Here is a 128544-nt window from a genome sequence, read left to right as displayed (position 1 = left end):
CGAAGGTGAAGAGGAGGCCCTGCTGCCCCGTAGACAGCTCCATTTGCTCCTTTTCTTGCCCCCGGGGATGTTCCTGCGCCTGCAGCCCCGTGTCCCCAGAGACACGAACGCAGAGTCGCTGACTCCGATGGCTTCGACGGGACACGTTATACCAGCGGGGGTCTGGCCCCCGTGTGGATGGGGAGGCAGGGCGGCGGGGGTGGCTTTCGTCGAAGCTGGTTATGATTCCTACCGGGGTCCCTGTTGGAGAGAGGATTTTTTTTTTGAGTCTTCTTTTTTTTTTTTCCCATTTTTTCTTTTCTTTTCTTCTTCTTTTTTTTTTTTTTTTTTTTTTTTTTTCCGTAGGACACCGTGTTTCATTATTTTGCTTCGTGGCTGCTGACGGATGTAGCGCTGTAGGAAACTGACTGATATGAAAAGAAAGCGTCGGTCGTTAGAGCTTCCCCGGGGTTCCCCGGGTTGTGACGCTGGATAATGTGCGCAGAATAAAGCATCAAACTATTTTTCTTTTAATCTAGTAAAACTAAGATGCATTTTACTCGAGACAGAAATTACTGAAAATGATGATCCGAGTAAAGTTACTTGGAGTTTCAGGATTGCGTTTAATATCGAATATTTACGCATCGAGAGTGTCTTCGTTTGACGTTGACAAAATCCGATATTTGAAAAACATCAGTATTTTGCATCGGGATATTTAATCGATGATTTAATGGAATTTTACGGGAATTTGGAGGCGTTTCTACTTCTGATTTTATTGATAATTTTACTATTTGAAATATAAAGCAAAAGCTCTGAGTCTTTTTGTCTTTTCTTAATGACAAAACCGCTTATAACCCCCGCCTAACTGTACCAAGGCCAAAGGAATTAGCCTGGATTTTCGGCGTTTCAGTTACCAGCAAAACCTAGGCTCCAACGCGCTCTGTCCATCTCTCCCCGAACACGCATTCAGCTCATCAGCACATCCACGGCTGCAGCGTGGAAGTAACCCCACTAACGATGTGTCCCACCTTCGGCTCCTCTCCCAAATCCCGAATCGGTACAGGAGCCGTGGGGATCGTTTTCCATCCGGCCATGGACAAGCTCCAGTGTTAAAGAACAGAAAACAGTCTCGACAGAAAGAGGGAGGAGGAGTGAGAAATTGCCGCCGCTACAAGAAATTCGACTGTTGAAATGTAATGTAAATTGTGTATATCTTTGCATATGTCTCCACAGGCGCTTGTGTTTGCGTGTCAAACACTCGCACAGGCGCACAGACCAGCTCTGCAGCGGGGAGGCTGCCTGTGTTTAGATACCTCCAGCTCGCTCGCAGCGTAGTAAAACAGGAAAGCATGTAGATTTCACATTCACACACACACTCACACACACACACACTCACACACACACCACACTCTTCCCAGGTAGAAATCTGCGGCTCTTCCCCGGGAGGAGGAGAAGCAGCAGAAGATGCCGCAGCACGGGCACTGCCCCCGGCAGCACAGCACCTGCCCGGCCTCCCAGGGGCTCCCGGGAGCAGGGGGCAAAGGTGGTCCCGAGGTTAAGGGCCTCTCCCCGGCAGGCCCGGGGATTTGGCAGGCACTTTTCCGCTCCGCTTCTCCTGTCAGTGGGAAGGCGTCGCGCCCCGAGGGCAGCCCCCGGGCCGGGGACACGGGGAAGCCCAGCTGCCCTCCCGGTGGCTCCCCCGGGGCTGCAGCACCGAACGACCCGGAGCAAGCAGCTCCTCTTGCAGGGCCCCGGAGCCGGAGGCAGGGATGCTCCTGCTGCAGCGGGCCGGGAGCGCGAGGAGTCGAGCCGGAACGGGGCTTACCCAAGCGGCCAAAAAGCCAGACTCCCCGCGGCCAGGGGAGCCTTAAGGTGGTGGCAGTGGTGGTTCCAGTGAGGCCTTCATTGTTGGGTAACACCAGCAAGGAGCTTGGGTTTTCCTCAGGTGATGGGAAAAAATATAGGGCATCTTTTTGGCCCGGACACATCCTCGGGGATGCCACAGCTCCTCACCTGTCCGAAAGCCTTCCAAAAGCCGGGTCTTGCCTTCTCGTTGTATGCAAAGTGAACCAGGGCGCAAACGAAACATTTCCCAGCCAAGTCGCATGGCCGGGGCAAGCAGAGACGCCGGTGGGCGAGGAGGCTCTGACCAGAGACCCCGGCCCCGCTGGGGCCACCGCCTGCGGAGCGCCGCGCACCGCTCTGCCCCCGGGGAGCCGCCTTTCCCCCCGCCCCGCGGCAGCTCCGCACGGCGGCTGGCCGGTGCCCCGCCGAGGGACCACGGGAGCGGGCGGACTATCACCCGCAGGTGGGACTTGTCCTTTTTTTATAACATGGTTGTTTATTTTTTTAGTTTGTTTGTTTGTTTGGTTGGTTGTTTTTTAAAGGGAACGAGAGAATTCCGGCAATCCGCACGCAAACTCTCGCTCTCTCCGGAGGGAAGGAGCGGAGCAGGAGGGTGAATTTACGCCCGGGCCCGCTCGGAAAGAGATGTCGCGGTGCCCAGTGAGGGCCGGCATCAGCCTGGGACAGACCGGGGCGGGGGCTGCCCTCCTTCTCCCGCCCTGCCCAGCTCCCAGCCGGGTCCCACGAGCCCGAGAGGGAAGCCCTGGCCAAAGGACGAGGGGTTTGATTCCGCTGCCCGGAGCCCTCGGGGCGGCTGAAGAACCATCCCCGCCTCTTTCCTCAGCTCTGGACCATAGCTGAAAGAGGTGTTAGCCACAAAGGCTGGTCCCAAGTGATGCTGGCGAGGAGTGGAATTGTCGGGGCGCTCCTTGCAAAAATAATAGCTGGGAGCGGTGCAGAGCCGCAGGTTACGCCGTTTTGGGGCTCTCAGGTGCGCCCGCGGCTTTCTGCCTAAAATCTGACTCGGTAGTAAAGAGGCCGGCGCTTGTGCTCCCGAAAGACACTGCTGGCAGACAGCAGCAGATCCTCCGCTGAAAGAGAGCTGCATCCGAGCCAAGGAAGCGTCTCCTCTCTCCTGGCAGCAGCTCGGCTCTGGCAGCGGTAGGCAAGGGGCGGCAGGAAGGCTGCCCCGCTGCTGGCCGTGGGCGGGTGGCGACCTGCAGGGACTACCTGCTGTCTCCAAAGGGGTGCAAGTTGCCACCAGGGCTGGTGACTGATGTCCTTCCCACCAGAGTAGGAATATGGTTATTAATAAATATATAGACCTAGGTAATAGTGCTCGTAGGTATTTCAAACATTTTTTTTCTTTCTTTTTAAAAAGAAAAAAAAAAAAGAGCTAAAAAAGGCGCTAAAAAGGCTACATGCAGCCTTTTCATGCACGGTCGATTGATAACCAAAACAGTGGTTCCACATCGAGCAAGAATGGCCAGAAAACATAAACGGGTAGAAAGGCAAAGAAGGGTGTGATTTTCAGCTTCCTGGAGCTGGACGGCATCGGCGTCCGAGCAGGGGTGCAGGCGGACCGGGACAGAGGGGCGGGGGGGGCTGTTGGCCGGCGGGCCAGGGCCGGGGCCGGGGCGAGCGCCTCTGGGGCAGGAGCCGGCTGCTTGGCGGGGCACGGGTTACTGCTTTGTTTCCTAAATTGCTCCGTGGGGAAAGGAAACCCTGCAAGCGGTGATGGCTCAGAGAGACACCGTCTCCCCTGCTCGCTGCTTCAGAGCCCGACCCTGCCTTTCGGCTCTGGCCGTTCAGGACCCAGCTCGGCACCGGCGATCTGCTCCCCGTTAAAGCCGCCCGACGGCGAGACCCCCCTGCTTTTCTCCCGAGTAGGGGTAAACCACTTCGCCTGTGGATCTGCGCTGCGTTGCGCTTAAACCAGCCGGGGAAACTCTTTGTGTCGCAAAGGACTCGAGTGATAATTAGGGATGAAATGCGCTTGGAGAAGACTAATATTATTTTTGGCTTGTGTGGGAATAATACAGATTTGCGAACTGTACGAATAAAGCCGGTGCAGTGTGGGAGGGGAGGCAGCTCTGCTGGCTGCCGGCAGCACCGGGCTGGATGGCGAGGTTCGTGCCGGGCTCTGCTGCTCGGGACGGGTCGTGTCCGGGATTTGCCTTTTGGCGGCGGCCGCGGGGTGTCTGGGGGCGATGCGGGCGGCGGCCGGGCGGGTGGCGAGTGCGAAACCCGAAAGGCACCGCCGAGAAGCCGCGGGGCCGTTTTCCTCCGTGGGGGTTGTCATGAGCGGACTTACAGAGGTGGCGGCGGCGTCGCCGCTGTGTTCTGCACGGTGGCTCAGTGCTTCTTTAATGAATACAGCAAACAAATATTTTTTATTTGGCTGATTTAAAAAAAAAAAAAGGACGATTCGTCTTTCCCTTCAACCAGTTAAGAATAAAAAATAATCTCAAATGGCGAACTTCTACGGACATAATACATTTTTCCCAGCGACCGCAACAAGAAAAGAATATGTGAGCCCATTCGCTGGTTACAAACAGCACCCTGCAGGGGAGCAGACTGTCATTTTGTCAAGTGACTGCGAAGGTTCCTTTAACATGTATGAAATTTTACTAATTTATCGGATTAAAAAAAAAATGCCTGGAAGAAACGGACGATTTTCCTCGCTCTTAGGGAAAAAGCTTTTGCGTATTGCTTTAAAAACTGCGGGCTGCGCCGTGGATTAGCGGCCCCTGGGAAGCTGTGCTTGGACGTTCGCGTCAGGTTATGGGCTGGGGGATCAAAAGGGCATAGTTTTACCAAAAATATCTCCAAAAGATACTGAAATATCCTCTTCGTTTTTGAGAACAAATGATTTCGCTGAAGAAAGCTCAGAAGCGGAGAGAGTGGGTGCAGGAAAAAAAAAGACCTATCGCGAGCCCTCGCCGTAAAGGGAGAACTTAAGTGGAAAAAACGACATTTTATCGTAGAAAAAACGTATGCAAGCTTTGCAAAGTGGAAATGACTTGTAAACCGATCTCGCCCCGGGAAGAGTCTCGTTTTCAGTGCGGTGGCAAAGCCTTTTTGCCAGGCAGGCGCGGCGGGGGTGAGCGGGGGGCTGGCGGCTCCGGCTGCGAGCTGGGGACCGCGGCGGGGCCGGGGCGCGCTGCCCCCCGCAGGAACGGGGGAAGCGGGTCCCCGGACGTCCTCTCCTGCCGAGGACCGGAGCAACTACGGGAGATGCAGACGTGTCCCTTGCAGAGAACACCTTCCAGAATCCCTCCCAGCAGAGTCCAAACTCCATCAGTTGTCTCCTGCCCTCGCTTCTCCGGGAGGTGCCTGCCGGCTGCCCGGGACAAGTGCCCCCCGCCGCCGCACTCCGCTCGGCTCATGGCCCCTCGCCTCCCTCTCCCTGCAAAACCGTCTCTGAACGACCGAGCGCCTCTCCTCCGTACCCCCACCGTGAGCAGGGCCACGCAGGCTCCGGGCAGAGCCCTCGCCCCGGGCCGCCGCGGACAGCGGGGCGGGAGCGCCCGGCGGCCCGGCCCGGCAGCGCGGTCGTCCCGGTGCCTCTCCTGGGCCCTGCTAGCGCCCTGTCGAGCTGTTCCCGGCCTCCCGCGGCCCAGCGGGGAGGGTCTCCTCAATGCCAGGCCTGTGTATTTGTAGTTTGATTTCGCACGTCAAGGATAATTTTTTCATACAAGTTAATGGACGCGGCTTGACATCCATAATGATCGCTAATCATTCAAATTATTTTTGCTAGCGCCCAGACATGTTCCAGTTGTTGTGATAGATCGCGTTTCACCCATAATGACGGACAATTACCATTTCTAATTCGCCGGCTTTTGACACCTAAATCCACCCACCATATGTGGCTGAAACGCGCCGGGCTCGGCTGCGAGGCCCTGATGACATTTGCAGCAAGGGCCGGGGGGATGTCACCACACAACCCCCCGACATCCCCGGCTCTTCCGCAGGCCGCTGAGCTCGGCCCTTTGCCATCGCAAGCCCGGGAACGGCAGCTCCGTGGCCGTGGGCGTGCGTGGGGCGAGCGGGCGAGGACAGACGTGAGCCCACGCGGAGCGGCCAGTCCGCAGCTCATCGCCCCGCCGCCCTCCCGGGGCAACCGAGCTGGTTTCGGCCTCGGAGGAAGCCCCAGCTGGGAGAGAGGCTTGATCCGGGAGCCAGAGGAGTTTCTGCGGGCTGTCCCCTTCCCGCTGCCCCTATCGCCAACGCGGCCAGGGAAACCCGTGCGTTTATTTGTGCTCTCAGCGCAGGCGAAAAGCCCTGATCGTCCTGGACGTGGGAACATATGGCCTTGAACTTTCTATACTGGACAGACAGTAAAGGGTCGGGGGGAGGTTCAGCTGTAAAAAGGACGCGGGGCGCCTTTCCATCACATCCATCAGCTTCCCTGGGGCGTTCACCTCCACATTTCCCCGAGAAATCCGATGCGCACCACGGAAGATATCTCTGCGGGAACCGATGCACACGATGGAAGCAAAACCGGCAGCTCCACCTCAGCCCCACTCGCCCGGCCCGCCCCGGCCGTCGGGGCACCCTCCCGCTGCGGGGGCGGACGCGCCCCGGTGCCGCCGGCCGCTCCACGTCGGGACACGTTTTGCCAAAAGCAACCGGGTAGAGGATTTACCCTGCGTGACTCTTTTTTTTTTTTTTTTTTTTTTTTTTTTTTAAATGAATAAACTAATGAAGCCTTGGCGTTCGGTTTTAATGCCCGCCCGACAGAAACGAGCCCCGACTGCCACGACACAACACCAACGGCGCAGCATCCCTGCCGAGAAACTCCGCGTTTCTGTACATCGGCAGGCACCGCTTTCTTTTTAAGCCCTAAATATTTCTGCTGCACTAACGTTTAAAGAGGCGCACAAAACATTTCCTTCAGCAGGAATAACTGACTGTGGATATCGGAATCACAGCTGCAAGGAAGGGCAGAGAGGGAGCAAACAAGGCCGGATCCCGACGTTGTGCCGCCGTCCCGCGCAGTGCGGTGCTCACCGGCACAGCCCAGGGCCTAGGTAGAGCGACAGAGAGGCACAGACAGGGTCGGGCACACATGCGTGTTTCCAGTGGGCAGGTAGATCCGTCCGAGGGCAGGCCACCACTGCTGTGAGGGTCACACGCCCGAGCGTGTCGCGGCATTACCCGCGGCTTCTCAGTGCTCTCGTCCCTTTGTTGCACCCTCTGAGCGCCTCTACAAAACCCACTCGTGAACTCAAGTGCCCTCGCACACGGCCCTTCCCCGCTGCCTCGGACATCGTTTCCCTTCACAGCAAAATCTTAAAACCCACCCAAACCCGACAGCTCCGGTTTAATACATCTTTTTAATGATTACTTTTTTTTTTTTTTTTTCTGTTTCTTCGCTGGACACCCGCGAAAAAGCTGCCGGCGGCGGCAGGGCGAGAGGCCCGCCGCGTCCTCCGGAGGCGACGCGGCCGGGGGATGCGGCAGGGGCGCAGGCGGGGGAAGCCGCCGGGCGGGCGAGCAGTGGCCGCCGGACCCCAGCTCGGGAACGGAACTGTCATCGGCGGGAAAGTGCTGAATTTGGCCTGACCGCCGCCCCGCGGGAGGGATAAAATCCTCCCCGCGCTGCGGGGTGAGCGCAGCGCAACGGCCCCGCAAAGAGCAAACACACCGCGCTCTGCCTCGGAGAGCGGCGGGTAAGGAACAGCGGTTCGCACAGCCTTTGTAATGGAGAGAGTGGAAGGATTCCTCCATCAGTGCGCTTTAAAAGAAGGACTAGAGGGACTGCCTGTCTGAGGTTTCTCGCTTCCCGGCGAGGTATTTTCGTAAGGACGTTTATTTCTAGTTGAACTTCCACGGCATGTCTGAGGTGTTATTGCAGTTTTCCCAAGAACTAAACAAAATACTTTCTCAGCCCTCGATTTCGAGGTAAAGAAGATGGAAAAAACCACCAGCCCGCTGCATGTTAAAAACTAGGGCACTGCGAGTCAGCGAGCACCGACTGACTACCGGGAGCGGGGGTTTCTCGTCTGGGAGAGGAGGGCTGCTCAGAAACGCCCCGGTCCTCAGGCGGACTCGAACACCGCAGGGGAAGGCGACGGGGCGGACAGGAGCTGGGTCCCTCCTCCGTATCCTTGTTCCCCCTCGCATGCGGGACTCCAGCCCCGCGTCTTTACTGTCCCCCTCCCCAGGTGCTTTATCCCACCGGCCCTTATTTCTGTAGGGCCCCGAGTACCACTGCGCTCTTCCACCTGTGTCTGCACCGTCGGGGTTCTCAAACATCTTCTCATCCTTCCCCTCCTCGCTCCCAAGCGATCTGCCCGGTTTTAGGTCAATGGCAGAAGTCACAGAACCATAGAATATCTCAAGTTGGAAGGGACCCATAAGGATCAAGTGCTCGACTCGAGTGTCCTTCCTCAAGTAATGACACTCAGTGAATATTTTGCTTGGTTGCACCTGGGAGGTTGCGGGGTCCAGAAGTGTATCATGCAAAGGAATAGACCCATGTCCCTCAGTGGAAGCAGTGCTGGGGCTCAGGCGCTCGGCAAGGCTAGGAAAGTCAGCAAGGACACCCCAGTAAGAAGCCCCCCAAACTCAGCAGAATCAATAGTCATTAATGACTTTCACTGGGTTTGGACGTACTGGTGTGATTAAAGGGTCTTTAAGTTTTTTTTTTTTCCCCGCCGAGACTCCGCCAGGTGTCTGGACTCCAGATAGCTCCATTTCTGCCAGGTTCGATCTGGGGTTTTTGCCACGTTTTAGGTCAGGTTCTCACCTTCTCCACTCCGACCTTCACATGCTCACCCCCATTAGTTGCAGTGAGCTTCGCAAGATAAGCAACAAGACAAAACCATGGCATTTAAGAACTCATAAATAAATTTTCCTGTATGTCTTTGACAAAGATTAGGCTCTTACTGTATGTGTCGCTCTAGCCAGCTAGAGACATGCGATATACGAAATTTAGAAAAAAAAAGCAACCACTTTAGATCTCTGTTTTCTACTAGGATAACCATCGGGAAAGTAAAGCAATGTTCCAGCCACAAAAGGTCAATTTTCCTTGATAACTTTGCAAGATACTGTTATTTTATGTCTTAAAACACCATCTTAAACCTGGAGATCTCAGAGATCTGCCAGGAAGCAAGACTTGTTCCGCAGAGAGCACTGGGTTTTTATTCCTTCTCCAGGGTATTTTCTAGGTATTTTTGGAACAGGAAGGTCTCTTAGCTTCCTAGCAAGATTTCCACAGGGCTATCAAGGCAAGCACGAAGTCCTCAGCGCTGCTTGCTCCTGTCCCCCCGGCCCGAGGGGTCCAGCTACAGCAGCTTGCAGCGCCGTGCTGCTCGGGACGTGAGGTATGACACTGCCATCTTGTGTCCTACGCTTTCAGCCATTATCTACAAAACCGGAGTCCCCGTCACTAAGTTCCAATGAAAAGGTGTCATTTGCAAAACAAAAAGGCGTCGCTGAGTCTGCAGACAGTTTAACACATGCTCTCAACGGGAGGTGCCAAGCGTCCGTTTTATTTAAGACGCTAAATTTCAACATTTTAGGTTCTAGCTGAAGAGCAGAGCTCAAGCATAATTGAGCCTGTTGGATCTTCTCGAAGGATGAGCAGATTTTTCTGTGTCTATCATGGTACAACTCTAGCTTTGCTGATCTCTCAGGTCTCTCCAGTGGCACTTTTCTTCTAGTTATGTTTACCACTCTCTAGGAAGAAACGACCAGAGTTTATTTATCCTTTGTAGACACAAACATGAAGGTCATGTCAATAATTTCCTGCATATTTTACGCCTCTGCTACCGCCACTGTAACCTCCGACAAATTCTGCTGACTCACCATGCAGTTTTGGCGAATGGCTTCAAAAGGTAAAACTGCATGAAAGAGAAAAGCTAAGGAAAATAATTCAAATGAGGAAAGACAAAATTTTACCATAGTTTAATCATTTGAGCTGACTGGCACAGACATCTGGACAGTGAGCACAGATGGAGGCGAACTGAGGCTGATGTACCTGTCTTATACCCACTACTAAACATGAAAATATTTCGGGGAGCTGGAACGGGAAGGGTAAAATGGGGACAACAGAGGCATCTCTGGAAATGCAGAAGGGCTGTCAAATCATGTATTTACTTTCAAATTATCTATTTTTTTTTCCTTACAGACAAGGCTTAGTGGCATGTTAAAGATAATGACCCAAAGTTTATTTAATATTTCCTGACTTTTTTTTTTTTGGCATGTTATGACCTAGATTGCTTAAACACAGTTTTCTTTTTTAATTAAAATAAGTATAGATTGCAAATGACTGTATCCTTTTAGAAGTATTAAAGTAATATAAGAATGGTGTAATCAGAGTAAGTGATGAAAACTTTTTGGTCAGGACTTCAAAACACGTCAAATTAATAATGAACATCTTGAGTAAGGTGTTGCAAATAATGTTAATTAAAAATGCCCACGTGCAGTTCCTTTGAGGGCATGTGAATAAATATCTAACAGTTTCTATTGAGGTCTCAGTTTATACTGAAAATGAGGAAGTCTTTATAATTCATAACTATTACAGAGTCTTTATGAATGGTCTTTCTCATATTTCCCACTGGAAACGATTAGATAATCTGTTTTTGTTATACAGAGCCAAACATTTGGCTTAATATTTTTGTTTTAGAACAGACCACAGAATCGTGGGGATATTAGCCATCTCATAATTTTTAGGGGTGCCTTAAAACCATGTACATTTATTCCTGTCTTGAGAGTTCCTTAAAGTTACAATCTTTGATCCTTGTTCTCCTAAAAATGTTACCCAAGATACAAATAAAACAGGCATTAAAGGAGTTTCCTACTCTATGTTTCTTCATTAACCATCTACCTTACCACCCACCAACGCTGCGGATTTAAGAGTCTACATAATTGAGTCTGTAAATTAACAAAAAAGTCCAGACAGCTCAAGTAACCAAGCAGTAGATGGTACATTTGCCTTAATGTTCTCATATTAGCACATTAAACAAGCAGAAAGGGAGCTTTTAATTATGCCTGTTTTTTTTTTTTATAGCAACAAGATACATGTGTTTCCCTGACCTTCCTGCAAAGCCAATATATTTTTGAGGCCAAAGCTGAACTAAGAGAGATAACAGAAGTGCGAGGATTGAAGGATTATTCTGAGTATCTGAGAAAGACTGTAAGCAGGAAGCAATGAACTTCATGCGCGATCCAAACTGGTGTTCAGTGTTCTAAACTACGAGTTATTCGGCATTTCAAACTGACAGCTTGTAAATGTAAATTTTATTAAATGCAGAGCAATAAAATTTTGTAAGTTTCTGTCATTTTGAATTTTAGTGGTTCAGATTGAAGCCTCCAGCCCTTTAAATCACAACTTGTATGAGCACAGCTCTAAAGCATTCACCATTCTAAAATCAGTGCTTTTCAAAACCTCATTATTGCCTTCACTCACAAAATATCCTGGTCAGGATCCAGGTATGCATGTCTCATGTCACTGAAAGGCTGACAGGCCCATGCCCTCTGTTGTGTTTACATTGTATACTGTATAAAGCTCTCTTCATTCTCACTAGGCAGAAAATAAAACAGGGTTAGCAGTGATATCATTCTTCAGACCAGCCAGATTTTCTCCTTTGATCTCCAAAAAATTTCTTTGCATGTACATGGCAAGAGTCTGGCTCAAGGATCCTTGTTTTGCACTTGAGACAGACATCAAATGATTCAAGACAAATGAAAACATACTGACACCTATCAGTTAAAGCTGAAATCTAGCAGGGAGTATTTTGGAAAAGTTCTTGCATGACAAAGTGAAATCAGTGGAGATCTCTGGTAACATTTTAATGGGTAACAGAGCTTGAGGGGAAGACAATTTTGTGTCAGCAAAGGATCGCAGGAACTTGGCCAAACAGCTCAGACATTTATGAGATCAAATATTTTTCAGAAGATTATAGCTGCCACTGAAGCACCAAAGTGAACTGACAGAATAGTACTATGGATATCACCCAGCTGGCTTGTATTTGTAATTACCTAATTAAGGTTTAGACCCTGCCTACAAAAGGCGGGCCATTTCCTCCTGGCTGTGGGAGATGCAATGACATCCTTGGAGCTGCAGCCTTGGCTGGTGAGCAACATAGTACAGCATCCAACAGGTTTGTGTTTGCCAGTAGGGATGTAAAATCCGGCCACTTCACTTGATGTGCTCCAGCAGTCACAGATATGTATGTCAGTGTGTGTGGCTGTGAGGGTGAGTGCATGTTTGTCCATTTAAAAGGAACACTATCAACACAAGTATATTTTCTTCTAAAAATGTGTACAAGTAACCATAGAAAATCACTCCAAATGTTTCAAATAGTGTTGTGTGGTGAGAAAGATCTAACTGTAAGCCTGAATCTTGGTTCTCATAGTCTCTAGATGTGCATTTTTCATAGTATTTTATCAGAGCCATTGAATAAGCTATACAAGTTCTTAATTCGTTTAATATATTGTCAAACTGAGCATGAATTTTAGTCTGTCATTAACCAGCAAGAATTTTGCCTGAGTAAAGTAAAAACAACAGGATCTGATCCACTATTAGATGCTAAAAGGATATGTGGTGGAATCCTCAAGACAATCAAAATAATACCTAATCTCTCATTAGTAATAGCTGCATATTCTCAAAACCTTAATTGCAAGGTTTCATCTTGGTCTACTTGAGCACAGAATTAGATATGCAAATTCTGTTACAGTTGTTGCTTTTAATTTTTCCTGGTATGCTTCTCCTAATGATCTCTTCCTTGCTATTTTCTATATATACTGGGTTGCTAATACATCTCTATAGTTTGGCTAAACATAGATCTGAGATAATCATGCCCTAAAGCTACTCCAGCTCTCTGAAGAACACTTGTAGTTTTGGCAGTGGTAAGTGAACTGTCCTCAAAGATGTAAAATTTCCTGGGAGGAAATTACTTTGGGAGCACATAGGCTAGTGTTGAGCAAAAGCATTTTGGGTTAGTCACAACTTTTGATAACATATGAGAAGAAAATCAATACAAGGTAGGGTTTTGAAAACCAGTTATCCCAGATATGTAATTCTGCTGGTCCTACTCACCTAAGGATTATTGGCAATTAGTTCTGATTCTAGTTTGTCATGTGCAATAAGAAAGTCAGAGAGAAAAAGCATCTGAAATTTTAGCCGTTTGTCATTCCTGCTGAGACACAGTACCACTGAGCTGTGAGCTTTACTGCGTTAAATAATATCAATAATACCCAAGGGAGTATGTGAGGGTGGTGAGGCACTGGAGCAGGTTGCCCAGAGAAGTTGTGGATGCCCCATCCCTGGAAGTGTTCAAGGCCAGGCTGGATGAGGCTTTGAGCAACCTGGTGTAGTGGAGGGTGTCCCTGCCCACGGCAGGGGGGTTGGAACTAGACCATCTTTGAGGTCCCTTCGAACCCAAACCATTCTATGAATTTATGTGTATTAGAGCTACGACAGGCCAGCTGCTGTGATGCTCAGCTGCCCAGCCAGGACATCAGCTCTCCAGTTTGCTGGATGTCACAGTAGATGAAGTGGCAGCAGGGATTTGTGACCTTAAGCTCATGTTACAGCTTAAGTCACTGATGAAGATGAATCCATGCGAAGGCATGAGGCTGTGGTGTGGGTGCACGATCATTTCTGCCAAATATCTTGCTGTGGTGGTAACTGCGGGCAGAGGTGTGGTAGCAAATAACAGAGGGGGCAAGGATGATAACATCGTGAACTGCTGCAGCTGTTTGCTCTCTGCATGTGAGTTAGAGCCCTCTGCCATTCTGGGTAGTGACATGAGTGTCTGTCAGGCACAACAGACATTTCAAAGCCGACTAAGATGTTGCTTATAATTATTCAAATGGAGATGATTTTCTGGCAAAATAATACACTGGGGTAGTTAGTGCTTCAGTCATCTTTTGCTTTGTTTGCTGACACGTTGTACTGAAATGGCACAGCTGATAAACGGCTGGATGGTTTGCTGAGGTAATGCTAGGCTTTGTCCTCTCTTGCCCTACATCTTATATAGTCACTAACAGTAGTACATACTTGAGTAGGAGGCTACTAATTGACACTTTACAGACACTTCAAATTCATTTTGGACTGGAATAGTTGCCTACTCAAGATAATCAGGCTTGGGTGTCTGCAGGCAGTGCAAACCTAGATCTTCTGTGAAAGTTTCACAGGAAAGCGTGCATCCAGCTGAGTAATTCCAGATTGAGGTGTATACCTGACTGTATTACTTACAAATTCATAGCAGCTAAAATCTGCAGTCAGGCATGAGGATCTCAGTTTACTACATGATATTCCCAGTTATAACCAATAGATCACATTTGTTCCTTAAAAATTGCAAATTGCAATCTAGGGATAAAGAAACAGAGACTTGCCACAGTCACGGGGAAAAAACAAGAAAATTTTATTCAGTATGACAGGCAACTGTATGGGATCATCAGTACCTTCCAGCAGTCAAGATATTTATAGACAAGGAGGCTGAATGGTGAAGGAGCAGAAGAGTAGGCTCTTGTCTCTTCACATCTGAGTCCTTCTGTAAATGGTCTAGTGATGTTTTTTCCCACACCAAATGGGAGCTTCTTGAAGAGCTATGCAGATGCATAACCAAAATAATCTGAAGTCCAGAGAGATCTCGTTCTGGAAAAAAAGCTCCTGGAACAGGGATTCAAGTTTTGCCAAGTGGATCACAACTCAGAATATTTTTCTATGTTATGTAGAGACTAGTAAAATAAAGCCTGGGAGTCTGGGGAACTAATTAGGTTTGAGCACACTGAAAGAATGGTTGGTATGTGCTTCAGCGAACACAGAACTGCACGTTTAGATATAACAGTCATGACTAACATCTGCAGTTTAGTGTTGGAGATAGATAAATGTATTTTGGACAGGTTGAGGTAGGAAGCCCCTTGCCTTTGAGGCTGACATCATATATGACTCTGAGCAGGTCACTTAGACTTGGAGAAAGGGGATTGCAGTGGGTTTCCCATGTCAAGATTAATTCAACTCATGTAAGTGCAGTTCCCTGGATCAACAGTGAATGATTACGGTTGGAGAGGTGGATCATAAAAATGCTGAAAGGAATATATTCACTATCATGAGAATCTTAAAAATAATTTGCTATTAATAATTTATTCAGAAAATTGAGCTTATCTTCTTGTGAATTGTTCACAAGTAGATCATATCTTCACAGACTGATAGATTATATAAAGGTATTTACTGGTGTACTTCCAAGAAATTTCTCTTGTCATAAAGTTCAGTGTGGAAAAGAATAATTAATAAGGACCTCCAGGCAAGTGGAAAATAGGATACATTGCAACACAGGTTTACTTCATGTGTCAGATTAACATGACAGTTTTCTTTGCTGAAAGATTTTTCAGACAAAGGTGATATGGTAGACATCATCTATATGGACTTTGATAGAGTAGCTACTCATTAAGTTAGAAAGGTGGAAATCAGTAGATAGAGTGAAGATGGGAGAACTAGCTAAAGAGAAAATGATGATGGATATTACTGAAAGAAGTATCAGCTTGAGCTGACAATGACAAGCTTCAGGTGCAATCTCATGTAATGCATTTCTTAATGAGCTGCCCACAGAAAGCAGGATTGGGCTGATTAACCAGTAAGAGGATGCTGGGAAACTATAGAGGAGGTTCAAGATACTGGGCCAAAAGAACCGGGTAACTCTGTAGTCTGAAACACTTGATGTGGGATAAGATTCAGCCATATAAAGTGCAAGGTCACACATTTGGAAACCAGTAACCAACTCTCCAGGAGAAGACATCATAGTTAACAATTTAAGAGGAGAATGAGATGGCTACTAGGCCTATTGGAAATGTGATTTATTTGTTAAAAAAAGCAAATGCAATTGTACTGCTCAGTAATAAAAGCTAGGGGAAAGGAGGAGGAAGAGAAGATGTTTGAGGTTATAGCATTTGTCTTCCCAAGTAACTGTTGCACATGCTGAGGCTCTGTCTTTCAGGAAGCATCTAAACATCTACCTACTGATGGGAAGTAGTGAATTATGTCTTTTTTTTTCTTTGTTTGTGCAGGCACCTTTGTTTCACTTATTATACTGTCATTATCTCAATCTTTATTTCTTGCTTTTGCCCTCCTGATCCTCTCCCTCATCCTGCTGAGAGCAAGCGAGCAAGTGTCTGGGTGGGAATTTATCTGCTAGGTGGGGTCAGCCCACTAGGCTCTAGAATGAGCTTCCACCAAGAGTGATGTGGGCAAATGATTTTCCTGCTTTTGTGATGGAACTTGATGGTTTCCTTCAGGAATTCTACAACAGGACACCAGTGATTCAGGTGAGTCCTTCCAAACCTGCAATCCTAGATACTAAAAAATAATCCTAGAGTTATTTTCCATGTTGCTATAAAAGGAACAAAAAAAATGGCTTTTTATTGGACCGGTAACAGGTCAGCACTGTGAGAAAGACAGCTTTTTCCATTATTCTAACACGCATTGTGGTTTGGAGACAAGGAACAGTAGTTCCCAGTGATCCTCTATGTTCAGGTGGGAAACATCAAATTTGCATGACTGTCTCAGTAGAAGTTAGGTGTACTTTGTGAGAATTCCAGTTGCTTCTCCTATGCATTAGTTCTTGTTCTGAAGGCCTTTTTGATCTCTTCTCTTTCTCTAACTGTTGTTATTGAACCTGGCTTTTGCTGGATTTTCCACTCTGAGTTGGCTAGCATGCTTTCCTTCAACAGCGAGAAAAAGTGTTTACCACACTGAAAATGTAGTGTGGCTTTAGTAGCAAATTTGGCTAGTGGAAAGACCATAGAACTTGTTTGTGCATTCACACAACGGGACAGCAAGTTTCCAATGTGGGTTTTTATGTTAGCTGTGGCCAGAATTACTGTTCATGTCTTAAATACAAGCCAGGTGTCAGTTAGCTATTTCCTTTTCCACAATGCAGAGAAAATGTAGCACCTCACACAAAGAAAAAAGCTACTACTTTCCTCTTCTCTGCCCAGCACAGATAGCGTAGAAGGAGATATGTTTTTTGGGACCACATGCCTTGGTCACTTTTGTGGGAGGGAGGATGCGGTTAGCCTTCTCTCAAACGTTTAGCTTGGCCTCCATAGTCTCGTGCTTGGTGAACCCCACTGGTCCTGTTTTACTGTGTAGTTTGTGGGGAACGGCTGGTCAGCGGTTCTTCCCTGTTTTATTAGGCAATGTAGTTCATAAAAGCTGCGGCCTTCAGTTTAACCATATTCCTGTGTGGAAAGTCTTGTTCACTGCAGCGTCTGGGCCAGAGACATTTACATCACTCTAATCAACAAGTACTTAAGGCAGTTATTGCTTAAATGACCTTAGGTTAGCAGGAAGCAAGATGGAAGAATGCCCTTCCAAAAGCAAGGATTTCCAACTGGAGTAGAAACTGTTTTTGACATGTATAAAAACAAGTGATTATTTACCATTTCCACTCAGTTGTCAAGTCAGCTGCATTAATCACCGCGTCTGACTCAAGGCACAGTAATCAAGCAGTGCAGAAGAAAAGACTATCTGGTAAAGACATTAGAGATGATACTGATGAAGAAGAAACGGTTATTTTTAATTTGCAACTCTCTAGTGCAATTAAAAGTAACAGCTGCTTTCTACTCTGCTCCAGAGCTAAGCAGCAAAATCAACACAAGAATGCAAGTAAATGTCTTTATTTTTTTTATGCACATTCCACGTTGGTTTTTTTTGGCAACAATTTTGCTTTTCTTTTCAAGAAGGACACTTTCCTCGTTCAAGCAGATGTAATAGCAATTTCCACCTTGAAGAAGAGGAGCGTCTATGGATCCCCACTACAGACTTGAAATAGAAAAACTGATACGAATAAAACACAAAAGGAAATGCGTGTATTTGTATAAGCATAGGAAGAAACAGCAAAACAAAAAAGAATAGCCTGTATTGATAACAGACGACAGCTCCAGGCGATCACTCTGAGAAATGTGTTGTCTTCAGCCCTTGATGGAAACAACAGCACAGATGACTCACTAGCTAACGACCTGCATTCCTGACAAGGATGGCAAAAATGTTGCAGGCTCCCATACATGCTGTTCCTTTTTCTGACAGCCCAGAATTCCACCTTGCTCAGCTTTTCTCAGAGCTTGGGAGACCACATGGCTATTTCCTATGCAGGTACTGGTTTTTGGCTGTTTTGTAGATACTTGCATGCAGGAAATGTGACCTTATACTATATTATAAAAAATTCACACATTCACAAAGATCTAGTTTGTATTTGTACAAAAATTTGCATTTGTAAACATAGTAGACTGTGTATGTGACAATTATTTAGTCAGCATAACTTAACAACAAGGAGGCCAAGGAATCAAAACTGTAACTGTGCTGTTTCTTCTTCAACAATTGTTTTCTAATTAAACTGGAAAAAAATGCTGGAAAAAATAAGAGTATTTCTGATTGCCAGCTCAAAAAAACAGCAGAAGCAAAAAGCAATGGCTTGCACTGAAATTTGTGACCAGGAGGGTGTAGGGGAAGACATGAAGGAGGGAACTGGTGGCATCTGAGAGAGGCACAGAAATATGCAGGTGCCGGGAAGGAAAGTTCCTTTGGACCTAGATGAGAGGTGAGCTGGGTATGTGGTTCTGTCTCCTGTGAGGGAGGAAGATGTTGCACAGGAGGGGTGGATTGCGGAGAGTGAATAAGAAGAGACTCTCACACTTGTCTCTGACCCTCAGAAATTTCCATAGATCTTTCCCAGCATCAGCTTCCTACAGCACCCGCTCAACCCTTCCAGCCCTGCTTCCCTATCTACATAAAACCTCTGAGTCCTCCACTGCTGCCTGTCTCCTCTCCTAAACCTCTCTGGTCCCTCCTGTCACTCTCCATTACCTCTGTCCTCCCAAATATCATTCAGCAGTTGTAGTGATCCAACTTAGGGAGAGCCTTCAAATACTCAAGCATTTTCAGCTAAAACTGAACTGGAACAACTTCAGTGATAATCTGAAGAACCAGATCAAATGAAAACATTTATTAAACTCACTGCCCAGCTGATAAAGATGGAAGATTTTGTTTCTGCTGCTCTATGCCACTACTATCAGCCTTACAGACTCTTAAAAGTCCTCAACTGAAAGTGAAAATCTACATTGGTTAATCTGAGCCTTCTCGGTTTGCTTTTCTCAGCAACCTTCCATGGAGTCCTGCGAGACGTTTTCAAATACCCAGGGCTCCACTGATCAAGAACTATCGGTTCAGAGAATTGAAATGAAGTCATATAGCTCTTCCTTCCCTTTTTCTGAAGTACTGAGATAGAAGACTGTCTATATCATTTGGTTTCACATATTAAGAAGTTGATTTAATTCACTAGAAAATGTTCAAGCCAAGTAATAGGCCAAAACTTGACAGAGAATGGGGATACAATTGCTTTCTTATTTGGAGCCTAAATGAAATATGGGAATTTTTAAATTGTTGCCATCTCACTTATCATTGACTATATTCTCAACTAGCAGTGGACTACCAGTGAAATTTCTTCATTAAAAAAAATATAGAAATTATAATGAAAAACAAAATAGCAAATATGAAAACACTTACTGAATGTCCACTAAACAATATATATTTTTTTTCTGCATCATTGGGTGACCCAGGCATTTTTCAGTGAAAGCTCTATTCAAAGGAACTCCTCAAAGATTTTTTTGCTTAGTATTCTAAAAATGCAGTAGAAGAGTTTCAAATTACTTGCATACCGCCATCAATGAAAAAAAAAAAAATTGACTGCAGTGTGTTCTGTTTGTTAATTCCAGTGCTCTTCAACATGCTTCATATATTTCCTTTACCTGTAAAGTATCAAGCAGTTCAAGACTAGCTGCCTTTCATGTATAAAACGGTGTTCATATTTAGCAAATAAGAATCTAGTTAAGATTGCAATAACAAAAACATTTCAATTTGAAAACCTCCCTAGAGGGGATGTGCTGGTACCAACAGTCATACCACTCCACAGAAAATAACCACACCATTAACGGGCTTGCTGAACATTGATAAATAAGATGTATAAAGATTTGTAGTCTGATTGTTTGCTCTGTTATGCTAGCATAAAGTGAAATAATGGTAAACAGCACTCTCTTGTAGTTTTATTGTTAATTAAAGCATCAACTCTACTGGGCAGCTTTAATCTTGTACAGAGATTTTTTTTTTTATATAGTAAAAAGGATTTTAGTACATCTCTATCATCCATACACTTAACCATTGCAAGCAGTCTCTTAGGGGCTGAGTTGTCCGATTATGCTGTCTCCTGGGGTAGTTTCCATTCATCATTTTTGGTAGCCAACAGCAAACATGCATGTTGATCCCTATGAAATTTTCTTCGCATTTCCAAAATTATGCCTTAAGATATAAGTGCCTGTTTAAATAGATCAGATACACAGCCTCAAGACAAGTTTAAGCCCACGAATGCCATATTTGAGATGAAACAGTTCTCCGTATATTGTTCACTCGTTTAGATGTTGATGCTAACTTTAAATGAGCTTGGGTGACTTACAGAGGAAAAATGAATATAATGTAAAAAGAAAATTAAGTTTGGGGATGTGTATTATAATTCACATGTTTCTTTGTCGTATTTCAAATGAGAATACATGTAGCCTGGAGACCTGAAGCACCTTCCTCTCTGATCATCCGGCTTTTGCACATGCAGCCCGAACCCCCTTAATTCTTGTCTTGGGGGTTGAATAGAACCCTGCTTCTTCCCAGAAGTGCTGGGAAGCTTTGAACTCATGTTTTATGTTCGTTCTTAATGTGATTGAGGCAGAATTGGCAGGAATATGACCAGTTCCATCAACAGAAGTTTATCAATCACGTGCCTTCCCTGATGTGAGATGTGGAGCTTTTGAAAGTCTAACGCCAATTGGGGATGTCAGAAATCGTAAAGGAAAACTCCATGTTTGTCCCTGTTGCTCTTCGTTCCAAGAAATGCTGTTCATCTGAGCCCTGATACTGATCTTGCTAAAGTTCCTAGTTAAGAGAACTTGTAGTGTAGTTAGGTTAAAAGATGATTTGAATTGGAAAATAGTTGATGAGTAACACGATTAATTTGTTTTGAAGTATGAAAAAAGTGACAAAGACGTGCGTCTGGTTTTCCGTTAGAAATTAAGGTATCTTCTACTTTTCTTCCCCTTTTTTCAGAGTGTCATTGAGAAAGCATTTGGCCTCAATTCTGCAAACGCTTCAATATATGACTAATAAGGAATCTTCTTGATCTTGCTGAGGATTGAATGAAATGGTGTACTTGTAATACTGGATATTTTTGACATATATTTCAAAAGAAAACCTGAAAGAGACTGAAACAGGAATGATTTCTATTTGGGTATTACACAAAGTTGTTGTAAAAATCCTTAGCTTGATATTGAATCCATTAAAGTACCTTTATACTTTAAACAGTTTTAGCTGTCTCTTTTGTTCTAATTATTGTGTAAACTACGCCTAAAAAATTGTTATCACTGGTCATACTGTAAAGATATGTCAAATAGGGGTTTGCAGAGATCTGGTACTATCTGGTACCTTTTTTAATGACTTAGGAATAGAGAATATGATTCTGAAAGTTGCAGATATAACCAAGTTGGAAGCAATAGCATGCATTTTGGAGGAAAAGATTATAAATAAAATTATATTGACAGATGGTGCAAGTAGCCTGAAATATTGGATGATATTCAATGAGGACACGCAGAAAACACTACAGTTAAACAGGAATAAAACCTCAAAGTGGATAAAATTCTGATAGCAGGAGGAGACTCAGAGGTTTTTTAGTAAATCGGGAACAGTATGAGTCAGCAATGTCATACCGTGAAGAAAGCAAACATCTTACTGGGATATATAAACAGGAGTCTCGTATGTAAGAACATGAAGTAATACTTCCACTCTACTCAGTACTCATAAGGAAGGCCTCAACCAAAGTACCCAGTTCTTGGCACACCACTTCAAGAAAGTGGAGAAGGGCCAAAGGGAAGCAACAGGAATAATCAGAAGTCTAGAAAAGACAACCCAGGGAAAGACTGAAGGAAGAGGAGTTGTTTAGTCTATGGAAAAGAAAACGGACTGAAGACACACTAACAGTTTTCAAATATGTCAAAAATGGCTGCAAAAGGGGAGGTTGTATACTGTTCTCCATGTCATCATGCGTCAGAAAACGATGGTTTAAAATTAAGTTAGAGCTGTGTCATTTTCTTACTAATTGACTACACGGGCAGAAAAGTTCTGAGCAGATCGTGTAAGAAAATGGTGGTGTCCCTATCCGGTGGGTTTAGGAGAAGGTCAGGCAAGGAGCTGCCAAGAGCAGCCGAGCTGCGACGCGGGGAGATCAGGCTGGACGTGGTGTGGTGCTCACTATTTTCAGTTGCGTTCTGTGTTAGCACATTTCTTTAAAAATATTTAGTATCTTGCTGTCATGAGGAAGCCCTGCCAACAAACGGACTCAGCCTTGCAGGTGGATGTAGGTAGAAGGAAAACGCAGCGCCTCGGACGAAGTGGATCACCTCAGCTCGGATGCACCACAGGCAACCAGCTTTCTGGTCTCACAGAAAACCTCTCAGTGAAACAGCCCGTTTTTATTTTCCCTTTGTAAGTCTGCCAGCCGCCTCGGTCACGAAGACCCGCGGGGCGGCCCGTCCCGGGCACGTCCGCCCCGCGCGGCCGTTAGCCCCGCCCCGCCCCGCCCCTCACGCGACCTCCGACCTCCGCGCTCCTTAGTTACCGCGCGGGGCGTCACTCAGCGGCTGACCCACCGCCGCCCGTAGCGGAGAGTTGGGCCGAACCACTCTGCGGCTGCCGGAGGGGGGGAGACGGACGACACACGGAAGGAAGGGCGTCGCGGGTGCCCCCTGCGTGCGCCCGCAGCCGCTGTTGGACTTGTTGCTGTAAGTCCCGCCCGCGAGCTACTCTCTCCCCCCTCCTTCCACTCTCTCGTTGGTTTCGTCCCGTGCGGGCCATAGCGACGGCGGGCGCGCTGAGGGAAGATGGCGGCTTCGGCCTCTGCACCGCTGCCGGTGCCGTGAGCGCGGTGCTCGCTCCTTTCCCCCCTTCCCCTCCTCGCTCCTGCATCGCGTCCCACCCGGCTGCCCTCCGCCTCTTCTCTTTCTCCGCCGGGGGCGTAGCGATCATGTCGGACTCGGAGGAGGAGGAGAGTCCGGACCGCCAGCTCAAGCTAGTGGTGCTGGGGGACGGCACCACTGGCAAGGTCAGTGCCGGCCTCCGTCGGCAGCGCCCCGCTCCTCTCTGTCGCCGCGGTGCCCCCTTCCTGGCCTTCCCCCTCAGCGCTCCCCCTGGCTCCCCTGCTGAGGAGGGAGCGGCCCGCGGCGGCTTCCAGTTTGTCGCGCTGCCGCTGTCGTGACAGTCGGCGGCATGACGCCGGCTGACGGCTCCCCCTCCACCCCCAGCCCTGCGCTTCTCCCTCTCCGTTGTCTCCCCGGCGTGTGCGGGCCGGGGGCGTCGCGGAGAGCCGGCCCGGGCCGCTTTCGCTCCGCGGCCGGCGGGCGCTTCGCCAGGGAGCTCCGCTCCGAGGCCGCCGGTGTCCGCTCCGCGCTCGGCAGCGAAACCCTCTAACGGGGCCTTCGCACCCGAAGAGGCTTTGTCAACGGGCAGACGTATACGACTCGTAATCCAGTTTTCTTGAGCCTTAATAAAGGGAGCGGCTAATAACGTAATTGCTGTGGTGCTGCCCGGTATGGCGCTTCCCACTGATCCCGGTGCGCTGCAGACCGCGCGCTGCTGGCCGGAGTTGCTGGAAGAGCCCGAAGTTGTTCTCAGTGGCCGGCGGAGCCCGGGAGGGGGCCGGGGCCGAGCACGTGAATTCGCGGTTCTCGCCGAAACGACGGGCAGGGCAGGTTGATTAGCTGGGTCTCCAGGCTCTCTTCGTTTCGGCTTCAGAGCTGTTGACCTCCTGAGGTGGAGAGAACAGTTTGCATACGTTTGAGTTACTGTTTGAGTTTGGAAAGACACTTTTGGGTCAGTTTAGTTTTTGTTTCTGACTTTTATGTTTGTTTGGTTTTTTACCTGTTTATAGTCAACATGATTAAGTACTATTTAGAACAGTTTGTATATAAGCAAGTTATATTTGTCTCTTAAAAAGAGAAATTTTGACAAATAGAGACCGAAGAAAGCAAAAGATGCTTTCTTACCCGGGAAATAGTCACTGATCTTTACTTACACGTGTGAATGTACCTCTTGCAATTTGTAGCTTGAATCCTTTTGTGACGTACACACTAAAATAGTAATTTTACTGTATGTTTGAGCAATACAGTTTTTCCTCTGTCATTAACTTGAAAACATGGGGAGGCTGACAGGCTGCCTGCCTCACAGTGCAGACAAAAAGTAGAAATAGTCTTAGAGGAGGTTTAAACGAGCCGCCTGTCATTATTAGAAGTAAGCTCTTAGTGAAAGCACATGCATGGTTTTGCTCACTTACTTATGCAGAGCTCTATGAAGAAACAAAGCGTTTTTTTGTCTCCAGCGATTCTAAACCCAGTCTGAAGTGGTATTGTATGCATCTGAGTCGGTAGATGGGCGATTCCAAGCGACTGTGTGATGAGAGCATAATAAATGCACAGCATTGACAGCTGAAGTGCTGTTTTGCTGGTAGCTTTCCCCAGGAGTTTTCCATTCAAACTGAGGAATCCTTTCACTACTGCTCAGCACCTTGTGGCAAGTACTCTTGCCAAACATGGATTTTCAAGTGTTCTTGAGTTTTGATGTATATTCCTGCTGGTTCCTACCTCTCACATGGGAGCTGCCACTCACTGAATCTCCTGCTGGCTCCAGGAATCCTGTGCTTCAAGTGCAGTTTATTTTGCATGAGCAGCAGCTATGCTGTGGTGGGTTGCTTTTCCTCCTGTCCCCCCTAGATGATGCTGTAATAGAGGGTTCTTCCAGCCATCCTGATGGCCTAGCAGTGAGAGCTTGCAATAATAGATTTATTGTAAGATCTTGTAAAAACAAAGGGGTGATTTGGTCATGGAATGGAAGGATAAAATGTACCTAGTGCTATTTCAAGAACCTCAGAAGACTAAATTGTTGAGGTTCCTGTGCTTTGTTGGCTACTCGTTCTGCTTACTTGTTGAAACCTGTGTATGTCTATATGTTTTCAACTCTAAATAGCCTGCTTCTCACATCTGGTTCACAGCTGGTCTTTACAGACATGCATACTCAGCCTCTCATTTACTATGCAAGACATTGGTTTTTCTCTTCCTCTGTTGCTGGGATCATTGGCCAGAAGGAGTGTAGGAAATAAGGGAATGTATCTTTGAAATATTGCATCTCGTGTTTTAGTGTGAGATGTTCACATTTGACTTCTTTCCATTGCTCCCTTCCCACTAAAAAAAAAAAAAAAGACAAAAAAATAGATTTTATTTCCTCCCTCTTAGCCATCTGGGGCTGTCTGGTGTTCAGTTCCCTAGGGGGGAAAAAAAAAATTGTGTCTTTGTGAGTCAGCTGGCTGAAAGTGTAAACTTGTTTTCTTTTTCCTCACCCATTGTTTAGAAGCAACGTGATTCAAGTTCTGTGCAAGGGTCGGTAGTGGTTTAGAAAAAAATCAGTGTCAGTTCAAGCTAAGAGTAATGTTTGTGTTTCCACTAGCTAGGAATTGCTCTGTCCATGAGACCAGGGAGAGTTGTTGTGCTTCTATTTGTTTGTTATGTGGTAGTTGAATGAATAATTGGATACTTAGAATTTTAAGAATAGGAATAAGCACTGCTGGAGCAAGCTCCAAGGAGAGAAGAATAAAAAGGGGAGAAGAGAGGAGTGAGACAGAGTAGAATCTGAAAAAGTAGTAGGGTAAAATAGAGACAGTAAGGAAAGGGTAAATTGTTGAAAAGAAAATCGAGGAAGGCAAGATTGGTTAGAATAGAGAATGATTTTAATGAAGTAGACAAACTAGGAAAACAATCCGAAAAGAAATCGAAAGCAGAGACAATGTGAGATGAAAATAAATAGCGATTATTAATAGTAGTTGGCATTTTGATTACAGGAAGGAAAACATATACACACAGCAACCTTATGCATCTAGGTTTTAAAACAACCCACTCTTCCTGAGCCAAAATGATTTTCCATTAAAATGAAGCAGCAGTACTAGTGTGGACTGAAAAAAATGACCTTATGATCCAGATATTTCTACTCTTGCTGTGCACAGATTGGCTTAATGCTGAAGTATATAATAATGCTGATTTGAGCTAGAACTACTCTGATTTGCTACTGTTGAAAAAAGTTTTGGGCCTCTGGAAGCAAATCTTGGAGCTATTCTTGGGAAGGGAGGTCCTGAAAAATAGGTGTGGGGGAGGAGCAAAGAAGCCAAGATTCTGTCTTCCTGCCATCTGTTGCAGCTGGGACTAAAGTATGGTAGCAGAAACATCCTACCTTTTGCTTCTCCTCTCAACAACAGATGATGAAAGAGTGAGTGCTTGACCTGGAGCTAGAACATAGGCTGGAAGAGAGAGTGATGTCCTGCTTGCTTTAGGATTTTTTAGGATGCCAGATTTTTAAGCATTGTGCCAATTCAGGATCTTCTTGTTAGACATAGGCTCAAAAATTTCATCAGTGCTGACAAAAACATTGTTACTGTTCAGCCTTGCAAATGGAAAAGTGCATCAAGCGTCCTGTGCAGTTTGGTCTAGCTTCATAGATCCATGTCTAATGTCAAAAAATCTTGATAATTTTCTCTTTTTCAATTAAAAAAATTTAATCAGTAGTTAGGAGTGGGGTGGGAAGACATCAGCTTCAGATGACAGAACTACTTCCTTTGTTTACAGAATACTTTTCCCTTGCCTGAAGCTAGACTGTTCTCAGTGAGAAATTCTCTGTGTTGAGCAGTTACGTGTTTTTATGCTAGTTAAAGCATTTTTTTTATTTAGCCTAGTCTTTCTTTTCATTTTGTCTGACTTAAAATTCCTGCCAGTTGGGGTAGGACATGACCGAGGGGTGAATGTTGCTGTGCTTGGAGAATGGCACTGACATTCTAGAAGGGAGTGAGGGAAGAGATAGATACGTCTTGCTGTTTGGGAAGTGGGTTCTCAATTGGCTGGTAAAGTTGGTACGTGAATAGGAATTCATGGCTTCAGAACTATGTGCTTGCTTCCCATTGGATTTTGGTTTTAGTTTTTGTTTCTTACAACTATGATGCTACACTTTGGCATCACTTTCTGGAATCTTTCTTCTATAGGGTTTTACTCAAAGCATTGTCATTGGCAGGGTTTTCTCCACAAGTTTCTGTGTTGTCCTGGTGAGTAGTCAGTGCCGGTTAGGGCTGGCTATCATTGCTTGTTGTGTTTGACTTTTGATTTATTTCAATTTGTTGACTCTTCAATTTATTTCATAAATATCGTTTGCTTTTTTCCTATTTACTCAGTACATAGGTGTTTAGGAATAGCATGTCAGCGGTTTATACTTTGAGTTGTTGACATTGAAAAATAGAAGCAAGAAGTTGTCTTGCCTGGCCTCTGAGGTTCACTTGCATCTTCACTTGTTTCCAAAAAACCTTCCCAAATATCCCATTGTATTTTGCACTTAGAATACTGTAATTTTTATGTATTATTTTTCTGGTGTCTTGATTGGTGTACGTTAGAACCCAAAGACTTTTTTTTTGTCAGAAAGGAGGGAGTTTGCAACACCGACCTTCAATACTGTATTGCTATTTGGAACAGCATATACACATTTGCTTTGAAGTATTTAAGCCAAAAGTGTGAACATGCCGAACTGAGCCTAATGGAAAGTCTGCTGTGAAAGTTGGTGGCCTGATTGTCTTAGTAGAGGTGCGAAGGAACAAGGCCTTCTTGATATTATACTGTCATCTGATCTCTACATTAATGGCTGAAATTTTATGAATGGAGCATAATCTTTTTTTAAAAAGGGTCACTGATCACTTATTTATTTTTATGGCTACAGTTCTATTGAAGCATTCTTTAACTTTGGTTATTTTTCACATAGCTTGTAGGCAACGTATCCTGACAGGCAAAGTTGTCATGCAGAATCTTTTATGGCAAGTATGGCAGAGAACAATTTTAGGATAGAAGAGACTATTTGCTTTGTAGAGATATTTGAATATGTATTGACATAACTTCTTTGTTTACTGTTGTTGAGAAGTTTGAACTGTTGCTTTTAGTATTTTGTGGATAATGCTTGTTCTGTGAATACATAGAGGGCTCTAGTCTGGTAATCAAACACCTTCCTTGAGCTCTAACATTTATTAGAAAAAAAAATTAAAAAGGAGTTAGTCAATGATTTTCTGCTATAAATTCCTTTGCATTCAAGAGCACAGTAGAGGAAAACTGTTTAAGAGAACTTTGCCATGCTGTTGATGACTTGTTGCTCTTATTGGTTGGCTGTTAATTGAATGCATGATGTTTATTTTTACTAACACCCTTGGAAGCCCTCTGGGAATATTGAGTGTCACAGAGTGATAGAGCTAATGTTTACTGAGCCCTTAAAACAAGAAAGGAGCCATTGCTTATTTAACGGGGACCTAAATTAGTGTGTTGGAGAATATAGAATACTGTAATATAGTCAAAGGATATTTTAATCTGTACTCTGGGTGCTGGTTACTTTTCCAAAAAGGAAAATTTCAAGGAGAAGATTGTATGGTGTATTCCTGCAGTGTTCTTATCTACATTTTTAGGGTCATGATGGATTAAAAAGAATGTCTTTATAGTCTCAACGTGCGAACTATTGTGATGAAAAGAATCAGTTCTACTGACTTTTGCAGTGCTACAGTCTAAATGTGTATTGAATTTTATTTTGTGCATGTTGTTACTATTACTCTCACATAGCTGTAGGCAGAAGAATCTTCTCACGATTTATTCTCTGTGGTCTTCACCCTTTCCTCAGTGATATAAATATAGAAGCATACTTATGCTATTTCCAGTTTACTTGCTTTTTTCTCCATTTATTTATTTATTTTTAGTCCTCCTGGGACTTGAGTTCAGTGAAGTAAATGAAAATTATGCCAGTCTTTAATTGATTTTTTGGGTTACTTCCTAAACATATCTTCTAATACCAAAATATCATTTATTATATATATATGACAGTGATAGGAATATAAATGTGATATAGAAACAAGAAAAGAGTGAATCTTATCTTCTAATTTCAAAATATTATTTTTTATATATGTATGACAGTGATAGGAATAGAAATGTGATATAGAAACAAGAAAACAGTGAATCTCATTTTATTTACTTCACAGGTAATTTAATAGTTGAATAAATGTTTGCCTATTCATACCAGAGCTTTAATACTGGAGCTCTGGTGATTATGTTTTCGTGCAAAAAAAGAGTAAGCTACCTTTTCTTCCTGTGTAGATTTTACATTATTAGAATAATTTAGATTTTTGTTGTGACTGTTAATAGAACCTTCCTATTCTCATTTTTTCAGAATTATTGACAATATTTTGCTATTGCGTTTTTAATTAAATGTGCTCTAGCAGCAATTTCTAATAATTGAATTGGCTCATCTCTATAGGTCTTGATGAATAGAAAGCTGGAAAAAAAAATCCTTCTTGCCCATTTTGTTTTGTTTTTCAGACAGTGTAAGGGGTTTGTGAGGCTGTTAGACTTGCCCCACCCCCCCATATATAAATGCATATTTAGATTTTTTTTTTCTGCAATTACTTTGTTTTTATATTTTCAGATGTCATGTCAACAAGAGATTTGTAAGTGTATGCCACTAGTTTGATGTAGGATGTATTTTATCTATGTGACATTCATTTTTAATATAGTATTTAGTTTTTTTCACAACACAAACTTTCGTATTCATTATTATTGCACCTTTTTCTCCTTTCCTTTTTTTTTTGACCTTAGATTGTAAGGCTTTTTTTTTTTTATTTCCCTTTTCCTTTTTTTTTTTTTTTGCCTTGCATGGAGAACTTAAATTGCTATGAAAGAATACAAATGCCTTGCTTCATTACTTTATGTAGGTGAGTTGTGTGTCCTTTTAGCAGTATGTAGTAAAAGCTGATTATTAGCTCAACAGTGTATTGGTCTAATTTCATAAATCCGCAAAATATAAATTGGAATAAGTTTCCAGAGTTCTGCTTAAAGGAATTATCCTGCAAACATGCATTCTTAACATGAGTTTAGTTTTTATTATGTACAAGAAAGTACTCTTCCTATCTTAGACTTTGTGTAATTCCTGCTGCGGAAACTTTGATACGCAGTGGCAGCAATCCTGCCACTCTTTGGAGCCCCTGTGGGACTCTGCACTGTGCAGATCTCTGTTCCCTCCCAGAAAGTTGGTCTGGAATCATGGTTTGTACCAGAGAAAGACCTCTGCTTTGGAAATGAATGCTTTTTAAAAATAATAAGCTCTTCAGGTATGGATAGTGTCACTTAGATTTGTGCCAGTTTGAGTGTGCTAATGATACCTCATTCAAATTTGTGTAATATTTTGTAATATAAATACTGCAGTATCTTTGAAATCCAAAGGAAATATGCACCTTGCTTCTTTTTGCATAAATCAGTAGCCTTTGCTACCTCCTCTTAATATGTTGGAGTTGGCTGCAATGCTTGTCAATCCAAATGCATGAACGCTGTCAGCATGCATCGATTTAAAAAGTGCTTGACTGTATTTCATACTTCTGATTTAACATCGAGATTTTGCTGTTTAAAATGACAACTTAATTTGGTATTGTTCTGTTTTAGACATCCTTAGCCACACGTTTTGCCCAAGAAACATTTGGAAAACAGTACAAACAAACCATAGGACTGGACTTCTTCTTGAAAAGGATAATATTGCCAGGTAAGGGAATAAAAACTAACACTGAAAGGCAGCAGTAAGACTTGCACAAACAGGTTCTTCAAAGAAACGTGTACTAAATAAGCTTAGTACAGTGCTTTTCATGGTGAAGTAAATTAGGTTTTTCAGAGAAAATTTTGTTAGTATGTTCTTGCCAGGTGACAAAGGGTTATGCATTTGCAACTTTTCTCTGAACTTATGTCTATAAGTAGAGCACTGAATTCACATAAAAAGAATGCTACCTATATTCATGATTTTTTTTTATCTCTGCTTGAGTGTACTCACTGTCTATGGGGATAGTGTAACATACAACAATGAAATGGAACTTTAAATATATTCATTGAGAAAGTGTATGTGTTTTGAAAGAAATAGATATTTTTCTTCTTACATGAAATACACAACTTGTGTTTGAGTTGTGTGAGAGAAACATAATGCAGCTATGGAATCGCAGTGCTGTAATATGTGAATGCTGTTTTATGCAAGGCAGCATGAAATTGCTGGCATTTAATAGACCACTAAAATTTAGGGTCCCTCGGCACTCATAAAAATACAGTTTGAGCATTCAAGATGTTTCACTTCACGATGGCAAAGAAACTATTTAGATGCCAGTTGCAGCACACTGCGTGGAAAATGCAAAGAAATAATTAAAAAAGAATAGTTGCTGGTAGAAGTTTGTCTCTGAACAATTGGAGGTTTGAAATAAGTATTTTCATTGGTTTGTGGTTGCTCAATTTCTAAATGTGGAAGTGTATCATAAAATGCATTCTCTTCTGGCTTCAGAAATCACAGTAAGTTAGAAAAACTATATATTTTATTAACAGTTGTAGTGAGATTTGATAAAGTTGGCGCAAGTTCTGTAGTTCTGTCTTTTTTCCTTGTGGAGGGAGGGGAGGGAAGCAAACCCAGAAATGAAGCATTTTAGCTATAATCTGCAGTTATAAAAAAAGATACACAGTTCTTGAACTTATTATGTTAAAATTATATTGTCAATAACTTCTTGATTCTGTTTCGCTTAAGAAAAGATATAAACATAATCTTTTCAGACTCTTCCTGCATTCACTATTTTGATTTGACCATTTTGGTGAACTTTTTTATTATTTGGTGAGTGATAAAAGTACCAAATTTCAGTGCTTATTTCTCCATAAAATCAACAGAATAATTTTTTTTTATTGTCCTGCTCATGCCTCTAAAAATACCAGCGTGCATAATACTTAGCAGCAGTACTTGCAAGTGGAATGTGTACACAAATCATGCAGTGTGCATGCTGAGAACTTGTATTTTGCAAATTTTTTTCCAGCTGTTAAGCACATAGAAGCTATTAGTACATTACTGGGATTCTAAATATTCTTGTTGAGTAGAAAATTTGGAAAATTATCAGCTATTGATTCATTCATGTTTTACTTTCTTCTAGTTTATTTTGTAATAAAATCAGAATGTAGACGAAAATAGCACCAAAACAGCAACAAAGTCTATACATCTATTTTCCTCATTTATCATTAACAAAGTGGTAACTTTTGTGGAATGTGTTCATATTCAGGAAGAAGCATTTTTCTGTAGATTGTCTTTCTGGTTTTGCCTGTGCCTATATATGTGTTTAGCTGTGTATGGATTTCCCTGTTTTATAGGTAAGCTGAACTGGTGGTGGGGAGTGAGAGGGCAGGAAGAGAAGAGGGAGGGAGGTAAAATTTCTAAATACTGGAATGGGAAGCATTACTTAAGTAAACGTATTTTTCTAATTTCTTGATTAGTTCTGAGTTTGCAGAGCTGCTATGTTTACTTGAAATGTTAATTCATACTACTGCACAGAAATAATCATGTGTGTATCAGTAGGGAAAAGAGCCTCAATTTCTCTTATTTAGTAGGATGATGATGAATAACTGTGGTTCAGCATTCGATTTTATTTTTTTCTTCTTTAAATGTAAGCAAAGATTTCAGAAGTTAAAATTGCTGATTTCTAGAATTGCACCAGAGTTTACTTTAGGCCACATTAGAAATGTATTTTAGCTTGTAAAATAAAGTACTGTTTTCCTTTTTTTTTGGCTTTTTAAAAATAAAAGCTGTATTTGTCTCCAGTTGTTTTAGTAACTGATGCAGTTTTGTGGTGAAAAAAGTAGATATTTGACATGGTGAAACAATATAGTTTAATACAAATAGTAAATTCTTTGATTAATTTTGAAGAATATGGCTTTTAGTGTTCAACTGTAGACAAACTCTTTTCATGCAGTTTGTTCAAAATAATTTTTTGAAGTGCAAATCAATTTCAGTATATTTATTGATGCAGTATCTTGTATAGTCTGGGTGTAACCACGGTGTAGATTTTACTGCTTAAATAGCATATCTGTTAGTCAGAGGGTCTGCTGATAGAGATTCTTAAGAGCCATAGTCGAATACTTTTAGGACAGTTGTGGGTTCAGTCCAGTAAACAGGATTCTTCTGTTAAAAGGATTTTTTTTTTTTTCCAACTTGTCAGTGCAGAAAGTGGGCAGACTCGTGTTTTTAGTTTCATCTTGACTGTGCAGCACTTTAAGTAAGGTTAACCAAAGCACTACGTATACTTGTGCAGGATCACTACTGAATTAGCCCAGTGGCTTCAGGTCATACCAGAAGCAGTCTAGATACCTGCGCTGTGTTGCCTCAGTTACTTTAACTTCTCACTTGTGGGCTTCTACAGAGTAAAGAAGTGCTAATGTTTTCTGGTTCCTTATCAGAGTATTACATATTATTTGTATGGGATTCTTCAGTTATTTTTATTGGTATGTTAACCTTGTTTCTAAGAACTGTCTTATTATGCGTGGTTTATTTTTGTTTTATTGTCATTCTCCAGTTTGTATATTCTTCTTAAGTTTATGAAAAAAATAGAAGATTTCATACTCTTTGCAGAAAACTTGATGCGATACTATCATAGTTGCTATCTAAATATTTGCTAGGAAAGTTGTACAGTTTTTCCTTCTGTCAGAATAATCCTAATGTCTGTCTTTCTCCCCCAACATCAATCTGAGCACAAAGCAAGTATTACAGGACCTGACAGAAAAAATTGGAAAATGCAGCATTTTGCACTGGAGATGATCAGCATGAATTTCAGTAGTAGTGAGCTCTTAATTAAGAACCACTTCACCTTAAACGAACATTCCAACCTTTTTTTTCCCCAGTTTTTTTTTTTCTTTTGTTCGTGAAGGAAAGTAAATAATTCATAATAGTAGATTTTTAAGTTGAACGGTCACTGTTAGACCATTTAATTTAACGTCTGGCATTAAAGTTTCTCAGATAATTTCCTACAGTTATCCAGATACTAAGCCCAGTATGCTGTGCATGATTACTACTCTTAGGAGGAAAAATGAAGTTAGTTTTTAAAGCATTTGAACACAAGCATCTGAAAATTATTGAGTTCAAAAGCGATAATATTTATGAAGCTTTTTTTCCAAATAGCTGGCATGGACGACATGATGAATTTCCAGTAGAATACATACAACCAAATTAGGGGTAGGATAGTGCAGCGTGGTGAGCTTTTGAGCATGTTTAATCTGTTTACTCACTGAGGATGTGTAGTCATTTCACACTGCGGATTCACCAGTTTATCTATGCCAGATGCTTTATGGAAGACTTTCCTGCATTGTTTGCAGTCACTTATGTTCTAAGCTTTAAAAATAATTAATACATAATGTATGCATTGTCAAAAAAAAAATTAAGCTTTATTGCCTTTATTGAACAGGAGTGTTTATGATGTGTTTACTAAGCTCCATGTAGAAATTCTTTGTCTTAATATTAGACTTAATATTAAACTCAGTGTAGCTTAAAAGTACTGTGAATAGATTGTCTCACATTTCATTTCTGTGTATTTGAGACCAAAGTAGCAGTTTAGGAAATCTGCGGTTTAAGCAGATTAAAGCAAGGTGCATCAGAAAAATATAACGTGGTGCATTTAAGACCGCAAGTAGCGTATATTCAGCTGTGTAGTTCTAATTTGCTGTTTATATTCACCGAGCACTGGGATATATTTCCATGGAGCATACTCCCTTGCATAACTAATGTGTGTTAGTTATAAATTGAATGAATAGATCACATTGTGTAAAATAAGGTTGTTAATAATATAAAATAGCTGAATTAAGTGTATGTCTTCCTTAGCAGCCCAAAATAATGTGTTCTTTTTCACTCAATTGTTGTGATGTGGAATTTGTTGCATTTTTTTTTTAAATCCGGGAATTTCATGGGTTAGGCCGCTCCAGCAACTGAACCCTACACAGTCACTCACTCACCCTCCCCCAGCCCCAGGGATGAGGGAGAGAATTAAAGGATAAACGGGAAACCCGTGGGTTGAGATAAGAACAATTTAATACAGATGATTTAGTACACAGTGTAGATGCTCACCACCCCCTCGTATGTGAAGCCCGTCTCGTCCCGAAGCTGCAATCCCGGATGAACGCGAGGCCCCGAAATAGAGAGGGGGAGAGAGAGAGAGAGATAGTACTCCGAGAGTGGAAGTACTGGGAGAGAGAGAAAGAAAAAGGCAACAGCGCAAAAGCGCAGAAGCGGCAAAAGAGCCAAAGCGCAAAAGCCCTTCTGTCCGGCTGTCCCTCACTTTTGTACTGGGCATGACACCGCGTGATATGGAATACTAATTGGCCAGTTTGGCCCTCAATCTTAAGTTCCACCACAAATCACAAGGGGAATCGTGGCCCCCTTGTCCCGGCTATGCTCCCCACTTATCCCGCCGTGCTTCTGCACTCCGGCCAGGACATGGCACATTGAAAAGTCCTTGGAGTTTCACTTCCAACCACAAATGTCAGCTTGCTATCAACATTCTTCTCAGAGCGAGCCTCTGAGTAAAACTAAAACACGGAGCTCTTCTAGCTGCTAAAAAGAAGAGCTAACTCTGTCCCAGCTAAAACCAGGACAGGGAATAAAATTAATAGGCATTTATGATCATTTGTGAGTACGTAGAATTGTTATTAATATGTAAGTCGTGTGAGTTGTATGTCGATGAGAAAAATTTTCATCAGACCTTACTGTATTAGATTTTGGTGCTTCCCGGTATTCAGTACAGTTTTGAAAACAGTTCTCATCATGCAAAATGAGCCAAATTATACTGTAATATGTTTGTATGCATGTGGTGACATACATTGCTGTGTGTATGTTTAGTCTGTGGGTTTCTGAGTTATTACCTTGCAGAATATGTATGATTTGTAGGATATTAAATATTCTGTATCTACACTGATTTTTTGGTTACTTTGCTTTTGAAAACCTATTAACAGTTTCAACATAGCTTAAAGACTGTTAAGAGCAGAAGGGAAGATTCTTGGTGTAGATTCTTTGGAGATGAAATTGTGTAAATCGTGTCCAATTTGGTTGCCTGCATTGGAGTGGTGGGTGGAAGAAATAATCATAGTTTGCATCCTTAACTTAGATATGTGTCAGTATTTTCTTTTTTTTTTAATCTATCAGCTATATAATCCTTTAATAGTATAGTGCTAAGAACATCACTACCAAAATGCAGTTACTATGCAGATTATCCCTGCTTCTAGATTTGTGAAGAACATTTGGAGGGGGCGTGGAGAAGTGGCGCAGTATGAAATAATGTGGTTAAGTTGGCATTAATTGTATTACCTTTCAGTTCCAAGTACTGTGCTGTAGAACTTTGCAGAGAAAGTTTTACATGTTTCTTCAGTGAAGTATGTTAAATAATTTCTAGTCAGGAATGTTATACTTCATGCAATTCCAATTCTTTTCTGTTTAATATTAAATATATTAATATCTAGCTATAGTTTTACTGCATCTTAATGACTTAGCTGGACACAAGCTTTCCAAATGATACAGTCATCTTTGTGTTGAAATTTAGTTACTATTTATTGTATACTTGTAAAAAGCTATTGCTATGCTAGAACTGTTAGTACCTGCTGTGATAATATATGTTTAATTTTATTTATATCCTATTTTTCCAGGTTACACAGTATCCGTATCATTTTCTTTTTCAGGAAATTTGAATGTTACCCTTCAAGTGTGGGATGTAGGGGGGCAAACAATAGGAGGCCAAATGCTGGATAAATATATTTATGGAGCTCAGGTAAAGTATAAATGATGATAATTGCATCTATAGTAATTACATAAAATGAATTGAAACTTTGTTCTTAAAATTATACGTATCTTACAGGTTGTTGTTTTGTAAATCTCAAAAATCTTGACTCTCTGCTTAACCTAAACTTAATTGATATTAATATGTAAGTCAAATTTTGGTACGTAGTTAATTTTTTAGAACTGACTTAAAAAGCAAAGCAAGGGTGTGCATTTGTAGATCTGAATAACTGTCAAGAACAGATGTATGTTTCCATGCTTTGTGTCTTAAGAAAAGCAATCATAGTAAATAGTAAAGGCTATTTGGATATCCACATGGTAGATATAGTGGCTGCTTTTAGAACAGATGCCTCCTGGGGGGAAAAAGTAGAAGGAGGAAATTAAGAGCAATCCTACACCATTAAACTCGTACGTGCAACCAGGGTTATAAGAGGGCAAACAAAAGGAGGCAACCAGGTAGCTAAATGTTTCTGCAGAACTCCTATCCAATGAGAATTAATTTTATCTTGAGGTTAACTAAGCAATTTAAAGTGAATGTTAGGATTAAGCAAGAGCTAAATATTGTAACAATATCTTCAGCTATATGATGATTTAGGAGGATGTATTGTACGCCAAACTTGTTAACATGAGTGATCCTAAAATGCACTCTGCTCTTTAATTTGGAGTTTGTAATGAGAACAATAAGCATAGCATGTTTTACTAGATCATGTTATATTTATCTGAAAAGAAAACAAAACACACCTTTTTTTTTCCCCCAATACTTTGAGCAAAAGAAATAATGGAACCCAAAACCTTTTATTAGACCGAAACTTTGTACTAATAAGTAGAGCACAGGAGTGGCAAACTAGAGATTAGTATTTATTAGTCAATAGGATAAAGACAAACTTGTCAATTTAACATGTTTTCTCACTTTCAGAAAAATCTCTGGATGTTTATAGCTGTTGCATCTGTTTTATTGCATTTTCGTATTTTTTAATAAAAAGTATTTTGCTGCCCTGTTAAAGATCTACCAAGGAACACGAGAAAGTGGCTTCCATGACAGAGGGAATTTGATTAATCACAAATTGTTGCCATATGCCCAAAGTAAACTCAATGAAGGAAATAAAAGGCTATTAACTTCTTCTGTATTGAATTTGATGATAAATTTAGGAGTTTGTTATCAGCAATAGCAAGTTGAAAAGCTAATTCCAGTGCCTCACAGTAGTGGAAAAGTTGATATCAGTAAGCCTAAAGTTACAAAAGTTTGATTTTTTTTTTTTTTTAGTCATTCTGAGCACGTTAACAAAACAATTCTACATCTAGTCTATTCATCCTTAATCCAAACCCAACCCTCATTGTAACCTTAATTTTTTTAATAAACTAATGGCTGTTCTGTCTTTCATTGTTGGCATGTATCGCCAATGTCTGCAAAAGGCTTCTTGTCATCAAAGCTGACTTGTAGCACACTTTTCTATTAGCTTTATAACAGCACTTGTTAAAGACACATAAAACTATCTTGATCTATTCATGAAACACCATGCATAATTCGGAATGGCATTGCTTTTGCCTTGTTCCTAGGCAGAAGCTTATTTCATGTTGAACATCTGTGGCTTTTTAGAAGAAAAAAGAGGAAAGATAAAGTAGAACATGTAGGAGTATTTAGAAAGAAAAATCCTTTTATGTAAAAAAATTTCTGTGAATGAACAGCAAAGCAGCAAGAAAGTACCTGGGAAGTGCTAGTGTGGAATTAGCAAGGGTAAACTGTGCCCAGCCAACTTGATTGCCTTCTGTGGTTAGATGATTGGTGCTGTGGAGAGGAGAGCAGTGGATGTCATTTACCTTGACTTCAGCAAGGCCTTTGACATAATCTCCCATGATACTATTACAGACAAAATTTAGAGATACAGACTGGATGAGTTGACCATAAGGTCTCTGAAAAACTGAATAGACAGCTGGACTTAAAGGGAGATGGTCCGTAGCTCAATGTTTTTACTGGTGCCTGGTTATAAGTTGTATTCCTGAGGGGTTGGTACTGAGGTCATATTTTTCATTAATTTTTTCAACAACGGAACAAAACATTGTTTTTAAGTTTGCAAATGACACCAAATTGGGGAGGAATTGTCAATGTGCTGGAGGGTAGGGTTGCTGTTGAGAGAGGCCATGACCAATTGAAGGAATGGACCAACAGAAACCTCGTGAAGTTCACTGAAGACAAATGCAAAGTCCTGCACCTGGGACAGAATAACCTTGTGCAAGCTGGGAATCAACTGTTGAGGAATCAACTGGAGAGCGTCTAGCAAAGGTCCACGAAGCTGACTGATGGATTGGAGTGTCTCTCCTATGAGGAAAGACTGACAGAGCTGGAACTGTTCAACCTGGAGAAGAGAAGGCTCAGGAGGATCTCATCAATGTAGATAAATACCTGAAGAGAGAATGCAAAGAAGATGGAGCCAGGCTCTTTTCAGTGATGCCCAGTGACAGGACAAGAGTCACGGGGCACAAACTGAAACACAGGAGGTTCCCTCTGAACATCAGGAAACACCTTTTCCCTGTGAGGGTGATGGAGCATTAGCACGGGTTGCCCAGAGAGGTTGTGGAGTCATCAAGAATAAAGTGGGCAAATCAAAGAAAGTGATTATCATCCCGTCTGACATTTTTGAGGCTACATTTGGAATACTCTGTTCAGTGTTGGGTTCCCCAGTATGAGAAAGCCTTTAAAATGTTGGAGTAATTCTAGTAAAGGTTGCTACAAGGGAAGTATGTGTACCTATGGTTGCACTTGGTCCGCATGTGTAGTGCAACTGGGATTTTAAATATCCTATTTGTAAAGTACACAAACTGTACACATACACTTAGATGATCTGGATCTGTTGCAGAAATTGTGTCCGTCCACATGTATTCTCCAAATCTGTATAGTTAAAATTTAAAGTATTTGCAGATGTCCACAGCATTGAATAGACTTCATCTGGTTGATCATGGTGAGATTTCAGAAATCACAAGTGACTGCATTCTTGGTTTTCTGCACAGAATCCAAATGTGTGTTAGACCTACTTATAAAATGCTAACACCAGCTGGAGATAGAAGTTTTGAGAATCTACAGCAACGGAAAAGGTTATCTTAGTAGCAAGTCTGCAGTTCACTTGATCTTGGTTGAAATTTGATCAGGGTACCAGGGGGAGTAAGTGGAGCATCTATCTGCACTTTACTGGAAACCTCGCCACTGTAGGTTTCCGTCTCTTTGAATGAGAAGTGAATCAATTCTCTAGGATAGATCTTTTGGCTAAGTTACTGTAAAGGTGCGATTATTTGACTGAGGTCCCTGATTTCTTGTGTCATGTTTTAAAATAAGAGTGCCAGAGTTGAGGATGGGAACCCATTTCATTTGCTGGTGTGGTTATAGTTGGAGAAATGCAATTCACTTGCTGTCTTGAAGTAGTTGCTTTTTTCTCCTCATCCCTCCGCCCCCTGCCCCTGTGTTGCTCATCCAGAACAAGATTGTTGCTGCCTCCTGTCTTGGTAGCTGAATTTCACTGATGAGTCAGAAAAACTCTGCAAGCTGGGGGAAAAAATAGAGCTCTTTGAGCCTTATAAATGAAATGTGTTAATGAAAAGCTGTCTGTCAGTGTTGATCAAAACCGATGCATTTGTCTCAGAATTGAGAGAAGCCGAGAGTAACCATATAGTCAGTTACCACAGCTGAGCTGATAGGCAATAGCTCATTTAATTATGACAACTCAGTTGCATGTGTTTGAATGACCATATCCTCAGCATCAGCAAAGACAACAGTGATTAAGTATATGTAGACCGTAAACTGTTTTCACCGGTAAAAAAAAGTAGCATTTCTGCAGATGTGCAAGATATCACAATGAAGCTACTCTTTGCTGAAATGAATATTCTGTGACTAGAAAAAAATATTTTAGCATTTTGGTCTAATATATTTCATGAATATTAATGAAAATTTGAAAGTTAATTTAATTCCTTCATACTAAAGTCAGTCATAGGATGAGGACAGCTGAGGATAAACCCGAAGAAGGAAACGCATGGTTTTAATTAGTGTTTTCTGTAGTTTTCTTTTATTGTGACAAATCTTGACATCTTTTGAATGTTGATTGTCTAGTGTGAATATATTGCTTGGTTACAACGCTTCCATAATAACAGTTCTACTGTATAATAGCACTGCTGCTGTTTGTGTGTTAAATATTTCAGAACTGCTCCCATCTCTTACCTGTAATTGCTGCCCCTACCCCCATACATAGTTTAAAGTATCTTTAAGATCTGGCATATGCTACCTCATAAATTGACTTGCTAATGGAATGAGTACTGCAACTCTACCTTCTCCAAGGACCAGCAAATCATTTCTGCAATATTGTCAGTTTCCATTGACCTATTATTGAAACTACTCTATAATTCCAAAACAAAAAGCACTCAGATATGCACTAACGTAGGCAAAATGTTAGAGTACAATTATGCAAGCAGGGACTACCTGTCATGTTGCTGGAGACGAGAGAATTAACATGCTGTTCTTGGCGTGTTGTCCTCCATATGTTTCAAACGCACTACTTTAGTGTTAAAAGGTCAGTGTTAAACTGTAAGTTTGTGGAAAACATGATATATTTTTTTTGAAAGCAGTGATGAGATTTCTATGTTAAATTATAAAAGGTGAAATAAATTTTAGCTATGGAGTTGTGACTAGTCTTTCAATAATTAATGAAGTCGTACTAAGGTGCTTATAGAATGCTGTTGTGGCAAAAAAATCTAAGCAAGAAGCATTCTTTATGACCTGGATGCCATGCTGCCTTTGTTTACTTCTCTAAGATGTCATACCTACCATCTTTGTTTCTTACGGATAACAAATATTGAAAAGATTCAAAAAAAGAGTGGTTAAGAAAGGAGTATGCTTTAGAAGTAATATTTTAGATCTGGGAGAAGGGGACCAAAAGGAAGTTAAGTGAGGTCTGGTTGCAAACTTTGTTCAATGATTTCTTTCACAGTAAATCCACTGTGAATACCCTTTCTTCCAAAGGTGTAGGTAGAGCACATATAGCAGAGTAGCATTTTGATGAAGAAATTAATAGCAGCCGTATAAACAAAGAAACAAGAACTCATTTTGCCAAGGAGTTGATGGCATCAAAGGAAGAGAGATAGATTTGTATTGCTGTCATAGGGAAATAGGAATTGAAGGATCTCAATAGGATCTCTTGCCCTCCTCTGAAGCTATGCCTGTATAATACGTACTTCATTTTTATCAACTTTCAGAAATCCTTCAGTGTTGGTGACTTTGTCCCTGAAGGTGGTGTATTTCAGAGCTTTGTTATTCTTACTGTCTTCATGTTTTTTTCTAGTATGCACCCTTGATATAATCTTCTTGCTGTAAGTTAAACCAGAATCATAAGAAAGTTCAGGGTGGAAGAGATCTCAGGAGGTCTCCAGTCAAACCTCCTGCTCAAAGGAGGGTCAGCAGTGAGATGGGACTAAATTGCTCAAGGCTTTATCCAGTTCCTTCTTGTAAATCCTTAAGGATTGAGACTGAGCAACCTCTTTGGGCAACCTATTCTACTGCTTGATTCTCCTCATGGTGAAAAAGCTTTTCCTTGTATCTACTTTGAATTTCTCTTGTTTCAACTTAGGCTCATTGTGTTTTATCCTCTGGCCATGCACTGCTGTGAAGAGCCTGGCTCCATCTCCTTCATCACTTCCTCATGGATATGAGAAGGCTGATTTTAGGTCCTCCCAGGGCCATCTCCTGTCCATGCTGAAGGATTCTGGTTCTCTCAGCTTTTCCTCATAGGACAAGTGCTCCAGCCTCTGATCACCTTCGTGGCCCTCTGCTGAACTTGCTTCAGTTGCTGATATCTTGAAGAGCCTAAAACTGGATTTATTACTTTAGGTATGTCTAACAAGTGCTGAGTGGAAGGGAATAGATCCCTTGATCTACTGGCTGTGCTTCTGCTGATACAGCCCAGGATCACGATGGCCATCCTTGCTGCCAGGGAACATTGCTGGCTCATATTTAGCTTGCTATCCACTGAGACCTGCAGGTCATTTTCAGTTGCTTCCTAGCCAGTCAGTCCCCTCAGCCTGTCCAGTTCATTCCTCCCCAATTGCAGGGCTTTGCGTTTGTCCTTGTTGAGTGTAGAAAGGTTCCTGTTTGCCCATTCCTTGACCGTGTCTGCATGCTTCTGAATGGTAGCCCTGCCCTCAGGCATATTGGCTGATACTCCCAATTTAGCATCATCTGCAAACTCTGTATAAAAGCATATAAAAAGATGAGTCCTATTATTTTCTCTTGAAACTCTTACCAGCGTCATCATGCTTGCCATCAGTCTTCTGTTTGTTGAAACAGTCCAGTGTTTTCAATTTTCTGGTGTCAGTTGTGGTTTCTAAACCTCTGATATTGTTACTGATCTCTTCTAGTCTACCCTTTTCTTGACATTCAGTATCCAAAGCAGGATGCCTGGTTTCGCCTGGAATGTTTCATGCCAGTGTGATATTTTTGTATATATTTATATTTTGTGATATTTGTGATACATTGTAGCCTTTTTGCTACAAAATAAGCTTGACATATTCAACTGTTGTCTACTATTACTCCTTGACGTTATTGTATAGAACTTGCTACAAAGCTAGATGTTTTCTCTTGTGTAGTTGATTATTGCTTCTTTTGACCTCGTCATGGTACTTATTGAATTGCATCTTATTATTTTTAGATTGTTTCTCATCGTATAATCTTGCGGTCTCTATCGGTTTGTTGTCATCTGTGGAATTAATTTAATAAGCGTGCACTCTATTTTATGATCTAAGACACTTCTTATGAAACTATGAAGTAAAGCTGGGCCCAGACACATGCCTGAAAAACATGACCTGAGAAAATCCTTTCTATTGACAGTGGGTCGTTGAAACAGCTAATTTTGTATGTCATTGTTTTGTTTTTTTTAGAATACCTCAGAAAATTTCCTGTGAGATACACTGTGCAGTTATAGGGATTTTTTTTTTTCAAGATGTGAACGCCATGAGAACAAATGCAGCAGAAGCCAGTTCTGAATTTATTCCTTCTTTACAAGATACTTACTTTATTAGGGTGTAGTGGAAAGCAGGGGCAGAAGATTCAATAATTGAGAGGAGAGTGATTTGTGAGATCTGATCTTAGAATTATGGAGGGGAGAATGTGGACATCTGGGCTGTTAATAGGCTGTGCTTTATCATATTAGATACTAGCTCCGAGGAGTCCTCAGTAAGGTCTGTTTTGAGTATTCGTTGCTTGTAGCCTGGCCCAAAACCTCTGAAATCCGTGTGACTCCTTTTTGACTTCTCACCATGTTTGTAGTTTCTCCTTTGAAAGTTTAAAGCTTGCCACTACCTCTTGCTTTCCTTCTGCAACAGTGAAGGAAGGGATCTGGCCTCTCTTCCCAAAGAAGAGCAGAGATTCAACAGTAAGGCAATATGCAGGAATGTATGCTTGAACTGCTTTCACTTTTCGTTTTTTTTTTCAAAAACGGAACAGTGAAACTACAAATAGCAACAGCTAAAATAGAAGTCCTTCTCCAGTATGTTTTTTTTTATTTTACTATTAGTGTGAAGTGCTTTTTGGGGTTTTCATAGAGCATATGCAATTTGGAATAAAACTAATTGTGCTCTTTACAGAATTGCTGTCTTTTTTCCCGCCTTTGTAGTGTAGTTAGCATCTGAATTTGGAACACGTGGAGTACAGGAGAAATACTGTAATAAAATGTGTTTATTACAGAAGGTTATAATTCCTTTGATTATTCCTCAGACAATGCCATTTATTCATTAAGGCTCTATTTTATGATAATAATAATTTAGATTGATGCAGATTTTACAATGTTCAAATATTTTTTTATAACCTGCAACATTTTAAATATATTTTTTTATTTAGGGTATTCTCTTGGTTTATGATATTACCAATGGCCAGAGCTTTGAAAATTTAGAAGACTGGTATAATGTGGTAAAAAAAGTGAATGAAGAATCAGAAACACAGCCACTTGTGGCCTTGGTTGGAAATAAAAGTAAGTTACTCATACTTAAATATTAATTTAAATACTCTAGATGTTGCTCTCTATTGAAGAAATGGCACAGGGCATATATCTTTAGTAAAATGAAACTAAATACTGTCTTGTGCGTTACTGCTGTGTACAGGTGACATATTTGGGTGTACCTCAGGATTCTGGTGCTGGGCAGTTAGGTTGAGGGACTTGCTGCGTCATGCTTTGCCTGGCCTGCAGCTTCTCTGCCTGTGTTTTCTTTACTTGGAGAGCAGCACATAGGAGTAGAGAGATTTCTCTCACCCATGTTTGAATTTGATAGGACTTCAGGATATAGCCATGGCATGCATCTAGAATGGAGGACTGGGAAGCATTCCTGGATCTAATAACAGGTATATCTCATGGTTCTGTATGTCAAGAGACTGCTAAATTAAGTACTGATGTATATTGTTTAAAATAACTACACTATGCACTTGGCATAATATTTATGAATTGCTTATTAGGCCTTTTTTGCATGCTATCTGTAGTTTTGCACGTGAGGTTACTTACTTCCTGTTGCTCTGGGATTTTTTAACCTGTCCTCTTTTTGATCACTTAAGTATGATATAACGGTTTTCTTCTGACCACCAAAATATACCACTTTAAATAAACCATCACCTAGATAGTTTCCTAATTAGATGAATTCCAAATTCCCCTATTTCCAGCTAAGACATCTTACAGAAACATCCTTATTAGCTTATCATCCTTACGAGGTCTTGATCTTGGCGCTCTCGCCCTTTTTCTGTTGAAGATGATAAAAGCAACATAAAGCAATTTAGAAACAAAGTGGTGGAAGCAGATACAGATTTTTTTAACAATGTAAGTATATTTATTTGAACAACAAAAACTAGATTTTTTTTCCTGACTTTACAAGTAATTTGTGTCCGTGCCACAATGTCTATATCCTGAACAAACATGAAAAAGACCTCATCCAGCAAGTTTGTGTTGTTTAAAAGCATTTGAAAACATTGTAGAGACAACACTTTCAGAACCATTAACAGTAGTGTTGCTACTGTGATGCTGTAACATTTTATGATATTAATTATGAAAGACTACTTATTTTCTGGAAGAAAACAGAGAAGCTCTTAGAGTTACAATATATAAATAGCACTTCTGAAAGTATAACATAGAAAGTGTTGTACTGTAGCAGACCAGAGTCAATAATACAGATTCTGTTGAAATTCAAATGAAAAATATTTTTCACTGATTTATATTTTGCCCCAAAATTGGACTTTCTAGCTGGAGTTCTGCAAATCTTACAAAGTATGTACAGTAAGACATATTGTAACAGGGGATAAATATTTTTCTTTTGCTGGAATGACACCACAGATGTAGAAAATCAGACACTGGTTTCCATTTGGAGGAGTTTTCTCTCTGTTACATGCCTGAAGTATGTATATTTTTCTCATATACATGCTTGCAGTTCTTGAAAATCTAAGTATTTCATTGAGAGCATCTGCAAATAGATTACAGTTTTGCAGGTGAGTTTCCAGATAAAGACTGACACTAATTAGTGAAAGGGCTTTCATTTTATGAAAACAGCAACTGAATGACCAATGCGCTTGCTACCTTATTTTCCTTCGGAAGCTGTGTATAAAGAAAAAAAGCCAACTATTTCTTTCATGTGAGCCTAAGGCTGTTGTTGTTGCACATGTCGAGTATGCAGGGGATGCTGCTTACAGAGGTAATTTTATTTGCTTTATTTTTTTCAGTATGATAAAAATTAAGCTTTTAGAAGTGTATTGCTTTTCTGAATTCTATAATAGGAGAATAGTATCTAGGAATGCTTCCACTTCAATACTTTGATGGTGTGTGAGAGGTAACTGTTGTCAGGTTCCTATTGTTACATAAATAGAAAACAAGCTGTTTATATAGAAGCATGATGTTGGCTCTTGAGTGTTAAAAGGATAAAGCTACTAGTACTAACAAGTTCTTCAGGTGGAATCACTGTATTCAGAATAACTCAACTTTTTTACTCAGTAAGTAATAAGACACTTGTACCAAGTGAAACCAAGAAAAGCCATTTGACGGATTGATGAACTTAATCATCATACATCATACAGGAGAAATACTTTCAGTCAGTGGTTTCTGTCTCAGGATTGTATTTGTTTTTTGAGCTGTACATGTCTTTTAGGAAAATATCCAGGTATGCTTACTTGAAGACTAGGAATGTCTGTATCGACAGGAAGTTGTTCTAACACTTTCTTTCTGATAAAATTTTTTAAAAATTGCCAAGAATGCAGTTATTTTCATTCATAGCAACTGGAAAGCGTTGGGTGAGTGTTTAGATACCTAGTTAAGAATTTGGAAGCCCAGCTGAAACCATCCATTTTGAAACCTTGACCTAAATTTAGTGCTGCTCTTTTAAGTATACTAAGCTTGGGCTTAGAGTCTCATTTAACCATTTTCCCTTGCTAATACTGCCTGAAAGAGATGCATATTTTTCCAGTTTGGGGTAAAACACCTGAGTGTTTGTGTAGCACTACCTGCTGTAGTGCTCCAGAAATAGGAATAAAGCTATTTTTTTTTTAAAGAAAAGCTTTTTTTTTTTAAGAAAACAATGAAAAATATTTTTCTTCACAATAAAGTATGGAAGAGTTGCATACATGAATCCTATTAGATGAAAATAATTTCCTTGGGTAACTTTGTTATTGAAAGCAAATTATTTCAGGTATAGGAGTCTATAAAACTGCATAATTTATTAGTAATGTTTTATATCAATTTGTAGTCATTCTGTTAATGTGTTAAGTTTGCAGGAATTTCTTCAGTATTCCAGCAAACTTGAAGTTCAGTGGTAATTTAAATGAATCAGTACTAGTTTTGACTATTCTATTTTACTGTACATTGCAATAGATTAGAAGCATGAACACAGTAAGCTACTGTGTCTGTTTAAAGCATGATAATTAAGTTCAGAGTGGGGACAATTTATTAAAATGTCCTGTTGTGGTTGTAAGATACTAAGATTTACTCATGAACATTGGAAAGGTAATTTCTTCATACAAAGCTCCAATCAATCTCCAATCTCTCATCCATCAGAAATCTATTTGAAAATAATAGAGTAATAATATCCTAAATTCTGGACCTCCCCGTCCCTCTTTTTTTTTTTCTCTCTCTCTCTCTTCTCTTATTTTTTCTTCAGGACTAGCTAAAATGAAAGACTGTCATTGCCCACCAATTTGTTAAAAACAATTGAGAGAACAAGAGCTTCAGAGATGCAGTCCTCCTTTGTGAAAGTGATACTTTATTTAAGGTGACTGTCTTACTCCTGGGTGCTTAGTGTTTTTTTTCATTCTTGCTTCCTTCCCATACACTTTTTTCCATATGCTGACCTACAAATTCGGTCAGAGAGAGTAGAAAACTGATTTGAGTCAAGACCCTGCCTAGACCTATGTCCTGTAGTTACATCCGATTATCAGTTAATTCTCTTGTCTTTTCATAGATTTTTGTCTGTGCATTTGGTAAACAATAAAAGGCTGGAGAGGTGGGCCTGTATGAACCTCATGAAGTTCAACAAGGCCAAGTGCAAGATCCTGCACGTGGGGCAGGGCAATCCCAAGCACAAGTACAGGCTGGGTGGAGAATGAATTGAGAGGAGCACGGAGGAGAAGGACTTTGGGGTGCTGGTTGATGGGAAGCTCAACATGAGCCGGCAGTGTGCTCTGGCAGCCCAGAAAGCCAGCCGTGTCCTAGGTTGCATCCAAAGAAGTGTGGCCAGCAGGTCGAGGGAAGTGATTCTGCCCCTCTACTCTGCTCTTGTGAGACCCCACCTGGAACACTGTGTTCAGCTCTGGAGTCTCCAACACAAGAAGGACATGGAGCTGCTGAAGCGATTCCAGAGGAGGGCCACGAAGATGATCCGAGGGCTGGAGCATCTCTGCTATGAAGACAGGCTGAGAGAGTTAGGGCTGTTCAGCCTGGAGGAGAGAAGGCTCCAGGGTGATCTTATCGCAGCCTTCCAGTACCTAAAGGGGGCCTACAGGAAAGCTGGAGAGGGACTTTTCACAAGGGTATATAGTGATAAGATAAGGGGCAATGGCTTTAAACTGAAAGAGGGGAGATTTCGATGAGATACAAAGAAGAAATTTTTTACAGTGAGGGTGGTGAGGCACTGAAACAGGTTGCCCAGAGAAGTTGTGGATGCCTCATCCCTGGAAGTGTTCAAGGCCAGGTTGGATGAGGCTTTGGGCAACCTGATGTAGTGGAGGGTGTCCCTGCCCATGGCAGCGGGGTTGAAACTAGATGGTATTTGAGGTCCCTTCCAACCCAAACCGTTCTATGATTCTATAATTTAATGTAGGATTTTTCTTTTTCATAGTAATTGTGAGACATAAGATCTTAATCAGTCAAGATCTTTATATTTGGCGTTGAATCTTAAATTTAACTTTCCTCGTAACTTACTTTGCGGTATTTTAATCTTATTTAATACAAAGTATATTTGAAGTTTGCTTATTTCTATGTTGCTAATACCACTTCATTTTCACCAGAAATAAGGAGGTATACCTTATTATTAAGATGAACAAATGCTTTTGAGTTTCAGTGCAGTAACTTAAAACTTTTATAGATATGTTGCTGTCAAATACTTATATTCTACGGGATAAATTGAACTATAGTTATCAAGTGAATGAATTGTGTTTTGTGCACTTAGGATCTTTGTGTAAATTTGGTGTTGACAAAGTTCAGTAATCATAATGGATATTCTAGTTCTTAGTGTGAATCAGAGTTGTTTTACTGTTTTGTGTGAGTGATGTAGTTTTTTTCCTTTCTACCTTGACTACTTTATGTATTTTACTCTGCACTAATCTATAAGCAAACTCCTCAAGTATCATATCAACATTTTCAGTGGATATATTATAAACAAAAATTAACCCAGGTTCCATGGGAGCTACACTCATTTTGATTTATAGCTACTGAGATGGTGTTAGGGCAGTGGTTATCTGTAGCTTATATAGGGGTAGGAATTATCAGGTACCAGTGTATAGTGGATGGATGAATGATTTCTATTCTTAGATATACTAACCAGGTCCACTCCTCAATAAAGACTAATAACTCAGATTTTTAAACAGTCTTCATGACAGATGAGGGCACAGAGGAGAATGCATCAACACTAATTAAGAATGTTGACCATTTGTTCGTCTTTGCCATGATTAATTGATCTTGGAGTGCTATCTCTGAACAGGAAGTGGTATGCTGTTACATTGTGAAGTTTAAAGGTTACATTTTAGTGTACCCTTTAACTTGCATTTACATACAATGTAAAATGTTTTTGCCTATCTTATCTGAGCACAGAAAGAAACATTTTTCAACCTGGATACAAATGAAGGTTTGGTGTACTGCGTACTAATGTGAATCTGGCTGGTAACAGGAGATAGCCAGTCTGCTTTTGGACTCTGTTACTGCCTTATACACTTAATCTCCCTGGTTGTACTCAGAAAATTTCTTCATTAATACTCATTTTGAGATTCTGGCTTATTAAAATTCAGAACTATGCATTCATTCTGTTGTCCTTGCCTGCCTCCCCCAGCTGTTTTCTGTTCTTGTTTCCTGTGGGCTTGCACTTGTTAAGTCCTTCACCTGTAATTAATACAAGTGTTGAGTAGCAAATGCAAAGACTCCTGTTCTTTTGAGTCTTATGCCTGATTAAACTGAAGTTCCTGTACGCCTGACAGCAGGTCCGGTCACCTGAGCTTCACATGCACTCCTGGGATTGGAAGGTAAACTACTTACATGTAGAGACTCCCTTAAAAAGAAAACCTTGTCCTGTGCTACGGTCAATTTACCAACTCATTTGAATAAATGTAGAATGCTACCCTGTTTAAAAATATGTATAGAATGTTTGTCTCAACAAACTTGTAAGATTAATAGAAAATTGCAGTCTTATGAATTTGTTGGTTTCAATGGTTGGGTAACTTTTTTTTTTTAAATTATTTTTAACAAGAAACTTAAATTAATGAAAGAGAAAATCACAGGTGAAAATGGTCTTTTATTCACCATAATAATATATTTCCAACCCAGTGTCTGAATGTGCTCTGTATTACTTTCTAGATTGTTCCTATCCTTAAACATACACATTTTTGAATGATAAAATTACCTTGCTTATTTGTGAAAGCATCTGTCTTGCAAGATTTTGGTCCTAAATCATGCTTGACGTAATATTAATGGTGCTGGCTATCATTGCTGCTGAAGTGATTTATTTAATTATGTCTGTTAAGTTGCCTTGAGGGCAAGTCTACTAAACGGCGATATGTGCCACACAGGGATACATAAATGGAGCCTGAGTCTCAAGTGTTGTTCTTTAGAAAGTAGCTGAGCTCACAGAAAATCACACAGAAGAAAAGAAGGAAGTTTATTGCTGTTGTGTAGTATTTACTTAGATATATTCCATTGGCTGAGAAGGGAATATGCTTGGCAGGATAGATCACAAGGATCTGGGCATATCTCCTCCATTCTGGCCCCAATCTCCATGTAATCTGCTGTGATAAATGTATCTGTTGCATCTGGTTGCAAATCAGCCCATATTTTACTTGGACCCTTTTTTCAGAGTCCTTCATAAAATGTTCTCTTGGATGGGAAATCACAGTGGACATAGAAGCTGCGAAGTCAACTGCAAAGGCAAATTTTTAGACTTCTGGACTTGCTTCCAGTGCTGCAGCCATTACTGGAGCATGTATAAAGGATGGATTTTAATGGTGGCTCTCAAAAACCAAGTGGCCTATGCCAGAATACTAACAAAAAAAAAAAAAAAGCAAAGTAGAACAGGGAAATATTTTCTGTCTTGCTACTCAGAAGATAAGTAATGATCATTATAATTTTCTGCCTTACCTGTCTTAAGACCAGTTTCTGATGTTCAACACAGATAGGATTAGTTAGTAGTGAGCTTGTTTTTTGATTTGTGTTCTGCCATAGTGTGGGATTTGGTACAGGGATGAAGCTAAATAATATATACATCTTATCTACAGAAGATCTATTACTGTTGTACCACTTGTCTGAGTTTTGAGATCTGTACTAGACAGAGCCCTGATATAAACAGGTGTAGTTCTGTAAAAATCAATGAATTTTCATTCATTTGAACCAGGACATGTTAAATAATGTACAAACTGTTTGCTGAAATTATGTTTTCTCCTTCAGATCATATGGTGCTTTAACAAGAAAGTAAGGGTAGTCCTAAACTAGTCCAACTGATAGATTGTTTTTATGTTATGATTTTTTACTTTAGTTGAGTAATAACCAACCAATAACTTGGTTTCTTCTTCCTGCACTTAAAATCTTGAGGCTGCATTTCAGTTTTTATTTGCACACATAAGCTTTGCCTGCTAAGACCAACCAAGAACTAAGACCAAATTGAAGGACCTGGTAGAATGTCGTTAGTGTAGTTGGAACTTAAATGCTGGTGTGACAGAAGTGCCAGTAAATAATAGATTCTCATTCACTAACAGTTATACTTACATTCAGAAAAATCTTTAAGGATGTCATTGAAAAATGGAAGTAGATGTAAACTGTTTAAATACAAGGGTTAGAACAGTATATGTATCCCATTTTTATAATAATACACAAATGAAATGCTGAGATCTCTCTTACTGTTTCCATGGATTTTGTCTGTAGTTTATTTAGCAATGTAGACATACGTCTAATAAAAAAGATGCTGCATAAACCATAGACCAGGCTGAATGTGCTTCTGTTTTTGGTTTAGGTAGAAATGTTTTTTCTGGCTGCGTCCTTCATACTTAGGTCTTCTTACAACAAATGGAAAGCCTTTAATTGTACCTAAGGGAATAGTTAATCTACGGTGGACATATGGTGGACAAAAGCTGAGTCTAGTAAATGAAAAAAATTATAAACAGAAAATGTGTGAATGTCTGTACAGTCTGAGAGTCATGGGAGATATTGTACTGTTGGATTGTGGCTTATTTTAAATTAATTTGCTATTCTTTTCTATTAGTATATTAATGGAAGTCAGTGCAGCGCAACATACGCAGTTTTAAAACTAGTCAATTTCATGTCTATTTTATTGGATTGAAAAAAAATTACCTGTTTTTAAGACAGGACAGAATTTCTTTTCTTTGCAAGTTGTCCTGCTCCCACTTTTGCCATATGACATAAATGCGATTTGATTTCATTAGTGGAATGAAGCACTCTGAAATTTTTTCAATGTTACAGCATTTGATTGGGGGCAGTTAATCAGTGTTAACCCTGAGCAGCTCTTGGGCTTTATGGATTCAAGCATTATATGTGGTTGCACTGCTCCAGCAAAAGGTTAAGTATTAATGGAAAATGTTCACAGCTCTTTTACTCAAAGAAAACATGTTACTTGTAAGTTTTCTTTTGATTTTACTTTTACAGTTACGTTGAATGTCTTCATTCATTTAGCCATCCATAAAGCAAATATTGTTGCACATGCAGCGGATAATAAGTCTTTTTAGGACTACTTGTGTGGTATGTCACAGATCATTAACTGCAAGTAACCACCTGACTTGAGGGAAGTCTGGAAGCATCATTACAGTGAAATAAGCTTTTATTTCTGTATCACTACAGCACATTGATTTGTAGGAATGTCTCCATTAGCTACTGTGGAAATATATTCTCATATATTATTATTGAAGGAAGTTGATGAGAGAGGATAACCAAATTTCAAGTGTGAATAGGGCATTAGTATTAGGGTTTTGGACAAAATGGGAAAAAGACAAGTGCTATTGTAGCATTATTTTCTATTTAAATGCTAGATAAGTCAGTAAACTAATCTTTTTGTAATGCTTCACAGTTTGAGTCAGACTAATAAAATAAAGTAACAGTTGTACAGTATTTATGGTACGCTGAAACTTCAACTGAAATGCATATAGTAATTGAGTATGTTTACTACTCTGCAGAGGCAGAAAGTGTGGAAGAGAAGTTTCTTCCTAATCAGCAGGGAAAATTTAAGCTTTTTCTGTTTATTTCAGGAAACTATGAAAATTTAACACTTTTATTGGAAGTAAACAGTAATTTCAACTCAGTTTAGAGAATGAAGGATAGCCTATGTTAATATGAGGAATAATCATAATGAATAACCTCCACTAATATGATTGATAGGAGTTTGTAGCATGAAAAATGCAGTTCTGAAACATTGTCCTGAAAATATTTTAGAAAATTTTGAAGTGCTTACAGAGATTAAAGTTAAGATAATACTGTAGCATTATCTTGCTATATTGCTGTTTTTCAAAATAATTTGCTGTCAGATCTTTTAGGAGCAAAATACTATAGAAGATGGATAAATGAGTAGAGTGTTCAAATCAGCCTCTCTTAGTGGTATAGTGTGAACTATATGCATGTAGATTTAAGAATGAAGAAAACTTATGGGAAATGCATTATCTGTATATTTTAAATCTGTATAATTGTCAGGGCATTATCATATCTATTGGAGATTTGCAAGAGAAGAAGTGGAAATTAATGGTACTATTTCAAGTTTAGTCCACAGTTATAACTCCGTACACTTGATATAATGAGACATTCTGAGTTTGTGATGCCTATTTCAGTATAGGAGCATGTAACTTGGATACATGTGTGGCTTTTTTTGTTAGATCTGTAAGCATATTAATGCCTTCATGACATTAGCACCTCTGATTAAGAATTCTTCATTGTTCCAGTACTGGAGATGGTATGTCTGAATGAGCTGCAGTTTCTTTCTGCTGTCTACTTTGGTTTATTTTATAGGTCAGGCTTTTTTTTGAAGGGAAAAATGGTATTTGAAAAAAGTATTTCATTATTTGTCTCTGTGATGTGAGACTGTGAAGGTGTTAGCAGGAGAGTAACTACTAAACCAGTATCAAGCTTTGTTTGATCTTAGTAGTTCACTGAGATAAGCCAGATAGTTTAAATGCCGACAGTGTTGTTGTTACTGTTGTTATTTACGCGCTGTGCTTCCAGCCCTTATGATATGGAGGACAACCTCAAAATACGTTTGTTGTTTTCAAAGGAGGGATCTAAGATTCTGTAGTGCCAATAAAATCAGTGTTAAAAGTCAATTAAGATTTGCTGAAACGTGTTGGTTAAGGAGGTGGAGTACAGTGATGATGAAAGGTAAATTAGAAATCTAGTTTGCTTATTTAAAATAAAGTCTTGAAAGAGGAGGGCTTTATGTACATTGCATATAGTTTTAAACAATACTGAGTTACGAAATTTTCGTTATATGTTTTAGCTTTTTTAACTCAAATTTTTTGCAGAAGTAATGCTTTCAGTGTTTTATCTGCCTTGTTTAACCACGCAACAGTATGTTTTGTGACTATGACAAGGGAATTGAAAATATGTAGCTTCTGCTGAACCTTTGGAGAAGGAAAAGATTCCATCCATTCATCTTTTTATGCCCTGAACACAAGAAGTAACCATGCCATCTCATCCAGATTAGTATTTCTAACACTTAAAAATTTTTATAACTGTAAAATGAGCCATATTACATTTGCTGCATTCTTTTTTCATTGTGGGGAATCGCTGACCTTAAGATAAAAATTTTCGTTGTTTACATAGGTGTAAATTTAGAGCATATTTAGTGATTTCAGATGAACTGCTTCAAGTTTACTCTGGCGTTTTCCTGACTAGCTCGTAGATTATAGTATTCTTTGGGATTACTTTTAAATATGTATACCATGTGATCTTTCTTTTGTGGTACGTATTGTCCAATATGTGTACTTCATTATGTGTGATAACAGGAATATGTCATAATAGTATAATACTAATATGTGATGGTAGAATTCATTAAAGTTTTGAAATATGTATGCAGAAAGAGGAATAACGTTACTTTTTTTTTCTGAATTTGACTTGAGAACTCATTCCTAAGCATTCTTATAGAACAGCATTTGAAAACTGCCGTCAGGATCATTGCTTTTTTGTTTCAGATACTAAGCAAACACAAATTCAAAGAATAGCTACAGACTAAATAGTTGAATGGAACACACAGAATAGTAAAATGTCTTAAGAAGGGCTTGCTTTTGAAAAATACTGGGATATAATAATTATGTATATTTAGGGCAACTTTAAAATGCTGGATTTTGCAATCTTAGGCATTTTTTGTGGTAGCTAATTTAAAGTGAAGGGTGGAAAAATTAAGATTTGTGCAGATAGCACACCTTTAGTGCTGTGAAAAGAGAGAGAATCTCAGTTGCTAAAAACTTACTGTATATATTTACAGACGTTTGAAAAGTTGTTTTCTGTAGATGTGCAGAGGGAAGAAAGCAGTGTATAGAAGTTGTTGCTCAGGCTGTTAAGTTGAACTGTTTCAAAAATATTTTTATGTTCTGCCGCCCACGTAGAAAATAGTGGCATTTTGGAATTTACTTCTCAGTCCCCCTTCAAAACCCATTTTACAAAAGCTTGAAAGTATTTTGATTTGGAGATGCCACTGCTATGTCTCATGGGAAGTGTAGCGCTGATGCTTCTCTTCCCATTCTCCTGTAGGCTGTGCTCCTGACACTATGGATATAAAGGCTGGTTTTGTTTTTGTTTTGTTTTTTCCCTTTATGTCTTCTATGATGTATCACATCCTCTTCGGTGTGATAGGACTTTGTGAGAGTAATGCATCATGGATACTGTCCAACTTGCAAATCCAAACTTGGGAGAAAATAACAGTAAGACAAACAAAAAACCCCTCTCATTAGGCACCATACTGATCTTTCTGAATCAAACTGTTCTGTTCTCTTAGTTGGAATTTTTTTGAAAGTTAGTTTTATATGGAAAAAGGAACCTTTTTGAGCAGAAAAAGCAGTTGTCAGTGTAATAAAAAAACCCCAAACCCTAGTAGTTCTAACTGATAATTCTGGACTAGTCCAACTGTAGAGAGTTTCCACAGTTTTTGATTTTGATCCATTGTTCGATTCTAAGAATACGTTGTTGTAGTTTAATAACATTACCCTGTACTTGCAAATAATAGAGGAAAAAAAGCCTGGTCTGCTTGTATTGCAATTCCGTGAGATTAAAAATGGTTCTGTGTAAATAATATTGACAGTTCTTTCAATATTCAGTAAACAATGCTGTAAATAAATTTTCTGGAAAGCAATATATAAAGCAGTTGTAACACATGGAATACAAGTTCAGGCTGTAGAAAGGTTCTGGTTTTTCTTAAAAGTTACTTACTGCATTCTTTACTCTGTTCTTGTCATCCTACAGTAATTTCATGCTACAGTAAGTGTAACTTTCTGCAACACTACTGATGTCTATCAGGAAAAATTACTGGAAATGTATGACTTAATAATGTTTGAACTTACATGTTTGTGTTTTTTTTTTTAATGTGAAGGGTTTTATTTCTTAAGTTGTCTCAAGCTACACAGTAGAAGTAAAGGAAACAATGTTATGAAACAATAAAGAACAATTAGTGTAGAGATCTCTATTGCCAGCTAATACATTGCCTAATTAATAATTAACAATTTTCATGGGCTGGCTTTTTGAGTATATATGTTAAGATGACCTCCTCTTATACCATAAGTTTTGTGGTTTTATTTTGGGAGTGGTGTATCCAAAAGATTTTTAGAGAATAGTTACTGGTGTAGTTGCATGTTTAAGTGGTTGATCACTAGGGCAATAATGCTGGTTTCTGAGCACAGCCAGTACTTTTTCCAGCTGCTTTATAGTGATATCTTGAAGCTTAAAATGTAATCTATATGGGTAAGCCACAAAAGCCACTATATATTAAAGCAGACTCTGACAGTAAATCAAAATTGAACAGCTGGCAACACTACTAAACTCATAAACTTATTTATTAAAGAAACTAAACAGAAGAATTATATTAAAAAAAGAAGAATATTTTCTACAGACAGTGGATGTAGCTTAAAACCTGGAAAGTGCTGCAGATTAAGGGCCCAATTTATGAACATCTGTTCTGGCAGTTTCTGTGAGATTCTCATGTTCTTTACAATAAAAGTGTGAAACATGTTTTTTTCCCCCCCTGTACTAATCATGCTTTTCTGCAGTTCATAAAACTTGCATTGAGCCTTATGCAACTGAGCCTGTCTGCTTTACACACTTGCTAGAGTAATTACTATTCATGAAAGAGTAAGTACCATGGCAACGTCACAATCCCACGGTATACACTTATCCTGACTTGTTCCAAGCAGTCTCATTGGCTTCAAAAGCAGTGAAAGAACACCGGAGGTTCCCTTATATATTTAAACTTAGAGCGTGGCAATGAACTAGTAATGGAAGCAGGCAAAATGGACAGGAAAATGTCTTGTAGGTATTCTTCCATTTTAGAGAAACCATGTGCAAATCCACTGTTCTGCTCTTTAACAGTCACCAAAACAACTGTTAACTCCCCACATCTCTTAATTTTGAAATAGATGATCATAAATGATTGTTTTAATTACGATGTTTACACTGAATAGTACCCTACATTTTTTTTCATATTGACAGGTATTTGGGGATAAGCTTTAGGATATTCTTGATCTGCTTTGAGAGGGAACTGAAAAATCTTAGATTCAAAAGTGAGTGTCTAGTTCCACTGACAGCGGTACCATTTTACCTTTGACGTCAGTGTGACCAGGATTTTTTTCAGAGATTTTAGTCACAAGCCTTGTTTTATAATCAAGCATGATCTGCACAGCACAGGTCATAATGTTTTGCTCTCTAACTCTTTCTTCATGTCTAATCATTCAGACTGAACTAGAACAGATCATTGTGAAGAGGCCATCAGCTTTTTCTCAAGCAGCATAGACTCTAACACCCTAAGCCCTGCTGCCATTAGGAGACGAAGTCAATCTCTCAACAGAGTCAGAGATTAGGAAACCAAGGTGCAAAGGGAATGCTGAGCAAACATGCAATAAAACCACTTTTCCTCGTTCTGAGCAGATTATGTTGCTTTGTTGATGAAAACCGTTACACTTTCTATTTGGATTTGAACAGTTTTACCGTGTTATGCCTTTATTAGGTTGCAGAACCGCATGCTTTTATAGTTGTTTAACCTGAGGAGAATACTTCCAGCTAAGAATCCTCAAGACAGGAGAACCTCTGTGCTGCTTTTGGGAGCTTCTGATACATTTAGGGTCATACTGACTGACAGGAGGGAAAAGAAAGAGGATTTCAGGCATCCTTTGGATGAAGAAATATCTTATGGGAACAAGGCATTTTCTGTTTCCATGCCATCCATTTTTGAGCATTTTATAGTGTGAGTGCATCTTTGTGGTCTTATATGTAGTGTGTATCAATTTTTGAGATCACTTGGCCATTTTATTTTTTTTCAGCTAACTTGTGGAATATGATGGGACTATATTTCTACCAGAAGTATATTGTTCATTGATAGTTCCTTTTGTCTTGAGTGATACTTTTATAATTGATTTATATATATTTGTAGTGCTGAGGGCAATGCTATTAGGCATCTAAACTAAACGTGGTTTGTAACTGCTTTGTAGTTGTGAAAGTTAAATTTTCTTTCTGCTCTAATATGAAACATGTTTTATTAATTGGTGCATTATGAATCATTTTATGTCAGTGGTGTACAGTATATTAATCTCACTTCTTAAAGCATGGTTTTATTTGTAGAAGGTTCAGAAACATTAGTCCTATATTTGCTTTATCAGTGTGTTTACCGGTGGTGAACTTTTATTTGTTATGTTTGATGTGTTAAAGTGCAGAAATGTAATTTCTATGCACCTGCGTAAAATATTTTACTTGTGACCTGGGCTTCATTTGTCAGACTGTGCTTGGATTCAGCTAGGAACTAACCCTCGTTAGCCTTAAAATCAAGGCTTCATATCATCAAAGACAATATCAAGTTTTGTCCCAGAGGAACCCTAGGCAGGGATTCAGGTTATAGTGTTTTTTTATTGGAACTGACTAGAATATTCTGAGTTCCTGGTTTTCATTAGGTCAGATTTTCATATTTGTTATGAGTGCTTTATTTCTCATCCTTGAGTCTCTTGCATGTGGGTGGACAACGGAAGCAAACAGATGACTGCATCACTAAAATTTTCCACCTGCCTCCCTCTATTAGGCTCTGCTATCCGAGCTGGATTACATGTCTCTCTTCTTGCGCTTTTTTATCCTCTCTGTTCTCTTTACACCTAGTCTCTTGTGCCTGATGCAAAGGGAATGCTTTTAATGTTGTTGATTTTATTTTTTTGTTCATAGATCTTCTGGGAATGCTGCTTCATCAGCCTGATATGGACACCAGATTTTGCTTCTTTTTTTAATAACAGTTATGTTTTGAGAAGTGTGGGCTACTTTGCATACGTTTTAGTGTGTTGGACATCTTATAAAAATTCTAGCAGCTTCTCTGGCTGAATAGACTTGATAGATGAACTACTAAGGTCTTTTTAGTTTAAATAGTAGCTGTACTAGTGCACTGGAGAAGATTTCTTTTGGAACTGTTACAGTCTACAGGGTATATAATCCACATGGATTAATGTGGCATTTCCTTCATAATCCTATGAATTTTCTGCCTTAAAAATACTTTTTCCTGAGAGTTTTAGTAGAAAAGACCCTTTAAATATATGGCAATATCTAGAATTATTGTATTGTCATTTTGTGCTTTTGTACTTAAGATGTACAAGTATAAATAAATCATGGCATTTTTATTCTCCTTTCTTTCTGTGAGTTTTTTGTTTGTTTGAATTTAGTATCTAGTGCTATGTATTAAGTAATTAGGCCAAGACGACAATTTTTGTGAGTGTGCTGGTGCTTAAAAAACGCAGACTGCCGTCTGGTGGGTTTTACACATGTGGTTAAATCACTGCTTAGTTGCCCAGCGGTTGCTTTGGTACTTTAAAAAGTCCCCCTAGGAACGCCTGCATGCATCTTTCAGTGTCTCAGTACTGTTGCAAATCTGATTCTAAACGTTTAATTTTTCCAGGAAGACAACTCAATGCAGGGGAAGTTAAATTCTTTTGGGAACCAAACCAGTAAATATATCGCAATATTAGTGAGCTAGTTCCGAGTTGTGCGTCTGATTCTGAGTTCCCAGATGTATTTGGGAATAATATTGGAACCTGTGAAGCCATTTGATTCTGGAATTAATTTTAGGATTTCTCTGAGGGAAGAGCATAGTAGATAGCCAAATTCTATTATATATGAAAATACAATTTAATTTAATTTTGGAAAACATTTCTTGAGAAACATAGAGTTAACTTCCCATTAGCTAATAAAATGACTTAAATGTTGTGCATGCTTAGTTTTGTAAACCTTATTTTGCATGTTTACTCTACCTCACTTCTAGTTCTGGAATTCTTTTCCCTAGCATCAGCACAGCTGCATCATCCATTTCCACGGTCTTTTTAACCTCCACTTTTAATTAAAAAAAAATTAAATCAGATGCTGTTTAAAGCTTCCCGTTTAGTTTTGGGAAAATAAAAGTTCACATCTAGCTTAGGCGTGTGTGAACAGCTGTTAAAAGCCACAAGCAAAACGATACTTATAAAAGTGGTGGGGGAAATTTTAAGAGCAAGCTGCCAGTTTGACTGTACTTTTCAATAGCTCTTCACTTTCAGCCAAATGGTTTTAACAATAATTTTCTTTGAAAAAACCTGTTTTATAGAAGCAGCAGCCCAAGCAGTTAGGCCAGTGGTAATAGGAGGCAACTTGCCATTTCTCTTTAACTTTTTATGAAATTTTTCTTTGAATGTGGGGAAATTGCTCATTAGAGAGGTTGGAGGGTCTGATGTCCACCTGTGCCCACCCACCATGTTACTACATCTGAACCCATCTGATTCTAATGAGGGATCTCATTCATTGAAATTCTCAAGTTCCAAGACTAAGTATAGAAGGATACTACTTCCCTCGCACCATATTTTGTAGACATTATAGTCCTGCTCATGACTTAAGTATTTTGAGGTAATTGTAGGATTTCTTTTTTGAGTCTGAGTTCCCAAATTTGAGTAGTCAGTTGGACAGAAACATGCAGGGAATTTATCAGATGTTGAATAAGTTTGCTTAGCTCAAGCTTGCTGTGTCAGTGTACACTAATACTCATTCAGAGCATGCCTCTGGATGTGGAATTGTCCTCATACAGTTTGGAAGCCTGGCAGATCGATGGCTGTAGCCACCAGCCTGGGCTGCATGTGGCAAATAGATAGAACATTGTATGTGTGAGTGTGACAGAACAAGCTTTGCATGGTAAGTTGTGCTGATCCACTGAGGTGAGATGTCTGTCCCCTCAGTGATACGTTCTAATTAAGTCTGGACTTTTTTTGTGGGGCAGCTGAATGATAATGATCATGAATGCTTTTGAAGTTTCTTCAAAGCTGCAATTTTTTAAAAAAATTGACGTTGAGATGCTTGTTATCTTTTAATCTTAGTAGATTACAGCCTGTGTTAACTGGTGCTGTCACTAAAATGATCTGTCTTGGTATTTGTTGCTTTGTTACACTTCTGACTAACTTGTGTTATACCTTCAGTATCACTTTTGCCCCCAACAGTGAAGCCTGCAAGGTGCAGCATGTTTTGGGTTTGAAGATTTGGTATGGCTTTCATTTGACACATCTCTCTTTGCAATATGCCCATGTTTTTTTTGCCTGGGCAGGTAGTGAAGATGAGTTGGGTAGCAAAGTAAGTTCTTTTAAAGTTATTTTTTCATTGTTTTCCACTTATATGCATATGTATGTTATGACTTACTGTTATTAGCAAGCAAGAACCAAAAAGCTTGTTGATCACTTCTGTTTTCTTGGATGTCTCATTTTTGTGGTGTTTAGTTAGAATTCCCTAAAAATTTTCACTATGATTTCTGAAAGGAAGAAAAGAAACAACTAGGACAAACAAAACGCCAAGTGAATAATTTCTTTCTGTCACAGTGAGTATCCCTGGTGCCAAACTGTGAAGCTCTCACAGGACTCTGTCTATGCTGGGATTAGAGTTTTGAGTATAAATCACAGAATTATCATCAAGAATTAGGAAAAATTTCGATGGTCCCAGTCTACACAGTGCGTATAGGGAGGCAATAATGACCAGAGGAATGAAAAAGCTTTTATATGAGTAAAGATGAAATAGATTGAGTTTGTCAGCAGTAGGAAAAATGACAAACAGGTGTACAAAACCATGAGAAGAGACTGGAGAACAATTATATAGCATCTTTTCAATACAAACTCGAGGAAATCTCTTTCCATTTTATTAAACAGCAATCTTAAAGAGATGAAATTACTTTTTCACATTGTGAATAATTAAATTGTGGAAGTCCTATTCATTGACTGTTGTAGAAGGCAAAAGTGCACATGGGTTCAGAAAGGAACCACAGAGATTTGTGAAAGGCTGATCCACTAGATGCTATAAAACATTCCAGCTGTATTCTTAGCAACCTGGAGGTGTAGTGTCAGGCTGAGGAATGCAGACTGCGTGAAAGTGAGGCATGTATGAAGGAGTGGTCATTGTAGTTGTACTGGTTTTTATTTTCCTGCCTCAATACCTGCTATTGACTGCTCCTTGAGGTGGGTTACTGGCATGGGTTATACCAGACCTGCAAATATTAGATTTTAAAAAAACTCAAATTCCTGACCTTGAGCTGTTACAGCTCCTGCTCCAGGCTCCAAGAAAAAACTCAGAACAGTGAATGAAACACCCTCCCTTGCCATTTTGCCATCAGTGCCTTAGGTTGTGTGGCTGTATTTATGTGTATTACTTTGTAGCTGGTTGGTTGGAACAGTGCAGGTGAGAGAATGTGACCTGGCTTCTGGTGGTTGCTCCACAGTCGCTTATTTATTTTTCAGTACAGCAGTCTTTGGATAAAGTAGTTAAGAAGTCTCTGGGATAGAGAGAGGCACTGAGTATCTGAGTAATCCTTAGTTTTAGGCCCTCAAGAGTCTTTACAGTATCTGCTCTTAAAAAATCCAACGATGTTAGTCACACAGACTTCTGAAAACCCCGCTTCTTGCCTAAACTATGCTAAAGAAGTTTGTTTTGCTGAAAAGTTCTAAAAATCTAACATGTTGTTTAATACATTTTTGTAAATATGTTTTAAATGGAAGTGTGATGGTGACAGTTTTTCAAAGAGTGCTCAGTGGTGGCCTAAACGGATGTTTAACCATTAACTAAAGTCTCTACTATCCTAATTTTGAAAACTTCACCCATGGAAATTATGCCTGTGGAAGCTCCATGCCCTCTTAATGTATATTAGAAGAGGAGGAGCGTACTAAGTCACAAAGAAACTAGGTCATCATCAGGGCTGTGCTAAAATTTCAGTAGATAGTATCTTGGGGTTATTTATGAGGAACTTGTTAACTTCTTGACTCATATTCTTCCTTTCCTTTTCAAACCTAGCAAAGGAAGTGCTGTTTATCCTTCAGTCCTAATTATATCCTTCAGGCTCCTAATTATAAAAATTAGAGTGGGTTTGTTTAACTGTTTGACGTTGTGACTGACCAAATGATCTGGGAAAATGCACTTTCAGCATCTAAATTATGCTGCAAGTCAGATGTAGCTGATTTCTCTAATTTCAGTAAAAATGGAATGAAACAGAAACTCTTAAAATCATCTTTGATTTTAGGAAGCTTTAGAAAAAAATGTGTAAAAAAGTTTACATAGCTGAACCTTAACTTGCTTGCTTAATATTTTCAAATTGAAGTGAATCCTGGCAAAAATTCTTAGGAGTGCGTACATGTCCAAATTGAGCTGTTCTCAGTGTTGTATTCCCCACAACACTCAGTCCAGTCTGAAGAGGTGGTTTCATGATTGTCTTAACCCAGTTTAGCTTTTGTCAACTGTAGTCATGGTAGCACTGCTTAGAGGGTAGATTGAGTCCACTGATCCAACCTAAACTGAACAGAACAATGGGAGGAGCTCTTGTTTGAATGAACTCGTGGATTCCTTTTATTCTGCAGTCGTACTATTGCAAGAGAAAGTTTGGAAGTGCTTGGCCAGCAGAACAAGTATAGCTAGGACCATCCATTTGATTTGTAATTATGGTAGCTTCTGCTGCTAAAGAAACTATCACTTTTAAAACTCTAATTTCAGGCCAGCTCCTTCCACTAAACCATCTACTTTCTTGATAAAAGTTTTTTTTTTGGTGTGAGTTTTTTTTGGTTTGTGTGTGTGAGACAAGAAGAGGGAATTGGATTGCTCTGCACAGCCAGATGACCAGGTTAGCTCCAAGAAGAGTATGGAAACTGCTTTATTAGATCTGTAACAATCAAATTATATACAGAGTACTTTTCTTATTTCTTTGGGTCCATTATACATTATATAGCTTTCTAAGCCTTGTTCAAAGTTGTTAACAATTTTTGTTCAGTCCCCTATATCTAGCCTGATGAGTTGGTTCCTCTTGCTCATCTGAGACTGCTTAATACTCTGAAGTTGCAATATTAGTATATTCTGTCTTAGTGTGTCCACTATTCAATGTTTCTAATTTATTTGGAGAAATAATAGATACAAATATTGTAGAAGATCTTTTGTAGCTTTTCCTCTGTATCTGAATCAATTATAGCCTTTTATTAAGTTAATGAAGTTTTGGATCAAAGTGTTCACATCTTGATGGAAATTTACGTCAGCAAGAGCGAAGCTATATGCTCATTCTACTTGGAGACAAGAACAGTTCTTCAAAACCATGATGAATCAATGATTGATGTATTGATTGAAATTCTTTTTTTTTTTTTTTTGCCTGGGTGACTAGTTAGTCATAAAGAAATATATGAGTTGGAAAATGTGAGAGAGGTTTGTACAGTCCCACTTCTACTGTCTGGTTTGAGATCATCATATTGTTGAAATATAAATAGTTTGAATTCAGTTCTTTGTAGTCTTTGAAATGCTGTGGCTCAATTTAAGAAATAGCTGATAAATTTCCTATCAGTGATCTGAATATCATAGAACCGTAGAATCATAGACTGGTTTGGCCTGGAAGGAACCTTAAAGATCATCTAGTTCCAACCCCCGTGCTGTGGACAGGGACACCTTCCACTAGATCAGGTTGCTCAAAGCGCCATCCAACCTGGCCTTGAACACTTCCAGGAATGGGGCATCCACAACTTCTCTGAGCAACCTGTGCCTCACCACCCTCACAGTGAAGAGTTTCTTCCTTATATGTAATGTAAATCTACCTTATCTAATCTAAATCTACCCTGATTTTTCGGTTTTCATTTATCCTTTTATGGTTAATCAAAGTATGTTATATTTCTTTACTAAGCAGCCTTACATTTTTCTTACAAAAAGTAATTCAATATAAAGTTGAGTTGTACTATTGATTTTTTTAACTGCTAGTTGAAAACAGTTTGGCTTGGTAATAATTAGTTACAAAAGCTTCCAAATGGAAGAAAAACTGGGCTGCTGTCAAACAGGATTTGATACACATGGAACAGTTAAACAGTGATAAATTGCGTAGTAACTGAGTAATTTCAGTCAGATATGTGCCAGTCTTACCTCTACATTGAAAAAGGTTTGGAAGAAGAGCTGTTGTTTGAAATTGCTTAATGCTCGAGGTTTATTGTAATAACAATAATACTGACTTGGCCTGATCTTTGAACATTTAAAGCTTGTTTTTATATCCCAGTGAATGATTCCATGTTCATTTATAATTTTTGTTGTGGGAGAGCTCCCAGAAGGTTATGTAGGAGAAGCACTAAGTGTTTCCAACTCTTTATTACATCTGCTGGAAGCAACAATGGAATCAGGCATGGCAGGGCACTGGAACTGACCTAGGTTGGCTCTGTTAGAAGTGAGTAATTCAGAGTATTGAATAAAAGCATCACACTTGAGAGGATATCCAGTTCTGTAACATAGCTGTTTGGCATGAAATCAACAGAGGTATACCTATGGAAACAATCTATGTAGTTGGATGCAGCAGCAGCCATCAAGAATGCTGGAGTGGGTCCTGTAAGGAAGTGTTATTTATTAGGTAAATGCTTTTTATAGGAAGAAGTTTTGTATTAATAGTTCATTTCCATGGCTTCATGAAACGTATTACTCTAAGACATGTTCTTATGCATTATTTTGAGAATACTGTTTTAGGAACTGCTATGTAAAGATGAAGCTTTTCACTTGATGTTATAGTATATCCAGATTGACTATTCTTGGAAGAAATTACTCATATAGCTGTACCTAGCTTACAAGGCACTGTAGAATGTTTGAATTATGGGCAGAACTGCAAATGTGTCTAACGTTCTGTGGGGTTTGACAGGCGGAAGGTAGGTCGGTTATTTTTTTGTGTTCTGCCTATGATTACAGACTGCATCTAATCACTTAATAAGGAGATACCTACCTCTAATAACATGAAAAATTTAGTTTTTCATACGCAGTAGTAAGACTGACTTTGTTAACTTGCCTGCCCTTTTGAATTCAGCCCTTCCAAGCTCACAGAGGCTGCAGTTCCACGATCAGTTGGTTTTGCGTTGAAGCTGTTTTACAGCTTGAAGTCAGCACCTCTACTCCACAGGAAGTCGGATCTGTGATTTGATCTGGGTTAAACAGAACATCGCAAAAAGAAATGGCTATTTTTATCACGGATCAGCTCATTGAGCCTTTGTAAGCTCATCTGAGTTGCATGGCCTCCTAAGTAGGTGAGGAGAGTGCACTGTGGCATGAGGGTGGGAGCGAACAACCAGGAGTGGCACAGGTTGGTGAGATTTTTCCAAGCTTTGTTGCTGGCATCAGTAGGTCTTGAAACTGTGGCTGGAAAGTCTTGCTGTTGACTGAAAGAGGAGACTGATGTGAGTGACTGAAGGTAGGATCTAAGAAATGTTGTATGAGTTTTCATTAAGATCTCAAGACCTTGAGTTGATGAAATTATGAGCTTTATATTTTATGGCTGTCAATCCACTAAATCTTTATGAGTTGTAGAATGATAAATCATTTAGTAGTGTTCTTAGTAGTTAACTGAAGATGACTATACCCTGTCCTGGGATTGATAAACTCAGTGATCATGTAGTGGATACATCAAAATTAGAGACAATATTTGAGACAGATGAAGAAAAGCTAATCCATTCATGGCTTGCAGATATATTGGACTAGCACCATCTTCTGAATGTTTAGAACATTACAGCTTTACATCTTCACTAAGATTTTAAAGAAGATTTAAAAAAAATGCTCAGCTTTGAATTTCAATAATCACAGTACTGTAATATTTTTTTACACTCTGTTGAGTTTATGAAATCGTTAAATTAAATCCAAACAAAGAATATCTGTAGTTGAATTAGTGAGAAATTAAGATTTTTTTTTTTACACTTTTTTAACCTCTGTTCTACAAACTATATTTAATATTACCAACAGGAAAATTATTTTGAGAAAAAAAAAATCTATTGAAGTCCAGCAATTTGCCACTAGTAGCTCAGCTAAATAAATCAATTTAAGCATTTTTTTATGTTGTTTCAGTAAGCCTGATAACAATCATTTCATGTTGAATCAAAGAAGGATCTGTTATTATTTTTCTGTCAGCAAGTTTTGTTTCAGAGTGCTTGGGCAGTCGTTAGAAGTTCAACATAGGGAAGTTTGGAAACTACTGTCAAAAATGGTAATGTGTAATCTAAAGAGAAATGTATTTTTTGAAGTTAAGCTCATAGAAATTCATTTGTCCAGAGGAGTTCATATAAACATTTTAAAATATATATATATTGCAGTCATTGTAGTGTTAAAAATATTCTTACAAAACATCAATCAAGTAATTCTGTGTTTCTTATATGTTGTTCTGTAAAGGGTAGTGTTATATTGGTGAAAAAAAATGTAGATGCTAAATGGTTTAACTTTTGTTAGTGTTGCTAAAACACTGGCAATTAGAAAATACCATCACTCAAAATTTTTTTTTTCGACATATGTATGTTTAATTACTGTGTTTGTGAAGGATGCTGGATCAATAAATGAAATACTGTATTTATTACCTGTAGAAACTTTTACAAATGTGAGAAGAAATGCTGCAGCTAGAGTGTAGAGATACAAAAGAATTTTTACATGTTTTTGTGCTGTATTGTATTTGAGTTATGGTAATTAACAGAACGGCCATTTCTCCGAGATGGTCACCCTAATGCCATTACTGTATCATTTATAATTGCCTTAGACATTTCATTGTGTAATGCCAGTGTGTTAGAGTGCGCCTGCAGGGACTGGAATTCCAGCTGTTGGGCATCCTGGATTATGGTTTGTACGAGTACAGGTTAGTTTGATTTGTTTTGCTTTCGTAGTGTCATTCAGTAAATAAGCCTTTCTCAACTGTGTCGGTGTGCTGCGCTCGTTGGCTGTGACTGCCAGTGATTTTTGTAATTGAATTAATACAGCAAGAAAAATCCAGCTGGAGGTGTTCTCCTGTCCCAGCCATTTTCTTTTTTCTCTTTCTCTCCAGGAAACAGCTGTTTATAAAGATGTTTGAGTCCAATTTAAGAGCTTTAACTTAATAAGGACGTAAAACTAATTGCTATCAGATTTCACATTTGCACAAAGATTAGGAAGCCTGAACACAAGTGTTAGAGAAGAGGAGGGATGATTTAGTGCACAAAGCAATAAATTCATAGTTCAGTGAAACTTCATGTGATCTTAGGCAAGGCTTTAAATAATTTATTTTCTCATACATGTTTCATTTTTCTGTTTGTAAAAATGAGAATAGTATTTGCATAATTTACTGGGAAGAGACTTTTGAGTCTAGCAGAGCAAACGATCTGCTAGTAATTGCAAAGTGCTTATAAACTGGCGGTAAGGGCCATGTGAGAATCTGTCTAGATAAAAAGCTAGAGTGAACAAACTGTCTTCTTTCCAGGAAGAGCTTGTAACCTTAAGACACATTTCTTTGTGGAAAGGAAAAACTAACTAACCAAAGATGTGAAATTAGAGAACATTAAAGTCCTGTGAGACTATCCTTTTGAGAGAGAGGGGCATTAATTTTCTGGAGCTGGACCATTCATTCTCCATACCGGTATGCACAAAAGCATTTCATGTTCTTTCATTCACACCTCACTTGATTTGTTACGCTTACCCTAAGGGCGTGTTTGTTTAGCTCCGTACCTTGCAGCCAGTAAACAGAGATACTAGTAAAATCATCCGCACACAGAGGTCTGTGCTGCCACATCTAAACTCCTTGTGCCCAGATTAATGCATTACAAGCTAATTTGGTCACCTCTTTGCTGTGCTGCTGTCTGCGTCTAGATATATCTTCAGTGTACTTGGTCACTTGGGCTGCAGAGTGGGGAGATGACAGGTCAGCACAGGCCTTCCATTCTCCTCTCTTGCTTTCTGTGTCCTTATGACACCTTTTTAAAAAGGTGAAAAAAAAGGCAGAGTTGTTCAAATTATGTTTTAATCCTGAAATAATACTACAAAGTGACTCTGTGTGTTTGTTTAATAATATAATCTTTTTTGAATACTTGTTTCCAAAATTGTCTGCACTGGGGGTAGGGATAAAGAGCATAGATACCTAACAGAAGGGATCAGATTCTAACCATCAGTGTAATCTTAGTCTGTTCAGTCGAATGATAAATGTTTGCAAGAATTTCTGCCAAGAATTTATTGAAAAATGAAAATGGGAAATAGCTGAGAAAAAAAAATGTTATTTTCTCTTCAACTGTCTCTTCAAGCTGTGTAAGCCAGTCATCTGTCATCTTAGATTTGAGAAGAAACTTAGGTGTATTCTTTTTTTATTCATAAGAAATTTTACTTTGATATGAAAAGATGCCTGCTGTTTTTATTTGCAAAGGTTAACATGTCTTCTTAAAAACAATGTAATCTATAAGGCATTATAAATGCTTGTTATTAGGTGAGAATCCTGTCACATTGTGTCCTCTATAGTTAGCTGCGCTTTGTGTGCTGAGGTGGAGATGTTTGCTTCTGGCTGCTTTTCCTGTTTTTTGTTGAAACTTAATTTAAGTCTTGGAAATGTTAACGTTGTAAGCTTTTTGTCTTCTAAAGATGCGCAAGAGCCACTATGTTTTACAGCTTTAGAAAAAATGCTGTAATCCTTTATTATTTAACAGTATTTGAAAGTCTTATTTCATATAGGATGTTTTTAGGTAGAAAACTTAATGTAAAGACTACAGCTATTTACATAAATACAAGTCAAAGAAAACTTGTCTTGCTAAACACATTCTTTCGTATTTCCTGTGTTAGAACCAACTATTAGCATCATCAACCTGGTTTTATTGTGTGCAGTACTCTTATTCTAAGAAGCCCATCACAGATTTTGTGTCTTGGTATGTCATTCTTTGAGAGGAAAGAGAATTCCACGTAGACAGTGGAGGCTCGTAAGAGAGGTTTGTGTAAGACCAGACAAACCTCACCCCACAGGCAAGATGCCTTTGTGTTTTTATTTGGAGACCTAGGAATTGCCCACCTTTCATTTCCAATATTAGACATATATTTTCTTGTCTTGTATCTTTAAGAATTTGTCTTTTGGTTTAGAGGGAGCTAAGATCATAGATTTGGCGTTTAGGAAGTTGTATTTTTCTTTAATAATTGACAAGCATATTTGCTGATAATTCTAATTTCTTTAGTGGAGGAAGTGTTAGTGTTTTCTGTAAATTGCAAGAGTTTTTAAGCCATCATTTTTTTTTCTTTCTGAAACCAGTAATTTCCTGTTGTAGCTGGAAAAGTTAAGTATAGTTTTTTAAGTATTAAAGCGCAGCAGCAGCTATTCTTATTCTGCCTTAGCAAGTTTTCTAATACAACGTTTGATTTGTTACTATGTCCTCATAGAGAAGCATCAGCAATAGAGTGTACATGACAGTGAGAAAGTAAACACATGCTTGCAATCAAATTAATGTATTTCATCTGTCTTCAACTAATAACAATCTGTCATGCTATCTATCTGAGAAGGGGCATAAACAGTTTATTTTGTGTTTGGAATAACTTCCTGGAGGTAGTTAATGTGACATGTAGTTTGTCTGACATGAGTATAACCAGATCAACACTCTAGATGTTTTCTTGATAACCTAAAAAAAAAAAAAATCACTGAGAAAATCTGTACTGGAACTGTATTTATATTTCGTTTGGAGCTTCTTTAAATCAGAGTAGTGGCATAGTTTTCAGGACTTTCATGAAAGAATTTTCTTTTCTTGGCAGTTTTACAATTTTAGTGTGAGAAAAAGATTGAAAGTGTTAATAAAACTTTAACTACAAAAAGCTGCAGTTTGCACTCTGACATTTAGGTTTGAATATTCGAGCAGTGTGTGCTGTAGTAATTTAAAAGTACCAAACCAAAACTGATTTTTAGAAAACTAGGTAATACACAAAGTCTGATAGTACTGTAGACTTGGTACAATTGTTTGTCAAGTTAATTTATTATTATTTCTGTATACTTCTGGTTACTCTTATTGTATCAGATAATAGCTATTATTAATAACATCACATATATGTTCTATCAGATTTTTTTTATTTGCATAGAAAGATCCTTTGTGTCTAATTAGAAAAAGAAAGTGCGTTTGCTTGAAGTTCTAAGTAACTCATTCAAATACTGAAAATTAAGGCATAACGAAATAGCTCCATTGTTTATTGGGAAAGCAGTAAGTTACTGGTAAGCTGGGCAATAAAAAGCTATGGAGGTGTTTTGGTTGCTTTTTTTTTTCCCCATTTTCTTTGGAATAAAGGCAGAATTAAAATTAAAACTGGGTAATATTGGTTATGGCAGAAGAGGCCTGAGAGGAGTTTCCTGCGTCCAGAGCTGTGGGACCTGCCAAGCTGTGCTCTGCTGAGGTGCTGTGGGGCAGCGGTCTGATAAACTGGGCAGTAAATCCTGTTACCCAGAAAGCTGCTCCCAGTATTCACCCCGATTTCTGTTTTATTCTTTAGAATAGTGGATATTTGGGCACATCTTGGAGGAACCCCATTTTTATTCCCTTTTTCGTGCACTTTTGCTTATGCATGGGAGAAGCAAAACCTTCACACTGAAATTAAACTGACTGCGCTTATTGAGCAGTATTACTACATGAGGATATTAGTGTATAACAGTATTGTCTTCATCGTTCTGTTGGGTTTTCAGGTGCTCAAGCTGGCTTTGTTCTTAAGAAATCAGACTGAAATAATACCAAAAAATAGGTTGAAAAATAGATCGTCAAATACAGCCCCCTTTTTAATGACCCTGGAGTATTTTCAGAAGAGAAAATATGTACATAATTTTAAGCACATGTAAATCAAATTAATAAATTATTAAAGCATTTTACTTGTCATGTCTGTGTGGGCTAATCGTGATAGCTCATTATTTAAACATTATGTAATTGTATACCTTGTGTGAACAGCTGCAAATACTTTGCAGAAAGGTTTGTATTTCGTTTTTCACAGCATACTATAAAAGAATATATTTTTACGCAGTACTGTAGATTAATGTAGATGTTTACTTGTAACTTTAAAACTATCCTTGATAATAATAAAATACAAAATAGTTAAAATATGCATGATAACTGCAAAACTAGATAGTTGTAAATTAATTTATGTGCTAATACCAATTTTAATGGCAAATATTGTAATTATCAATAAAATAAAAAGTTTAGCTGAAACAGGAAGACTGCCCCTGTGTAACAGATTCCCTCACAGTTATTACAATTGCAAGCTTTGAAAATGAAAGACAGTCAGATTTGGGTGGAGAGGCGTCCCTTTACTGAAATTCTCTGGACTGTCTCATGTTTCTTTTCGTGCATATGGTTTAGAAAATAGGTTAGTTATCACTGGTATAATCATCTACAATGACTTTTTAGTGCCTTATAGTTTACAAGTGTAATCTCACCATCCAGGAGAAATGCCAACAAACTATTAAACATTCAGACTTGCTTAACATGCATTATGCATGCCACTCAGCGGTTTATGCCATTCTGAACAAGTACTGTCACTATTTTTTCAGCTGCTTGGAAGTACCTGTACAAGTTATATATTTGTGTTTCTTCCAGAATTACCTGAAAGGAAGATTCATGCAAAATGGATGTTTTCCGACTTTAAAAAAACTGTAGTTTTGCATGGAGTTCTTCTCCAGTGATGTTATGAAAGACACTGGTAGCCCTGTAGGAAAGGGAGATAAATAGCATGAATAGCAGCCTTTACATTCTGCATAAATGATGTTCTGTTGTCTTTTTAGAATATATGCAGTTATTTGCTTGAATTACAATATTTAAATGAAAATACACTGTTGTTACGTTTTTGGCATCTTGAAAGATGATAAAACCAGAACATTTGTCATTCTTCTAACTGATGACACAGATTTTAAAATACGTACTGGTTTCATGTTTCTAACAGTTGCATTACTCTGGTAAATTGTTATACATATTTTTATGTAATTAGTTTTAAACAATACAGCTGTGGGATTTGATATCTCACTTTATTCCTTGAAGCAAGCTCTGGCGAGCTGATGATACTTGTACTAGTTCATTTCAGTGAAGCAGATGAAGTAAAGTAGTATTTAAGCGGTTTGACTATTGGATTTCCACATATGTATGGTGTAATGAAATGGAAACGATCGTTTGTCCCCTCACAGTGGTGCTCTGTTACTTGTGGCAAGCCTTTTTTATCTTAAAGGATAAATAGTGTAAGAGAAACCGATTTGGCATTAATTTATTTGCCATTAGTGATTTCAGAGTCTCAAATTAAAAATAGCAGAGTTATTCAATCAAGACTGAATTGCTGTTGAACGGCTGTGTGTGGGTAGATTGTAAAGCACCCATTTGTGTTTTGTTCAACACTTTTATCTAGTGTCTTTCTATTCCCTTGCTACTACCCTATGAACTAAAATTTCAGTGATTTACTCTTAATTTTTCAAGTAAGGTTATATGGAGATTTGACTTTGAATAACTATTTATACTGTCCCAAGTGTTTGCCCAGAATTTTTCTATTCTATGATGTAGAGCCTTGCAGACAGTAATTTAAAATACGATTTCTTTTCCATTTTGAGTTAGCACTGTCTATCAGCTTTTCACTTCAAATAAGTAATGTATAGCGGGAATTCAAAGGATGATGAAATTTTGTTGATATAAATCACCTGAAGATGTGTTCCAGTCAGATCTCTCTGGTCCTAACTTAAACCGACCATTTTGTCTTTGTCGCCTTTGAAATGTCACTTGCTCTCCACAGAAGTGACTGTGGTGGTGTTTACATCTTTTTCCTTACGTAGATTCTGCAGTTTTCTTCTCACCTGTTTTTCTTCTCACATCTTCAGGAATTCCTTAAAGGGAGTATCTTTGGGATTTCTGGGGGAGTTTCGTACTTGTCTCCTAGATTCTGTTTTCTTTTTTCACCTCACTAGATCTCTGTTTAATCTCACCTACAAATCAAAACTGAACTCTGCAGAGTTCATGAGAAACAAGTCTTTTAGCAAGCCTTACCTGCTTTTGCTACAGCAGGCAGTGATCTATGCTGGTTTCATTTACGAGGTGACATTTTTTTCATTTTGATCTGTCTGACCTGGTGGAAGCAGTCATGTCTGAATTGCTCAAGTTCCTGATCTATTTTTGTTTTGTCAGTATCTTTATGGGATACCTGCACATACAAACGCATATAGATCTGGTGGTTATGGAGCAGCAATTTATCTTGCTAACTTTAAGCTTACCTGGTGTGAAGAGTCATTTCAATTAAAGGTGAACGTTTGGTGTCATTCCAGAGAAACAAAAGGTTGAGCTCTTGACTAGTTAATTAGAAACAGAGTTGCAGAAGAGGACACCTAAGACAATGGAGATATTTTTTGGAGAATATCTGACATCCACAGTGTCTTTTTTTTTAAGTTTTCACACAAGCTTTTTAGTGTGTATTTGAGGCACAAAAATGAACAAATGGCAGCAGCCCATATTGTGGATGATGTTTCTTAGAAAGGGACTTCAGAATGACTTTAGGGGCTGATGAGCCTCTTTTTCTGTCCTCATCATACCAATCAGTGAAACAATTCTGACCCCACCTGGAATATTGCATTCAGCTCTGGAGTCCCCAACACAACAAGGACATGGAGCTGCTGCAGCGGGTCCAGAGGGCCACGAAGATGATCTGAGGGCTGGAGCACCTCTGCTATGAAGACAGGCTGAGAGAGTTGGGGCTGTTCAGCCTGGAGAAGAGAAGGCTCCAGGGTGATCTTATCACAGCCTTCCAGTACTTAAAGGGGGCCTACAGGACTCTTTACAAGGGCATGTAGTGATAGGACAAGGGGAAATGGCTTTAAACTGAAAGAGGGCAGATTTAGATTAGATATAAGGAAGAAATTTTTCACTCAAAGGGTGGTGAGGCACTGGAACAGGTTGCCCAGAGAAGTTGTGGATGCCCCATCCCTGGAAGTGTTCAAGGCCAGGTTGGATGGGGCTTTGGGCAACCTGGTGTAGTGGAGGGTGTCCTTGCCCATGGCAAGGGGCTTGGAACTAGATGATCTTTGAGATCCCTTCCAACCCAAACCATTCTATGATTCTATGACCTGTCTCTGTCTCTCCCATTGCTCGTGATGTCTGTCTGCTTCTCCTGATTTCATTTTTCATGTGGTTTGTTTAAGTATTCTGTTTAATACAAATATACTAAGTGGTTCCTGTATAGTCAAGGAATTAGCAGTGTTCTTGGACTCCTTTGACATTTTAACTATTGCTTTGCTAACTTCGACTTTAAATGCTATTCCTGTTGGCTTATGACCTTTAGAATTTTAGAAATGATAGATAAAAGAAATGCTCTCACTGCATTCTGTAAAATTCACACATCTTGGGGTTGCCTTAGCTTTTCATGATCAGAAAACATAATAATTTAAAGTAGATAGCAGAGTTTCTGTCCAAGCACTTAATCCAAAATACTGGTTTGTAACATTTGTATGCCTATAAGATTCACTGTTTGCAAATAGTTGTATCTCTTTTCACTTTTCAAACTAGAATCCTTGTCTGTCTTTTTGACATCCCATTGTGAATTTCTTGCCATCAATTTAAATTCTACTTGGTAAAATGAAGCCATTAATTTTCCCCTGTTATTATCTTCTTTCTCATTTGCTTTAGATGAGGAGTATGACTGTACCGTCTGGCGCGTCAGCTTCACTTTGGGCCTTTCTCTAAATGTTTGTGTTTGATGAGTGTCCAAATCTTGCAGATTCTTTCTTTGAGACCTTTGTTAGATATGGCCTATCATAACCATTACCACAGTTAAAGTGTTCTTATTTTTTATCTTAATTTCAGTAATTCCTTTTTCTTGGCCAATGCAATGTTATCTAGTCATTTACAGTATTCTGCAAGATCATTTTCCTAGTTTGTAAAATCAAACTGTATTTATGTATCTGATTCTCCTTCTTTCTATCCAAAACTTATTTGTCTTTTGCCTTTAAACTTTTCATGGCTTAAGTGCAGTCTAGTGTCATCCTTCATCCCAAGATATCTATTCCTGCTGTTAATTGGCTCATCATATAAGCCCACATTGGCCAGCTGTTAGTTTTCTTTCTATAAAGTCCCTGCATTCCTTATAAACATCTTTTTAGAAAATCATTTTTCTCCTTCAAATCCCTTCTTAAAGTCTTTTTGCTGTAATGTCTAAATAAAAGCTGGACAAGACTTATCTCCTGGTGTGCTAAGAATTCTGCCTGTCGAGCTGACCAATGTCAGATGTTCAGAAAAAAAAAGGACTTGAGGGTAACTATTCACTGTATTTTAGCTTATCTTCAGTAACTATCTATGATTGTGCCCTTAGCCTGTGGCAATGCAAAGTAATTTGATTTAGCATAGTCTTCTTTCATTGACTGCAAAGTGCAGCTTTTTATAGTTAAATATTTATTAACTCTTGAAACTCTTTTCTTGTAGTAAAACTGTGCCCTCTTTCATTGAGAACTGATGTAACATGAATTGCCTTGCGTTTACTGTGGGCTGGGTGTGCACATGGACAATTACCTGGCAGTTATCTAGTATAACAGTAACTGTACAGTTCACAGCAGACTGCCCATAATTCAGAAGGCACAAGGTGAAATACTTGTAAGTGGGGAGTGGGACTGAAAATTACATGAAATTCAGAAACAATTTCCCCTTGATTTTCACTTCCAGTCTGCTAGATTCTAGGATATTGTGGTGTTTTAATTTCTCTACTGTAGTAAAGTATATGCTCCACTGACCTTATGTTGTTCTTGATGTTTCTTCAAATAGAAAAATAGGAGGCATTTGAGGATATTATTTCCAATATGGCAGTGGCATTTTCTTCCTGAAAATTCATAAACCTTTTAGCATGCTGTTGTGTTCTTCCAATCTCTATTTTTTCGTTCCTGGGAAAGAGACTGAGAGAGATTGTAACTTGTGAGCTTGTCAGTATGGACTTACATAAGCATGTCATGGTATTTTACAGGGATACAGTGCTATCTATTTATTTATTTTTATTGTAATCGTGTAGGTTTTTAGAGTTTAGGTATAGTCAAAGAAATACAGTGAGTGAAATTTGGAGGTGGGGTTAAGGTTCCCTGAAGAGCTTGTCAAATAAAAATAAAGAAAAAAAAATATATTTTTCCCAAAAGAGTAATCTCACTGTTATGTTTTCCAAGCTGCACTTAAAGCTAATATGTGAAGAGTAAAAATAATAGTTAATAATGTTTTGGTTTAGTCAGTGTGCTGTATTTTATCCTTAAAAGCATTTCAACCGAGACTCTATTGGTAGTCTACTACTCTTCTGGTAGTTATTTTTCAGAGAAAAAAAAGATAAGTAGCTGTTACATAGACTGTGTGAGTTTTTAACAAAATTGTTACTGACTTTGGGTTTTATCTTAGTAAATGTATTTGTTCTTCCTATTTTTTATGAAACTATATATTCTACGTTTAATATGAAAAACTGTACTACAAACATTAGTGTTAATAGCTTAGTATTTTAGTCCTTCACAAATTAGTGCCTGTGGTAACTGGATGATTTTAGACCTGTTCTTATAAACAAGGCCTTACTGATGTACAAGGAACAGTAATATGTGGCAAAACCTCCCCATTAACCAAGGTAAGCAGTATAAATGGGGTGTAGGAATCCCCTGTTAGACTAAAAATCTCCAAGAGAAAATCTCCAGAGCCTTCAAATTAAAGACCTCCAATATCATTTTAAAATAAAGCCTTTTATGTAGTAGGAGAGCATTTTTTCAGCTGATAATCAAATGACACTATTATGCAGGCTTACTAGATTTGCAAATTTACAAGTTTTTACAAGTCAGTTGGGTCCCTTCCTCAGGAAATCAGTTTAAGTTTTTTTTTTTTTTCCTGTATTGACTCAAAGAACCTGGTTGTCCTTAAATCCTTCTGAATATATTTGCCTTATAATTTGACGGCATTGAGTCAACACCCTTATAGGAACTGTAGTGCAATAAAAAGAGAAACAGTTCAGTATAGTTTCCAGTTACCTTAGGATCAGATTTGGAGAAACTGGAATGTACACAATAAAACCTGTGCAAGACTTGAGTTCCATGTTGTTTTGGAAGCAATCAGTGCTTTTCAACATAAAATACCATTTGAAAGCTTTACTCTGCTTCCAGTGGTTGTAAAATGATAGAAATGAAAATGTGAAATATGCATTTTACTGTTTTTAATTTTCTGAACCATACCTTTGTGGAATTGAAAACTTCATATAAAAGTAACTAAGCATCAATGTGTTTACTCAGTTCATTTTTTTATTATAGTGAATGTTTTTGCTCTACCATGTTCTGCAATAAATTTTTTTATAACTCATTTACATTTTTTTACTTAGAAAAAATACGTAGATTCAGATGTGCTTGGTGAACTCTGTTTTGTAAAAGTCTTGAGACTACAGTGGAATGTCCCAATATGCATCATGCTTATAAACAGAATGCTGAAAATTAAGTTTGTTCTTTCTCAGGTTTTTGTATGTAGTTAGCAGTAAAGTTGTTACAAATTTCTTGTGTATATCCAGAAATAAATTTGTCCTTTATTTCAGATATGAATTTGTTGCATTTGACCGTATAACCTTAATTGTGGTTTTGTTTTAGTTTTGTGAAGAAAATTAGTCTGAGGTAATTAGTTATTTTTATTTTGGTAAATGATTATAAAAAGAAAGAAACTTGTATTTGCATACATCTGTAAAGGGAAAGTTTGCATCTGATGTGTTTCCAATGAATAATTTCTAAGATAGGTAACTAAATGGGCTCCATTGTATTAATTTTTCATTTTTTTCAACTTCTTTTTAGTTGACTTGGAGCATATGCGCACAGTGAAAGTTGACAAGCACCAACGATTTTGTCAGGAAAACAATTTCAGTAGCCATTTCGTGTCAGCCAAGACAGGAGATTCTGTAAGTAAGAAAAATATAATCCTTGTGGATGTCTTTTTAGCCATAATCCTGGGGTATGATGTAGCAGTCTTATTACACTTACCATATGAAATCATTGAGAACTTTGAGAACTTTGGCTGCTACAGGTCCATTTTGCCTGCCTACTTGTGTGAAAAATAGATCTTTGTATAAATGTATATGTTCTTTATTAAAGTGGCTTCTCATCTGATTGGCAGTTTGAGGTATATATTTTAATATGGAAATGGTATAGCTTATACATCAACATGAGAACTGAGACCAGCTGGATCTCTCTTTGCTGTCAGCTGGTAGTTAAATGTGTTCCTTCTATCCAGGTAGAGTCCCATCTATAGACCATCAATATAGAAACTTTCAACAGTTGATAATGTCACAAGACCTTGTTGTGATCAAAGTTTTCAGTATGAGTCCTGAGCCATGAGAGACACTTCCTCTGCAGGTTCATTGAAGTTTGAACATTCTGGTATTTGTAACACTTTGCAGAGCATATTTTTAAACAATCTTTTGACTCTGGGCTAACTGGGTTATTTGTTTCAGTTGGAAGGCTGTGGAATAAAAGATTCTTTTTTCAGTTGACCCTATCAGTCAAATCACACTGTATTGTTGTGCTTGATTTCTCTCACAATCCTAATGACTTTGTCATTCCCCTAAAGCAGTCCTGTACTTCTGTCCTATTTATGAAAACATAATTTACTTTGTTATTGAATGAGAACACCATGTTCAATTATCTGGAAGTATAATTCTGTAACACAAATGGAATCACTTGTTGTTTGAAGATCTTTGATGAAACGTCTACTTTGAACTGCCTAATTTTATAACATAATAGTTATTCTGTAAAGTTTAACAATACTGCTGTTACAAATGCAGTGAATCTTGATTCTCCTTATAGTTTGTGTTAAATCTTTAGCATAAATTCTTTGTTTAAAATGTGAAAATTCAAGCCTTTAATGCTAGAAACAGAAAAATTTTGTAATATTTCAGTTAATGAAGTGTGCGTCTGATAAAATGTATTTCTTTCCAAGGAGACAAACTTTTTGTGGGATTTGGTAATAGGAAGAAAAAGCAGGTTTTTTTATAAGGTTGATATATTTAACATTACAAATTATGAAGGAATCTTTATTACATCTTTTTAATTGATTTGTGAATTACAGCAGCATCTCACTATATGTACTGATTATACTTTTTTTTTAACTTTTAACGTACCATTTAAAAATAAAAGTAGATCTGAACATACCTAGACAGTATTAATCAGAAATCTATGTTTAAATATCTACCAAGAAAAGAAGGTATGAGATATAGTTTACAGTAGTTCATTTTTAGTTTCAATATAGGTTTGAATTAAGTCTTTCCCTGTTACCGTACACTGACTTTTCAGAAATCTTCATCCTTTTGGGTAGTTGTGCAGGAAAGACAGGGTGTTTACCATAAGCAGTGATTTAAGAAGAAGCCATCCATTGCTACTGTGGGTATAGACTAGAGGAATCTTAAATACTCGGTTAAGATAAATGAAGTGATTTGTTTTGTTTACCTCAGATCTTTCCAACAGACTCATTTGAAAAGATAATTTTATGTCCACAGAAAAGCCCAAAAGTCTCCTCAGGGGAGAAAAAAAGTTTCCTGAAAGATTTAGCATAGCTGTCTGTCTTACTGTCCATCAAATTGCTTAACTAAAGCACTGAACTCACGTCTGGTGTTTTGTGCACAAAGCATCCTCCTGGCAGGTGATCTAGATCAGTACACCTCAGAGCCTGATGTGAGTTAAAGTAGGTCTCTGGAAAAGGTAAGCCTGTTCAGGATTTCCTTTTTTTGCTGTGCTAGCAGAATAGACCAGTACAAGACCAAGTAGTTCAGAGAAAGAGAAATTAAGCTGGAAGCTACTGTGGCTTGTTGATTGTGCCACTAATTCATTACTAGTTTCCATGTCAGATGTAAGAAGAGATTGTGTAAATGGTATTTTTTTGAATTTTCGTTGAAAATTACTAAAAGCATTTACACAGGCCTTACCTTTTGAGGGTGGCAGCTGTATGATGAAAAACAATGTTTATTAGTAGTTTAGATTGGGAGCTACATCAAATAACCATGTAGATAAAATATAATGTGTAGCTTGACAATACAGTATTCAGTAGCAGTGCAAGCTTAAACTACTCCTCTTTAACATCGGTTGTGTTCTTTAATCTTATTTAATATGCAGCTACCTAAACAGTAGGATTGGTGGACTGGATTCAGATGAAGTAAAGGAGTTATTTAAGATTACATTGCCAGTCAACAGAATGATAGGATGATTTGGGTTGGAAGGGATCTTAATGGTCATCTAGTTCCAACCCCTCTGCCATGGGCAGGGACACTTTCCACTAGATCTGGTTGCTCAAAGCCTCATCCAACCTGGCCTTGAACAACTCCAGAGATTGGGACATCCACAACTTCTCTGGGCAACCTATTCCAGTGCCTCACCACCCTCAGAAGGAAGAATTTCTGCCTTAGATCTCACGTAAATCTACCCTTTTTCAGTTTAAAGCCATTACCCTTTCTCCTATCACTACATGACCTTGGAAAAAAATCTCTCTCCAGCTTTCTTGTAGGCTCTCTCAAAGTACTAAAAGGCTGCTAGAAGTTCTCCCTGGAGCCTTCTCTTCTCCAGGCTGAACAGCCCCAACTCTCTCAGCTTGTCTTCATAGCAGAGGTGTTCCAGCCCTTGGATCATCTTCATGGCCCTCTGGACCCACTGCAGCAGCTCCATGTCCTTGTTGTGTTGGGGACTCCAGAGCTGAATGCAATATTCCAGGTGGGCTCTCACGAGAGCAGAGTAGAGGGACAGAATCGCCTCCCTTGACCTGCTGACCATGCTGCTTTTGATGCAGCCCAGGATACGGTTGGCTTTCTGGGCTGCCAGCGCACATTGCCAGCTCATGTTGAGCTTCTCATCAACCAGCACTCCCAAGTTCTTCTCCTCAATCCATTCTCTGCCCAGCCTGTACTTGTGCTTGGGATTGCCCTGACCCATGTGCAGGACTTTGTTCTTGGCCTTGTTGAACTTCATGAGGTTCTCACAGGCCCACCTCTCCAGCCTGTCAAGGTCCCTCTGGATGGCATCCCTTCCCTCCAGTGTGTCGACTACATCATACAGCGTGGTGTCATCAGGAAACTCGCTGCAGGTGCACTCAATCCCACTGTCACCAGTAAAGATGTAAAACAGTTCTTCATTCTCCCAGTCATTGCTTTTGCCTTCTGCAACTTGGGCAGTGTGGCTTAGAGTACTTGCCAGTGAAGGCTGAGGCAAAAATCATTGAGTACCTCAGCCTTCTCCATATCCTGCGTAACCACATCTCCTGTTTCATTCCAGAGAGGGCCCACATTTTCCCTAGTCCTCCTTTTATCACTGACACACATATAGAAGCTTTTCTTGCTGCCCTTGATGTTCCTGGCCAGATTTATTTCTATCAGGGCTTTAGTTTTTCTAAACTGATACATGACTGCTTGGGCAATTTCTCTGCATTCCTCCCAGGCTCTACCTGTCCCTACTTCCACCCTCTGTAAGCTTCCTTATTGTGTTTGAGTTTGTCCAGGAGCTCTTTGTTCATTCTTTGAGGCCTCCTGGTGTTTCAGCCTGACTTCCTCTTTGTTGGGATGCATCGCTTCTGAGCCTGGAGGAGGTGCTGCTTGAATATTAACCAGCTTCTTGGATCCTTCTCTCCAGAGCTTTATCTCATGGTACTCTACCAAGCAGATCTCTGAAGAGACTGAAGTCTGCTCTCCAGAAGTCCAGGGTAGTGAAGTCCTTCATGAGGACCAGGGCTTGCAAATGTGAGGCTGCTCCTGTCTGTCTATAGAGGGCCTTATCTGCTCAGTCTTTCTGGTCAGGAGGCCTGTAGCAGACCTCCACTATAATGTCATCCGTCCCTGCACTCCCTTTATCTATCTGATGTTTTCTGTCAAATCATGTCCAAAGCGTAGCTCTACCAGGCTGGTGCCACCTTGCTTGTTTCCTGGATAACTTCTGTTCAATAGAACACTCATAATGTTTTGCAAGTCTCTTCAGAACAAATGTATCATTGCTTGGCTTTTGTATTGCTAATGGTTTTTAAATGTGTGCAGTAGAGATTTTGGTGATGTTGACATACAGTTCTGTTGTTCTCAGTTTCAGAAACCTTCATCTCTGTTGCACAATACATTAATAATATTTTTGTGCTAAACATTAGTGAATGTCATTATTCATATTTTATAGCACTGAGAGTAGTATTTGAGAGGTGGGTTTTGTAAAAGCTTGTTTAAGCTTAGGTCTCTGGAGGCAGAGAAGAAGTGTTGCTTAACAATCTAGCATACTGTTCATTCTTTGTACTATTGTTGAGTTATTTTCTCCAATTTTTAAACAAAATGGAGCGTACCAGATGAGAGGTTATTTTCAGATCTGTTTTACACAGGTCATAATTTTGTTTATCTCATTGTTTACAGTTCAAGAATAGTTTGATATATTTGAAAGAACCTCAAGGGTGTCTGTTTTTAATCATTTAAATGCGTTTTTTTTTCTATAGGTGTTCCTGTGTTTTCAGAGAATTGCTGCTGACATACTTGGCATCAAATTAAATAAAGCAGAATTGGAACAATCACAGGTGATTTTCTGCAAATAAATATTTTTTTCTTAGTATTTCATTTAGTGTTAAAAAATAATCTCATTGCAAATTAATAACTGTCCTTTAAAGCAACCCTTACTATATAATGATATTTGAGATTAAAACATGCTTATTTTAAATTTACTTATTGAACCAAAAGGTAGCTGTTCTAGTGGTGTAGTATACTGGAACTGCTAGTTACTACCAACATTAAACAAGTACCACAAAATAAGTCAACAAGTTTATTTAAAAGAAAGGCAAAACATTTCTTATGTACAGCTTGGTCCCCTGCTTTTTGAAATATACAATATATATGTAATTTCTGAAAGTGTTTCACCACAGCAGTGTTTACAGTCTGTGTTGAAGTGGTTAACTAGAAAAATGTATTGCAAACAGTAAAATGTTAAAATATACTTATATTGCATACCTAACATGCAAAGCTAAGGAGTTTTGAAAAGCTGTAATTTATAGGTGGAGAAATACTGTGTCTTTTCAGTGATCAGTTACTATTAAGGCACCATCCATCTCTTGTTCTGAGCTCTCTGATTGTTTGTGTATGAATAATTCAGCACGTAAAGAGTTATTTAATTTTTCTCTTTGTTTAGCTAGAACTGGAACATCAGTCTTAGACCTCTCTGTGCTGTGCTGTGCTGTGTTGTGTTGTGTTCCAGTAACTCAGGTGTGCGCTTGTACATAAGTATGCAAATACCTTAAATTAAAAAGAGAATATGACAAATGGGGATATACAGAAAATTGTAGCATTCTAAAGGAAATGTGTCTATTTTCAGGTTGTTTTTGAAGTAAGAACCTCTTTGTAGTCCTAACTCAAAAGCATATAACTTTCTATGTCAAATTGGTATCAGCTTTAAGTAGTCTTCTTCCTACTTTAGTATTATAATTACAGTTTTTGATTTTGTTGAGCAGATCAATGGAACATGGAATATGCAATATGTAGATCAGACAAAGTTGATATTATGCAAATTGCAGTAGCAATAGCCTATAAATAGTTAATATGCATAAATTAAATACGGTGACCCACACATTACTGTTATTGTGAATCCAAGCTATAGTGATTAAAAAAAAACCCACCGAAAATAAAAAACCAAGAACAGCAACATAAAACCAACAAAGGTAGAAACAAAGCCAGTAAATGGAGCTGGACAGAAAAGAAACTTCTTTGTTGCCTTTCAGGTACAGCAGAAGTAGCTATGTGGTGCTACGCTGTGCACGTAGCCAGAGAGAGCTGGAAAGCAGCTGCCTGACTTTGCAAGGTTCTGCGAATCAAGAGTAGTTTCAATCTGTTCCAAACAAGCAATAGTTCTTTGTTTGCAGTAAAACTTTGCTTCCTTTCAGAGTGCTATTTTGAGTTGACTGTAGGAATTGCCCAAATTTTAAGTCTGTGAGAAACCAATGGGAATTGTATCGGAGTGTTTGTCTGTTAGCTGTAACTTAGGGTTCATTGTTGTATGGAACCAAATACCTTGGTCACTCCTTAAGATAGGAAAGGTAAAGTCTCTACATAAAATTGAAGAAGGAAAACTTTAACCTTCATATCCTCAGGGAGATGAATAGAAGGGCATTGAGAAGAGAAATTTGTTAGTCTGCAGTGGAAAAGACTAATTGAAGTAATGTGGTGATGGTTTCCCAAAAGCATGGAACTGATCTCTTGGCTGGAAGGACGTGGTGTTAGATGATGTCACCATTACTAGGTTTCTGGTTTATGACAGACTTTTTGTATGACAGGTACAGGTTCCTTAGTGTGGTGGTGGTTTGTGGGTTTTTTTGTTTGTTTGTTCCTCTTCACCCTGCCCCATCTGTAAAATGACCACAGAGCTTCCTTAAGTTGTGGACCAGTTATGTGAATGTGTTCCTTAAAGTTTTTAGGCATTTAATACTCTAGGTATTGGACTATAAAATTAGATGGAGAGATGGATGGATGGATGCTAGATAAATGCTAGAAAGTAAGAAAAAAATGAAATAGTAAGTGTGACTCATCTTTAAATCAGTACATATGCAAGTGCTGACATAGGTTCAATTTTTAAACAAAGAATAAAATATATTTTAGTTTTTACAAATGTGCACTATTTACGCACTGGATTATATTGTTGGATTTTCCATATTTTGTGAAATGTGAGGTTTCCATATTTTGGAAAATGAGAAGGTGGTTGCTTGAATATGTTTTTCAGAGAACATCAGATGTCTTCATTCAATCTAGGTGGTAACAAAGTATAAGATAAAGTATTGAGTTTGTGTAAAATGCCAACAGTGAAATCTTATATGTGAATTACGTTTTATTGTGCATTTCTTCGTTATTACTTATTGGCTAATACTGAGAATACTCTTTAAAAATTATTTCTAGTGTTTTTTATTTTATGCCTGAAGACTATATTTCTTGTGTTTAAAATCAATTATAATTGTCACAGTCACTAGGAAGATCTTAGAAATGACTCACTGGTAAATAGAAATAAGTAATAGGAATCCTAAACCCATTATTTTAACTTGTATGAATTTGTGGGGCTTGACTCACGACTTTTGAGCTTTGATGACTGGCAGAACTGCAAAAGCTCTTGTAAAAAGTGGATGGGATTCTTGATCTCCTTCAAATTAACAGCAAAACTTCAGTTAATTAACTGCAAGAACAAGCCTTAGAAATAGAATTATTTACCATGCATCGTTGTAGAAAACAGCTGCAGCAGTTTAAGATATTAATGCAACCCAAGCTATTTGCTACTGCCCATTTGCTGGAATTTATCACTCCCACAGCAGAATCAGAAAATGGAAGGTGATCATGTGTCTTGGCCACATCAGGGTGAAGTTGAGCAGCTTAGCTTAAACTGCTGCTGAAAGTTGTTTTTAAGTGAAGCTGCCAGACTTTGTGCTGAAGCGGATGAGGTGCAAGTACACGTTACATTCCACCAGCTCTCCTTTGGCAGCAGTGATCTCCAGCAGAGGAATAGGACAGACATATGGGGGTGGTAAGTTTTTAAACTATCTCAGCTAGAGCTACTAAACCTTGGTCTGTTAACGTGCTGAGATGACTGTTAATCAAACCTTTGTTTGGTCAAAACTGTGGTGAAACAAAGAACTAGATTATGCGTGACTGGAAAGTAGAGCATGTTTTTGAAGTGGAACAGTTCCAAAGTAAGAAAACTGCAGATTCTGACTTACTTTCCGTCCTCAAAATACTCTCCCTTTTAAATCGCAAGGGTCTGATGAAATTTGAGGAAATAGCTCCTTTACTAATCAAATGTTTTTCTTTCTGTATTTTTTACTTTCAACCATAGTGTAAAATCTGCATGGGGTATAGCTTTGTTCCTTGGCGTTAGCAAGAGCTAGCATTTTTGTAAGTGATGTGTAGTTTTCTCTTTAACTAAATGTCAGGTCAGCAAACTAGGGTATGTGTGCCAGCTTTGTACAATAAAATGTTTGGCAGAGAAGTCAGATGTGGAATTTAGAGCATCTGCACCAAGAAAGGTTATTTCTCGTTATTGACAGTGATTTGAACCATGGCAATGATATGCCTGACATAGAAACTGATACAAAGAAGCCCAAGATTTTAGTTACCATGAGGTGAATAAAAGAAATGTTGCAGTGGTATTTGTTGTTACTCTTATTTAAATGAAATTCCTTGAGAAAATCCAAGTCATTTATGATAGTCGGTTTCTTGCTACAGTGTGCCTAAGCATGGGTCACTAACCTGCCTGTGTTTACAGGATGGGATTTAGACCAATGTTTTAAGGAACAATTAATTGCCTACTGATTGCAAGACTTTTATTTTTTTTTTTTTTTTTAGTTCTTTCCCCCTCAGCTCTAGTCAAAAGATTGTTATGAAGAAACTAGGTCCTGTGAGGTCAGATAACACTTGTTTAAACTCCTACTACTGCCTTACATGGGATTTGGCAACCTTTCCCTTGATAACATCAGGCCAGGAGTCTAGTAAATCATGAGTGTTGTCCACTAGATAAGATAATATGAATGTGATCAATTAAACTCAAGAAGAGTACATCAGCAGCTAATAAATCCAGGTCCCTTACCAGCCAATTCAATTATTGTTGCTTGTTTGACATACAGGTTTTATTTACAGAGGTAATCTTTAACATACACTGTTTATATATTCATATAATCCAGTTTATATATGGTTGCCTCTAAAACAATAGTGTTTATTAATTCATCTGTTCATTTTAAACTTGCAAATATGTTGTGTAAAAGTTGAAGTATTTAAAAAAAAATATTAAACTCGCTTAAGGTATCTTTCATAGCAGACCTACCCTCCTCTGTTACTTTGCTGAAATTGTTCTATGAATTTTCCTCCCCTTTGCATGAGCACTGTATTAATAGGGAGAAAACTTTCGACAGTTTTGTTTGTCTTTAAAGGAAAAAATGAGAGCCTTATATTTTTATATGAAGTAAAGAAAAATCAAAGCTTTGGCAGCACTTAGATGTGAGCTTGTTAATTTATGTCACTACTTTTGATTATATATTTAGTTATAATGCGATAGTTGTGTAACAGAAAAGGCATGTGTCTAATTACATCTAATGCAACTGTTAAAATTGTCTATAGGAAGGGGACTAATGTAATATTTAAGTACCCTGGACTTAAAGGAATAGGCCATTGTCATCTTTTCTTCCACTGAATTGCCTTCTTTTCTGTCCTTTCTCTTACTCTAATACACTTCTCGCTGATTGCATGTATGAACATTTCACTTTGGTGCTTTGAAAGGGCATGTCCTTAAAGAAGCTTGAGCAGCAGCCCTGATGCTGATGGTGACTCTCTCAGCTAGACGTATTGCTCTTGTATCAGCATAAGGCCTGGAAAGAAATGCACTTTTGTTTTGCTTCTGCTTAGTCTTTTAATGTCATTCATTCATTCTTTTCAATTATTGATCAATCTCTCATTTTTTTTTCCTTCTCTTTTCTTTTACATTCTTCTCCTTGCCCTCTATCCATTATGTTGATACATGATTAACAGCATGTTGTCAGGGCAGAACTAGTGAAATATCCTGAAGAAGATAATCAACGTCACAACACTTCCAACTGCCATAGCAAAGTCTGCTCAATGCAATAGTTCAGGTATTGATGGAAAACTGGGGTGGTGGTTGTGTGTGTGTTTTTTTTTTTTTTTCCCAAGCTGCATTGCTTTTACATGAAGTCACAACTGTTACAGTAAGTTCTATTGGAAAAGTATATTTTGTGTCCATATGCACTTGTAACACTTAATATTTTAACTTTGAACTCTGTGTACAATTAGATGGTGTTTTTAATAACCAGGTAGTTCATAGAAACTTTGAAATACTTCATGTTACTGTGTATGTCCTTCAGTGATGTATATTCTAACCGTTACATAGCTGTCTTAGATGGAAATGGACACAAAATTGGAATCTCACTTCCTTCTCCTCATATAGGAGAGATCAACAGTCTTATCAAATGCTGTGTGAATAGAATGGGTAATATCTGCTGGATCTGTATTGGAAAATAAATATTTATGGTATGGAGAGGTTCTTTTTATGTTAATTTAGTCTTCAGTCAGTCTGCCTATCAAAGCTTTTCTGAAAATGACTGTATTGGAAATTCGCTTTGAATTCTGTCCATATTTTTCCTGTGAAGTGCTTGGAGTAAAGATGGAAAGACAAACTTATGTGTGATTTCCAATTACAATTTAAGCAGTTATTCTTAAAGAACGCATACAACAGTCTTGGTAAACAAATATTGCTTCATTATTTCCATACAAAACAATTTTCATGGAAGTAAAACTGTATTCATTGCTTTTGCAAAAAAGTCATATTCCATTTGTAGTGTTGTAAAAACCTACCAAGGCACTTCCTTCTGTTTAGTATGGATAAACTGGTATTTGGAATGAGAATTAGCACCTGATAAGAATTTCTGTAAGTTACTGAAAAAAAAAGCTGAACAGTGTCAGATTTGCCTAACTTTTTTCCCCTCCATATTTCAGAGTAAAATATCTGTTGAATGCTTTGCCAGCATGAAGATTATACTTTCTGATTGTTACTGTGTTTTCTTTTACGACAGAGGGTGGTGAAGGCAGATATTGTCAACTACAGTCAGGAGCCTGTGACAAGAACCGTTAATCCTCCTAGAAGCTCAATGTGTGCAGTTCAATGACCATGCTATTCTTCTCTGTTTTGATACCTTTGGTGGTCCTCCTACCTTGACACAGGCTCTGAGGTTACCAGGAGCTTTGTTTTAACAATGCAATTAGAGGTTTCAAAAACGTGTTGCACCATTGTATGTTGAGAAGCAGCAGGCAGTTTCTTGACTGGCCGAAATTCAAACACAAGGCCACACACTTTGAAAAATTTATAGATCTATATTCTTTTAAATTATATTTAAATAAAGCCGTATAACCGTTTATATGTTTCCTTCTAACTATTTCACTGATACCAGAATAAAAACGAATGAAGAAGTCCTGCATTCAAAATACTTTTAAAGACATCACCATGGAAGAATATTTTGCCAAAGCAATTTCAATTTATTTTTTTTTATCTTTTATTCTCCTGTCATCTGAACTAACAGCAAAATGTAACTTGGAAAAACTATTGCTGGAATAATTTTAAGCACGTAATATATTTTATCTAGGGATAATTTGGAAAGTATTCCATTAATATGTATATACACAGAGTGCAAAATGTATAAATTGTATGCATTAAGAAACAGTGCTTGAAATAAAGCCGTAATATAAAAATACTTACTTTTCTGAAGTCTCAAGTTGTCTCCATGGATGCTCGGAAAAATGCTAGTGTTTTTGTGTATTTTTATTACCACATCAGCATTACTTTTTGCAGTAGTAGATATGCTCATATGTCTTCATGAATATGGATGAACCTCAGTCAACAGTTTGGGCTGTAAATGTTGAGTGATACATTCAGCATGCATTAGAAACTGTTGATAGATCAATTAGAATCAGTCATTTTTAATAACTAACTGAATGACTTTTGGCCTGGTACTCTTTTCTTTCTAGTTCAGAGTAAACAACAAATAAAAGCCATCTGATCTGTGATCATCACATTTCTCCTCTGCTCCTTTTCTAGCAGTCTCTTTTAGACACGGAGTTCCCTGCTGGCATATCTGAATAGAAAGCCAAGGAGAGGGGAAAAAAAAAAAAAAAAATTAAGCCAGCTTGATTCCAAACTAGAAATCTTTTCCTGTTTTAACTCTAGAATGTGTTTTCTTATAAAGTACAACAAAGCATTTGGAGATTTAGCAATTTAATGAGACTGAGTGAAGAAATCTTTTATGTCACAAGTGAAAACAATGAAGTCCTTCAAGTGAATGTTCCTATTAAGCTGTTCAAGCAAGTGCTTAATAGGTGGAACTATTAAACTATTAATAGTTTAATAAAATAGTTAAACTATTTCAACTATGTTAAAAAATGCAGTTAGCAAAAATACGCTATTTGTTATTATCTAGATATATTCCAAGTTCATCGAAAAGCTAAATTCATTTTTAATCCATTCAACATGCAGCTTGATACATAGTTTTATAACTATATGATAATGAATTAGTGTTGTAATATTTTATCATTCAAATATGGAAATACAAGCTGAAATATTGAGAAATTGTTCTACACTAAGGTAGGTGTGAACTTGCAGTAAATTATTTATTTTAAGGTTACAGTCTGTTCTTGCTTCTGTCTCATGGAGTTCGTGTCACACTGCATAGATTTACCTTATAGTTAAATGAAAAGTGGACTGTCTCCCACTGCGCCAGATGAGAACTGTTCAAGCCAGTCTTTCTGAAGTAGCTGATAAGTGTTCAAGTTTATGCCCTCCACAGCATGTGGTAAGTTTTTTTTGAACCCTCAGATTCCTTGATGTGTTTGTGTCCTGAACATTGCCCATATGTTCAGATATTCCTGAGAACTGCCCCGCTCTGAGGAGCTGAGCACAGCCTGGCTCAACGAGAAGGCTGGAGCCATCTCCTTCTAGTGCACGTGAGTCAACTTCGTAGTCCTGCTTCCCAAGTAATATGTAGCATGGTCTTCAAAACCACACAGTGCTTTTTTCTTAAACTTCTCTAATCTTACTGTTCAGAAGAAAACGCTTTTCAAACATAAGTTGATATGCAAAGCCCATTATTACCCTGAATAATAAAAACTTTGCTTTTACATTTGGGGTAATCCTGCAGTATGAACGCTGTGATACATGTCTTAGTCTAAGCTATTTTACAGATGGATTTTATGTCTCCATCTTATCACAATATTTTATTTTCAGTGCCTGTTTTTCTAGCTGTCTTTGACTTGTACTTCCTTTTGTGCTTTATTCGCACTGATCTTTTCACCTTTTTCTATGTTAAAGCCCTACCTCCTCTGAATATATTTTTGTTTACCTTTCCAAGCTGCTCTCATTCTTCCTGCCTAACATATATGTATATTATTTATGCTAACCGGGAGTCTCTTGTCTTCTGTGCCCCCAGCCCCTCCTGTTACTGCCCCTCTTAACCTCCTCAGATTTTCTGTATTGTATACTGACTTCCACTCTCCCTGCCTTTCCCTACCCTTCCCGCCCTATTTAGATCCATTACCTGTCCACGTTTTAATCCTTACAAATGACCTTTGCTCTTTTTGCTCAGCCCTTGGGACCCCACCTTGAGCCTTCGGATTCCAGCTGCAGCCTAAATCCTTAGCGGTGGTAGCTGCTTTTGAAGTGCTGCAGCAGCTGTGGTTGAAGATTCAGGGGTGCCTTTGCCATCAAGATGGCCTAAGTTCCACCAGGCTGAGTAGAATGGTCAGAGATAATTCTGGAGGATTAAGCAACGTGGAGAGAGGGAGTACATACCGTTCTTCAGGGAAGGCAAGGGCTCTCTGGGGGCTGGAGGGATAGAAACAAACTTAGTCAGAGAGGTGTGTAGGGAGAGGCAGGCAAGCCACGGCCCTGTGCCTCGTCTCCTTCCCCAAGTAATGTCCCACTACTGATCCACATGATTCACATATGGTGGAGTTTAAACATGTGCTCTATTAATGCACTTAAAAGTTTTTTGCAAGGTGAGAACTGGTTGAAAGTAATTCAACAAACAGTAATGAAGTAATGCAACACTTTCCAAAAGTGAGGTGACATATGCTTAATGTCCATTGACATGGGGAGTGGGCTGGGGTTGGGGGGAAGTGTGTTTTTTTCCTGAAGCTGAGGCCAGATGAAGGGAAGAAACGTGTTCAGGCCCTGATCTTGCACAGATCCGCACTGGTGAAGTGATCTGCCTGCTCAGAGCTGTTGTAACTAATCATTTCAGTAACAGCTCCGCAGCTACAAACTGTTTCTAAGTTCAGCTCCTCGCTGGGGTCAGTCTGATGTGATGTGGTGGATACCAATAGGCACCTTGTGTCTAAATGTGTTAGATTACCTGTGCGTTTAAAGCATGCCTTTGAAGCGTTATTAGACTCATGCGACTTCTTTCCTTTTGTGGTTCAAAAATTTGGTGGGGTCAAATTATCTTTTTCACAAACAGCAGTGTGAAGGTATTTCCTCTTACAACCAGCTGCTGTGAGTGCCAGAACCCGTGGCAAGTTCATGATCTCCTCTTCGAATGCATTGCTCTTTTGACAGTTCATAAAAGTTATGAAAACACACGAGGCTTCTTTTTTACCAGAATAACTTTTGTTTTCCTCAAAAAAAAAAAAAAAGGTTTAAAGGACACATACAAAGTCACTAGAAAAATTGCGTGGTGTGCTCTTTTGAGGAATTTTAAAATTGTTGGTGCTATCTATCTGCATCATTAGGCATCTATTTACCAAAAAAACCTGTTCCATAAAGCACTGTTTGGGTTTCACTGGAACTAAAGGGCTTCTGAATCAGGGGACTTCTTTTAAATGCAGAACTAATTTGCTTGTCAGAATACACACTGGCAAATGCACCTGATAGCCCAAATTTTATATAAATTTTATGATGAAAAATGTTGCAGTAATATTTAAAGTTGTCTATTCTTTTGCTTTTTGCTGATGATGGCAATTTAAATGTCATAATCATATTTTTCCTTTTTACTTTTTTTTTTTAATGTTAGGAATGTGGTTGCTTTTTCACAAAAGGAGGTTTGTAGTCCTTGCTTCATGATGACTGTGAGCTTTTTATAGAAGTGGCAGTAGAGAGTACTGTTTAGAAGGTGTCTCTATTTCATGTGTTGATCTGAGACCAAAGGTTTAGGTGTTGCTGGGAAGAGCAAGTGTTGCTGAAGCCTTTTCGCTGTGTACCTGTGCCATGCTTGGATCACTGCTCTGAGCTGGCCCAACAGCTGTAACTGACTGAAAGCAAAAGAAAATGGTCCATGACTTGTCTTCAACCCTTTCCAAGTAAATCTTGGTATATCTAAGTAAAACTGTACTGTCCTGTGTACGTTTTGTCATTGACAGAAGACGAAATTGCTGTTCCTTAACATAATTAACAATTTCATAATAATGGGAAATTTTCTGCAGGAGAATTTTTCCTGTTTAGAATACTTGGATTCATTTCCGATGTAGCTTAAGATCATATGAGGAGCCTGACAGATGTATTTAAAGCGGCATTGACTTTCATAGAAATTCTGTTTACAAAGCTGACATGATTAACTGCTTTTCCTTCTGGAATTTGGGCATTATTCCCCAAGAAAAGAGATTATTCTACAATGCTGTATTCTTTTGTTTCTCAGTTCAAGTACTACTCCTTAACATATCATCTACTTTTTTTAGGCTGCCTTTATTTAAAACCAACTCGTAACCACTTAAAATGTCAAAATAGCTGAATGCTACTGAAAAGAAAAAGTCAAAATAAATCCATGTTTGCATAGGGGTAATGGCATACATATGAGATTAAAACTCCAGTCCAGATAATTATCCGTAGGAAGCAAATTTATACTCTGATTTCAGATGCTATGAATAGAATGTGATTAGAATTTAATGTGCTACAGTTTTATTTGCAAAATACACAGGTCCTATATAAAACCTCTTTTTATAAAGTGCTCTCTAGAAGCCTTGGGGATCCCTGTTTAACTTGCAAATGCCGAAGTTTGATCTTCCCCAAATAGAAGATAGTGAAGCTCCTGAGTTCCACGAACTGATTTCTATTTTCAGCTCCCCATAGAGAGCTGACTGTTTAGCCAATTTAAACTTTTTTTTTTCTACTCCACTTCATCTTCATACGTTTTGGCACCGCCGGGGCTTTTGAACTGGAAAGCTTCCAGTTAGTTAATTGGCCATTTGCCTTGTTTTATGTGGGGGTGATGTAAAGTGCTGAAATAACCAATTGACTGAAAGCAATCTTGTTTCAAAGGTTGGTCAGAACCAAACCTCAGAAGGTACCAATTTCGGGTTTGTTTTGTTTTTAACCGCTACACAGCGTTCCTTATCCTAGTGGACGAACCTCGGAGAAGAATATAGATTTGAGGTCAAGAGCTTGTGTTTGCTCAGGTACCACATTTAGAGCACTGAATTCAGGAGGAAATAGGAATCCAGATCTTTTTTTAATTCTGCTTTCAAGACTTTCTCTATCTCTACTCTCTAATGTCCTGTTGGCAATCAATATTTTTATAAAAATATTAATTCAAGTCCCCATTTGAAAACAAAATGCGGTAATTATACATTGGTTCAGGAGATTTTTTCTTTAAGGATGAGTGGGCAAAACTGCTTATGTTGTATGAGATATCACTGGCATAGGTGAAGGTGTTTAATACACACTAATAATCATCTTTACTTGTTATCATCTGCTAAATATCATATATTCTGCTTTCTACTTTTCTTATTTAAAATACTGCTTAGAATGATGATGATTATAAATACCAAATAAAATACTAAACTGATTTTAGATAATTTGTGCTTCAGAAAACTGGATCCTGCAGACTGCTCCAGGCAAACATTTTTTTCTTAGCCAGCTAAACTCCATTTCTGTCCTTTCCTGGGCTGATCCATACCAGGTAGCTTGCAAGATCATGACCTACTAATCCTTTTTGATTTCTGGTGAGCTTTTAAAAACAAAGTAGACCAAGAAACATCAAAGGAGGATTTAAAAGACACACACCGTGCCCTGAGAAGTAAACGTTGCTTTGGAAAGTATTCTGTCCTTTACAAAGAGGTGAATGCTGAGGTTCAGTACTATTCACCAAAGCACTTAAGCATATGCTCAAAATTAAGCACATATTTAAGTTCCCTTGAAGTCTATGCGATTTAAATACACACTTGAAGCTAAATACATTCTGGCATACTTTGCTGACACAGAAATTCTGGCTCCATTGAAATAAATGCCTTTGAGGCTGAAGTTCTTTCAGGAATTTCAGTGTTGCTTCTTAAATTTTCTACCCATTGTGGAGGGTATAAACTAAAGCCACTCCCAAGTCAGAAAGAAAAAAATGAAAACAGGTATTTCTCATATATTCAGTTGCTTTTGTGATACTTCCTCTCTAGCATGAATGATAAATAAGTTGGATGGAAAAAAAAATTGAAATATAGTTCTGTTGTGTGATCAGAGCATTTACTTGACATTGGGTGAGTTGCTGTTTTTGGAACAAATGCTCATCAGATCCATAATGAATCAGAAACAGAGAAAGGAATCTAGAGGTACTTGGCAAGCCTCATTGCAAATGGAATACTGGACTGATAGTGCAGGAAAACATATCAAGCTCCCATTTGTAGTGTCTGAATTGCAGATCTGACATGGAGGATAAACAAGAGCTGGTACTTCTTGCTCAGACTTGGGAAGATATTTGATCACCATCTTGGAAAAAATGAAGTGTGATTACTGGATGTATTCCAGAATGTGTCAAAGAATGGTGAGGCAATGTTTAACTGCATAATGGAAACTGGAGAGAAATTTTGACATCCCACTCATCAATCCAATTGCTTTTTTATCTCCCCACTGTCTTGGAAAGAGAGCAAAGTGTAAACCAACACTTGGCACAAATGGACTGTCTGTGCCATTTAGCAGCAATTTGCATGTAATTGGTAACAATTATACAGACAACTCATTTATAACAGTGAGTGAGCTCACAACTTAGCATAAACTTCAAGAAAACTAATAATATCCCCCAGGAATCACACACTAATGTAAGAAAGGAAATGGAAGTCTTTCAGTTTAACTTCTTTTATGGTTTTATCATCCAGAAATTCAAGGATGCAAATAAGCTGGTACTCAACAGGTTACACGTTCTCAAATTCAAAGCAGAGTTTTCGTTTATGCCAATTAAGCTTCAATATATATCAAGAGCCTTAAAGTGCTCTCTATCTTTTAGTCACTGTGGTTCTGCTAATTGTGATGCTGCTAATATTTCTGACTAAAACTGTACCCTGACCTGCATCCAAAGAAGTGTGGCCAGCAGGTCAAGGGAAGTGATCCTCCTCTCTACTCTGCTCTTGTGAGACCCCACCTGGAACACTGCATTCAGCTCTGGAGTCCCCAACACAAGAAGGACATGGAGCTGCTGGAGCGAGTCCAGAGGAGGGCCACGAAGATGATTTGAGGGCTGGAACACCTCTTCTCGGAAGACAGGCTGAGAGAGTTGGGACTGTTCAGCCTGGAGAAGAGAAGGCCCCAGGGTGATCTTATCGCAGCCTTCCAGTACTTAAAGAGGGCCTACAGGAAAGCTGGAGAGGGACTTTTTACAAGGGCGTGTAGCGATAAGACAAGGGGAAATGGCTTTAAATTGAAAGAGGGGAGATTTACATTAGATATAAGGAAGAAATTTTTCACTCAGAGGGTGGTGAGGCACTGGAACAGGTTGCTCAGAGAAGTTGTGGATGCCCCATCCCTGGAGCTGTTCAAGGCCAGGTTGGATGGGGCTTTGAGCAACCTGGTGTAGTGGAGGGTGTCCCTGCCCATGGCAGAAGGGTTGGAACTAGATGATCTTTGAGGCCTCTTCCAACCCAAGCCATTCTATGAAATGGCCAACCTTTGAAAGTCAGAGTTTAGCTGCCTCCATACAGTCAAAAGCTGAGTTGATTAGATGCCTTTGTGATCTCCTCTGTCAAGAGCACCCGATGGCCTGCCAAGTCCCCAGCAGCGAAGTCAGAGATGACAGCCAGCAGGGATGCTGACGCGCAGCTGAGTATGCTTGGAGAAAGCTTAGCTAGATTTTGCAGTCTTGCAAGTGTGAATTGATTGATTGCAATGCAGTTAGTTTGATTCATACACAGTTCATCAGCAGGTTTTATTTTTTGTTCATTTTGTTGTTAGGTTTTTGTTGATGGTGGTTTTGTTTGTTTGTTTTTATATAGGTTTACCATAGCTGTTTAGTTGTTGGATTTTTCAGCCCCCTGGGTGTGGGCATAGTTTTTTCCTCTTTGGTTGAGAAGCTTGTTGTGGAGCAGACTCACTAACCATACTGATTCCAGCTGGACGCTACTCAGGTTGTGGAAGTCTGGAAGTACCAGCTGAGCGCTCCCATTCCACACGCAGAGCAAATCCTGTTCCTTGCAGCTGTTACATAGGTACTTGCACAACACCTGTGCTGTTGTATAATACCTAATGCTGTCTGCTATTCTTGCTGCCTGTGTATGTGCTGCAAAAAGATATGTTTGAGTTCATATGATTTAGCCCTGTTAATAGAGTTTCATGAAAATAAATATAGGGGAAAAACTCAATGTGATTGATACTGAGGAGTGGGAAATCCATGTCCTCCAGAGACAAAACAGACTGAAGGAAAATGCAACAATTTCAAAATAAAGGTGAGATTGTGCACATATGCTTATCTCCACAGTAGCGTAAGTCATGCACATGGAAGAAGGCTGTGGTCATGTTTCATGCAGGGTCTTCTGTATCATGAAAGTCCTACACTGATTTGTGGAGTGGCCATGTGGAAAGGCAGAGAAATGCTAGATGGGATCAGCACAAGAAGTGGGCTGTTGGTGCTGTATTTAGTTTAGGATAAAGTCCTATAACTCCTTTTGTACCCAGATATTTCAAAGTGATTACTCATAAATAATTACTACCCTCTGTGCACATGAACCTCCATTATTCAGTAGATGTTTCTCTCTCAGAGCACACTTTGTGGCTTTTGTGAACAGAAGTCCAGGATTGTGAACAAAAGTTCAATTTTTGTGAATCAGATTATTAGCATGTTCCAGTTTTCTAGGCTGGAGTAGCAGAGATGAGGCCAAACCTCACCTCAAAACAGTAAAAGAATGTTAATTCCAATGTCTGTTGTTCATCTGACGAGGAAATGTGGTACCACGCTTCAAGTGTGCTTTGAGATACTTGTCTGAACAAGTAAATACAACAACTTGCAAGATTTACTAACAACTAAGTAGAAATCAGTATAAGAGGCACAAATTGGCTAAGTCATGGGACAGATACCTGCAACCATGGGTTTGCATATTCTGGCAAAACGTTTATGCTGCCAACAGAAAAATGGTATACTATGACAACTATAGGGTATATGGAGATCCCCAGATCATTAGCAATGTTCTACTATGGGTAAAATAGCATATGAAAAATAACTTTCCTGTTGGGTTGCAGAGGACTACATGCAGGCTAAGTTCTTAGAAGCATCATTATTTTTTTTTCTGAGTATGAAGGTAATCAAAGCTGTGTGCTGTACCTGGTTTGAATCATCATCAGGGAGCTTAACTGGAAAGAAAAGAGGAGGGTAAAGGTGCTTGTCAGAGATCAGTTTATGTGTGGAAACTGCATTTTGCAGCTTACATATATTTTTCTTCCGGAATCTTACAGAGCCAGAGATCTGTTACCGCAGCAAGTTTGTCAGACATTAAAGATTTCCTGCAATAAAGAAATGAATTATTCTCCAATAGAAAAAGTATTCTGATCGTGACCACTGAATCTGACTCAGCTTTGAGAAAGTTTGAATGTAGATCCTTGTGCAGGCACCAACCTCATTAGCCAGCTCTCTAGGTACTGTTGATGCTGCAATATCCATGACAAGAGAATGATTTTAAGTAGCTGGTGGTAGTTCTGATCTTTGTGATTGTTTCTCTGTTCTTCCCCCTCCATCATGGTGGAAGTGCTGAGCAATGAATATTGGTGAATTGCTGAATATTGGTGGTTTTGTTGTTGTTTTTTGTTTGTTTGGGATTTCTTGTGGTTTTTTTTTTTTGATGGCTTACATGACCTTACTAGTCTAATTGATGCTTACCTATTCACCAAGAAATTCAAATGATAATGTCTTTAAGGTTATGTTGGAACTGGGCTTTCCAGATGGGTGTTTTCAGCAGAAATTGGCAAAATGGCATCTCTGGCTCCAAGTTGGAGGAGATGCAAATGCTTCTTGTGTGCCTTTGTACCACCCACTTCAGCTGCCTGCGTCTTGGGGCTCTTTGCAGGGTGACCATAACACTCCACCCAGCAGGACTGCTGTGGACACATGTGGGAGGTGTGGTGATGGAGTTGTACTTTTGACTGGTACCTTGTCCAGACATGGGAGGCACCAAGCAGTGTTATCTGGGATTCTTGTTAACGTTTCCTTTGTGCAGGTGTGCAGTCTGATGGTGTTCCTCTTACGGCCAAATACACAGGGCAGACCTGGAACAGGTGTATTTGAGCTAAAAAATAGGTTCAAGTTTATAAAAGTTATGCCAGGAATGTTAGTTGACTGTTTACATCATATAAACCATGAACATTAAAAAAATATTGTCAATTTCTGCTTAGAAGACACACAAATGACAGCTGAAGGCTAATGCCAGTGATCATAGAGGTATTTTAGCAGAGCCTAGGGATGGATGAGTGCCTTGCCTGGCTGACTAGTCACGTAAGCCTTGGGATTCTTTTGAGTTAACAGAAGACAGATTAGTCTTTTTACTGGTCTGTCCCTTTACTTAACTATTATAGTAAAAATCAAAAAAAACCAAAGCCAACTTTTTTTTATATATTTTTTTTTTTTTAATTTAAATGTTCATTACAGCAATGGTTTCTGTTGTATATTTGGTAACTGCAGCCACCCTCAACAGCGACCATGCATCTGCCTTCTGAGTGTAACCGAATCTTCTATTGCTATGTACTTTAGAAGGATATTATGTTGTTTACACACACACACGTACCTCTGTCTCTATATAAATATATACACAAACCTGCATACACTTGTGCACATATACATGTTTTGGTAATTGGTGCTAGCAAATTTTAGGTAGGTGTTTGGTTCTCTCCTCATCTGTGTCTCTGTACTATTTTAACCCAGATTTTTCAGTACTGCTAGAAGCACATATTAGGTCATGTGGCTAAAACTTGGAAAGACCTACAATAACTAACATTAAATATGACTGTCTCTAGGCTATGTTGACTACATCGATACAGTAAATTAAGCAAGTCCAAGAAGCACTGCAGAGCACTGCTTACGCTGCTGTGGTGCAGAAGTGACATGCCTGCCCGGAGCTCAGCTTTGACTTTTAGTTACGTGGTGCAATAAGAGTTGCGTTAGGAAGCAAAGAAATAAGGAGATGGCTGGAGAGTAGATACACAAACCAGCTCTTGTCATTTCTCCAAAGCAGTTGGATGTTCTCAGTAGTATCAGCCTACAGGATTTCAAATCCTCCCTCTGCTCCACTGTCACTAAAGCAGCACAATTATTTATATGACCATGTTATAATCTGGACTGGGAAAATGATCCAGTTTAAAAAACGTGGAAGAGGAGCATAAGAGAATCAGTTTTTATTAGAAGACAGGATCTATGTGACCTGGCACATATTCTTTAAGCACAGCTGAGGCAACAGTGAGCTGGGGCACAGAAGAACCTCTGGTCAGTGTTTTGGTGAAGACGGCTTCTCATGGAATCACAGACCTGGGAAAATGTATAGCTCTTTATGACCTGCGTTCCTCAGGCCATGCAGAAGTTGTAAAGAAAAGTGACCTTTTCCTCATCCTTCTCACCATTGTCTGACCTCCTCTTGACATCAGTTCCACCTGCAGAAAGTCAGTCTTTCCTGGGCTCCCAGATACTCAATTCACATTGTTTTCCTTGCATGTTGCTATTAATGGCAGAAACACAGCAGATAATAATGATTTTCAAGAATTTCCTCTCTTTCAGAGATGCCTAAAATGAGACACTGAATACCTGAGCATCTGATTGCAGGGCTAGGCTTATCCCAAGTTTTGAAAATTGATCTAACTTCTTTCTTCTATTTTTTTTTTAATTCAGTGAAGAAATTTTATTACCTTAAGTATAAAATGACCTGCCCCTTTTCTGTACCTCTCTAGTGATTTCTTGAAACAGCAGAGGAAAGAGAGAGGAAATGCACAGGGATGCCCTTTGAGCCTATCTGAAATCTGCTGCAAAGAGATACTTTACATTCCTCCCTGGGTTTTCTGACACTTTTTTTTTTTTTTTTTTTCACAAAAGGAGTAGTTGCTGATTTTAATGTGCCTGGCTCTTCTCTTTTTCCATCTGATGGTGAATTAAGTGACTTTAAGGAGGGAGTGTAACTTAATGGCAAAGATGACTCCATACTGATTAGGAGCTTTCTCGTATAGTTTGGCTCCTGGATCAAAACCTTCTCTATGTGAGAAACGTGTGTTCAGCACACGACTGCAACTGACACTAACGTAGCTGTGTCTATATGCATCGAAGCTGAAGCTGCCCCCTTGTATGGAAGCTACAATCCCTTGCATAGCCTGTTAATTTATATTTGATGGATGTTATATATGTAAATGCTCATGCCATGTAAATGATATACATTTGATCAAATCATTCAAATCTAAGCATTCCTCTTCTCTTTGTGGTTTGGGGGTTTTTATTTGTTTGCTATGGGAAATATGGAAGAATATTTATTTGTTATCTTTATCAAAAAGTGCTAAAACCCCAGCAGTGAACTGGAATTCCTGAAGCTTGATGCTGTTCAAATGCAGAAACAAACAATGGCCTTGCCCCAAAGAGCTGCCCTTGCAAGTAGGAGTCAGGAAACAAATGTGGGTGCAGAAAGATAAGGGTAGAGTGAGTACAGATGCACCTTTAGAGGTGGAAATGAGAAGCTCTGTAGGTTGGATTTTGACAAAGGCAACAGCCCACTCTTCTGCAAGATCTGTGATGCTTAGTGACACTCATCTATAATATAAATGGTAATATCCACAATATATATATTCAACATGAAGAAGCTGCGGAGTGGTGTTGCAACACCTTCCAAGTAGGAGGCAAGAGCTGGGGACACGACTTGCACATTTGACATCACCTGAGCCATCACTACTAGGGTCAGAGAACCCACCAACTGTACAGGAACTTCTGTGTTACTGACTGAGAAATTTCCACTTCAGTGATAAACAGTGATGTCTAGGCAGATACCTAATACAAAAGCAGTTCTGGTTAAATGCTGTGGACTAGGGATTTAAAAAGAGAGCCAGCTTCCAGGGATGGAGCCCTCGGATCAGGGCCAGGAGACCAGGACTGTGCTCCCTGCAAGTAATTATGGTGAAAAAGCAGAGGCTCCTCGGTTCAAGGTTGTTTCTACACTAAGCTGATGTGGCCTTCAAAACATTTGCTAAATTTTAATAAATAATAGATCCATAAAAGACTAAGGGTTTATCCATGCAGCTACACAGTATTTAATCTCTTACTTTATAGAGTTGGGAAATGAATTTCATAATAGTTGGGCTCCTGCCCTTGATTGCTAATTGGTTACCATTTACACTCATAGAGCCATTGACCTTTCAATTTGTGATTTATGAGAGAGTCTTACATCTGATGGTACTTCAAAATATTTTAGATCTTAGTTTTTATCCAGACCAGCTGAATAAATGTTCTAATAAGTCACTGGGATTTGATAAAGCTGAAATAAACCCAAGCCCATTATATTTTTTTGTCAGTATTCTGATTTTCTTTTTTTTTTTAACTTGAGACGTTTTACTTGGTCTGCAAGTTGCAAGTAGGAACCATTTATCTGCCTTGTTCTCTGATGTTAGGAGGCGGTGAGGCTTCCCGTGAAGACTGAGTGCTCGTGGTTGCTGCGAGAAGCCGACATTGCAGGGGCAATTCTTATATGAATTATTTGATAAAAGGAAAAGTTAATTTTGCACCACACCTCTAACAGGAGTTTGCTACGAGAGCTGATGCTGCACAGTGGAAGGTCAGTACCTCTATGCTGTCATGGTATGGCTTGGTCGACATAAATGAAACAGCTTTGCTGTTGACCATGCAAGCGCTTACAAGGTGCTGAGCTGCACTGCTGTCCTCCAAAGAGGAGCTTCAAAGGTAGGACAGTGACTGAAGGAGGACAGGCAGGCTGCCAGCCTCGAGCATGTGGCTCGGAGGCAACCAGTCTTGGCCCTGGGCATCAACACTCAGACCGTGAACTCTCCGATGCAGAGTGAGTGCCAGAATTTTCTTCAGACTCCAAGGTTTAGAGTAACTGCTGGGGACTCAGTGCTTGAGAGGCCAACAGAGAGCAGAACGCTAAGGTTTAGGACAGTAAAGATTTAAATTAGCATGGTATTCCCCACACTGCTCTGTGGTTTCCTCTTAGGAGCTGCTGTAAGTTGTGCTCAGCGATACTGCAGAAAAGACGTATTTGATCCCCATGGCACCCACCCATGGCTGATTTGTCTGGGTCATCCAGACCGTGTCCTGTAAAACAGCTGTGTTTGTTGGGCTGAGGAGAACCTGCAGAAGGGGATGCGGAGAAACACAGCCTTTATAACGGGAATCTGGTTTTGTGTTTGTGAGTCACCAGCTTGTCAACACAGGTTGTCTCGCAACATGTAGGAGTGTGTTGATTTGACCACCATAATGCGTGTTAATAGGAGAAGATTTCCAATAATACTTCTTCCAGTTACTGTAGATCCAAGAAATTGTAACATTGTGTTTAAGCTTAAAAAAAAACTCCAAAAAGCCAATCTTGAAGTGCAATTTCATATTACTGTCATTTTTTAAAAAAAGCTCAAATCTGCAAAGATAGCAAGAATTAATTCAGAGTATGTAATATATTTTGCTTTTTGGATTAGAAAATAACACATAAACAAGACTTTTCACTACAACTGTTAACATTGCCTGCTTTCCATGAAATTATCTTTCTTTCCTTGACATATTTTGCTGGGAGCTGGCCCTTAAGTGATGCAAAATGAAGCACCTTTGCGAGTGAGTGCTTCTCCCTATACAAGGGTTGATTTTAACCCCATGTGCTTTTTTTTCAGTTCAAATTCCTTCTCACTGGTGTTGTCTTTTATAAAAACTATAGGCAGAGCTGCTGCAACTTCTTCTGCAAAGATTTATCAGCTTACATTGCCCCTTCCAATTCCCTGCATTCAGTTTTTAAAAACTTTTCTAAACTTTGGCTATTTGAGCTAGTGTTTGTCCCCTCGAGCAACTCTGCAGGAGCTGGAGAGGAGCTTCATCAGAAGGGGTTGGAGGGAGTCAGGATTAAACCTCACTTGTAAAAATCTTTTTGCTGGAGTTACGGCTTGAATGGAAACCTCATTCTCTAGGTGTGGTTGAGACCAAGATTACATGAGGAATTGGGTGACTGGGGCGTGAGAAACTGTGGAAGGCAACCGCCTGCCAAAGGGATTGGGACCAAGCGGAGCGGTGGAGGATGGAGACAGGGCTGTTGTGAAGAGACGGTGTGCAGTTGAAATACTTGGTTACTATGGGGATGTACACCATGTTCGCCACTGAGGAAATGAATCCTGCCCTTGCAGCGAGGCTTTCGTGTCGGTGCAGTGAATAACAGAATGTGCTGCACCTTTCTGGGTGAGGAAGGGAGAAAATATGCAATATCTGGAGGAGGGCTTCTTTAGGGAAAAGAGTGAGCAGTCGTGTAATGGGAGACGGTGTCAAAACGTATACGGACGAGCAGGCAGCGCTGTGGCGGAACAGGCAACTCCAACTCTGGCTTTTTGCTAACTTTTCAGTGTTTGGCTTGTGGAGCCTTAATGTTCTTCCATATGGCTTTTTTGAATATAATGTAATATAGTATAATATATATTGAATATAATATAGATGTTTAAATGAATATGCTGTGGTGGAGCCAAGGTTGGCACAGGACATTTAGAAGACTTTAAAGCAAATTATCTTCCATCTTAATTCAATTTTCGGTTAGATTGAGCTAGCAACCTTGTAAAAATGGACCTTTTCAGCTTCTTAAAATATATTCCTCAAGATTATTCCAAGTTCCCACAAACGGATTGTGTTGAGAATGCGTTCATGTTCTTAACATTCAATCAGTAATCTGTGTAAATTCATTTTAGACTGTGGGTTTTTTTTCTTATACCGGTTGCTGCAAGTTATACGTGCCATAGGATCATTCATTGGTTTTGCACATTATTCTTTTTGTTTCCTTATGGAAACCTTAAGGCTGAAAAATGTGCTATCTTGTTCTCGGTTTCCAAGTTGCTTAAGGATTTGTAATGGTTATTTCTACGCTGTGAAATAAGAGCTTTTTTTTTTCCTGTAAATGCAAAGCTTGACTGCATGTATCCATGGTTTGCATGAGGTAGCTTTCGATCCATGCGTAGTCCCACTGGCTGGCTCCGTGTGAGCAATAAGTTGTGAACATAAGCTCTAGCAGGATCCAAGGCCTAAGAAAATAAGCAGGGTGCAAATACCAGTGCAATGAATCAGCAGAAGAAATAATCAACGAGGGAATAGTATTTGCAAATAAATTTTGATGTATTTGCTTAGAACTATTAAATAAAAGATCTGGAAAAATTAACTGCTGTGATTATCTGACAAGCAAGCAAAATTGCCAATAGTCACTACCAGTTAAGCTTGGAATTAGTTAGTCATAGCAGACTGAAGGGTAAAAAAATTAAAGTACCAATATGAAATGCCAAAAATAACTGCAGATAAAATGGAATGTTAATATTTTTTTTTTCTTTCTCTGGCCTCCTTGCCCCTCCCCATCTGGTATTAATTTTGATTTGATTTGATTTTAAATAATCTTTAAGACATCAAGGGCGTTAGGGCTTTGTAGCTTTAGAGCAGTAGGTCTGCTTTTCACATTGAAGTGAAAAGAGCGAACCTTTGAAGTGCACTCGTGGTTCAGAAAGGAACACCCCCACCCCCTCTTTCAGAGTAAAGTGAACCTCTGATGTGTTTAAATATTGGCTCGATATATTAAGTTAGAAAATGTTTTGGAGCAGTTTTGTTTCCTCTTGAGCTTTGTATCAGCCTTGAGGGGATGCTGCTGACTCAGAGACAGATGGAAAGATGTATTTAACAACTGGAAGATTTAAATGAAATTCTTGCTCCCACCCAATCCTACACGGCACAGTGTGGATTGCACTGCATGTTGCCGGCTCTTTAATTGTCATCAAAGCTCCTATTACATCCCAGAGTGCAGAATGATGAAGGTAACAACCAAGAGACTATGTTTTTATGCCAGACAAACTTTCTTCCTATGGCTTCTCTCACTTGTGGTGCTTTAAAGAATAAAAAGTATTACTTGTCACTCAAAGTTACCTAATCTTAAAGCAGTGACATCAGCATGGTAGCATGCTCTGCTAGTGAATAACGTTTTATTTTAAAAGCTGCCTCTATAGTGAAGGGTTTAGACATGGCACTTATTCTCATAGCAGGGGAGGGATGCACGTTTTACTCATTCCTCTTGCTGAAGCCGTTTAAGCTGGTCTGTAGGAGGTTGCCATTGCTCAGCTGGTCAACAGCATCTCTCTGAGCAAGGTAGCAGCTCTGGCCATCTCTGCAAGGCTCACAGGAACTCAACTAGAACAGAAGCCCCTTCCTTGGTGAGACCAGCAGTTTGTCAGGTGTCTCACGCCTTCGGGGGAGGATAGCAGAGTCCCGTGGTTGCTTCATCTCCGAGTGTCTCTGTTTGCTCGGCCAAGTGGGCATGCGGCACTGCGGGGAGTACGGCAGTGGCAACACGGCGACCTGCTGCAGCCCATCTCCCGTCAGCTGCTGTGTGTTTTGATTACCGGGGAGTTGAAGCAGTGAGTTTACTTTTCCATCTGAGGGCAGCTTGGGAGGTCCAGGCTGGTCTAAACTGAGAGACTTTCAGCATATACACCCAGAGCTGTTCTCGGATGGCCGACTGTAGGTGTGCTGAGCCTCGGTATTGTGGTATCAATGCTCAAGAGACTATGGAGCCATACAGGCTCCCTGGCTGGGGCTGCCGGGTGATGCCTCCATGGGCAGTCAGTAGTGCCGTGCCATCTGTAACAGGGAGGGTCAGCAGTGACATGGTCCTCTCTCCTGTACAGCATAAATCCTCTATTGGAGCCTTTCCCAGAGTTATACGACCTCCCTGTGTCAGGTTTTGTTTTCATATCACAGTTAGTTGTTTTTGTTTTGTTTTTTTTTTAAATGCTAGTGGAAAATATCATCAGGGAAGTACCTCTGCTTTGATAGCATGCTGTGATATTAGATGGCAAGTGGTGTCTGCCTTGTGGGATATTTCACTATTGCTCATCAGTATTAACGTGAATTAATTTGCAGTAAAGCAGGGCTATGAAGTTCTTTACGTGAATAAAAGAAATGATTTAACAAGAATAATATCTAATTTAAACCTATCCTTTCTTTGTCATGCTTAAGAATGCTGCATCATCAATATTCTCTATGTAGGAGATGGCTTTATGAAGAAGGGAGCTATTATAAGTGTAAGATTTACAATTCCTTTGTCTAACTTTGTGAAACAATATTAATTTCTCAAGCTACTGCCTGAAAGAAAACATGTCACTGTTGATTTACAGCCTTTGGTCAAATACTCACATAGAGTTTGATCCATCTGTTAGATTATACAAATTTTTAGAAAGATTAATTGAAGCATGTAAATTACATCTTGTTGAGATTTCTCCTTGTCTAGCTATGTGTCTGTCAAATAGATAATTACACTGATTAAATTTGTCAAAGAGAAGGCATTCTAACCAGATGTATGAATAAATGTTTTGTGCTGTTATAGCAATTAAAATCTTCAGTTGAGGCAGCAACTTGAGGAAGCATTGACTTTATTAGACTTAATAAAAAAGGAGTGTTTCCATGAAACCACCCATGAGATTTTACAGCAATGAAAATATTTAAGATATTTGTTACATTTCATTACCATAGTTTCATTTTTTTTTTCTCTACGTTTCTCCTGGTGCATATAGAAATACAGTGTTTTGAACAAAAAACTGTTCACCTGTTTTTGGTAATCACATGTTCAGATGGGTAGTGTCAGACCTGTGCTACTAAATATGTTACACAGTGGTGAGTTTATGGGTTGAATTGCTGTATTTATTCAGGAAGAAATAAAGTACTTAGCTAACAGCAGAATATGAAACTACCGGAATCTCATACCCTATGGATTCTCATACCCTATGGAAAGCAGATGGGCCTCATAGACTTTCTGCATAAAGTATAACTTCATAAAGACTGATCTCAACTTTTCAGCAAATGTTTAATATACCCTGAATTTTCTACCATGACATGATTTGCTTATCAGACAAATATTAGAGTATATTGGTTCCAGGTGAGGCATCTGGGATTCACAAAGACTAAAAACTTGTACTATTTTGCCGTTCACAGAGTTGTACTGGGGAAATGCAGCGTGGATGTGTTGAAGTACAGGAGTGTAGCGGGCGTGCGGAGACTGAGAACAAGGAACTTAATGCATGGATTTTCAGAGACAAATCTTTCATGAGGTAGCACTGTGTGAACATTAATGTCTTCGGTTAGAGAAAATGTCGTAGATCTGCTACACATTGTAAGTAGTGTCAACTACACACAGGGAAGTAATTGAGCAACGGGTAGAGTTGGGATTGCTTTTGTTTGAAATTTGTTTCTTTGCGCTAATCAGAAGTGTACTTTTACATTTGCTTTCTACATGCAAGAACATCTCTCCAAAAAGAGCTTTATTTTATATTTGAATGTAATAAAATAAGAAGAAAAGGTGATTCTGTTGAATAGTGAAAAGGTGAGAGAATAAAACGTGCAATGATAGTTGTCCTGACTTCTTCATACATGGATGAGAACAGTTCCAGTAATTGCAGTGAGTCTGCTTACGTTAGTGAAGTGTTTGCCTGCACATTACAGCTGTGTTCATTTATTCTGTTGCCATGCTTTTACAGCTATACAAGACATGAGAAATGTCTATAAGACACAGGAAACGTAAAGCTATCCATTGCATATTCTCAATATTCTGAATTTGGTTGGTTGTTTCCCCCCCCCCAATAAACTTATGTTGAAAAAATGCCTTTAAAATACTTAGCTATAAAATGCTAAATTCACCATGAACACAGCTCAGCTAGTTAAAAATCTGTTGTGTTTCTGTTGGACATCTCTAGAAAGCAAGGACAAAACTATTGTCTTGAGCTGACATGAGGAGAAGCTTAGCAGAACCCCATGATTTCTAAGGATCTAGAAATATTTGATGTCCAAATTTTAGTGGGAATTAGCACAGAAATTTGGATATGAGCAGATGAACACTCTTGTGGAAGTTGCCCCAATTTCAGAGAAATAACTGAAAAAGCCTGTGAAAACACAACAGATTGTTAGGTATCTTCAGCTGGATCCATGCATAGCATGAGAGCTCAACAAAAATAGGCTTAAAAATAGATTATTCAGTTGCTTATTGTGATTTAAAAATAGTATGCTTATGTTTTTGTGTGCATTAACACAATTTTAGATAACTGATCCAAAAATCGTAACCTCTGAATCCTTCTAGAAGAATACATGATCTTGCTGTTTGGATGCACAGAAAACTGAGGAGAACATTTGTTGCTTTTAATGTAATTCAGCACTGGGAATGGAATACTGAGTTTAGTCTTACAACTGGTTTTCATCAAAATGACTTAAAGTCCTGTAGCGATATCTTTTTAAGGGAAGTGCTCTTTTGAGGGCTAGTTTTGCCAGAGCTTATTTCAGCAGTGGGGTAACTCCACCTGTAATAGTTTCATGATTTGTTGTAATCTATCTTCATCTTTTGAGCAAAATTAATCTTTATTGAAAGTCCATATCAGGGATCTGTATCACCCAAATTTATCTTATGTTTGTGTATGTGGGATAATATTAATTCCTAGCTATTATTTTATTATTATACAGAATTCACGAGTTTGCAGTACACTTCCTTGTAATTCATGGCATGGTGAAATTTAGTCTTGCTGAAAAACCTCTTGCTGAATTGCTCAATGCTATTTCTGTGTAGGTGAACAGACAAATTGGAGTCGACTGAGTTGTTACAGTAAACTTGAGAAACACTCAGCTTCTAATAGAAGAGAGACTATAACTAGATTATTTCAATGTGCCTAACAGTACATTTAAGACAAATTAGTTATTTTTAGTCCTGTCTATCATAAGGAATTTTACATGACAGCTGGCTGATGAGGCATAAATTGGCATTCTTCCGTGTAACTGAGACGACCCTTCCTTGCTTCCAGTCTTTGCAGTCCCTCTGCTAATCTGACAGCTCAACAAAGGTGACCGGTGTCTTTGGCTTTTAAAAGAGTTCAGGTGATCTAAGCCCAACAGCTGTGTGTTTTCTCCCATGAACATCTGGCACTCATTGTGGTATGTATTGTTGTATGTTTTGTTTTACATCTGCCAATGCTGCCTTAAAGCTGCTGGAAGGCCAAAGTTTATTTTGGCTGAGTAGTCAACTATTTAGAATACACAATAATATAAAACTGATCATTTCCCTCCAAACTCCTACAGCTGTTTTGATAAGTTATAAAGCAAAGAGGAAAAACTAGACACGACTGCAACTGTAAGATGGATTCTTTAGTGCATCTGCAGTGGGCTTGCAGCCTGGGTGGTTGCAGGTCAGATATATAAAGGAAAAGGGATTGTTTCACACTGGTATCCATCATTAGTAGTAACTTAGGACAAATATTAATATTAGTGAAATCAAAGCTCCTTGAGTTTTAAATGGGCTAGTTACATGTAATAAACTACTTAAAACATGATGAATAGCTTTAAAATTGTAGCCTCTTCAGCAATTAAATATCCATTAAATTAATTTCTGGATATTTTTAATCACCAGATGAATTCTTTAAAATTGAATATATTAAGACTAATCCACTGACGGCAGTAAAGGGTAAACCTGCCACTGGTTAAAACGTGGAAGATTTTCCTGAGCAATGACATGTGACCGAAAGATGATTCTGAGATGTTCTTTTATTATAATCACTTCTAAATAATTTGTGACTGTAATAGCTTCTCTAATAGGGGAAGAAAAGACAGATTTTTAAAGCAAGAATCACCACCAAGATAATAAATTTATACAACTTTAATCAATGAGTTAAACCTTCAGTCTAAATAGGATTCCTGAAAGAAAAAGCTAAAGTCACAAAAGGTCTGCTAGTGAGTCATGAAGGAGAAACTGTTCTGCAGAAATTAATATTTAACGTCTCGATATGAATTTACTCAGCGGTCTGTAATTGAAACTTCAGGTGGTATGTTCCCTTGTTCGCTTTCACACATTCATCACAAATTACAGAACTGCTCAGTTCTGTGCGAGACACAGAATGGAAACAGTCCTCTGCTCATTGAGTTTAGTGCTTAAAGGTGGAAAGAGAATATGCACTGGGAAACCCACTGGAAGCATTAATTTTCAAGTTATATTTTTAGACAGAAGAAGATGGAACTAATTCAGAAGCGAAGGTGGCATCATATTTATCATAAACTCCAGTTTTGTTTCTCTTTTATGAAATGTGTCAAACTGTCCGCTGGACCAGCCGTTTCACAGTTACAGGCCCTACAGGACCTGCCAGCTTTGGGTACATTCTAAGACAAAAAGGGCAATTTAGCATAGTGCACAAACCTGCTAGCAATTATACGTAGCAAAGAGAAATTAGTTTGAGACAGAAGTATTTTTAAGGATGTTCTGCTCTGTCTAGTTGGAAGTTCCATTAACTTTACGGTAGTGTGGAAAAAAGCCACAGTCAGAAATAAACATGAGGTGGGGCAGCTAGAAGATACTGCTGTTTGGGCAAAGGAATGAGACTATTGTTAAATGGTGTCTTGAAGGTAAAGACAAACTCTGTTTTTGTTGGAAATGCTTAACACAAGGGTGTTAGGAGAAAACAGTAGTGGGTGTTTGTGTTAAATGGATTGTAAGGGAGAGGCATGGGAAAGTTGGGTGTGTTTTAAGTGTTCCTACATTGTACTTTTACTTTCAAAGCTGTTATCCTGCCTCTTGGGTAAATAATGTTTAGAAAATATTTGTAACATATACAGTCAACTTGATGTTTAGGTCTTTCAGAGCCTAGGAAAAAAAAAAGAAGTAGCAGTAGTGTTAACATAGTTCAACCCTTGTGTACTTAAATTGTAAACTCATGGAGGAAGAATTGTACAGGGATATGTTTGCATAGAGCTTGATACAGTGGGTTCCTGACTTCTGTATCTTATTATACTACAAACAGCAGACAAGCAACATAACTGCATTACAGTCACTGTATTTTAGAATTATAGTTCAGACATTTGTGATCAAACTGGTGGTAAAATGGGATTTCAGTCTGTATTTGCACATCTATAATTTGAAATTAAATCCTCAAATAAGCCAGGAGAACTATAGCTGCAGGGGGAGCAGATGATCAGAGTTCAGAGGCCAGATAGTTAGTGGGAGGAAAAAGGGGCTCTGGGGTTTCCTTTGTTTCACCCATATATATCCACAACCCATACAGCTGCAAAATTGCGTTAGTTTGGCCAACTTCTGCCTCCTTCTTCTTTCCTCTCTCTCAACACAAGGCTTCTTTCTGCTCATACAAACTGCAGCTGTAGAGCAAGTAGCATGCAACACTAAGGCTAGTGTTACATTAGCTTTGCCGTTCCTATGCTTATTCTCTTTAATACCTGCATATAGCCTTCATCCCTGGAGGTAAAGACTTCTTCTAAAGCCTTATCCCTTTTAAGCGCTTTTGGGTGCTGTTCTTGACACGTACCTGAAGTATTATATTGAAAGACACAAGGAAGTATCTTTCCTTGTCCAGAAAAAATGGTTGTGTTTTTTTTTTTTTTTTTTTTGTTTTTTTGTTTTTTTTTTTTTTTGTGATAAAATGAACACACAAAATCTTGATGAGGCAATGTAATCAAGCTATGAAATTTCTTCACAAGCTTTTCCTGTTTTTCTACATATATTGCAGGAACAGGGGTACCTCCATTTTTGATGCTGGACGTGGGTGAATGTTTCAATGATACTACCCTTTCTGGTCTTCCTGGGTAGCCTTGTTAAAATCCAACCTTTTTGCCCTCAGGTATCAGAGAGATCTCAGCTCTGCTATTCTGCCTGCTCTGCTTGAGTGGGAATCCCACTGCCCACAGGAGGAGAGCAAACAGCAGCAGAGATGAGACCCGGTGTGCACGTGAAAGAGGAGAATTTTGCTTAAGGCATCTGAAGTATCGTGGGAGGCTTAAGATAAAAGTTGTTTTTGTGTTTGGAGTGCAGCTGTGGAATATCTGACCTCAGGCTCAATAGCTACCAGGGACTTTTAGCTTCATCATTTAATGATATAAAGTTTGAAGAACCTTGATTCTGCTCTGCTAATGTTTTAGATGCAGTGGATGCTGCCTCTAGTTCTTTAGCTGAATTTCCTGGAGAGCATGAACTCAAGAATTTTTCTCCTTGTTTTCTTGGGTAGTAGAGACTAACGCTAGCATTACATGCAGATGAATTTTAAGTATCACTTCTTAAAATTCTGTTTTTCTACAAAGCCTACAAAAAGAGTAGCAGGCACCTAGAAAGCTGAGACTGCTGCACTTCCAGATGACTCGTTCAGTTTTCTTCATACTTTCCCATCTGCCCATCTGCATTTGTCTGTACCTTCTTGTCTGATACTAGAATTGCAATGTGTCATGGTTTAGGCCAATGCTTCTGTCTCAGGGGTCATTCTGTTACTCGGGATCAGGCTACACTTAACATACTGATGTCCATGTCCAGCACTTATTTTCCCTGCAGCTAATTCAGATACAAACAAAAATGGGTTTAACAATGGTTCAGGATCTGCAGACATCCACCTGTCTCTCTGCAAATGCCTATGATTGCTGTTGCTTATATGTGCAAGCTAAATCCTCACAGTGTAATTCCTCTCATACGCATATTTAAGCTCATATCACTCTCACCACAATGCTTCACGTTACCAGAGACTCGGGACTATATTCTTTTCAGAGGAGAGCAAAAAAAGATATTCCCTGTTTCAGCAGGATGCACAGCCTGAAGAGAAACATTTTGCCAGATCAGGCCAAACTGCAAAAATGGTACTCATGGTATTTTGTCTGCGGCTTCACTTTGCTTTTCTGTAGCCACCATGCAGGGGTGATATTAGCTGGTAGAATGATTGCTTAAAAAATGACTATATTCTGTAAGAGTCCCAGAGGAAGTATGAGCGCTGCATGAGCTCTCTCAACACTGAACACTTTCTCTGCAGTAGGGTACAAAATCCTTTTGCAGCGATTCAGTATCCCAAATACTGCACATGTTGCTTGTAAAAACATTCTGTGCTGTTTGAAAATGTAAGCCAGTCCCCATATCTCTGTAAACAGGTTGATATCCTTTCCTAAGCAGTCGAATGAAGGAAGGAGGAACTCGTTTTGTCTAACTTCGAACCCACTCTGATATCATCGCTTTCAAGGTTCAGCTCAAGCTTGACCATTACTAGGTTCATGTTTCATTTCAAGATTGTGGTAAAGGGTCAGGGAAAAAAAAGAAGTGAAATTATAAAGCAAAAAAGGTAACGGAGTGCTTCTCTCCCTGGAAAAACAAATACGGAGATTGAGAGTGATAAAGTAACAGGACTAGGAAGGGCAGAAACTCCTATGAAAATATCAGCACACTCTGTACTATATGGGCCAGTCGCTGTGCTGGGTTTGGAGAAGTTTCCTTATCCATGAAGAACAGGTTTTTCATTTAACGATGCAGTTAAAAGTATAAATTGTCCCTAACGTAATAAAAGAAGTTTGAAGAGGGAATAAAGAAAAATTTTGAAAACCTGGATCTCTCATTCTACCAGTGTTCACCATGAAGATTTTTCACAAAATTTTCAGCTGGGAAAAACTTGTCCATCTCTTCTCATCAATTTTTCTTTATTTCTTCAGTGCTGCAACAGAACGGTTCCTGTATGTCCAAGTCTAGCTGGCTAAGGTGGGGTAGCTTTCAACACTCTACTTTAGAGCCCATCTCTTGTGCCTGTTTGTCACCCCTCCTCACCACATAATGTGATATATGGCAACTCTAGTGCTGCTTGATAAATTTCACTGGTTAAAAAAAATAATTTGCAAGTATGTTTTACTTCCTTGCTTGTTTTTTTGCAATATGTTACCTTGCAAAATTTATGTCATGACTTGTTGCTTACACTGTCTACAGTGTAGCTGAATCCAGAGGACTGGCTGGGAACAGCTGAAGGCTGGAAAATTTTTTCTGCTTTCAGCTGAACTTTTCTCTGAACTTTGCTTTGCCTTGCATTGCGGGATCCCTCTTCTGTTCAGGTGCGCAGCCAGGGAAATGTGGAGTGCAGAAGCTCTTGGAAAGAAGATTGGAAAATCTGGGGATCGATACTTAAATAAATGCACTCAGTTGTTCTCTCCAAAAAATTATAATTTCTGGACCTTAATAATTACTCCATTTTGTAGAGAAAACTAGTTGGGCAGGATCTTTGTTTTGTGTCCGCATCTACTGATTCTGTACCTGTGTCAACCTGACAGAAGAATTGACAATAACCATGCTTTTTGACTGCCTGTGTCAAAATCTCATAAGTTTCATTAATCCCGTAGATTTGACTTTCATGATATATTTAAACTGACTTTGAATATAACAGCACCCCTCTCTGTGTACGGACCCTGATACTATAATCCTGTAACAGTATTTAAGGGCAATGGTGTTCTGATTAGCTTCCAGTGGTGATTAATCCTGTTTTCCCCTCAAATGACAGTTGTTTATATCATTGGTAGCACTCTGGATTCTGACCAGCATTTTCTTATCAGTCAAGACCTTTTTCAACACCTGGACCTGACAATGGATTTCATGCATCAATGCCTAAGAGCTATTTTAGACCCATTAACCACACCGGTGCTTACAAATACAAATGTTCACTCTCCAAGCAGTACCCTACTTCCCAGTCCACATATTCCTCTTCCTTCCCCTCCTCTCCCTGTCCTTATGCCTTCAAATTATTTTAAAGTAATTCTGTGATTAAGACCAGCCTGGGATCTTTGGCGGTCTGTTCTGCCTTTTCCGATTTCCAACCGTACGTTGACTTCCAGTGGGGGGTGGGGGGGGGGGGGGGGTGGGGGAAGGAAAGAGAAAGAGTTTTTGTTTTACTGAGGCTGCCTTAAACATCTGCCTGCTCTTGGCACTGTCTCAACCTGGACATTTAACAATGCTGTACTCGGCGTTGGCCAGTAGGTGTCAAAATAACCTGTCGTTTGAACAACAGTGGTGCGTTACTGATGGGAAACGGATAATCTTCTGTCTTGTCTAGGGTCTATGAAGAGCTGGGGTCAGCCAGTGTCTTGCATCCATAGCCAAGAACGGAGCTAATGTTGCAGCAACTTATTGAGAGTTTGGTACTGTTGTAAATAGTGGTATTACGGATGCTGTCTCAAGCCTAGTGAAACCAGTAGATACAAGAAGTTTAACCGGGCTAGTAATGCTGTGGAAAGCCATACGCTTCTCTATCTACTTTCTCTCTCCCCAGTAATACCTACCAAACTCGACAAATGCTTTCTAATAGTCCGCATGTGGTGCTGCCATAAATTGAGAGGAACACTTCATTTTGCTGGTCTTGTTTGCTTTGTTTTCAGTCCTTTCTCCCACTGCATTTGACCTTAAGCCTGATTTTTCTGAACATCTTGTACCTGAGAGCAGATCTGACAAGAGGAGTTTTGCCCTCAGGGTTTCAAGGTGACTCCTGCTGACTTTAGCACTCAGTGTGACCATATGAAGTGAAATAGTTTAGCCATCGCATTCGATGTCTCACTGAAAAGTTAAGGAGCCCCTGTATGTACTCGTGGCGTTTGGATTATGAAGAATTCCTATGTTCTTTGAGCACTTCAGTTTAAAAAACAGAAAAATAGTTGATGTTTTTGTACTGTCTTCAGAATCAACAGCTTGCATAAAATTCACATATGCGTTTGTTCTTTTCAGCCTGAAATGTTTCTACTTGTTAATGCATATGGGTACGTTCTGTGGTCTCAGTTTACCAGGATGAACATAGGCACAGATTTGCTGTCCTAAGACTTCACATGCTTGAACGATTCTAGTTTAATATTGTGAAGGAGAAAGTTTACCTGAGTCTGTAATTGTAGATTTTATAAACCAATTTTTTGTGTTTCAGTTTACTGATGAAACAGAGTAAAAACATAAGCACCGAACAGAGATTTAACCTATCTCTTTTCTAAATGGAGTTTTATCTCATTTTCTAGCTTCCTCAAAATGCTGTATGTGAGTCTATATATGGATGACCTGATCTTTGTGAAGGGTGGTGTTACTATTAATTTCAGTTTATTTCAAGTTTGGTCACCCACATGTAGAAAAACAGGCAGCCCTTTGGCTTCAATGGGAATTCCAGGCACAGGTCTGGCTGGGAGAGTACTCTCCTGAAAATCAACCCCCTGGCTCTGTTTATGATAGTGATGCACCAAATTAGCTACAGTGAGAGAACTAATGACTTAGCAGAGGTTTCACTGAGAAAAAATTCTGCTTTTATTTGGAGTCTTCACCAAAAGAGAAATTAAAATCTGAGAACTGCAGTGACATGAACAACAGACAGATGTAGATTGGTCATAAAAATGCAGTCAGGTTGGAAATGAGAAGTTTCCCACCCCTCAGAGCAGTGAATTTCTGAAACAGTCTTCTAACAAAATGAATAGGAGAAACAAAACCCATGTGTTGTGGTTCAGCTCCAGCTAGCAACTCAGCCCCACCCAGCCCCTCCTCACTCCCCCCACGGCGAGATGGAGAGAGGATTGGAAGAGCAAAAGTGAGAAAACTTGTGAGTTGAGATAAAGACAGTTTAATAGGTAAAGCAAAAGCCACAAACACAAGCAAAGCAAAACAAGGAATTCATTCACTGCTTCCCATGGGCAGACAGGTGTTCAGCCATCTCCAGAAAAGCAGGGCTCTGTCACGTGTAACGGTGACTTGGGAAGACAAACGCCATCACTCTGGACATCCTCCCCTTCCTTCTTCTTCTGCCAGTGTTATATGCTGAGCATGACATCATTTGATCTGGAATATGCCTTTAGTCAGTTGGGGTCAGCTGTCCCAGCTGTGTCCCCTCCCAACTCCTTATGCCCCCCCTGCCTCCATGCTGGTGGGGTGAGGTGAGAATCAGAAAAGGCCCTGGCTGTGTGTGAGCACTGCTCAGCAGTAACGAAAACATCCCTGTGCTGTCAACACTGATTCCAGCACAAATCCAAACTATAGCCTCATACTAGCTACTGTGAAGAAAATTAACTCTATCGCAGCCAAAATCTGCACATCTGTGAAAAAAAAAAGCAAGCCACAGATTATTTGAAGTGAATTATATAAAAATAATTACCTGAATTGGTGCTTGTGAGAGCCAGGACTGGATCTGATGACCTGAAGGGTCCTTGCAGGCCTGTTTCCCTTGAAAACAATACCTGAAGCCATGTGTTCCCTCTCTGATCCTACAAAAGAGCCTGTGTTCATGTCACAGGATTGCTTGGTGCTGGGTGCCATGAGGGCTTAGGATAAGCCATTGGTTGAAATCTGTTCATTCCTCCGTCAGTGTGTCACGCTGGCAGAAACGCGGCACTGAAACATCAGTGCTGTTTATTGCTGACTTGACCTATGCCAACTCTTCAGCTTATGTATTTGTTGCTCGTCACGGTGTGGGTTCCTCCTACTGCCTTATGTTCATGGGCGATTGTGGTGAGAAATTTGTTTTCAGTTAGTGTGAGACCAAACCCAGTAGGAAATATTAAAGCATGGGGGAAAAGTCAACGCTAAATGAGTCCAGAAAGTGCCTTGGGTAGAAGGTGAACCAAAGCGCAACGGCCAAATTGAGTCTTCAAATGAGCAGAGAGATCAGGCAGGATTTGGTTTGAACCGGGGAGCTCTAACTGATGAGATCACAGAAGACGTCACGCATCTGGAGGATCTGTCGGTTCCTTGACCTGGTAAGTAAATATAATTTATTTTAATAAGATTTTAAATTGAAATACAAAGTAAATTGACTCCTGCCCTTTCAGCTTTTACTTATTTCAGATGATTTTCTGATCCTTAATGCCACACTATAGTAACAATAAAAAAAGTCTTTCTAATACCTTATAGTATCTGCCAGTAATAACACTGGTTTATAATGAAGCCAACAAATACTGAAATTTGAACAATTTGTGAAGTCAGTAGAAAATGTGTAACCACATACTCAGGCAAATAGGCTTTTCTTATATAATAATCACCCTACTCTTATAAAAAGCAGATGCAATTTCAAAGCAATAGAAAATACGTGTGCTGCATATTGGAATATGCTTGTTTAAGAAAACAGCTCTTAAAGTCCATGACTTCATGTTTACTGTCTCTGTCTCCTCCTTTTTCCCAGTGAGATTGTTTTCTGGTCCCCCCCCTTGCCCCTCATCGAAGGTGCACACCACCCACCACGATCATGCTCCATTAAGCTCTTGTGCTAAACAAAAAAGTTCCATGGAGCTATCATTTATCAACCTTACCCCAAAGTGCTTTATGCATTTCATCAGGGATTTGCAAAACTATTCACAGCTTTGGAAGTACAGCACTGCAGCGCCATGATCAATGGGAGAGGAATTCAATAACCACTTGATGCTGTTGAGAAATTCTGGGTAGTGGTTTGGGACAGGAAGTGAATGAGCAGAAGATAATGAGCTGAGGTAGGTGATTAGGTTCTCGTTTAAAATGGATTGGGATTTTTAAGTACTTTTGGCAGTTGGAGCCTCACTTTTAAGTCTTTTTTTTTTTTTGAGAAAACCATAATTTAACGTGCTGCTGGGTATTGGTTCATGCCTGTCTCAAGTAGATATGTTACCTTACAAAGAGAGGTGAAGTGCAAAAATCTTTCATTATCACAAAATATCTTGTGTATTTATATGCAATGATTTTGTAAAGATGATGTTCCACTGACAGACAGTGATAAATACATGTGTGAAATCGTGCATGAGATGGATAGTACTGCTTCAAGACGGAATGGTGCCCTGTAAACACAAAGCTGTGTTATCTGGATTTACCTTAGTGTTCCATGAGAATACAGTCGCAGCTTAGCACAGCTTGTCTTAGCTATCCTATTAATTGAAATAGAAATGCCTTCACAGGCAGCATTTCCCCTTCTCTCCTTCAGAGCCAGGACTGGTGTAGCATGGTGCGATCTTTCAATCCTGGAATAAGAGGGTTTGCTCTTGGAAACAGCTTCGGAGTGTGTCAGTCTGAGCTCCTTTATTCTGCACTGTAGATGTCTGGAAAATTGCCGTGTCTCCTCAGCTGGGTATTCTCATTGCTTAGCACATTCCCTGCAGCCCCTGACAAGAACGTTACTGTGGGAACAGGGGAATGTCCAAAGCACACGATGTTCTGGCAAATCCCAGCTGGCAGGCAGCCCTCTGGGGTCACAGCTAGCCAGATGTGACGTGAGCTGCTCTAAATCAGGCCATTGGCAAGCTCGAAGGACCAAGAAATTTTTTGCTACATCCACTTACCCCCAGCAGATACTGGGGCAGCTGAGGTTAGAGGCTAACATAGCGCTTCTTAGCAATTTTGAGGTGGAACATTGATCTCTGGTTTCCATGAAGAATTAAATGGTACATTCAGTTTATTGACATGAGAGGCTATATAAAAACATGTTCTCTCGTACATGAGAGGGAAAATTATGATGCTTAAAGCATTCATTTAATCCAGTTTCTATCACAAAAACAAGGGGCTGACAGCAATATTTACAGTTTATTTAACTTGGAGTTAAATGGGACTGTTCTTGTAGCCGGCCATAAATAATGGTGTCACTATAATTAGAAGTTGAATTATTTCTGAATCTCATAACCAGGATTGGAGTCCTGTTGTGCTAGATTATTTATAAACACGGAATAGAAAATTCTTTCTGAGCATTTAATGGCAAAAAAAGACAAGACATGACATGGACAAATAACCAAAGAGAAAGTGGAATAACTAAGTGAAAGTAATTGTATGAATGAAGGAGATGTTCCTCACAGCCCTATGTTAATACTCTTTTTCATGATCACAGGTGAAATTGTAATTACTATGAACAATCCATAGCTGGTTTTTAAAATGACTGTACATTGTATTTAAAGAAAATTCTGTTGGAATGAAGAGTCTGCAGAATTTTATTAAATTTTCTTTATTACGGTTTGTTAATTCTTATGCAGACAATATTTGTTTTGTGTTATAAATAGTTATTTACCATATATTTTCTAATTTAATTAAAGCAGACATGATTTTTAATGTCTTCTAACTTTGAGTTATTTAGTTTAGTTGTGTTTTAATCACAACCCCAGTCAAGTGGTGAAGAATAAATAGATAACAATGATGAATGAAGCTGAGTATCACAGAAAATAGGTGTCTGATACAGCTTCTGCTGAAATCCAGGAATAGCTTCCTATTGACCGTAGTGAAAACAAACAGAGAAATGATCTTTCAATTCAAGTTGCAAGGTTTATGAAAAATCAGTCTGCATAGCTAAACCCACATAAACGCTCAGCCATGAGGCACAACAGTACCATAAGTTTTAGACCTGAAAGGACTTATTAGTTGAAAAGTAGTTTTATTTGTCTGAGAAGAGACAAGTTGTCCTTTTATTTTATGGATTATGGGTCATTTAGGAAGATGTGGGTGGTCTTATGAAGAACAAAATAAATTATGACAGACTATAACTGTGCATAGATGAGGTATAACTGTATGGCATACCATATGACAGTGAATTGTATATTGCTTTTTTTACTTATTGCCTAAAAATACTACAACAGTTCTCAGATGATAATTTTATATGGTAAGAGAACAAGAACAGGAAGGAAATAAAAAAAAGGATGGTTCTGTGTCCTTCTATGCAGTCTAGGAGTGTTGCTTATTTACAGAACGTAATGCTACTTATTTTGAACGTTGATGAGTTTGCCTCTTTCACACACAGCTGATAAAATTGTTCTGCTCAAGAACTTTGTCTACATTGCAAATGCAACTCCAATTGCATTCTTCTGTTTCATGAAAGAGATGTAATTTAATACTATTTTTTTTTCTGACCAATCCCTCTGAAACACATTTATTTCTAGCTGGGAGACAGTATTTTTCCACACATATCTATTTGCTATACAAAACTCATGAAGTTCAGTTTGACAGAAAGCAGAATTTATCTATAACTGACCTGTTTTCATGCTGAAGAGTGCACCAACTCTAGGAGAGAAGTTGAGGTAAGTCTTGACAAAAGGCTCTTGGACTAGTGGCAGAAAATTAGTGGAAACAGCAAACACGTGAAAAGCAAGGACGTGAAGTGATGGACATTTAAAGAAAGCTCTTGATGAATCAAAAAACAAATAATATTTTGATGATGTAAGAAGAAAGCAAGAGGAATACTTTAGACACATACATTAGATTTATAAGCTAGCTACAGTGAAAGTTACTCCTGTGAACAACTGGAGGACATGGAAACTTTATAGAGATAATAGATTATGCTTAACTTACGGTTCCCCACACAGACGAAGGCCAACCAATATGAGTTTTTGAACAGCTGAGAGCAACTCTGTAATGGAATTGTAGACTGGAGAGAAAGTGGAAATAAAAATAGCTATGGAAGCTGAAGGAGAAAAGGCATAGGCAGAGGATGGAGTCTTGGGATCCTTTGTTGAAAGTGGGGAAGAAAAGGAAGGAGAAATGTTGAATAATATGTTCAATGCTTAGTCAAAAGACAAAAAGCAAAGTATGTAAAGAGGAGAAGCATGGCAAAGAGTTTATAAAAACAGATGAAAGTTGAGGGACAGTGAAGGTGGAGCAAGAATGTCTGGATTCAGGTAAGAGGTGTGGTTCACTGTATTATCTGGAAGGACGTGATTTCCAGGGAGAAGCCAGACTGGATTTAGTGAAGGATGAGGTCAGTGGGGAAAAATTCAGTATGACTGTTCATAGCAACTGCTGAAAAGACAGGATAAAAGGATGGAAGGCAGAGGGGTTTTTGTGCCTTTCTTCTTCACACAGTGTAAGAGAGTAAGGCATGTTTCTGTAAAAAGTGTGGGGAAACTAATGAGAGTGAGAGGTTAAGGAAAGGCAGGGAGACTAACAGGACAGCAGGGAGGATGGACTGGGTCACAGTCTGATGGTGGGAGTTAGAGGAATAGTAACAAGTCCCGCAGTTACTGTGGCAGAGTGAAGGAGGAATAAATTTAATATTAATAGCCTTCCCTTCAAATGTGCTCCCATTTTTCTAATGGCTTTGCTTCATAACACTGCTGATAGTCTCCTGACTCTCCCTGATGTCACAGGCAAAGCTATGCACAGGCCATAGGCTCTTCTGTCATGCATACAGCTCAGACTGTGTTCCAGTGTTGTGTCCAACACTAACGTTAAAGGAAGGCTCTGCTTTTTATTTTCAAGGACTTGAGCTTTCAGGGCTTTGGACTGAGTGCCAAAAACAATTCATCAGGAGCGCTTTACAACTCAGCAATACAAAACCTGTTAGGATACAGATCACCCACAAGACAGAGTTTGGGGAGGAAATATGTAAAGCACTGGTTGACCTCAGCATGATTAATGGTTTTTAACACATTGAACTCTGTTGCTTACGATGTGAATTTTACGCTGGCTCACCCATGGTTATTTATTTTTATTTTTTGCAGGAGAGGGAACCCCTATTTGTGAAACTTCCATTCATATAGAAGTTAATGACAGTCCATGTATAACAGCAAAATATTTATATTGCGACACAACTGTCCCAGCTGATTCTGCTTCTTCTCAGCAGTTTGTTCCCTTCAAAAGCAGCCTTTAAAAATTACAGACCTTGCAGAGTTTGTGTCAATCATCTCTGTTGTGAAAGGATCATTTATGGGATGTGAAGCCCATTTACTGGACTAAAGCAATGAATGAGATCTGATCTACAACTATGAAGCCACTCAGTCTCAGCTCCTTGGGTTAATAATATCCTGAGCTGGAAGGTTGAGCCCATTTCTGCTGACAGTGGATGGGCTCTTGCCTTTACTATGTTATTCTGGGATGAGGTTGTGCAGCAGCCAGCAGAATGAGAGCTTCCAGCCTATGAGTCCAGCACTCCAAAGCTGCCCTGGACCCCATGTACAGGCCATATGCTCAGGTGTCTTGGTGCTGGACACACTGCACAGTGGAGAGAGTGCCACTGCTTTCCCCTTCTAAGCTGATTCATCATCTTTTTGACAGGACTTAGGAGCTTCCAAAGCCAAAAGACTTCCTTCCTTGTCCTAGTTTCAAGGAGGCCAAAGAGATTATCATAGAATCATACCATAGAATGCTTTTGGTTGGAAGGGACCTTAAAGATCATCCAGTTCCAGCCCCCCTGCCATGGGCAAGGACACCTTCCACTAGATCAGGTTGCTTGAAGCCTCATCCAACCTGGCCTTGAACACTTCCAGGGATGGGGCATCCACAACTTCTCTGGGCAACCTGTTCCAGTGCCTCACCACCCTCAGAGGGAAGAATTTCTTCCTTTTATCTAATCTAAATCTCCCCTCTTTCAGTTTGAATCCATTGCCCCTTGTGCCATCACTACACACCCTTGTAAAAAGTCCCTCTCCAGCTTTCCTGGAAAGTACCCTCTCTAGGTACTGGAAGGCTGCAATAAGATCACCCCAGAGCCTTCTCTTCTCCAGGCTGAACAGCCCCAACTCTCTCAGCCTGTCTTCATAGGAGAGCTGCTTCCTCCCTCGAATCATCTTCGCGGCCCTCCTCTGGACCTGCTCCAGCAGCTTCATGTCCTTCTTGTGTTGGTGTCCTGGTTTTAGCTGGGACAGAGTTAGCTCTTCTTTTTAGCAGCTAGAAGAGCTCCGTGTTTTGTGTTTACTCAGAGGCTCGCTCTGAGAAGAATGTTGATAGCAAGCTGATGTTTGTGGTTGGAAGTGAAACTCCAAGGACTTTTCAGTGTGCTGTGTTCTGGCCTGAGTGCAGAAGCACAGCGGGATAAGGGGGGAGCATAGCCGGGACAAGGGAGCCACGATTCCCCTTGTGATTTGTGGTGGAACTTAAGATTGAGGGCCAAACTGGCCAATTAGTATTCCATATCATGCAGCGTCGCGCCCGGTATAAAAGTGAGGGACAGCCGGACAGAAGGGCTTTTGCGCTTTGGCTCTTTCGCCGCTTTTGCTCCTTTGTGCTTCTGCACTTTTGCCCTATTGCCTTTTTTTTCTCTCTCTTCCAGTACTCCCACTCTCGGAGTACTATCTCTCTCTCTCTCTGCCCCTCTCTATTTCGGGGCCTCGCGTTCGTCCGGGATTGCAGCTTCGGGACGAGACGGGCTTCGGATAAGAGGGGATGGTGAGCATCTACATGGTGTATTACTCATCTGTATTAAATTGTTCTTATCTCAACTCACGGGTTTACTGTTTCTCCTTTAATTCTCTCCCTCATCCTTGGGGCTGGGGGAGGGTGAGTGAGCGACTGTGTAGGGTTTGGTTGCCGGAGCGGCCTAACCCATGACAGCTGGGGACTCCAGAGCTGAATACAGCACTGCAGGGTGGGGTCTCACGAGAGCTGAGTAGAGGGGCAGTATCACTTCCCTCGACCTGCTGGCCACGCTGCTTTTGATGCAGCCCAGGATACGGTTGGCTTTCTGGGCTGCAAAAACACATTGCCGGCTCGTGTTGAGCTTCTCATCAACCAGCACTCCCAATTCCTTCTGCTCAGGGCTGCTCTCTATCCGTTCTCAGCCCAGCCTGTATTTGTGCTTGGGATTGCCCCAATCCACCTGCAGGACTTTGCATTTGGCCTTGTGGAACTTCATGAAGTTTGCACAAGCCCACCTCTCTAGCCTGTCAAGGTCCCTCTGGTCCTTAAATTATGTTTTTTTCTGTGGTTAGCTGTGAAGGGGATGTGCAATACCGAGAAGGGAAAATAAACCAGGAGACTGTTGTTAGCTGTGAATCGCATACACAGTCAGCTGGAGGGCTAGTTCTCTTCCAGAGTTTTCTGTATCAGCTTAGGTCTCCATCCTTCTTCAAGTTACTTCAGTGTCACAGCTTTGAAAACCAGCAGGAGACAAAAACTGTGTTAGAAATGCTCTGGTACTGAGTGAAAAGGAGGAAGGTGGCACCTGCTTCATAAGTATCTACCTTTAACCTAGAGCTACAGCTTTTGTCTGATCGACCCCTTATATAAGCAAAAAGTCCAGACATGTTTCTGTAAGCTGGTAACATTCATTCATCTCCCAGTAAGACAGTCTCCATATTTCACCCTTGCTCTGACTAGTGTTACTTGTTAATCCTGAGCTATGTTTAGAACAGTGAGCATATTACACAAGGCTTACACCAGCTACTTCAAGTCTTTTAGCAGCTGGTACCTTTGATAATTCACTTAATGAAAGAGAAAAAAAAGAATTTTGAGTCTCCTTCCTACTTTTTTCTTTCTTGCATGTGTTAGATCCCAATGCTTTACATTTCTTCATATATGCGTTAACATTTTTTCGTAATTGCTTAAGTATGGGTTCAAAAGTTACATGTTTAAGCTCCTTAGAAACAAAAATGATTTTGGAAACATTTCCTAACATTTTGGATGATTTACTGCTTGTTCTTTTTCTCATGGAAATCATGCATTTGGAATTATTTTACAGAAAAGCAGGTATCCACAGAAGTATCCACTTGCTATTTTGGGGTGGTAATTCAGAGTCATGCCATTATTACACAGAATTGAAAAATATTAAAATGAATGTAGGAAAAACTACTGACAGTTTTTCAAGTAGTTAATACTGTCATCATCATTGTAACATTTCATATCTGTTTTCTACACAAACCATCTGAACTATGTGATCTACATTTTAAATATCAGGCACAATCTAGAAAGAAATGATATTATACAGAAATATTTATGTTCTCTTAGCTGGCCGAGGCTGAAGAATAATACAATGTCTCATCAGACCTACAGCAAATTGTTTTCCCTAGCAGCAAGATGAGGCATGCAAGAGCCCCCAAACCCCTGAATTTTACCGCATCTTCTGCCTTTATTTCTAAAAGTTTCTCTGGACTGCATGTTCATGCACAAATGTCATGTTAATGTTTAAAGAAAACATGGAGCATGCCAATGGACGCAAGGGGAATTGGTGAGAAATGTAAATTTTGGCAAGCAAAGAAGATAACAGTGGTGCTGATATGAAAGGTTGTGTTTCAGATGAGGCAGTTGTCTCCTGATGTCAGTGTGCAATGGGACGATTTTGGGGAGGGTAGGAAGGAGGGAGAGAACAAAGCGCAGGAGTGATTCGTTGAGGCCCATTTCAGGAGTTAGTGGTTGGTCAAGGCAAGTCACTGCTCTGTTGAGCTCTGACACCAATCATATATCTTGCTTCTTCTCGTGTAGGTTCTGGAAATGACAGTTACAGCTCAT

General features: G+C 39.4%; 1 protein-coding gene across 1 annotated transcript; it reads left to right on the top strand.

Moving 5' to 3' along the window:
- The first annotated feature begins 22753 nt into the window (after positions 1–22753).
- On the top strand, positions 22754–90528 carry RAB28 (RAB28, member RAS oncogene family). The gene is made up of 7 exons (XM_086611859.1): positions 22754–22973; positions 30415–30511; positions 36478–36566; positions 44445–44574; positions 79511–79614; positions 84159–84236; positions 90264–90528. Exons 1-7 carry the CDS (start codon positions 22896–22898, stop codon positions 90354–90356), a joined length of 669 nt encoding a protein of 222 aa, XP_086467985.1. The 5' UTR covers positions 22754–22895; the 3' UTR covers positions 90357–90528.
- Positions 90529–128544: the final 38016 nt, after the last annotated feature.

The sequence above is a fragment of the Tauraco erythrolophus genome, chromosome 5 (assembly GCF_009769465.1).
Source record: "Tauraco erythrolophus isolate bTauEry1 chromosome 5, bTauEry1.pri, whole genome shotgun sequence".
In the NCBI taxonomy this organism is placed as follows: domain Eukaryota; kingdom Metazoa; phylum Chordata; class Aves; order Musophagiformes; family Musophagidae; genus Tauraco; species Tauraco erythrolophus.
This window is presented reverse-complemented; position numbering and strand designations above follow the sequence as displayed.

What these genes read in the sequence shown, in the direction of transcription:
- RAB28 (XM_086611859.1), top strand. Translation starts at nt 22,896, where the DNA reads ATGTCGGACTCGGAGGAGGAGGAGAGTCCGGACCGCCAGCTCAAGCTA. An exon ending in GGGACGGCACCACTGGCAAG is followed by an intron (nt 22,974 to 30,414) that starts GTCAGTGCCGGC and finishes GTTCTGTTTTAG; the next exon opens with ACATCCTTAGCCACACGTTT. An exon ending in GAAAAGGATAATATTGCCAG is followed by an intron (nt 30,512 to 36,477) that starts GTAAGGGAATAA and finishes TTTCTTTTTCAG; the next exon opens with GAAATTTGAATGTTACCCTT.